The sequence below is a fragment of the Elephas maximus genome, chromosome 14 (assembly GCF_024166365.1).
Source record: "Elephas maximus indicus isolate mEleMax1 chromosome 14, mEleMax1 primary haplotype, whole genome shotgun sequence".
In the NCBI taxonomy this organism is placed as follows: domain Eukaryota; kingdom Metazoa; phylum Chordata; class Mammalia; order Proboscidea; family Elephantidae; genus Elephas; species Elephas maximus.
In genome coordinates, this window is record NC_064832.1 from 92,102,838 (window position 1) to 92,247,016 (window position 144,179).

The 144,179-nt window shown below is 41.7% G+C and overlaps 1 protein-coding gene across 1 annotated transcript; it reads left to right on the plus strand.

Moving 5' to 3' along the window:
- Positions 1-13,921: 13,921 nt before the first annotated feature.
- Positions 13,922-54,408, plus strand: RAP2A (RAP2A, member of RAS oncogene family). The gene is made up of 2 exons (XM_049853093.1): positions 13,922-14,258; positions 50,513-54,408. Exons 1-2 carry the CDS (start codon positions 13,945-13,947, stop codon positions 50,748-50,750), a joined length of 552 nt encoding a protein of 183 aa, XP_049709050.1. The 5' UTR covers positions 13,922-13,944; the 3' UTR covers positions 50,751-54,408.
- Positions 54,409-144,179: the final 89,771 nt, after the last annotated feature.

Sequence of the window (144,179 nt, forward strand, 5' to 3'; positions counted from 1 at the left end):
AATATGCTATTGATTGGTCTCTTTTCTCATTTATTTTACTTGGATTTCTTTCTCTTGAGCACCATAATCATAACCTTAAAAAATCGTAACCTTAAAAAAAAAAACCATAAATTATCCATTTTAGCTCCTTGTCAGTATGTAATGCAGAACTGACTTACTCAATTTCAGTCTTGGAGCTGATTTTTGTTCACGTAATCTAATTATGTCAACAGACTAATATTTCTTAGATAATTTACATATATTGCAGAATCTTTTCATTGGAAACAACATTAGTTTGCATGAGAAAAAGCCAAAATAGTCATTAAAAAACAAAACAAAAAAACCTTAATGAATACTAGAGACCAGTCCCCAACAGAATGTATCCAAGGCAGCATGAATTATAGAATAGGTTAACTTTGTATGACTACCCAGTAGGGCTAAGGGGGGAAAAAAAAAGGGCTTAGTATCTCTGAAATGTCTCCCACAACTTCTTTTATTCAAACGTAGGCTGCAATCAATTTCATCATCAATGCACCACACAGAGGTAGCACTTTGACTAAATAAACAAGATGTATCTTTCTCAACTACTGGAGCTATTTGATGTAGTTAATCATTCATTCAGTAGCTCATATTTTTGGAGGCTGCGTGAGAAGCATTAATTAGGCTAAAAATAAAAGGCCATATATTGTTCTATAAATGCAAGAAATTGAATTTTGAGAAGATCTACCCTGGAGAGTAGGAAGAATCAACTTTCCTTGACAAAGGAACGGCATGGCTGCTGTGAGGAACAACCGGATGGGCCTACCACCATGGCGTCTACGGCATGGCTGCTGTGAGGAACAACCGAATGGGCCCACCACCATGACGTCTACGGCATGGCTGCTGTGAGGAACAACCGGATGGGCCCACCACCATGACGTCTACGGCATGGCTGCTGTGAGGAACAACCGGATGGGCCCACCACCATGGCGTCTACGGCATGGCTGCTGTGAGGAACAACCGGATGGGCCCACCACCATGACGTCTACGGCATGGCTGCTGTGAGGAACAACCGGATGGGCCCACCACCATGGCGTCTCCCCCACGTGCCTCCAAACCACTGTTGAATGCAATAGCTGAGAGAAATTGAGGGGATGAGACGATGGATGAAGCTCCAACGTTTGGAAAATTCTTGTAATCTCTTGGAATTGAGAGTACTTGTTATAGACTGAATTATATCCCCCAAAACATGTGTGAGGTTATAATACCATTTGGGAATGGGTTGTCTTTGTTATGTTAAAGAGGCAGGACTAGTGTAGGGTGTATTTTGAGTCAGTATCTTTTGAGATATGAAAGATATTAGACAAGAGAGCAGAAACAAAGATGGGGGAGGAGAAATACCAAGCCACGTGAAGATTGCCCAGGAGCAGAAGCTAAGAACAGACAAGGATCTTGCTCTGGAGCCGACAAAAAATAAAACCTTCCCCGAGAGCTGGCACCCTGAATTTGGACTTCTAGCCTCCTAAACTGTGAGAAAATAAATTTCGGTTAAAGTCACCCATTTGTGTTATTTCTGTTATAGCAGCACTGGATAACTAAGACAGCATTTGAATAGAGCTGAAGAATCTAGTAATTGTGAAGGCTGATATTGTCCATGTTATACTACATGAAGAGTTTAACTTTATCATTGAAAGCCAGTGTATGACACAAAATACAATGGAATCATGTGACCAGCTCATGCTCATTGTGGGCTCGCACGCATGCCCTGATTTAAATTATGTTCTTCTGCTTTATTTTCCTTATTTTCTTTTCCTGCCAGGCAAGCACAGTTGAATACCCAAAAGTTGATAGAATTATGGCACAGTTCAACTTTACAGACTATTCTATCTCCCACTTGCCTTTCAACTAGTGGGGGAGGGAGATGCTTTTAAATCAAAAGAATAAAACTCTAAATGTTGAATTGCAAGTGATAGTCAGTGGCTTTCTCAAATCCTTCTGGCACTCCCCAAGTCTAAGCCCATAGATTGCCCACCTACCTTGTCTACTTCAGACCTAGTCTTTTTGAGCTGAAAGCCTCTTCCTGTATAAAGCCATCTTAGAGGACATTTATATCTCCTTGTTCTTGATTTGGAAGCCCTGGTGGCGTAGTGGTTAAGAGCTACGGCTGCTAACCAAAAGGATGGCAGTTCAAATCTACGAGGCACTCCTTGGAAACCCTATGGGGCAGTTCTACTCTGTCCTATAAGGTCACTATGAGTCAGAATCGACTCAGGGACAATGGGTTTTCTTTGGCTGGTCCTTGATTTTGAGAAAATCCCCCATTTTTTCCCCATGTTTTCATCTTCTCTGCATATTATGAACAGGATTTTTAGAAGTAAAGTCACAGTCCATCCAATCATTCGTTTATTTCCAAACATTTTGAATTCCCGCAATGTTTTAGGCTACGTGCTGAACAAAGTTCTGTTCTGTCGTCTGTGGAAAATACCGTTAAGACACAAGTCGGCTCAGCGTCGCACTGGGAGGTCACAAAAAGTCAGTCGTAAATTCTATCTCTAGCACCCACATTTATATGCACTGAGTAATCCTTGACAAAAGGATATTTCCCCAACTGCGTAGAAAGAAGATGGTAACCCCCAGCAAGAAGCTAGCAGTTGCCTTTACTTTAAAGGAAATTTTTTTTTTTTTTTTTTTTTGGAAAATTATGTTCTAACTCCAAGTCATGAGGTTAACCACAGAAGACTGGCAAGAATTGTGGAACCTGCAACCTCAACATAAACCAGGAAAAAAAAAAAGGTGCTAGAGGATAGATTACATGCAGAAATACCTCCCCCCCAAAATCCTGTACCCACACTTTTGTAAGCCACTTTCTCTAAGCCAAACCTGATCTTTAACACTGCAGTTGGTTCACGCATGTATGTAATGAGGAAGAAGTCACCTTTTTAGTGCTAGCACAGTGCCTTGCACAAATAAGGTGGTCTAGAAATACGCCTTGAATACTAATCATCTTAGTTTCTTAGTGCTGCTGTAACAGAAATACCATACAGGAGTGGCTTTAACAAACAGAAATTTATTTTCTTACAGTTCAGAAGACTAAACTTGTTGCCCTCGAGTCAATTCTGACTCATAGTAACCCACAGAACAGAGTACAACTGCCCTGTAGGGTTTCCAAGCAGCGCCTGGTAGATTCAAACTGCCGATCTTTAGGTTAGCAGTAGCTGGAAGTCAGAACTGAGGACACCACCTCTGTGTCCGTTGAGCGGGGGGGGGGGGGGGGGGGGACGGAGTCCTTGTCTCAGCTTCTGTAGCTTTCTCCTAGGCATTCTTTAGAGATCTCCACGGGGTATCTATCCGCTGTTTGTCCTTGTTTGTTTCTGAGTCTAATCTGCTCTTTGTCGATCGCCAAAGTGATTGGCTTAAGACACACTCTAGACTGGTATGGCCTCATTAACATTACAAAGAAAACCCTATTTCGTTTTTAATTTACGTACATTTATCTAGGAAACTCTGGTTGCATAGTGGTTAAGTGCTACAGCTGCTAACCAAAAGGTCAGCAGTTTGAATCTACCAGGCACTCCTTGGAAACCCTATGGGGCAGTTCTACCCTGTCCTGTAGGGTCACTAGGAGTTGGAATTGACTCGACAGCAAGGAGTACATCTATCTAGAGTTTTGTATATGGTTTAAGGTAGGAATTCAATTTCATTTTTCCCCATCATCATTTTTTCCAGCTCCATTTACTGATCAGCCCCATTTTCCCCACTGATATGATTCCTCTACAAAATACTGAAGTTGTGTACATACAGGGGCTTGTAACATCTCAGTAGGTATCTCTAAAAAATAAGAACTCTTCTTTAAAACCACTATCACAATGCCATTAATGTCTAAAATCATTAACTATATGTCATGAAATATCCAGTCAATGTCCAATTGTCTGGTAATATTTTTTTACAGTTTATTTGAATCAGGTTTCAAATAGGCTCATATACTACAATTGATTGATAAGCTTCTTAAGTCTCTTTAATCTGTAGTTTCCGTCCCCATCTCTTTTTCGTTTCTTTATAACTTTTTATTGAAGAAATCAGATCTTCTACCCAATAGGCTTTGTGTGGAAAGATTTTGAACCACTGCTTAAATTCTTTTAATAGTTACATAGGACATCGTCAAGGTTTTTATTTTTTCTTTAGCCAGCTTGCAAGTTATATTTTTCAGAAATTTGTCCATATTGTCTAAGTTTTCAAAATTTTTGGCATAGTTATTGATGGTATTATTTTATTATCTTTTTCATTTTTAATTTCCTAGAGCTACAATCCTCTTTTCCCCACAATATTGGATCTTTGTTCTTCTCAAATATTATCGTCAATGGTTTGTCATTTTAAAAGGGACCAGTTTGGGACTTAGTTTTTTATCTTTCATTAATTTCCTCTCTTATTTTTGTATGTCTTCCCTTCTACCTCCCTTAGGTTATTTTCTAATTTCTAAAGAAGTGCATTTAACTAATTAATTTTGAATCTTCTTTTCCAGTATAAGCATTAAAACTATAAATTTCTCTCAAACAACCACTTTGCTGTGTCTCATGGGCTTTGCCATGTAGTAACTTTACTGTCATTTAGTTTCAGCTATTTGTAAATTTCTTCTTTTAACCCCTGAGTTATTTAGCATTATGAGTTCTTAATTTCCAAATATGTGGGTTCTTCCTTTATCTTTTTGTTTTTTTTTTAATTCTAATGTAATTATGAACTTAAGGTATGGATGATACCTATTCTTTGAGATGTTCTGAAATTTTCTTTTTGACTACTATGGTACGGTTAGAAACCCTGGTGGTGTAGTGGTTAAGTGCTACAGCCGCTAACCAAAAAGTCAGCAGTTCGAATCCACCAGGTGCTCCTTGGAAACACTATGGGACAGTTCTACTCTGTCCTATAGGTCGCTATGAGTCGGAATTGACTTGAAGGCAACGGGTTTATGGTATGTGATCAATTTTTTCTAAGGTCCCATGTGTGCTGGGGAAAATATTTATGCTCTGATAATTGGTTGCAGAATTCTATATATGCCCATTAGTTCAATATCATTAACTGGCTATTCAAATCTTCAATATCTTGTAGTTTTATCTGCTTGACTTATCAATGATTGGGAGATGAACATGCACTATGAGGGTGGATTTATCTATTTTTCTTTATAGTTCTATCAATTTTTGCTTCATATATTTTGAAGATATTTTATTAGTGCGCATGTATTTTAAAAGTCCTTGGTGTATTGAATCTATACCATTGTATAGTAATCTTTTCCATCTTTAAGAATAGTTTTGACTTAAAATGAATTTAATCTGACATTAATATCACTATATCTGCTTCCCTTTGGTTAATATTTGCCTTACTGGCCTTCTAAGATTCTTTTTCATTTCAATCTTTATACACCCTTACCCTTTAGGGGCATCCGTTGTAAACTGCATATACCTGGATTTTTTGTTTTACCTGGTAAGTTTATTCTTTTATAATTATTGATACATTAGGACCTACTTTGACCATTTTAATCTTTTTCAGTACTTTTAAGTTCTAATCTTTTTAGTATTTTTAAAAATACTTTTCTTTTTGTGGCTATATATATGCACATATGTATATGTGTGTATAATGTACAAGTATTCAAATACATACTCGTAGGCAGTCTCACCTTTAATAAAATAAGAACACCTTTCACACATCCTCAAGCCTCTTGATGTACCCTGGCCATGCTGATATTACCTAGGCTTTTATATTCTCTGTTTCTTTGGTCTTAGACATTTTTAAAGACAATAATTTTACTGAAATATTCTACCACCTTTGCTTCATACATCTCATGCAACATCACCTTAACTTTTCCTGCTTTTTAAGTATTTGTCTAAAGGAAACCCTGGTGGCACAGTGTTTAAGAGATTGGCTGCTAACCAAAAGGTCAGCAGTTTGAATCCACCTGCCACTCCTTGGAAACCCTGTGGAACAGCTCTGTTCTGTGCTATAGGGTCACTATGAGTTGGAATCTACTCAAGGGCAACGGGTTTGGTTTTTGGTATTCATCCAACACTGTTTTCCATGTGAGTCTCTGTGTGGCAACATTTCTGAGGGTTCTACACCTGAGCATATTTGTATCTTATCCTCAGTTTGGCTGAATATAAAACTTTAGCTTCTAGGATCTTTTCCTTCAATAGTTTGAAAATCTTACACTATTGTCTTCTTACTTCTGGTACCGGTCCTGGTATTGCAAAATCTGACGTTAATCTAATGTTAGCCTTTCATCTGTAATCTTTAGCATTTTCTCTTTGCCTTTGATGTTCTAAATTTCACTATAATCTGTCTAGGTGTGAGTTTTCCATTTCAATCTACTTTAATACCCCATGAGCTCTTCAATCTGATTTTTCTTTAAACTTATGCATTCATTTACCCATTCATTTATGGGAAATTTAAGACTATTATTTCTCCAAAATGTCACCCACTCCATTTTTCCTTCTCTTTCCCTTTTGGGGACTCCTGGTTTGTGCTCAACTACTAAGTAGAAAGTTGGTGGTTTGAACCCACCCAGCAGCTCCATGGAAGAAAGGTTTGGTGATCTGCTTCCACAAAGATTACAACCGAAAAAACACCCTATGGAGCTCAGTTCTACTCTGTAACATGTGGGGTCTCCATGAGTTGAAATCAACCCAATGGCAATGGGTTTTTATTATATGTATGCTAACACTTCTATTTTCCGTATCTCTCGGCTTTTATATTTTTCAATGTCTTTGAATTTTTTCTTTCTTCTGGAAGATGACCTCAATCTAGTCTTTCCAATCACTCGTGTGTTCCTTCACTGTGTTTCTTACGTTGTTTTATCCTATCTCAACATACAAAAAAAAAAAAAAATCCTCACGACTGGACCAATGAGCAACAGCATGATAAATGGAGAAAAGATTGAAGTTGTCAAGGGTTTCATTTTACTTGGATCCACAATCAACAGCCATGGAAGCAGCAGTCAAGAAACCAAAAGACGCACTGTATTGAGTAAATCTGCTGCAAACGACTTCTTTAAAGTGTTGAAGGGCAAAGATGTCACCCTGAAGACTAAGGTGCGCCTGACCTAAGCCATGGTATTTTCAATTGCTTTGAGGTTTCTATTTTCTCATTTCCCCCATAGCTCCCCCTAGAATGCTATTGCTATAGGGAATTAAACAGTCAAGGGTTTCTGTGTTTTCCTTATTTTACTATTTTGTTCCTGCTTTCTTCCTTTGTTTTTTGTATTCCTTACATCTAGAGTGTTCCCCTTTGCCCCCTCTTACCTATCTTTTTGGCCGCTTCCTTCAAAATCTGGCTCTGTAGTAATTTCCTGCAGACAGCTTTCCCCGACTGACCCCACTCCAGCTTACTCTCTTTTTCTCTGGGCCTCTGGGAATTCCTGTCTAAACTATACATATTATCATGTACTTGGAAAAATATTTTGCTTTGTAATTTTATTCAGTTAGTTACGTATTTATGCATTTTGTAATATTTTACCTACATTATTTACATATTTATATTTCTGTTCATACCCTTCTAGTCCCTGATTTTTCCTTTTTACCAGCATTTATTACAGCCGCTACTGCATATAGAAACGTGTAATTAGTTGTTTAATGTCTGTCTCTTTTGGCTCATTGCTCATCACTGTATCCTCAGAGCCTATAATAATGTATGCAGTAAGTGCTCATTAAATATTATAATATCTTTGAAACACCATTCAGGATATAAGGAGAATGAAAGTGCTCGCAAATGCTTGCTGATTTTTTCTAAACACCCTTTTGTTTCAAACCCCCTCTTGCTTTTTGTAACAGAATGTGTTTGATTGCAAGATACAGAAAACCTAACACGGGCTTAAATCAAAAGACGTTTGCTGTTTACTTAGTTGAGGGAGCCCTGGTGGTGCAGTGGCTAAATGCTCGGCTGCTAACCTGCTATCGGAAGGGTCAGTGGTTGGAACCCACAAGCCACTCCGTGGGAGAAAGACGTGTAGCAGTCTGCTTCCATAAAGATTTACAGCCTTGGAAACTATGGGGCATTTCTACCCTGTCCTATAGGGTCACTGTCATAGATTGAATTATATCCCCCCAAAAATATGTTTACCAATTTGGCTGAGCCATGGTTCCTGGTATTGTGTAATTTTCCTACTTGTTATAAATCCTGCCTCTATGATGTTAATGGAATCGACTCGATGGCACTGAGTATGATGTTAATGAGGGAGGATGGATGGCAGTTGTGTTAGTGAGGCGGGACTCAATCTGCGAGACTGGATTGTGTCTTCAGGCAATCTCTTGAGATATAAAAGAGAGAAGCCAGCAGAGAAACACCGGGACCTCTTACCACCAAGAAAGCAGTCCCCAGAGCAGAGTGCGTCCTTTGGACCTGGGGTCCCTGCGCTAAGAAGCTCCTAGTCTGGAGGAAGATTGATGAGAAAGCAGACAGAGAGAGAAAATCTGAATTTGGACTTGTAGCCTACTTTACTGTGAGAAAATAAACTTCTCTTTGTTACAGGCATCCATTTGTGCTATTTCTGTTATAGCAGCACTAGATGCCTGAGACAGTCACTATGAGTGGAATTGACCTGGCAGAAATTGGTTTGTTTGTTTGTTTGTTTGTTCGTTTTGGTCAAGTCCAAAGGTGGTGGTTCCCCGCATTGGTTTGACATCTCAGCTGTCATCAAGGACCTACCTAAGTTCTTCTCATTCTTCTCCTTAGCTGTCTGAAGCTGGTTGGCCTTCAACCTCAGCCATAATGTGTCACAGCTCAAAGATGGTGGCCACATTCTGATATTTGAATGTGCAAAGAAGAAAGCAAGGGGAGTAATGACAAAAAAGGCGGACTATTTCCTCAATCATGTCAAAACCTCAGAAATCACCCCAGCTCCAGCAGTCTTCTTCACATTCCAACGTGTGCAGTGAAGAATTAGCCTTACTCAAGAAAGATCCTGCCTTTGCCCTAGCCCCCTGCTAGCCCCCTGGAATGGCATGCCTTATATGAGTGTCTTTGCTTTCCTGACTGCTCTGGTCACCAGAGAGTCTAACAATGTAATTTATGGTGGGGAATTTGGGCCACATGTATTGGTTCTGGCTCCTGAAGGCTGGAGATGAAAGGTCAGCAACACCAAACTCTGGACACTAAAGCCTCTGAGCTTTCCTGGCTGGCAGTACTTGATACGTATTGTCACACATGAACAGCAGGAAAACAACGCTGTTTTGGCTCCACAGGAAGAAAACAATAGAAACTCGGTGTTTGGTGCATTTCCTGGACTTGGCCCTATGCACTTCTTTCTTGGCTGATTTAAATCTGTATCCTTTGCCTGAAATAAACTGTAACCATGACTATAACAGCTTTCCATGAGTTCTGTGAGTCCTTCCAGTGAATTTTCAAAACTGAGGGTGGTTTGGGGGATCCCTTGAATTGCAATTAGTGTCAGAAGTGAAGGTGGTCTGGTATGGACTATCCCCCCCAACTTCTGCAGTGGGCAAAGGACCACACAGTGGCAAGAGCTGAGTCATGTGCCTCCTTCTGGGCTAAGTGTGTTCAGAGAGGAAAGGACTGACATTAATGACAAATCCTGACTCATCCCGAGGAAAAAGAAAGAGCAAGCATTCAGGAGGCAAGCGGCATTGTGGCCACACTTGTGCTATATTGAATGATCCACACTAAAACTCTCATTTTCTCAAATCCCCCAAGTTAAGACTTTTCAGTCTTTTTCTCCCTATGTTTTAATCCTTAAGCCTTTCCTCTCAGAAATTTTTTCTTCTTAAAATGGACTTTTCAAAGAGACATTTACTTCCCAACCCACAGGCTTCTTTCACTGACTTGTTTACATACTCAATCTCTGCACTGTGATTCTTTATCTTTTCAAAAGCATTGGAACGTACCAAATTTCTGAAGAGGAACAGGTTTATTTTGACCTTTCCTTCCCACTTTTTAACCTATTTCTATTTCTCAAAGAACAAGACAATGTCTTCTGCTCTCCTTCTAATTCCCAGCAGGGTGCCACAGGTGCTAATGTACGCGGTTTGTCCCTGCCTTTTATGGTTAATCGGAGATGAGCTTTAACAGGAATCAACAGGAACCAGGGTTTTACAGCCAAGATCAACGGTCATATTACACATGGCCTGTGCTAACTTGTTTATATTAAAGTCTCTGCATATTTGCTTCTTGCTGATGTCAGGAAGTCCCACAACACAGTGTATCCCCACTTCATTACACCTTTCCAACGTCTTTCACTGGAAGAAAGGAGCTGGGTTTCCATGGTAACGCATGGATGGCACTTGAGGGTATTTGGGCATAGGTATGACAACTCTCAGAAACCCTGGCGGCCTAGTGGTTAAGTGCTAGGGCTGCTAACCAAGAATTTGGCAGTTCAAATCCTCCTTGGAAACCCTATGGGGCAGTTTTGCTCTGTTCTGTAACACTGTGAGTCGGCATCGACTCCACAGCAGTGGGTTTTGGTTTAAGACAACTCTCAGATTCAGTGGAGAGAAGAGAGACCAAGTCTCCCCCCACCCCCCCCCCCAGAAATTCACTTCAGAAACTAAAGGGACCCAGCAGGTCAGCATGCAGTGTTAACACAGATTTATAACTCTAAACGAAAATTCAATTTTGTTTTATCTCAATTTTATTTTGCCTTTCTCACAAAGAAATGGGGGCAGAAGCTTTGATTTCTAAAGTTTCTCAGAACAGAGAGATGATGCTGGCATAGGAATGCACATGATGAAGGGACCAGGAGACAGACAGCCGTTACCCACACAAATCTTCAAAATTCTCTGTATGTCCCGACATGTTTCCTTACGGCTGCTAGTCCTTCAGCCAGGATTGCACATAGAGCCACCAATCAGGTAAGTACCAGGATCCAAGCCAGAACAGATAAGAAAGCATGTGCCTGCCTGTCACATTTCCTTTGCCTCCTAGTGGTTAAAAAGTTACTTCATGCCACTTGAGAATGCAAACTGAGGCCTGTCCATATCAGAACTATAAACAAACTGCAGTTACTCCAAGGGCTGCAGTCTCTACACTTCTGCTTATCAGAAGGTCAGCACCGGTGAAAGGTCAGAGGAATAGCCTGAGACATGCCAAACACCTCTCCTGCTCCATTATGCGAAGCAGACTGACTAAGGAGCCCACTTCCTATATTTGTTACAACTTCTGTTTGATGCACTCTAATCCAGAGCCTCCTAATTGTCTGGGAACCCAAGCTAAGGAGAACAATTGCTTAAGGTTACATACTGGGCCCACAATCCCAACACTAATTTCTCAAAAAAGAAAAGTCACTGGGCCTTTTTTATTCCTCGCAAAAGGAACAGATTTTCAACTCCACTGCGACATAAGGCACTGCACGGGCTGTAATGATCTACACAAAGACAGAACTTTGAAGCTCCTTGGCTCTCCTTAGCCTCCACCAAGCCCAGGAAGTTATTATCACCAAGTTAGACAATTCAGACCTTAAAAGACAGTCGGTCTTTCCTTAGAAAAGAAGTGTAGCTGTTACCGACTGAGCTCATGTACCTACAAATAAGAATACTAGTTTCACACAAAATACCAGACTTCTGAAATGCCAGGTGAACAGTGCATTTACCTACAACATCCTCCTGAAATGTCTCTGCCAAAGTGCTCAGATATGAAGCATTCAACTGAGCTCTCTCAATTTTAATTCCTATTTCACATTACTACCTTCGGTTGAGATATCAGATCCTCTTCTGTCTCTTTTAAATTATTCCTCTTAGTTCTTTTGCAATTTGCCTTCATACACTGCTGAACCTACTGACTCAGATATAACACTCATATTTCGATGATAATCAAGAAATAATGACTGAGGCATATTTTACTACACACTTTTAATTCTGACAGGACACTTCCTTGTCTTAAACAAAAACTTAGGGTGGTGTGTGTGTGCATATACATATTGTATATATATATCTTATATATATAGCGAGATAACGCGAATATGAATCATCCACTCTAATTTAGTGGAGTGATAAGGCATTAGGACACTGTCGAATCTGGGTATAAAAGTAATGGTGGAGAGGCACGCCAGAATCAAACGTTATGACTATAAAAAAAGGATTTATTATTCCCAAGAGATGTGAGAGAGTAATGGATGAGAGTAGACTACTTTTAGAAGGACTTAGTTTATGGGTGGTAAACCCAACAACGAGTTATTACAAAAATAATCCAGGGATGTCTGGGGCTGTGGGTGCAGAAGGGTACCTAAGCTGTAATGCTCGAAACATAACCTAAGTTTTAAAACAGGAAAACACACACACACACCCTATGCCTTAGGAGGCACCCAGAGAGGACCAACATAACTGCTGCACGATGCCTCCTCAAGAACAGGAAAATTTCTGTTTTCGCGATTCAGCCCACCTTCACCCCAATCCCTCAACACCATTTCCACGCCCATCACTGAAGGAGAACGCCACAGAGACTCAATTCATCACCCTCCTCTGCAACAACCCTCGTTGCTTTGCCAGAGGAAGCCACAGCGACCAAGCCCTCAATCACTGACGCCCTCCCCAGCCACACCAGCCCTGAGTCCCGTCTCCATACAACCCGGCCTTTGTAGCAAGACAATCGAAAGTTGTGGTTGGCTCAACCTAAGCCTGCGTCATTCACCAGCTCGCCTACGATTGGTTGGCAGAGAGTACGCAGGCGCAAACGCCCCGCCTGGAGAGGCATACGGAAATGGATGGCTGAGCCTGCAACTAGACTTCTTCCCTATTGGCTGAAGCAAGGGTGTCACGTGGCATTAGGCGGCTCCCTATTGGCCCTGAGTGATACCACGAGGTATAGAGACGTGTTGTGGTTGGCTGGAATGAATCCAAGCTTCCTACTCAATGCTCCAGCCGGCTGTTGCTGAGGCATCCCTGGTGTTCTTGGCGGCCTCGCAGGGCTCCGCGCTCCGGGTTTTTCCTGCGCCCGCAGCTGACAGGGCGTGGGAAGAGCTCGCCTTCAGTCCCGCTCAGTGGGAGGCGGGGCTAGAGGGGAGGTGGATGGGATCCACGTCGACGTCGCTAGGCGTGAACCCTGCCTCGGCGGTGTGTGTGGCCGCTGCTGAGCAGCTCCTCCGGCCGTGGGTGCTTGTCACCTGTCCGTCATTGCTCTGCCGCTGGGAACAAAGCTGCTTTTCCTTACGTTTATGCAACCTCGGGCAGAAGGCCGGAGGTGTTCTCCTCACCTTACACAGAGCTTCATCCCCACAGCGAAGCCCTGAGAAATACTGACAGACTGGGCGGTGTCAGGCAGAGCCCCTGCCCACGTCTTCCCTGCTTTGCTTGCATTAGGTTGGCCTGGCCCCGCTAGCGTCCGTGTCCGCCAAGACCCGAGACTCCGGCAGGCGAACTGGGCATGCTCAGTACACAGGCCCCAGGGCGCGGTGGGCTGTGCGGGTGGGGTGGTGGTGAGTGGCCGCGGGGCTTGTTTATTTAAGCGCGGGCCGAAGCTTCGGCGCTGCGCAGAGCCTCCGGGGAGCGCGCGCGGCTGGTCGCCTAGACGACGAGGGCCGGGGCGGGGCCGCGAGGCCGCGAGGCCCCGCCCCGGCCGCCGAGCCCCGCCCCCGGCCGCGCCGCGGCTCGGGCTCGGGCTCGGGCTCGGGCTCGGGCTCGGGCGCGCGCTCCAGCGCCGAGGGGAGCGGCGGCGGCGGCGGCGGCGGGCGAGGAGCTGGGCGTGGAGGCGCGAGGGGCGGGGCGGCCAGGCGGGCGGGCGGGCGGCACTGCGGGCCCGCGGCTCGGGCGGCTCCGGCGGCTGCGCTCCCTGCGCTCCCTGCTCGCCCTCAGTGCGCCCGGCTCGGCCCATGCCCAGGGCCGCCGCTCCCTCCGCCGCCGCCGCCGCCGCCGCCGCCCGGGGGGCCGCCGCGGCCGTGCGGGTGGGGCGGCCGCGGGAGGCGGCGGGGCCGGCAGCCGGGGCAGGGTCCGGGGGCGCAGCGCGGCGGGCGTAGTCTATGTCGCGGGCGGCGGGGGCGGCGGCGGCGGCGGCGGAGGGACGATGCGCGAGTACAAAGTGGTGGTGCTGGGCTCGGGCGGCGTGGGCAAGTCCGCCCTGACCGTGCAGTTCGTCACCGGCACCTTCATCGAGAAGTACGACCCCACCATCGAGGACTTCTACCGCAAGGAGATCGAGGTGGACTCGTCGCCGTCGGTGCTGGAGATCCTGGACACGGCGGGCACCGAGCAGTTCGCCTCCATGCGGGACCTGTACATCAAGAACGGCCAGGGCTTCATCCTGGTCTACAGCCTGGTCAACCAGCAGAGCTTCCAGGACATCAAGCCCATGCGGGACCAGATCATCCGCGTGAAGCGGTGAGAGGCGCGGGCGCGGGGGCGCGGGCGGGCGGGCGGGCGGGCCGGCGGGGGCAGCCCCTTCCGGAGGGGCCCCGGGGGGCGGCCCGAGCCGGGCTTCAGGGCGGGACTGGGCGCGGCTGTCCCGGGGCCGCAGCCCCGGCGCGGGTCCGCCTTAGGGGCCGCTGGCCGGGGAGACGGCCCGCGCGCTCCTGCTGGTTCTGCAGCCCTCCCCACCCTCGTCGTCGTCATTTTCCGTCTCCAATTTGACCGCTTTGTTTCACAACTAATATCTGGCACCCCGTTAACCCACAGCACAGCTCTTTGTCTCTTGGCTCGTCTTAGGAGCGCTTGTACAGAACCCTAAAGGAAACAAAGTTTAAAACTTGCAGGGGATTAAAGGGGTGGGCAGGTTTATGTCGGGAAGAGGATAGTGGAAGTCTAGGCAAGACATTTTCAGATTGAACCGCCCCCGCCCCCTCCCCCCGAAAAGCTACCTTTGCAATATTGATGGCAAAAATTGCTCACACATGGACTGCGAAGATACCACATCAAGAGCAAAGAGACCTTTATCATCCCAGAAAAGATTTAATGGTGCAAATGCGTCTTACAGAAATCAGCTCTCTGATTTAGTGCGAAACTTTGAAGCCAGATTGTTATTTGAAGACAGCAGCTCAGTGGGGTTGCAGGAGTGTTAGCTTATAGGTGCACAGATAAGCCTTTTATTCATTAAAAGAAGCGTGGCTTAACTCTGGACGGAAATGCTTTTTTCTTCCATTTGGTTTTGTTTCCATCTAACCATCCCCCCCCCCCAAAAAAAGACGGAAGAGTCTTCAGATGTGTAAGTCGGGTATTAGCTGATAAAGTTACTACAAACGAGCTCTTTGCCGATATAAACTCTGTTCTAAAAAGTTATGGCTGGTAGCTTAAAGGACATGATGTCTGTTTTCTATTAAAGTTGACTGAGTATATTTTTCCCTATGATTTTGAGCGTTTGGCGTGTTAGTGTCCTGGTTCAGAGTTTCAGCAAGTTTCCCTAATTACTGTTGAATTACACATGTTTGTCTGGTTCTTACTGTGAGAGTCTCTGCAGATAACCTTATTGATGTAGTCTCATTTTCTTTTTCCTACCCCATTCCACCTGTAGCCATACATTTGAAGACAGACATTGAAAGATAGGTGCGAGTTTACCACAAGCACAATCACACCAGAAGGCAGCTTGAGTCTGCTGATCTTGAAAAAGCAAGGACCAAGCGCGGTGTACTCAGGGCATGCTCAAGAACTCTGTCAGCAGTGGGTTTTTAACGCAGTGTAGGAGCTTCAAGGGGAGGCCCTCTCCCCACCACCCTCCTTAACCAGATGACTGTGCACTTCAATAGCTAAGTGAAAGTTTTGTGTTATCCCTTCAGTTAAATTTCAAACTAGAATAAAGTCAATATTTTTATGGCCTTTGTTGCTGAGATCTGTGAGTCTGATAGCCTTTTATTTCTCCAGTCTCAGTATCTTCAAGTTGTTTATGGTTAACAGATGGGCAGTTTTGGTGTTGATAATGTATATGACATTGAAGGAACTACACCATTCAAAGGGAGCCCTGGTGGCATAGTGGTTAAGAGCTCAGCTGCTAACCTATAAAGGTAGGCAGTTTGAATCCACCAGCTCCTCCTTGGAAATCCTGTGGGGCAGTTCTTTTCTATATGTAGGATGACTGTGAGTGGAAATCGACTCGACAGCAGTGGGTACCATTCAGGGGACTCAAATGCTTAATTATACTTCACCACCCCACCCCCAACACCACGCAATTAAAATGAAAAAAATCTACGAGCAGAGCAGTCTAACACGTTGCCACATCTCAGCGTTTGACCAAACACATAAAATAATAATCTAAGTAAGTGCCCCAGCTGTCCCACCTTTCATGTCTTAACATGTCCATATAAAGGTGCATGCATACGTTATAAAGCCACATACCCAGAGCAAACCTCTTGGCCCGAGCCTAGGGGGCAAAATATGGTAGACAAGATATCATCGGATAGTATAATTTCTTATTTAGTGCTGATTATTTTTCTCAGTATGTAATGTTTTAGTCTAAAATTGGTGTCCTGGGACAACTTCTTGCACTGTGGCCCGTTGCGGGGGGAGGGTAAGGATAAATTTGACTTGCCTGCATGTCGCTGTACTCACTAGGTTCCCTTCTTGGTGTAAAAAGACCAGTGAGCAGCTAAAGTGGAGTTCATCCACTCTTCACTGGAATTCTACCATTTTCCCCATGAAGAACCACTGAGACTTTTATGTTCACATCATGTTTTTTTATACCCCTCCCTAACCTCATCATCTGGTTTCCCAGACCTTACCAAAAAAACCTTTGCAGTCAAGTCCATTCCGACTCTTAGCGACCCTGTAGATCAGAGTAGAACTGCCCCACAGGGTTCCAAGGAGCGGCTGGTGGAGTTGAACTGCCGACCTTTTGGTTAGCAGCCATAGCTCTTAATTACTGCACCTCCAAGGCTCCCCTGGCTTCCCAGCATATAGCATATTATACAAAAATTAAATTGAAAGAGAGAAAGGACTTGTGTCTGTTATCTATCTACAATACATAAAGCATATATTATACTGGAACAGGCGTTCACTGTGTTGGTTCTTCACCCCTCCTCCCACTTAAAGAGGATGAAACATGGTTTTCAAATAAGTGAATTTTCTACTCTTTGGGGAATAGATTTTTTAATTAACCAGTTACTGAACAAAATATTCAATAATTCTTCTCTCTCATCTGCCCGTTCTGTGCCAACTTGCTGTTTTATGTATTATGTATAGCAGTCAGTGGGGATATTCGATATCACCATAATGGCAGATGACCTAACTGAAGAGGAAAGAGACTTAATACCTTACCCAAGACCAGTCAGTGCTGGAGAGGAGATTTAAACCGAAGTCTGTGTGAATCCATGTACTCTCCTCTTTTCTTCTGTATCAGGCAGCCTTTCAGCTTCACCTTTATTGGCAAATTCAGTATCTAATTTTTGGTCTAGGGTAGTGTCATTCAGGAGAATGTAATACAAGCCACAAATGTAATTTAAAATTTTCTAGTAGCTGGTTTTTAAAAAAGTAAAATGTGAAATTAATGTTAATAATGTATTTTATTTAACCCACTATATCGAAAATATTCATGATAAATGGAGAAAAGAGGTTTTCAAGGATTTCATTTTACTTGGATCCACAATCAATGCCCATGGAAGCAGCAGTCAAGAAATCAAAGGACACGTTGCATTGGGCAAATCTGCTGCAAAAGACCTCTTTAATAAAGTGTTAAAAAGCAGAGATGTTACTTTGAGGACTAAGGTGTGCCTGACTCACGCTATGGAATTTTCAGTGGTCTCATACACATGCAAAAGCTGGACGATGAATAAGGAAGACCGAAGAAGAATTGACACCTTTGAATTATGGTGTCGGCAGGGAATACTGAATATACCACGGACTGCCAGAAGAACGAACAAATCTGTCTTGGAAGAAGTACAACCAGGATGCTCCTTTTAGAAGCGAAGATGGCGAGACTTTATCTTACATACTTTTGACATGTTCTCAGGAGGAACCAGTCCCTGGAGAAGGACATCATGCTTGGTAAAGTAGAGGGTCAGTGAAAAAGAGGAAGACCCTCAACCAGGTGGATTGACACAGTGGCTGGAACAATGGGCTCAAACATAGCAAGGATTGTAAGGATGGTGTAGGACCGGGCTGTGTTTCATTCTGTTGTATATAGGGTCACTGTGAGTCGGAACCAACTCTATGGCACTTAACAACTACATCCAAAATATTGTCACTTCAACATGGGATCAATATTAAAAATTATTAACGAGCTATATTCCTTTCTTTTTTTCGTAGTAAGTTTTTGAAATCCAGTATGTTTTCTACATTTATGGAACATTCAAGTTTAGCCTAGCCACATTTCAAGAGCTTAGTAGCCACATGTGGCCAGAGGCTACCATATTGGACAGTGCAGGTCTAAGGTGTATGTATTTTGGAGAAGTGCTTGCTTCTCTAAGCACCGGTCTCCTTTACTGTGAAATAGAGAATAACATGTGCCCCTCAGAATTTCTGTTAGGATTAAATGAAATGATGTATTTAGGGCACCCAGCCCAGTACCCGATGCAGAGAAATGGCTTGAAAAGTTCTAGCTGTCGCTTTTACTTTTACATTTTCTCTGTCAGTCTGAAAAGAATCGTTAATGGAAAGAGCCTTACCTCACAAAGTAACAAATATATACATAACACATGGCATGGTTCTGCATACTGTTATAGTTTCATGGTAAATTTCCTACACAAATACCATATCTACCTTGTTGCTTTTCTAACTGTTCTGTCTGCATCAGTTTTCGTTTGAAAGTCTACTCATATTTAAACTAAAATTTTTTTCCAAAAGTAGAATGCCTATAACTCTTTTTAATACCATACCCACTGCCCTTGAGTTAATTCCCACTCATAGCCACCCCATAGGGTTTTCGAGGCTGTAAATCTGCAGAAGCAGACTGCCACATCTTCATTCCATGGAGATGCCGGTGGTTTCAAACCCCCAACCTTTCCGTTAGGAGTTGAACACCTTAACCACTGTGCCACCGAGACTCCTTCTTTATATCCTACATCTGAAAAATATAAGTATGTAAGAAAACGGTAGGTATGGGCAGATGGAGAGAGAGACAAGATGGAAAAGTCAAAATAGAAGCAAAGGAGGCCCTAGGGTGGATTCATTCATCCTTCTTTGGGAGTTTAGGTTGTAAAGACAGGAACTAAGAGGAAAGTTGGATAAAATAAGTTACCCTTGAAAATTCTTTCAATCAATTATGGTGTATGTGGTTTTAGGAAACCTTGGTGGTGTAGTGGTTGAGTGCTACAGCTGCTAACGAAGAGGTCAGCAGTTCGAATCCTCCAGGCGCTCCTTGGAAACTCTGTGGTGCAGTGGTCGCTATGAGTTGGAATTGACTTGACAGCAGTGGGTTTGGTTTTTGGGTTTATGTGGTTTTATGTAAACAAATTTCTTGGAAATACATACAGATGTATGATACATGCATTAGAGTGTGCTGTATGTCATTTCCTAGATCACATGTAGAAATTACATTAATAAGCGTATTGCTACCAGAAAACTTTAGCAAATACAAATATCCCAACTTTGTTGCTTCTCCTCTTGACTGCACCATCTAGAGACATTTTAGCAGTTTCCCACCCTCTTCTTCCATATGTATCTACTAATTAATTACCTCACTTTTTGTAAAGGATGGCTAGAAAGTCAACGTCACCGCTTGCCTGGTGGTCTGAATATTTCTCACTCAGTGGTTAGTCATGTAATCTTTCAAATTATGGGCGGTTTCTTGCCAGAGGATTTATCAGTAGCCAGGGACAGCTGATGTCTTTTATATGTGTGCTGTGGAATAACTCATGGCTATTTAAATTACTTTTACTTCTCTCTTTTAAAGGGTAAGTATTGCTATAATATGACTCCTCTGAGTATAGATTTTATTGATATAATTGTCAACGGATCTAACAAAACAAAACACCTGGATGTATAGATCACAGGCTGGGATGCCAAAAAGTAAACAGAAGTTTCCCTTGAAGGAAAAAACTGGGGGCAATGAAAAGGGACTCATGGCTGTGAGGCGCTGTAGCTTGGAGACCCAGTTTTGGACTATAAGTTTGGAGGTACCAAACTGGGGAAGGAGGTGTTCGTGGAGGAAAGAATGCTAGCGGAGCTCTGGAAGCTTCATTTACTTGGGACCAAAAAAAAAAAAATTGATGTATTTCCCTTGGTTTGGGCTCTACAGCACCCATCTGTCTTGGGTCAAAGACCTATGTGGGGCAATTAGCAATTTACCTCTGTTTTAAAGCAGAGCTTATGGTTACTCCATGTGAGGGGCAAAAGCACACACAAGCAGTTGGATCACTTGAGAACGATCACTTAAGTGGTACAGAAATAATAATAATAATAAAATCAACCACTCTTTTCCCATTCTCTTTCCCAAATCTTAAAATGTCCCATATATGTACATAATTGAAACCAAAGCTTCCTAGCTTGGTATTCAGCTTGTAAGGAGCCCTGATGGCACAGTGGTTAAGCGCTCAGCCGCTAACCAGCAGGTTGACAGTTGGAACTGACCATCTGCTCCATGCAAGAAAGATATGGTAGTCTGCTTCCGTAAAGATTTATAGCCTCAGGAACCCTATGGGGCAGTTCTACTCCTGTCATATAGGATCGCTGTGAGTCAGAATTGACTTGATGGCAGTGGGACTTTTGTCATGTAGCTTGTATTATGTTTTATTCTTTTGTCTTACTCCTTTGTTTTTAAATGCTCCTTGTGGCCCACTAAATTGATCTCATGACAGATCTTTTGAAAACTGCTATCCTAGAACATCTTACTCGAAGAAAAATGCATGGAATTATCTTTTTAATATTTTGAAACAACTTTTATCTTCTGTCTCCTGCTTTTCCAGTTTCTACCACTGCTGTGTAAGATTATTACAGTGAAATACTTCCCACCGTGAGTCAGTAAATGCTATACGTCTACTACAAAGAAGGATGATGATGTTGGGTCTTGGCAGAGTTCTGTCATGTGATCTCCAGCGTCATTTCTGTCACCAAGGCCATATTTTCCAACTGCTAATCCTTCTTTGTTTCCTACTTTTGCATTTCAGTCACCGGTAATTATGGTTGCATCTTGATTGCATGTTTGATCAATTTCAGACTGCAGAAGTTGGTAAAAATCTTCAGTTTCTTCATCTTTGGCCTTAGTGGTTGGTGCGTAAATTTGAATAATAGTCTCATTAACTGATCTTCCTTGTAAGCTATCAATGACAGCGTTGTACTTCAGGATAGACCTTGAAATGTTCTTTTTGACAGTGGACGTAATACCATTCCTCTTCACTTCGTCATTCCCAACGTGGTAGACCATATGATTGTCTGACTCAGTAGGACCAATACCAGTCCATTTCAGCTCACCAGTGCCTAGGATATTGATCTTTATGTGTTCTATTTCATTCTCGATGACTTCTGATAATTCTTGATTCACTTTGTGCATTCCACACTAATTGCTAATGGATGCTTACAGCTGTTTTTTCTCATTTTATGGTGTACCACATCAGCACATGAAGGTCCTGAAAGTTTTACTCCATCTACATCATTAAGGTCCACGCTACTTTGAGGAGGCAGCTCTTCCCCAGTTGTATTTTGAGTGTCTCCAACCTTAGGGGATCATCTTCCCCCACTATATCAGACAGCGTTCTGCTGCTGTCCATAAGGTTTTCACTGGCCAGCCTTTTTCGGAAGTAGATCGTCAAGTCCTTCTACCTAGTCTGTCTTAGTCTGGAAGCTCTACTGAAACTGTCCGCTATTGGTGACCCTGGTGGTATTTGAAATACTGGTGGCGTAGCTTCCAGCATCACAGCAACACTCAAGCCACCACAGTAAGACAAACTGTCAGGTAAGTGATGGACAAAGAAAGATAGCATTTAGTTACTGAACAAAAAGATACATAAAGTCTATCTTTTGAGGAACCATTTATTATTTGTTGTGAATAGTAAAAATGTAAAGGCATGTTTCTCATGTAATTTTATTTCTTCTAATAAAGCAGGGTATCTCCTGCCTTGTGAAAACTTAGAACCCGGGCTTCGATCTGGCTCATTCTGGTTTGCACCCCTGCTGAGAATTTACATCTCTAACAGGTTCCTAGGTGATGCTGATGCTGCTGGTTGGGGACCAGTTCTGAGAACCTCTAGTAGACAGAGGTTCTGAAAACTTACTAGACGTGAGAATCACCCGCAGGTTCTGATTCAGAGTACCTGGGGCGGAAACACAAATTCTCAGCAGGGCTTAGAACCGAAACAAACGGGTTTGACGCCCTGCTTAGAAGAGAGAAGTGGGGGTAGTAGTACTCACACTAGAATGCATGATTGCAGGGTTTATTCACTATTACCACAGGTTCCTGTACGGATTTGAGAGACGAATCTTTAAAAGAGATTTGCTACATCTGTCCGGACTGCATTGATTTAATTCTCTCCTGAGACAGTAAAATAGGTGAAGATGACCGTAATTATAACCCAAAACCAAAAAACCCGTTGCCGTTGAGTCAGTTCTGACTAACAGGGACCCTATAGGACAGAGTAGAACTGCCCCATAGAGTTTCCAAGGAGCAGATGGCGGATTATGAACTGCCGACCTTTTGGTGAGCACCCAAGCTCCACCAGGGTTTCGACCATAATTATGGATATCTTAAAATCACTCAGTAGAGTTATTCAGGATTAACATTGCAAACTTAAAACGTTTAGGAGTGTCACTTCTCATGCTTTCCTGGGAGGATCCATTTAAAAATTAGTAATTCAAATGTGTAAATTATACATTAAATGAATAACTCAGTACATACTAGTGTTTTCTTGGTCTCTAGCTCTCTGTAAAAGAAATCTTAGCATGAGTTTCTCCATTTTTTGATGTGGAGTTTTTTTCTAAATTCTGAATACACCTAGAGATGATTTAAAGTATACAAGGGGATGCGCGTAGGTTATATGCAAATATTACGCCATTTTATATAAGGGACTGGAGCGTCTGTGCCTTTTGGTATCTGCAGGGGGTCTTGGAACTAACGCCCTGGATACTGAGGGACGATGATACATATAATTTAAATATTAAAAAAAAAAAACACTTTAAGAAGTCAGGCACATAATGAGCATTTGTTGAATAACGTTTTTCTTAAGTTGATAACCATACACCTTTTTATGAATACTAAAAACCATTCAAAGGTAAACTAGTCATTGTGGCTAGCTATAATAAGTGTTGGCAAAGCTTTTTAATAAGTCAGTTCTGGAAAAAGTTTTATCTGTCTTTTTATAAAAGTCTTATCATTTGTCAACATCAAATAATGTGGTTTGAGCCACCTCATTTGCATAACATTGCCCTGGGTGTTATGCAGAATAAGTACAAGATACTATCTTTGTTCTTCTGGTATGCTAAAATGTACTATAAATGAATATATATTTAACAGACTGAATTAATTACACACCTTTACATTCACATACATTTTTTAAATGATTTTTATTGTGCTTTAAGTGAAAGTTTACGAAATCAAGTCAGTCTCTCACACAAAAACCCATATATACCTTGCTACACACTCCCAGTTACTCTCCCCCTAATGAGACAGCCTGCTCTCTCTCTCCAGTCTCTCTTTTCGTGTCCATTTCGCCAGCTTCTAACCCCCTCCACCCTCTCATCTCTCCTCCAGGCAGGAGATGCCAACATAGTCTCAAGTGTCCACCTGATCCAAGAGGCTCACTCCTCACCAGCATTCCTCTCCAGCCCATTGTCCACTCCAATCCATGTCTGAAGAGTTGGCTTTGGGAATGGTTCCTGTCCTGGGCCAACAGAAGGTCTGGGGGCCATGACCACTGGGGTCCTTCTAGTCTCAGTCAGTCCGTTAAGTCTGGTCTTATGAGAATTTGGCGTCTGCATCCCACTGCTCTTCTGCTCCCTCAGGGTCATATACGTTTTTAAAATAATTTGATCTGTAAGTTTCAGAAATGTTTTCCACCAAAAACATTGCTTTTACTAGACCACCTTTTCCAAGGAACTTCTAATGAATTCTGACTCATTATAGAAGGCCAGAAATTTGTCAATAAGACTGATGAAAACATTTATATATTTATTTTGGTGTATTTAGTGCATTTTGATCCTTCCTGAAAATAATCTTATTTGCTGTTTGTACTTGGTTTGAGGAAAAGTTACTACTTTATAAAGCATTAGAAAAGTGAACTGGCTTATGGTATGCTGAGGGAAAACAGAATTGGTTAGCTAGTGCCCAAGGAAGATAGTGGAGGACTAGCTAAAAATAAAAGCTTGCGATCAGGGATAGTCTAATGTAGATTAAGAAATGAAGAATAAATTTTATTTTGCCATACATATATATATATATATATGTAATTACATTTAACAAAACTAAAATATCCAGTTGTAATATATAGGCACTCCTCTCTTATTGACGTCATCAGATTCCAAAGACCAGGTTGTTAGGTGAAAATCGGCATCATGCGAAAATGGAGGATGACGATAGCAGATTACCAAATGGAAGATGACTACATCATTATATAACTGCCAACCCACTGAGAATCATGGCCCAGCCAAGTTGACACAAACATCACAGCCAGCATCACTCACACCTTGCACCTCAGCATTTGTATGTGCTAATGTGCAAAATAGCCAGATGGTAGATTTTTTACTCACCATAAAGGCAAAATGTAGGATAAAGGTGTAGTTGGTAAGTGAGGAGTAGGTATATATAAAACTGTACTATCCAGAATTTGATTGTCCCCTCCTTTCAGTGTCCCACGTGAACTCAGACTATTTTCTTTTTCTGCTTTGTGAACCAACACTCCACACAAATTTTGGTCATTGACAGTGTTAGTATAATGAAGAACTGTATGCCCATCTTTAAGGGAAGTAGTTACGTGTATACATATGTATATATGTGTATGTATGTGTGTGTGTATATATATGGAACTCTGGTAGCACAGTGGTTAAGAGCTCAGCTCCTAAACGAAAGGTCGGTAGTTCAAATCCACCAGCTATTCCTTAGAAACCGTATGGGACAGCTCTACTGTGTCCTGTAGGGTCGCTATAAGTGGGAATCAACTTGATGGTAATAGATTTGATTTTTTTATATACACATATGTACTTAACATAAATACAAGCTAACTGGAAAGTAAGGCTTTTTTTGAAGAGCAGGAGGTGAGAAAAGAATTTCTCAACGGTTAATCCAGTTTATGCATGATACTGCCGACACAGAAAACTTCTTCCGGTGATCTGGCATCAGGAGCAGTAATGTTTGCGTAAACCCTGTCTCTGTTCTTGCTCTCAAATGCTGTCAGCCCATTTTGGAGTGCTGTTACCTTTGCCGAGGAAGGATGTAAATTGAACTTTCATCTCAGTACAGGTAGTTGCTGCCTGGGGTGCTGGGCCGGAAGATCCCTCCTGCTGAGAGTGGGCGCAACAGGAAGAACATTGGTTCACTGACAGCATTTACCCTGAGAGGGACAGACAGGTGCTGTGTTTTTACCATCCCTGCTAACTGAGCCCTGTTGGAGCCGTGGTTAGAGCTCAGCTGCTAACCAAAAGGTCGGCAGTTCAAATCCACTGGCCACTCCCTGGAAACCTTGTCCTGTAGGGTCAACTGTGAATAGAAATTGCCTTGATAATACTAACAAATCAGTACGTTAATGATGGTAGGGCGGTGTCAGAGTTACATACATTTTAAAAGGCTACTCTTTTTTTTTTGTTTTATCGTATGGTTTAAGTGAAAGTTTAAAAATCAAGCCAGTCTCTCATACAAAAACTTAAACACACCTTGCCATGTACCCCTAGGTGCTCTCCCCTAATGAGACAGCACACTCCTCCTCTCCACCCTGTATTCCCGGTGTCCATTCAGCCAGCTCCTGTCCCCGTCTGCCTTCTCATCTCGCCTCCAGACAGGAGCTGCCCACATAGTCTTGTTCGTCTGCTTGAGCCAAGAAGCTCACTCTTCAAAGGCTACTGTTGATGACAGAATGTGTTTATTCCTAAAGCCACCCTAAGCATCATCTCTTCTGGTTTGTTGAGAGAAATACTTCTCCTTTTATGGAGGCAGGGACTCTGGGGGAAAGAGGTTTATTTCATTGCTCCTATCAGCATATCCAACTAAAATAATTAGTCCTGAAGTTTTTTTTGTAGGTAAATGCTGATTGTCTTCTAACAATTACCTAAATATTTTCCTTCTTTGAATAAGTACCACTATTTTTGTTGATACCCTTTTCTCCAAAGGTGGTAGTATATCTATTTCAGACAGTTAAAGTTTCTGTCTTTTGTTCCGGCATATTTATTCGTAATGCCCCTTTTCTATCTTGAATGGCTCAGAGGTTAAGAGCTTGGCCACTAACCAAAAGGTCAGCACTTTGAATCCACCAGGTGCCCCTTGGAAACCCTCTGTGGAAGTTCTACTCTGTCCTAGGGTCGCTAGGAGTCAGAATCGACTCAACAGTAACGGGTTTGGTTCCATCTTGAAGGTGTCTCAGTTTACAAATTATTTGATCATTCTAGACTCCTATCTCAGATTTCCTGTTTTTAGAATCACGACAATTTGGATCCCGCTTTTTATGCTTTTGTGACAGCTAGTCTCTACAGTCTCTTTCTTGGACTTGACCAGCACCCTCTTGTTCTACATCTGTTAATTCGAGAAAACAGACTCTTCTCAAATGGGCATTTTGTGCATTTAGCAGTGAGTACTTCACAGGATGACCTCTTTCTTAGTGAGTGTGCTGGACTAAAGATGGCGGCGGATCCCTTGACACTGCCTATTGAGGGGCAGCGTCTGCTTCCCCTCCCTTGAGTCTGGGCTGGCCTGTAACAGCTTCGACCAACAGAGTACAGTAGAAGTGACTCTGTGCCAGTTCTTTGATCCTAGCCGTTGGCATACCACCACCATGTAAAAGCAGTGTTTTAAGATGAGTATTGTGCAAGTGGCTTATGGGATAAAATGGCGATGTGAGGGATTGGAAGTGGGACCAGTTAGGAGACTGCTGCAGTAGCTTGGGTATGCGTTATTTTGGAAAGTAAGGGGTTTTTGTAGTGGGAATGAAAACGTAGGGACAGATTTTCTCACATCGGATAATTCTAGCTCTACTCATCCCCTGTAATCACCACTATACTAGACCTGTTGTTAGAGCTTCTCACCCCATGCCTAATAACTGGTAGAGACTATGGGAGGCTTTTTACCTACCACCCACTCTCCCTTGCCCCCACAGTGATTTCTTCTGTCTGTTTTGGACTTCTTTCACGTCAGCATTAGCTTGATCCCTGTCAGACTATCTGTTCTTCAGCACTCTGCATTGGCTGCTGTTGGATGTCAAAATCTCAGTCATTAATGATTAACTTCCAGCTCCTTCCTTCATTATGTACATGTTTTATTTTACCTTTTCCATCTGTCACCTGTTACTTCTAGTTCAAATGAAAAGATCTTTTTAGTAGCCAGCACCAATCAATCTTAGGGCAGGTGAACCCACCAGTTATAACACATTGCATGTAATCTATGTGTTCCTCTTCTGAATTTATTGCTGGAGAGAAGAATACTAACACTGTTGGTCTGATAATCTGGAAGCTATATTACAGAGATTAAAAAAAAAAAAATTTTTGTTTGGTGCTATTTGCATCTGTATGTTATCAAGAGGGACCAAACCCTTGGATAAGATAAAGTAGAGGGTCAGAAGAAAAGAGGAAGACCCTCAATTGGATGGATCGACACAGTGGTTGCAACATACGGCTCAAACATAACCTGCTATTTTGGGGATGGCACAGGTCTGGGCAGCATTTCTTTCTGTTTTACATGGGATCGCTGTGAGTTGGAACCAACTCAACAGCACATAACGACAACATTCGCATTTAGTGAGTTGGAAATGAGAAATAGTTTATCCCAGGATAAATACTCTCCTGTTCATAATTTAAAAGTTCCTAAAAATTACAGCTCTTACAGCTCTGAAACACCTTAGAATCGTCTCTGTTTAGTGATAGCGTTGAAAAATAGTTGTGGTTGAGCTTTGTTAACGTTGTACCTGGTACATATGACTTCTTCGTTCATAAAGATTTTTACCAAAGATTCCGAAATGAAGGGATGCTGAGACAATATATCTTGTAGTTTAATCCAGGTACAAATTTAGATAATTCAAATAATTTGCATATTCCGAGCCACTGGCTATATTTAGCCTTTGCAAGTACAATAATTGGACCTGTTTTTTAATGTGTAGATATCACATTTCTATGCTTACAAAGATAAAATGAATGTTCTGCATCTGAACACCTTTGTATCTTTGATAGAGGAAGGCAGTGTGTTCTTCATGTATGTGCACAAGCTTGAATCTCTCTTGCCTTTTCAATTATATAAGAACCATGCTTTGTTGACAGACTTTAAAATGATATATTTTTTATTTGGTGACTAAATGTATATGAAAACCCATATTGAAATATAGCTACACATTAAAGTATCAAAAACATGAAAAAATGCTTTCCTCTACTTATTTTGAATATTGTGCTTTACATATATTAAAGAATCAACTGGTTTGTTTAGATAATTTTTGCGTTTTGTCTCTAAATGACAAGGCTTTAGGCTTCTGTGAGCACTTACAAATAACACATTGCTGGAATGAATAATCCCATGAAAAGCTACATTAAGTGTAGTCATCTTTATAGATACCTAAAGTACTGAGTCATCTTGTTGTGCTTGGTATGGGTTGTGGTGAGAGGGATGCCAGTTATGGGTCTCAAAGTCACGTTGTTGTTGTTAGGTGCCGTTGAGTTGGTTCCAACTCATAGGAATGCTATGCAAAACGGAACAAAACACTACCAGATCCTGTCATCCTCGCAGTCGTTGCTATGTTTGAGCCCATAGCTGCAGCCACTGTGTCAGTCCATCTTGTTGAAGGTCTTCCTCTTTTTCACTGACCCTCTACTTTGCAAAGCATGAAGTCCTTCTCCAGGGACTGGTCCCTCCTGATAACATGTCCAAAGTACTCAGATGAAGTCTCAGTATCCTAGCTTCTAAGGAGCATTCTGGCTGTACTTGCTGCAAGACAGATTTGTTTGTTCTTCTGGAACTCCATGGCATGTTCAGTATTATTAACCAGCATCATAATTCAAAGGCATCAGTTCTTTGGTTTTCTTATTTATTGTCCCGCTTTCACACGCATATGAGACGATTGAAAATACCATGGCTTTTTCAGGCCCACTGTAGTCCCCGAAGTGACATCTTTGCTTTTTAATACTTTAAAGAGGTCTTTTGCTGCAGATTGGCCCACTCTAATATGTCTTTTGAGTTCTTGATTGCTGCTTCCATGGATGTTGATTGTAGATCCAAGTAAAATGAAACCCTTGACAACATCAGTATTTTCTCCATTTGCCATGATGTTACCTATTGGTCCAGTTGTGAGGATTTTTGTTTTCTTTATGTTGAGGTGCAATCCATACTGAAGGCTGTGGTCTTTGATCTTCATCAGTAAGTGCTTCGAGTCCTCTTCACTTCAGCAAGCAAGTTTGTGCTGTCTGCATAACAGGTTGTGAATGAGCCTTCCTCCAGTCCTGATGCCCCATTCTTCATAAAGTTGAGTTTCTTGAATTATTTGCTCAGGGTATAGATAGAATAAGTATGGTAAAAGAATACAACCCTGATGCACACCTTTCCTAATTTAAACCATGCAATATCCCCTTGTTGTGTTGGAACAACTGCTTCTTGATCCATGTACAGGTTCCATATGAGCAATATTAAGTGTTCTGGAATTGCCGTTCTTCACAGTGTTAGCCATAATTTGTTACGATTCACACAGTCAAATGCCTTTGCATAGTCGATAAAACACAGGTAAACATCTTCTGGAATTCTCTGCTTTCCGCCTGGATCCATCTAACATCAGCAGTGATGTCCCTCATTCCATTTCCTCTTTTGAATCCAGTTTGAACTTCTGGGAGTTCCCTGTCGATACGCTGCTGCCACTGCTTTGGAATTATCTTCAGAATAATTTTACTTGTGCATGATATTAATGATATTGGTTGATAATTTCTGCATTCTGTTGAATCACCTTTCTTTGAAATGGGCATCAAAATGGATCTCTTCCAGTCGGTTGGCCAGGTAGTTCTCTTCCAAATTTCTTAGCATAGATAAGTGAATGCTACTAGCATTGCATCCATTTTTTTTTTTAATAATTTCTTTTGAGCTTTAAGTGAACGTTTACAAATCAGTCTGTCACGTATAAGCTTATATACACCTTACTCCTCACTCCCACTTACTCTCCCCCTAATGAGTCAGCCCTTCCAGTCTCTCCTTTCGTGACATTTTTGCCAGTTTCCAACCCTCTCTACCCTCGCATCCCCCCTCAAGACAGGAGATGCCAACACAGTCTCAAGTGTCCACCTGATACAAGTAGCTCACTCTTCATCAGCATCTCTCTCCAACCCATTGTCCAGTCCCTTCTATGTCTGATGAGTTGTCTTCCGGAATGGTTCCTGTCCTGGGCCAACAGAAGGTTTGGGGACCATGACCGCTGGGATTCCTCTAGTCTCAGTCAGACCATTAAGTCTGGTCTTTTCATGAGAATTTGGGGTCTGCATCCCACTGATCTCCTGCTCCCTCAGGGGTTCTGTGTTGTGTTCCCTGTCAGGGCAGTCATCGGTTGTGGCCGGGCACCATCTAGTTCTTCTGGTCTCAGGATGATGTAGGTCTCTGATTCCTGTGGCCCTTTCTGTCTCTTGGGCTCATAGTTATTGTGTGAACTTGGTGTTCTTCATTCTCCTTTGATCCAGGTGGGTTGAGACCAATTGTGCATCCATTTTTTGAAACATCTCTACTGGTAAAAAAAAGGTGGGTTGAGACCAATTGTGCATCCATTTTTTGAAACATCTCTACTGGTAGTCTGTTAATTTCAGGAGACTTGTTTTTCACCAGTACCTTCAGTGCAGCTTGGAGTTCTTCCTTCAGTACCATCAGTTCTTGATCATATGCTACCTCCTGAAGTGGTTGAACATTGAACAGTTCTTAGTACAGTGATTTTGTGTATTCCTTTCATCTTTTGATGCTCCTGCGTCATTCAATATTTTGTCCATAGAATATTTCAGTAAAAGCAAGACTCAAACTCAAAACCAAACTCACTGCCGTCGAGTCGATTCCGACTCATAGCGACCCTATAGGACAGAGTAGAGCTGCCCGATGGAGTTTCCAAGGAGCGCCTGGTGGATTCGAACTGCCGACCTCTTGAAACTAGGCTTGAATATTTTCTTCACATGCTGAGCATGTTCTTCCCTTTTGTTTTTTTAACTCCAGCGTTTGCACATATTATTATGATACTTTGTCTTCTCGAGCTGCCCTTTGAAATTTTCTGTTCAGCTCTTTGACTTCATCATTTCTTCTATTTGCTTTAGCTACTCTCGGTTCAAGAGCAGGTTTCGGAGTCTCTTTTGGCATCCCTTTTGGTCTCTTCTTTGAGTCAGAATCGATGCCATGGCAATGGGTTTTTCTTTCCTGTGTCTTTAGTAACCTTTTGCTTTCTTCACATATGATGTTCCTGATATCATCCTATAACCCATCTGGTCTTAGGTCGTTAGCGTTGAGTGCATCAAACCTTAGATGGTCTCTTAAATCAAGTGAGATATACTCAGAGTTGGACTTTGGCTCTCCTGGACTTGTCTTAATTTTCTTCAGCTTCAACTTGGGCTTGCATATGAGTGGTTGATGTTCTGTTCCTCACTTGGCCCCTGGCCTTGTTCTGATTGATGATATTGAACTTCTCCATTGTCTCTTTCCACAAATGTAGTCGACTTAAAACCAAAACCAAAGCAAACCCGTTGCCATAGAGTTGATTCTGACTCATATCAACCCCATGGGACAGAGTAGAACTGCCCCATAGGTTTTGCAAGGAGCATCTGGTGAATTCAAACTGCCGACCTTTTGGTTAGCATCTGAGCTCTTAACCACTGTGCAACCAGGGCTACCTAGGCAATTTGATTCCTGTGTATTTCATCTGGCGAGGTCTACGTGTATGGTCATCGTTTATGTTGTTGAAAAAAGTTGTTTGCAATGAAGAAGTTGATCTGGCAAAATTCTGTCATGCGATCTCCAGCATCATGTCTATCACCAAGGACATATTTTCCAACTACTGATCCTTCTTTGTTTCCAGCTTTCACATTCCAATTACCAGTAATTATGAATGCGTCTTGATTACATGTTAGGTCAATCTGAGACTGCGGAAATTGGTAGTAATCTTCAATTTCTTCATCTTTGGCCTTAGCAGTTGGTGCATAAATTTGAATAATAGTCACATTAACTGGTCTTCCTTTTAGGCGTATGGGTATTTTGCTATCGCTGACAGTATTAGATCTTGAAATGTTCTTTTTGACAATGAATACAGTGTTGTTGCTCTTCAATATGTCATTCCTGGCAGAGCAGACCATGTGATTTTTCCAATTGAAGATGCCCAGTATCAGTCCATTTCAGCTAACTCCTAGGATATGTATCTTCAGTGTTCCATTTTATTTTTGACAACTTCCAATTTTCCAAGATTCATGCTTCGTACATTCCACATTCTGATTATTAATGAATATCTGCGGCTGTTTCTTCTCATTTTTAGGCACAGTCATAGTGAAGAAAATTTCATATTTATTTCCAGTAGCATGTACTTTACTGTTAGTATTCTTGTACTTTCAATTTTTAGCCAGTAGTCCATTTTGGATATAAATTAAACAACATAGGTCTGGAATAGGAATCCGAAGCTGAATAGTAGTGTTCAAGTGTATAATAAATGGATCGACTTAATCGTATTCACAGTTAAACACAATAATCGACATACGGACACACTCAGTTTGTTTCGTAGGTTGTTTTACTGTTCCTTTCCCTGTACGGTTGTTATGAGTCAGAATCAACTCGACAGCACACAACAACAACATTCCTATTTTAATGAGAAAATAAGTTACATAATTATCTTACTGATTTTTTTTCTTTCAACTAATTTTTTATGGAGGTATAACTTTCATGTAATAAAGTGCACAAATATTAAGTATACAGCTGGATGCATACACTCATGTAACCAAATCCCAGGTGAAGATGGATACAAGACAGTTCAAATAACACAGCAAGCACCATTCTCAGAGATCACCATAGATTAGTGTTGCTTGTTATTGAACTTCTGGCCTTTATCAATCAACAGCCTCCTTGAGAGATATATCCATGTTGTATGTGGTTGTCATGGTATGCCATCGAGTCAATCCCAACTCACAGCAACCCTATTAGGACAGAATAGTACTACCCCTTCGGGTTTCCTAAGCTGTAATATTTACAAGAGAAGGTCACCAAGTGGTTGGTGGCTTCTAACCTGTGACTTTCAGTTGACGGCTGAGCACTTAACCAGTGCACCATCAGGGCTCCTTGTTAGGTGTAGCAGTAGTAATTCTTTTTCAGTGATGTGCGGTATTTCCCTTGTGTGAATATACCACGATTTCATTATCTATTCAACTGCTTAATGGCATTGAATAGTTTCTAGTGTGGGGCTCCATTCATTCTAGTACCTATCCTTTGGCAAATATATATACACTTTTCTCTTGGTGCACACCTAGAGGTAGGGTTACTAGGTCCTAAATTATGCGTATTCAGTGTTAGTAGACACTGCCAAATGGTTTTCTAGACTAGTTATATCAGTTTACACTCCCACCAGCCGGAGTTTAAGTTGCCGCACATTCCGACCAACACATAGTATTGTCAGTCTTTCTAATTTTAGCTATTTTGATAGGATTCTAGTGATAGTGCATTGTGATTTTAATTTTTCTTTTCATGATGTGTAATGATGTTGAGCAGTCTTGGTGACGCAGTGGTTAAGAGCTCGACGGCTAAGCAAAAGGTCGGCAGTTAGAATCCATGAGCTTTCCTTGGAAATCCTATGGGGCAGTTCTCCTCTGTCCTAGAGGTTGCTATGAGTTGGAATTGAGTTAATGACAATGGTTTTCTTTTTTTTTAATGGCTAATGATATTGAACATATTTTCATGTGACCTTTAGTGAATGTCTGTTTATGTCTTTTGTCCATTTTCTATTTGGATTGTTTGTTTGCTTTTACTGATTAATTTTGTGAGTTCTTATAGATACTAGATACTTGGCCTTTGTTGGATATGTAGTTTGCAGATATTTTCTACCAGTCTGTAGCTTCTGTTTTCATCCTTTTAACAGGATCTTTCACAGAGCAAAAGTTTTAAATTTTGATGAAATCTTTCATCAGCATTTTCTTTTATGAATCATCCTTTTGGTGTCAAGTCTAAGAACTCTGCCTGACCCTAGATTCAGAAAGTTTTCTCTGGAAGTGTTAGAGTTTTGCAAAACATTTAAGTCCATGATCCATTTTGAGTTAATTTTTACATAAGGCATGAAGTTAGGTCAAGGTTTGCTTCTTTTGCCTATGAATGTTGTCATAGTCAGGATTCTCTAGAGAAACAGGACCTGTGAAGTATATATATAGAGAGAGAGAGAGAGAAGTTGATTCAGGGGATTGACCTACATGGTTGTGGGAGCTGGCAAGTCCAAAACCAGTAGGTCAGGCAGCAGGTTGGAGACTTCTGCAGGCCTTTGTCCCAAGATCCGTAGGTCAGACGACAACAGAAAGAGTCCAGAGTGGAGAGAGAGCAAGCTCTGCCAATATATTTATTTATAGTCTGGAGGCAAACCACACCTTAAGGAATTCCCCTTTCAACTGATTGATTATATTATATTACATTGCCTTATGAAAAGTGATTAAATTGCATTGCATTAGATTACATGATGGAACAGCAGCTAGCCTACTGTTTGGACAAACCACTGGGAAGCGCAGCCTAGCCAAGTTGACACTTAAAATTAACCATCTCAGATGTCCGGTTGCTCCAGCTTTTGTTAAAAAGGCTGTTCTTCTTCCATTGAATTACTTTTTTACCTTTGTCGATGATCAGTTGTACATACTTGCACGGGTTTATTTCTGGGTTTCCTATTCTGTTTCAGTGAACTATGTTTATCCCTCAGCCAACACCACAGTCTTGCTGTAGCTATATAGTAAGTCTTGAAATTAGTAGACATATTTCCCCCTACTTTATTCATCTTTTTAAAAATTACCTTTCAATGTAAATTTTAGAAAAATCTTGTCTGTATCTACAAAAAAATCTTCCTAGGATTTTGATAGGAATTGTCTTAAACCTGTATGTCAGTTTGGGGAGAATTGACATCTTTACTATGCTGAGTCTTCCAGTTCATGAACATGATGTGTCTCCTCATTTATTTAGATTTTCTCTGATTTCTTTCATTAGAATTTTGCTCTTTTCGGTCAGCATACAAGTCCTGTCCATGCTTTTTTTGGACTTACGCCTAAGTATTTCTCTTTTTTTTTTGAGCAGTTGTAAATGGTATAAAACCAAAAACCAAACCTACTGCCATTGAGTCGATTCTGACTCATAGCAACCACTATAGGACAGAATAGAACTGCCCCATAGGGTTTCCAAGGAGCGTCTGGTGAATTCAAACTGCCGACCTTTTGGTTAGCAGCCATAGCTCTTAACCGTTACACCACCATGGTTTCCGTAAATGGTGTAGTGTTTTTAATTTCACTGTTCGTGTGTTCGTTGTTAATATATGGAAATACAATTGACTTTTGTATGTTTATCCTGTATCTTGTTACCTTGCTGAACTCCGTAATTAGCTCAAGGAGGGCTTTTGGTTTGTTTGGTTTGGGAGGTTCCTTGGAATTTTCTAAGTAAACAATCATGTCATCTGTAAATAGAGACAGTTTTATTTCTTTCTGATCTGTGTGCTTTATATTTCCTTTTCTTGCCTTATTGAACTGGCTAGAACTCCCAGTACTAGGTTGAACAAGACTGATGACAGCAGACATCCTTGCCTTGTTTCTGATCTTGGGGGGGAAGTAATTCACTCTTTCCCCAGTAAGTATGACATCAGCTATAGGGTTTTGTAGATATTCTTTATCAAGTTGCAGAAGTTTCCCTCTGTTCCTATTTTTCTGAGAGTTTTTATCATGAATGAGTGTTGAGTTTTGTCAAATGCTTTTTCTGATTGATATGATCATGAAACTTTACTTTTTTAGCTTATTAATATGGTTACATTGTTTGATTTTCAAACATTGAACCAGCCTTGCGTCCGTGGAATAAATCCTACTTAGTCATGGTGTGTAATATCTTTTCTGTATTGCTGAATACTATTTGCTATTGCTAAAATTTTATTAAGGATTTTTGCATCTGTAGTCATGAGAGAGACTCATTTGTAGTTTTTTTTTTTTTTTTTGTGTGCTGTCACTGTCTAGTTTTGGTATCAGGTAATACTGTCTTTATAAAATGAACTGGGAAGTGTTCCATCCTTTTCTAGTTTCTAGAAGAGAATGTGCAAAATTGGTGTTAATTCTTTAAATGTCTGACAGAACTTTCCAGTGAAACAATCTGGGCCCGGAGATTTATTTGGGCCCGGAGATTTATTTGGGGGATTTTTTTTCTAATTACAACTTCAAATATATAATTAGTAGTTACAGGGCTATTCAAATAATTTATTTCGTATTGGATGAGTTATGATAGTTTGTACTTTTGGAGGAATGGGGTGAGGTACCTTCCATTGCCTTAGGAATAATTGGGCAGTGTTTATTTTTTTCTAGAACCAAGCCAGGGCAATAATAGCTTTTAACCTACCCTTACCTCCCCTGAAACACCAATATTTTCTAAATTTTGTTTTTTAAATTGGAACTCTTAGCCTGAAAAGAACATAATACTGAAAAAACCGTATGGATAAATATAATACCATAGTTACTTTCTCTTTCTTAGGAGGGGCTAACAAGAAGAGGGGGAGAGTGTTAGTGATTTTTATTTTTATTTACCAGTAAATATTTGAGGTTGCTTGTTGATTGGTGTGATGTTTCTTTGAGACTTTTAAAGACATGATGAAAGTAATTGTTCTGAAAGATCTAAAAAAAATTTACAGTATTGAATAATTATTCACAAACCCCTAGAAATAAACAAAATGTCCAACTATTTTTGAAAAATTTGAAGGCTAAAATCCATTCTTCTTCTATTAGGAGAAATTTGAGAAAACGTGGAAAGACCTTCCACAAGTAAAAATCTGAGTGGCAAATGATTTTTATCTTACACAGTAAAAGAAAAGTTGTGTCTGCAAACAGTGTACATTTTTAAAAGGCTCCCATGTAATCAGTAAGGGGTACGTGAAGATCTAGAATGATGTTAAGGTAAACGTGAAGTGAATTAACCTGGTTAGGATATTGGAAAAATTAAATTTTTATAGATCATTCACCTGATAAGCCTAATAAGGAAAAGGAAGTAGCAACTACTACAGGAAAATAATTATTTTATAAATTTAAGAGGAGATTGTTTTTATTGTCTGTTAATAACTCCATGGTTTACTAAAAGTTTCTTTGTAAGTAGTAGTATTTTAGGTAACAAAATAATTTTTAAAACATGATCATGGCGCAAAAAATAGAAATTGAAGAAAACCAGTGATGATAAATACTTTGTCTTTGATTTTGTGTTAGAAACAGATGGTAATAAAAGTTACATGGTGGTTCCCCTTGGGGTGTTACACTTAGTCAAGAGTTAAAACTAGTAAGTATACTTCTACAATGAATAGTCCCAGAACCCAGTGCCGTCGAGTCGATTCCGAATAGTACACCTATGAATTATTTCTTTTATCAAAACCCCTGCTTAATGTGTCTCCTTCAGTCAGTCCATTATCATGTCTTTGTTGGTACTGCCTCCAGAATGTATCTTAAATCCTCTTTCTTTCCACTGTCTGTGCTGACACCCCAGTTTAAGTCACCATTGTCACAGTTGAGTCTTGTCTGGAACACTGCAGTCATCTCCTGTCTTCCTGCTGCTGCTGTTGTGTCCCTAAAGTCCATTTTCTGTATACTAGCCGCGCTAATGTCTTAATACATACGCTGTGTAATTTCCCTACATAAAGACCTTCAGTGGCTTTCTCCTGCTCTCACTTAAGCCAGTGAGGCCATTTATCATCTAGGTATCCAGGTCCTTCTTCAGTTTGCTCTCATGCTGCACACCCTCTTGCCCTTCAGGCTCTAGCCTTGCTGCCCTCTTTTGTTCCCACTACCTGTCTTTTGGAAACCCTGCTGGCACAGTGGTTAAGAGCTATAGCTGCTAACCAGAAGGTCAGCAGTTTGAATCCACCAGGCGCTCCTTGGAAACCCTGTTTCGCAGTTCTACTCTGTCCTATAGGTTTGCTATTAGTCGGAATCGACTCGACAGCAATGGGTTTGGTATTTTTTGTTTGTTCACATTTGCTGTTTTTTTTCTGTTGGAAATGTTCCCTCCTTAGTTTTTCCCATGGCAGACTCAACTCTAAACCTTTGAGCCTCTGCTCAGATCTCATCTTGAAGAGGCCTTTAATCACCTCATCCAAAATTGGCCTACCCAAGTTACTGTGTACTGGTCAATGTTTATTTTCTTTGTAGGAACTATCACAGTTTGTAATTATCTTTTTGTTTATTGTTTCCTCTACTTGAATATAAGCTCTAAGAGCTTTGTTCGTCTTGTATCCCCAGTCCCTAGCACAACGCCTAGTAGATACTCAAGAAATAAATGAAGGAGCACCCAGAAACCAGTGGCTCCATTTATGGCCTGTACAGGGTGACACCATCAGAGGGTCTGACACCAAAATGACTGCCTATAAAAATATCCCTGTAGTAGTTATAACAACAAGAACATTTTTTGTAAACACAGTTTATATGTATCAATGTATCTGTAAGGTTAAAACTCTATGCTGATTTACTTTTTGAACCTTCTACTGCTGTCTGGTCAGAGCTGTCATTACCCAACTACCGTGACGTTTCAAATTACGTGGTTTCACCTGTACACACCACAAGCAGGTGCTGTTAGTGTTTTTATAGCCGCTAATTTTGTCAAATTTTCTGGGGTTTTAGCCACAACAAGTGATGATTAGTATTTGTAAGCCTATATCAATAACTATTTGAGAATGAAGTAGTAATTAAAGGAAACAAAGAAGCGAGATATGGGAATTAGTACAAAAAACATGACTAAGGATTCTGTATGGTCTTGTTTGGGAGGAGGTCCATGGGGGAGGAGGGTAGCACCATGAGTTACCACACTGGGTGACACCAACCCTAGTGACGCCGCTGCTAGGAACACCAGATTCTTAGTAACGTAAAATGTACATGTGAGTTCAGACAGACAAACAATCTGCTAGATGAAGGGAAATTTTTAAAGAGTTGTAATTTGATCTAATTTTGAATAGTAGTTAGAATCTGATTGGCGGGGACCACTGTACCGCTAAGAAGAATAACCTGAACATGAAAACAGGATTTGAAACAGAAGGTTTTCTCTGTAAAGGTGTAGGAGGTAAGGTTGGATTAGATACGAGGGGCAAGAGTTTGCCCAGCTGAAGAAGCTAATTTTTTCAGCCTGAAGAACTGTCTTCAGCATTTTGTTGTAGAGCATATGGGCTGATAGCAAGGTATCCTGGTTTTTCTTCATCTGAGAACGCTGTTGTTGCACCTTCAGTTTTGCAGGACGTTTTTGTTGGTGTTATATTCTGGGTTGACTGTTCTGTTCTGCTTTGGTGTTTTTGAAGATCCCGATCCACTGTCTTTGGGCATCCATAGTTTCTGATGAGACATCTCCAGTAATTTAGTTTGTTCCCCTTCGTGCAATGGGTTTGTTTTCTCTGGCTGCTTTAGAGATTTCATCTGTATCTTTGGCTTGATGATTACATGTTTTGACATGATTTTCTTGGAGTTCATCCTGTTTGGGACATACTGAACTTCAACAATTTGTAGATTTATTTATTTATTACCAGGTTTGGGAAGTTTTCAGCCATTACTTCTTTGAGTATATTTTCTGTACCAGCCCTTTCCTCCTCTTGACTCCAGTGAGTGTTAGGCGTTCCCATATTGTCCTGCAGATCCTCGAGACTCTGCTCATTTTCTTTTTCAACCTTTTTTCTCCCTGTTCTTCAGATTGGATCATTTCTATTGATCTGCTTTTAAGTTTACTGACTCTTTCCTCTGTCATCCCCATTCTGTCCATTTAATAAATATTTTATTTCATATATTCTTGTTTTCGGTTCTGAAATTTTCATTTGACTCTCTTTTATACTTCTCTCTCCTGAAAACATCTGCCTTTCCATTCATCTCAGGAGTATTTGCTTTCATCCCGTGGAGCGTGGCTACAACAGCTTCTTTAAAGGGTTTGGTAATTTCAGCGTCTTGGTCACGTTGTTAGCAACTTTCAGTCTTTTCCCATGACAATTGTTCACAGTCACATTTTCCTAGTTCTTTTATGACTAGTAATTTTAGATGATATTGGACATCTTGGATATTACATCACTTAGACCCTGTGACCTACTAAAGCCCTCTGGAGAATGTTGACGTTTTTCTTTTAGCAGGTAACAGTTCTGTCTGGTCTTCTTTGGGTGGTGGTTCCAGTGACCATTTAGTTTTCTGACATCACAGCTTTCCAAACCGCTGCTGCGCTCACTCCCCATGCCCCACTCAGGGCTTAGCCTGGAACGTGAGTGGTAGTTTAAATTGTAGTTCACTTCTCAAAACCTTCACTCTACTGCTTTGGGTCTTTCCCACCCGTATACAGCTAATGGGTGAACTGTTCTGATTCATATACAGAATGAGGGAGTCCTCTTCCCTCGCTTTCTCCTTTCCAGGGTTCCCCTCACATTCTTCAGACCACAGGAGTCCCTTTTCCCAGCCCTCTGTCCAGAAATAGGGTGTTTCTCTCCAAGTTTTAGCTTTTTACACTGCTACGCAGTTCTCTCAATTCCATCTTCATGGTATAGTGGACAGAGAAACAGAAGAAAAAAAATGTGATTCCCACTCCCCCCTCCTTGGACCTCAGTGCGCCTTTTACCCAAGTTCTCTAGCCAGAGAGAGATTTCTAATGAAGTTTTAGCTATAGGCATTGCCCACCACCCCATCTCTACCAGGGACCCATTCTAGGTAAGCCGTGAGAGAAAAAAAGGAAAAAAAAATTTTTTTCTACCCACACGTACTCTGCAGCTCACAGGGGCCCTTTACCTTGATCTTCTGGATAGAAAAATAGGATTTCTCCCAGACTTTTAGCTGAGTGCCCTCACTCAGCTCAGGGCCACAAGAGACAATAGTGAAACACCAGGCAGCTCTCCCCTCATGCGTCTCTTCTCCAGGTTTTGATCCTACTCCCCAGTCTGCCTGCTGCTCTTTACCTTGCAGAGTATTCAGATAATTGCTTTTGTATTTTGTCCTTAGTTTTTATTTGTAATCAGCAGGAGATGAAAGCTTCAGTGGGTTTACTCCATCTTGGCTACACTCGAAATCCTCAAGTGGCTTTTTAATACAGCATTTAAAATGCCTTGGGGTGCGTTCCCACGGTCTGTTGGTATGTCAGTCTGTCACAAGCAAACCATTAGGAGTATGTTTTTCTCATACAGTGTCGTTCTTAATTTATATGAAAAAAAGGTTTTTCTTCATATTTCTGTGACTGTTTCTGTGGGGTGTCTGTGATAGCTTTGAGCACCTTTTTGGCATCGCTTACTCTCCTTACTTAACTTTTACTGAGCCTAGTCAGATTGTTCTCTGTTCTTCCTCAGTATACATTCTGAAACCAAGAGAAAGTCAGAGAAAAGGTTTGTGGTTTCCTTTCATTACTCAAGCTGAACTACGAGAAATGCCCTTTTAAGATGAACTGTTTAGTCACTTCAGAACAAGTCAGTTTAGCCCCTGCTTTACATCCTTACAAGATACTTCATGCTAGCAAGCTGTGGTGGGAGCCTTCAAGCCCTAGCCGAAAACAACCCTTCCCTCCTCAGAACTCCCCTAATACTTTTTGGAAGATTGAAAATACCCATCTAGAGGGTAAGGAGACAGGCACTCTCAACATGAGCACTGTTGGTTGTCGTGTAAATTTCTGGATGTCAGTTTGAAACGATTTACGTGTGTGTGTGTGTGTGTGTGTGTGTGTGTGTGAAGACCAATCTGATGAACTACACCAGAAGTGTGATTTCTGGGCTCAAAGAATAGAAACTTTAATGCATACCCTTTGGACCAGAAATCACACTTCTAGGTATAGTCATTAGATTGCTGTTTCTGTTAGCCAAAAATGGAGTGGGGGGTGGTCCTTCATGTCGGTTAATGAGGAAGGAGTGGGTAAATTATAGATGATAGAACATTTATAGTTTAGATTCTATAAAATGGAATACTACTTAGCCACTAAGATAATACGTATCATTTATTGAAATGAAAAGACCCATAATATTAAGTGAAAAAGAGGCTACTCGATATGGTATTCTCATTTCTATAAGGATGTGTTTCTGTTTATATAGGTACGTGTAAGAAAAGTCAGGAAGTATATATACCAAAATACTTCTCAAGGAGGTGACAGTAAGAATGTTTTTTGTTTTCCTCTTTACCCTTAAGTGTTGCCGGGAATTTTTTTCAATGATAATGTATTACTTATTTAATTGGAGCAGGGGGAGAGCAAAGACTGCTGACTTTCATTTAGGGGAAAAAAAAAAATGTCTTTGGTCTAAAGGGTGAAAGAACAAGCATGCATGAGAAAAGGGAGGCAGGTGTTACAGATCACGGCTCATTGTATATAGGTAAACTTTTCATATCTCAGAACTGACAAAAAGTACAAGGTGAGTTGCTTTGAGATACGAGTTCTCCATCACTAGAGGAGTTTAAACATAGACTGCATAACCATTTGGTAAGGTTGTCATGGAAATGATTGAAGAAGTAGGTGTTTTGACATTTTGCTTGAGATTCTTGGTAAATGTGATTTTTGACATCAGGTAGAAAATTGAGCAGGGGGACTTAAAAGTCTTTCAGATTCTAAATCTGAAATCAAAGAGGATTATATTTCAATTTGCTTGTGAAGAAGTGACTAAGCAGATAATAGCATGATAAAAGTTCCCATGAAGTGTGACGTTCTTCCAATACACTACAGTACTAAAAACAGTACTAGCACCTTCAAAACCAAAAAACCCATTGGCATCGAGTCGATTCCAACTCAAACTGCCCCATAGGGTTTCCAAAGAGCACCTGGGAGATTCAAACTGCTGACCTTTTGGTTAGCAGCCATAGCTCTTAACCACTACGCCACCAGGATGTCCAGCACCTTCAAAAGGAAAATTAAAAGGTACAATGGTGGTATCTGTCTATAGCTTATCATTGGTGAATCAGTGAAGGAAAGAAGGAATTGATTCTGGACTTGCCACAATATAAAACCATGAAATACACACTTAACCAAAGTTGTTCTACTGAACATCAGAATTAGAGCTTTAAAAAAATTGTGTGTGTTTGTGTGTACATATACACCATGTACATATGTGTATATAAATATATACATACGTACACTGAGTAAGGTCTGGGAATCATTATATGCATTTTTTTAAATTCTCAAGTTGTTCTGAGAATGAGCCACGTTTAGACACCACCAGAATAAAATACACATACACGTACCTACACGTACACACCTATCAGGGCAAGTATCAGAAAAGGAGAAGGCAACGTGAAGTCCGTTCATGAACACATCAAATGCTTTTGAGCTATTGACACAGAACTGCCTTCTGAGAACCCATCAACATTCTACAGCTGAGTGATGCTAAAGCCACTGTTTTTGAAGCTTTGTTCAGTGCATTAAGCAGAGCTGCTTAAAAGGATGTTTTGTTTATACATTACGTAATCAAGCTCACAAATACAATAAACAATTTGAAAATTCATGTTAAAACACATAGGTTTATTCACAGACTATAAAAATAAGCACCTTTAAAATTGAGTTACATAAGCCACTATCTGACCCTGGTCATGCTCCTAAATGAAGTGTGGAGGAAGATGGGCCAAATTTACAGTAAACCTGTTGATCCTTAAGATGTAGGCAAGCTGGTATCCTACTCGTGATCAGGTTCACAATAATATATAAATTGAAGTATTTTTGGAATTTTGGATTTTCAACCACATCTCCAAATGATGTGTTTAGAAAAAGGGGGAAAATGAAGACAACTCACAAAACTACGCATGAAAATAGAATGTTGATTTTTGGTGTGAATATGAAAGTCACTGCCATCACCTGTTAACTAAGTACCTAAACCAACAAACCAGTTGCCGTGAGTCGACCCCAACTCATAGCAACCCTATAGTACAGAGTGAAATGGTCCCGCTATGTCTCCGAGGCTGTAAATTTTTATGGAAGCTGACTGCCGCATCTCTCCTATGGGGTGGCTGGTGAGGCTACACCGCTGACCTTCTGGCTAACAGCCAACCCAGCACCTTAACCACTGTGCCACCAGGGCTCCTCCGCATTTATGCATATAAAAAAACCCATCGCCAGTCAAGTCGATTCCAACTCATAGCAACCCTGTAGGACAGAGCAGAACTGCCCCATAGGGCTTCCACGGAGTGGAACTGCCGACCTTTCGATTAGCAGCCACAGCTCTTAACCACTTCACCACCAAGGCTCCTATGTACATACACGCGTGTGTATACACCTATATGTGTATATAGATATATTTACATAATCCAAATGTTATATGCAGTTGGATTCTTAGAAGAAACTTCCAGTTTTTATAAAGAATCTAGGATGAACCCTTAGCCAGTGTGTTTTAGGGAAAGACGGTTACTCTGGTACATCTAGGATGCTTTTTCTGTTGCATTGTTCAAGTTCTACTAGTTCTCGTCCATGTGTCCCATGGTGTCTTATGTCATTGTTAAATCATCCCTAGATGATCTTCTGTCATAATCTGTGTACAACACCGTTTGGTTAGCAGCTGAGCACTTTAACCACTGTGCCACCAGGGCTCCTAATTAAGTGCGTAGCCTTCCTAAATAATTTATCTGGTCCCGATATGAGTCACGTTTGTCACATTTGGCATCCTTGGGCTACTTCGGCTGTACAGGATCGTAAGTTCTGTGTAGCCTCAAATGAACAGGTTTTCTCCAGTGCAGGGTCTAGGTTGCTGGAGTTGCAGGCGGTTATACAGATTGACTCCACAGGCCCATCTGCGATTCCTGGAACCACCAGGTCTGCTCCCGCGAGCTTTTGCCCTGTCTAGTCATATTCTGGCTGGAATCCTCTTCCCCAAGATAACCTGGATACCCTTACTTCCTTCAGGTCTTTGCTCAACCATCATCTTCCCAATAAGATCAGCTGTCATAGTTTCCTAGTGCTGCTGTCACAGAGATACCATAGTGGCTAGGAGGCTAGAGGTCCGAATTCAGGGGGCTCTAGGGGAAGGCCCTTGTCTCAGCTCTGGAGCCCAGGCATGCCCCGGTTCCTTGGTGGTCTTCACTTGGCATCTTCCTCCCATTCATGCTTGGTTGTCTCTGTCACTGCTCTGTGTAACTCAGAAGTGACTAGGTTTAGGACATTATTTTTTTTTATTGGGGCCAAGATTCCAGCACATATTTTGGGGGGACGTAATTCAATCCATAACACTTACCTGATCATCTTATTTAAAATTAAGCCTATGCCCCACTCTCTGGTACGCATTGTCCTGTTCCGTATTAAGCTTATTATTTACTTATACTTATTCCCTAAAAGCGTATTATTTGCTTATTTACTGATGTTTGTTGCCGTTTATTGTTGATGCCTGTCTTTTACACTAGAATGGAATCATTGTGAGGTTAGAGACTTTTGCTTATTTTGTTCACTGATTTACCCTAAGTGCCTAGAACGTTATCTAGCATGTGATAGATTCTTAATAAATATTTGTTGTTGTTAGGCGTGCTGTTGTTGGCTCTGACTCACAGCTACCCTGTGTACAGCGGAAGGAAACACTGCCGGGTCCTGCACCATCCTCATGATCGTTGTTATGCTTCAGCCCATTGTTGCGGCGGCTGTGTCAATCCATCTTGTTGAGGGTCTTCCTCTTTTTCACTGACCCTTTACTTGACCAAGCATGATGCTCTTCTTCAGGGACTGGTCTCGCGTGGTAACGTGTCCAAAGTACATGAGATGAAGTCCTGCTAACCTTGCTTAAATATATGAGTCATTGATTGTTGATTACTAGTTATTTAAAGCATCAGGCCGTTTTCAGTGTAGCCTTCAGTATTCACGTAGTTAAAACCATCCCAGACATTTGCATTGGAGCAATACCATCAATGAATGGAACCGCCTGGTTCTTGAGTGTGTCTTTGACTTCAGCTTGGTGAATGAGAACAAGCTGGGAGTAGCTCCTCCACCTGGAGAGCTGGGTATCTCTGGTGCTCAGTGTGCTCGTCCCAGGAGACCTGATGACGATTTTCCCTGTGTTGGCATTACTCCTGATGTGAACTTTCACATCTCTTATAAAAATCATCCCGTTGGGTATTGTTCTTAGAACAGTGCTGAACAGCAATTACCCAGCAGATGATACTCCATGATTGTGGTAGGGGCAGGACCCACAATGTCTGCTCAAGTTTTTAGCTTCAGAGCTAAAGAGCACCTTTGAAATTATCCAGCCCAGCTCATTTTACAATTGAAGAAACTGAGGAACCAAAAGATTGAGTTAATTTTCTAAATTCACAGAGCTATCTAGAGGCAGTCAGGGACTAGAATCCTGGTCTGGATTTTTTCTTTAACACACCATATTGCTTCAGCAGATAGGGAGCCCAATTTTCCTGCACCCACTTTGTTCTTTCAGCACAAGGCTTGCTTACTCCCCTTTTCCTTTTAACTCGTCTTCCTTAACGAGTATCCTGGTTTCTCCACAGCTTACTTCCACATATAGGACTCTCTGTCTCTGTTATCCCAACCCAAACCTTCTGAGAATTCCCTTTCCCACAGGTATCAGTTTTCTCTTGCACCCCCAGCATTTTGAGAATGTGCTGCTGTGAGCTACGACCTATGCTGCTAACCAAAATGTCGGCAGTTTGAATCCCTGGAAACCCTATGGGGCAGCTCTTACTGTCCTGTAGGGTCCCTATGAGTCAGAATCGACTCCATGGCAACAGAATTTTTTTTTTTTTGGTGTTGGTTTTTGCTCTTTTTCCTCATTACCATCAGGCTCTGTAGCGGGGACTAAGAAGAAATAGACTCATGTCAGGTGGCTGCTTTATTTTCTCTCTCTCTGACACACACACACATACACACACAACGCACACAGCACACACACCTTTCCCCACCCTGATTGGATTTTGCCCTTCCCCCAAGAGTTCCTTTACCTCCCAGGCCCGGTTTCTTCTGCTGCTTAACACCTCATGGTGTCTCCATAGGCCCTCTCACGTCAGTGGACTTGGGAGGGGGAAGGAAACTCCACCCTGCAGTTATCTACTCCTTGATTTTTTTCATTGTGGTTTTTTTTTTTTCCCGTTATCTCATTGTACTTTTACAGCAAACCTGTGTGTTAAATGGGTTTTGACTGACAAGGAAATTACGGACAGATATGTAGAGTAAGTGGTTTGAAGCCTCTCTGTGGGAAGACTGGGAGCCAGGCCTCCACATACTAGTGGAGAATCTCTTCTGCTTACACTTTTAATGCCAGCAGAGAGACAGCGTGGACCACCTTCTGGCATTCTGAAATGCACATACTATGTATTTTTGCCGAAGATTTTATTCAGTCTTTTAAACCCTTCTGAGGATATTTACCTGAATTTCTGTAGCATCTGTAAGCATCGTTATTTCATGAAAGACCACTGGACGTTCCAAGTCAGTGGTGCAGTGAACAGGCCCTCTGACACCGACGTGGAGCGGTGATCGGATGCGGCTGCTGTGGTTCTGTGCTCCCCGTGGTCTGTTGCCCTTTTGAACCAGACTCTTGGTAAGATTTACTCAGGTTTTTCATTCAAGCAGAGATTGTACGATTTGATTTTTGCAATGATTTTTGCAAACTCATATATCACGATAGAGCCTGTGGTTTTTAACTTTAAAATTATAAGAAATGTTTATTCTGTAGGTATAAAATACAATATAATGCTACATTTACACTCAAGAACATTCCTTAAAATATTTGTCTTAATAATAGAAAATGACGTCATACCCTTTTCCTTGTTGTGATTAAATATTGTAATTAGAGATTGAAATTAGTTTTTAACTTAAATTCAACCAGTCAGTTGCACTTAACGTTTGTAAGGCACCTCATTGCCAGACAGAGCATTCTAAAGCACACGTGGTGTCTGTACTCTTATAAGAAACATGAAATGCTACTACATTTCTCAAGTAAGACAAAATAAAAACTGTTGTCATGACTTCTGTGTGAAGTAGCTGATATGTGGTGTTTTGTACTGCAGCCTCATTCGTGCTGCCGTTTGCCCTCTCCAAGGCCAAGCGGCAGACGGGATTGTTTGTATGTAAGAGTCCTGTTAGGTGCCGTCCAGTTGATTTCCAACTCATAGTGACCCCACGTGACAGTAGAACTGCCCCACAGGGTTTCCTAGGTTGTAATCTTTATGGGAGCAATTCACTAGGTCTCTCTCCCACGGAGCCGCTGGTAGGTTTGAAGCTTCTGCTGAGACTCCCCTCTCCCTACCCCCGCAGCCCGCCAAGGCTTCTAACTGCAGTTTGGCCCGACCACACTGTGGCCCTAACCACAGTTTGAATTTGGTGCCAGGATCCCACGCATGCGCGAACCAGGATTTTGAAGCATACCCGGGACCTGAAAAGCTGAGTCATCAACCTGTCCTTGGACCTGAACTTCACCGACATGATTCAACATCTGGACCTCCACATGTGGACATGGGAGGGCTAAGGGCAGAGAGTTCTGGGCACCAAATGGAACCCCCAGATGCCATTGGAAATAAAAAGCTCCCCAACCCCCTCAGACAGCGAGAATGTGGCCTTTCAGCTGCTAAGCCCCATGTTGCCCTTTGTTTGCACAAACAATAAATTCCCACTTTGTTTCCCTTGCAACGGGTGGTGTGGTGTCCGTCTTACTTCCATCGGCTAGTAAGACAGGACAAGAACCCTCGTTCGGTTACAGGTTCAATCCACCAACCTTTTGATTAACAGCGGAATATTTAACCTTTGTGCCACCAGGACTCCTTGTAAGAGTCTTACAAGATGTGAAAAAAAACCTGGTGTGATAGGTCCAGAGCTGTCGGTGTGATCTGAGGCCAGAAAGTATAAGGTGTAGTTGATACACAGCAAATTCATACCAAGTCCTTTTGATGCAAATTGGAGTCATCCAAGTCCGGTTCCTGCAAAATGATAATATTCACATACTCGATTTCCCCCTTGATGTTACATTCCCTATGCATTTTTCAGTGGTTTTAATGTTTCAAGTTACTGAATGGCACACTGCCTGAAGCATGTACCGTCTTAAGACCATTCGCTGCCTGATCCAGTGCCAGAGAAAGAAGTGAGAATCTGTGGGGAATACAGTTTGCTTTGCAAGTTAGGGTGAGTGGAGAGAACCATCTGGATCAGGATGATGAAACTATGCAAGTATTGTAGGAAACATTACCCTGATTATTACTCAGTTTCTTGAGTGATAAAAAAATCCTGCCTCAATTAAGCCTTGACTACTTGGCCCTCTCTTCTAACAGATGAGCTGTGTCCAGTCATGTATGTAATCGCTTGGATATAATTTTCCTATTTTCTTTGTAGATGAGAGATGCATTTTGCCAGGAGGGGGATATAAGAGGATGTATTTATACACAAAGCACAAAAGCTTTTAAAATAATTGAAAATAAAAATCACAGCTTTCAAATATATTAGTAGTATTTCTTAGAACATAAGCAAGAATATTAAATAAACATGCGAAACCATACCATGCATTTTCACCCCCGTGATCGTCTGCTATACCATGTGCCACGTGGAGTAACCATTATAGGGAGAATCATCTCTAGAGACAAAATAATTCAGGACCTTTTTTCTTTGTTCTTTTGTTATCATTTACTAGCTTTATTAGTTAAGCTTTTGCCAAACGTGTTTACTCATAGACATCTCTTATAGCTAGGAAGAAAAGAAGAGATGGTAGCAAATAAAGCTAGTGATGGAAATGCTTAACTCTTATCGGGCTGAAAAGAACGGTGATTGTTTGTCTCTCCACTGGCTGTGAGAGCTTTATAAAGGAATAGGGTGTAGCTGTACTGACGGTTGCCCATCCTAATGGCTTCTAGTAGCTTTTTCCTTATTCAGGAACTCTGAGAACATGACCAACTTTCCATACTTAGCACAGGGAAGTTAAAAGTTGCTTCTTAACTCATAGACGTATTACATGATCAACTGTTAACATTTTGAGTTGTGTCTCTTAGAATAAAAAAAAGGTTGAAATTAATTAATAGGATTTATGCCGAGATTCCAAGAATAATTTTCCAGGTATATATCTAGGAAGGTAAATTGACTTTAAAAAATGTATGATTTAATTAATTAAACATATTTAGAAAAACCCATAAAGTGCCCACTAAGAAGCGGAGTTCCTGGGTGGTACAAACAGTGTGCTAGGCTGCAATTCGAGTCCACCCAGAGGTGCCTCGGAAGAAAGGCCTGGAGATCTGCTCCCTCCAAAAACTCAGACATTGAAAGCCCTATGGGGTACATTTCTAATCTGATATACATGGGATCACCATGAATTGGAGAATTGGAGTAGACTGAACAGCGACTGTTGCGGGTTTTTTTTTTTTTTTTTAATAAAAGCAGCTTCTAAATGTCTTTAGGTAGATAGCAAGAGAGTGGAGCAATACTTTTTCATGCCACTAAAGGATATTTACTGTGGGATGTAATATAAAAACGGAACATTTTACCATTTCAGCTGTGTACTGACTTCTGCAGTCTGTGTGTTTTGTTTAATCCCCCCTAGGTATGAGAAAGTGCCGGTCATCTTGGTGGGAAACAAAGTGGACCTGGAAAGTGAGAGAGAGGTATCATCCAATGAAGGCAGAGCCCTTGCTGAGGAGTGGGGCTGCCCCTTCATGGAGACGTCAGCGAAGAGTAAAACGATGGTGGACGAACTGTTCGCAGAAATTGTTCGGCAGATGAACTACGCTGCGCAGCCCGACAAGGATGACCCATGCTGTTCTGCATGTAACATACAATAGCATTCGAATATGGCTGTCCTGGACAGGATCGGCCGCTACCCGAGGCGAGACACACCTCGGCTCCCTCCCTGCGGAGTCGGCAGGGTGTGTGGTGGGAGTCTGCAGTGAAGTGCCACCCTTTATTCAGAACTGAGCAGGGATGGTTAATTGATATCTCTGAGTAACATTTGGGTTCAGTCAGCACAGTTGTCGCCAGTGTCCTCAGCCTCCTTCCTGCACCTGTAGCTTTGAGGCATAGCCAGGTGACCTGCAGGGTGATCTCATTGGAAAAGCTATGATGGCATTGCCACTGAGCTGACAGGAGCAACTATTGCATAAATTAAAAATAACCTTGAGGGAGAAACCAGAAGAATTCCAAGGCCCTTGGCAATTAAAATATTTTGTCTTCTTAAAAAAAAAAAAAAAATAGTAAAGGAGAAATATTTTCCTACGTGAGTACTGAATTCCAGGAATTGGGAGTCTTCTAACCCATGTATTCCATCAAGTGAAGTACGACAGCTGACCTGCCCACAGCGTTACAGGGAGAGACTCTGCTCAGCTGACACATTTTTGTTTTTCAAAAGTGATGCTGAATTGTAGATGTTACCCTCATTTGCGATATCGGACTAACTCCTGCACCGATCCTTGATAGAGAAAAAAAATCAGAACGGGTCGTGTGAACATACAGCCAGGCTTTTGAATGTTAGGTCATCTGTATTACCACAGGAGAGGGAGGCTCTCAAAGGGTTTGGTCAGAATTAAAACCCCCACCAACCCTCTGCTGAGCAAGCAGGGAAGGGAAGGTCTGTGACATTGCTGAACACGAAGGAAGCAACTGTGATGCCAAGAAATTGCCTAGCCTTACTCAGAAGCAGCATCCTGGTAGGTAAACCAGCACCGTCATGTAAGGAAAGTGAAGCCATGCTGCGTCCGCACGTTCCCGTTCGCAGACACGTCACAGGACAGTGCAGATAGCTTGCATTTTTATGTTTGTTAAAGCAGCAAATTTCTTCTCGCCTTTAAGGGCTATGGTTGTGGTATGATCCTTGGCTAACCTGCTATCAAAATCAAGTTTTCTATAGCAGAGCTTTAATGCTAGCATTTTGAAAGTCGAATAACCATGTGAAATAATTTGGATTTAAAAGCAGAACATAAATTACAGAGTAGAAGGTAAGGGACAAAAGGCCCTTTTATCTTTAATTTTCCTGGACGATTCATAAAGGTTTTCTTCCGACTATTTTCCCCTGATTACTGAAGTGGCAAATAAAGGTAGCGTGAATATTGTTTTGAAAAGGTGCTCCAGCTCTGACGTTTTTGATTTTCATAGCCCTGACGTATCTACCATTTGCATGACTGATGGCACAGTAAATACCTATTCATAAGTTTTACAATCAAGTGTAGAAGGGTTTTCTACTAATTTCAGAGTTAAAAATGCTGAAGAGATTACCTTGAGCTGGACCTCTGGAGTTAAATTTGGCTTTCAGAACTGCGACCTCACTAATCCTGTGATCTCCAGACCGCCCCACATTTTATTGGTTTCACAGTCTCGTGCAAGTAACCTCTGGTCTCTGCGTGTACCTGGGAGAAGAGTGCGTGTTTGTGCGTGCATGTGTGTGTATTGTTCTAAGGATTTGGCACAAGTCAGAGAGAATGGCTTCCACTGCAGAATGTAGTGCATCAAAACCTTTTTTTTTTTTTCCTTTTAATTTATTTAAGTATTTTTCATACATTATTGCAGTCATTTGTAGCCACCTGTTTAGTAGCTGGCATCAAACTTAGAGAATAGAAAAAAGTTTGATAGCTTATACTTCTCAAGGGTGCGTGAACTGAAGAGATAAGTAGGTAAAACCAGGCTGTGGTGGTCACAAGTCTTCGAATTGTGAGTATTTACATTCTTCAATATAGCTTTGTAATTCTAATTGGGAAACACCTCATGTGTAGATCAAAATGTTTATTCAGTTTTATTGAAACAAATTAAAACACTATGTAAAAGTTGATTTGACTCAAACGTAGAAAAATCAAAGATTCAAGAAGTATGATTTAGCTACTGAAGAAGAAATATTTGTTAGTGAATTGGTTGAGTTTTGAAGTCTCTAACTTTTCTGAGTAATTCTGATTTTTAGAATTCCATACTTAATAGCAATTTATGACAACTAAGATTACACATAAGAATCATCTATAAAGATTCTACAGCTTCATGTTTTGGGTTGCTATTAAAAAAAAACACTAAACCAGTTGCCATCGAGTCCGTTCCAACTCACAGCAACCCTGTAGGACAGAGTAGAGCTATTCCGTAGGGCTTCCATGGAGTGGCCGGTGGATTCGAACTGCTTACCTTTTGGTCAACAGCCGAGCTCTTAGCCACTACACCACCAGGGCTCCTGGGTTACTATATGGACATTAAAATGAGTTCAACAATAGAAAAATATGGCAAAATGTAAGGTAGAAAAGATTATCTAAAATTTTAGTTTTTAGTTAAAAATGTAAGGTGGACTTTTACTGCAGAAGTGTTCATAAGAACTGATTTGGCTACCTGAGCAGCGTCCACACAGCCCTGCATGTTTAGTGACAGCATCACAGAGCATTCAAGAAGGGCCAGTCCTCTTGTGTTTTACAGCTCAGCTTGGATGAATGAGTTGTGTTTGTCAAGATGTTAATAAAAAGCTTAAGAACAGGAAAATTAAATTTGTTGGCACATGAAATACTAATAGTGGCTACAGAAGAAAGTCAGTGACCTTGGGTCACTATTTATTTTATGCCCTGATCAGACTAGCAACTATATAAGTGAAAGTTTTTCTAACATGCCTTAAAAATATTATGGTTTGATCCAAAGACCCGCTTTTTCTTCAGCTGTCGTAATAAGGTTCCGTTTTGTTCTTGTTTTCATTTTACTTTTATGCAGAGGCAGCATTTTTTTTTTTTTTTAAGTTTTCTCCTTTTAATGTTGCAACTCTTTAGTTCTTTTAAGCTGTGATAGTGATGGTAACTGATGCTTTTCCGTTCTGTTCAACTTAGTAAAACAAGCCAGCATCTGATCAAAAGTATTACGTAAAATATTTCTTAAACTATTGAAAGGTGCTTTGATGACTTCCTCCTTTCGTGTGTAGAATTAGAAATGAACTTTTGACCCCATTGGCTACAGTTGCCATCACTTTTCTGTGGTAAAACTACTGATATTTGGTTTCCTACATAAAGAAATGTTGCCTAAGGATGTCTGTCTGTTTTCAAGGGTTTTTTCTAGTGTGAATGTCGCCTGTGTATGTGTAAATACAGAAGTGTTTTGTTTGTTGTTGTCTTTTCATTTCCTCTTGAGTTTTTTGTTATCAGTAGTTCTGTGTTAGCAGTGGGTAAGCTTTAATTGTCCGTCTCCTTAGCCAATCAAATGTTAAACACTATGGGGGTCTTATTTTTGTTTTTAAGTGTCATCGTGCATCTGTTAAATCTTGATCAGGGTTTCAAGAATGACTGCAGTGGGTTTTGGAAACAGACTTATCATTATTGATTTGGGGTTTCCCAGAGATGAATATAGTTCACAGTTAATTGTTGAGCTCTAATACAACTGACCATTTAAAATTAAACAACAGTTTATTGTTTTGTAACAATGTCAGTTGTTAAACCTTGACATGTCAGTTAAAACATGAATTGTAGTTAGAACTCGATGCAAATTCAACAGTTGTATTTGGAGTTAAATTATTTTAACAAATAAATTTATTTAATGAAACTTCCTCTGGATTTTTTCTTTGTACACGTTTGTGAGTGAAATGTTTTTATTAATATATACAAAAAGAGCCAAAAATTGCCATAGGACGAATTTAGTATTTCTCATATAGAAATCTGTAAGCTGAATTAAGTTGAGAATTCACCATATAAAAAGGGAGGTTAGAGGATCATTTTTATATCTTTTAAAAATAAAAAAAAAAACGTGAGAAAGGCTTTGAAGTCATTATAAATATAAACATATCTCTGTAAATGATATTTCATTTGATGATGGCTAGCCGATTTGAAGTCCTCATGCTAACGTTTACAGAGTTGTTCTAGGTAATTAACATTAATTAGCATTTTCTTCGGGGTTCTGCCAGTATCACTAAATGTATCATTGTCCCTCTAGTGATGGCTTGGGGCTGCCTTTTTGTTTTAGGTCATGTGGATCTTAAGGCCCCAGAAGCTGGAGGTTGCTGCTCTGTGGGGCTGTAGGCACTGCTTGCTCTAGATGGGGCCCAGTGAATGTTGACAAATGCTGTTAATTGTACACAGCCTTCAGCTGCTCTGATAACTGAGCCCATTCATCCTCTAAACCAATTTAAACTGTGCCTTTTGGTTATGTTGCCTGCAAATGCTGTTGAATTTCTCTGGCAACATTCCACCAGTTTAGAAGCTTCATTGTTTTAGAATATAAGAATAATTTGAATGACTATAACAGAAGCACTGTAGACAGAATCTCAAATATTTAAAGGAAAACGTGCCTGTATTTTAGTACAATAAATAAATATCTGCTGGTTAGCTTCGTGCCCTCATTTGAAGTGCTGTAAAGTATTTAAACGTGTAAAATTCTAATTTCAGTTGGGAGAATGTCTCTGACTTAAAAAAAAATAGTAGTTTGAAATTCTCTCAAGTTATACAATTCATTAGAGGTCTGTGAATGAGAATAAAGATAGCCAAAGTAATAAGGTGCCAGTCCGGAAGCAATTGAGTGGCCACTGGGACCTGTGAAGCAGAGAAAATTGTCACAAGCTCCCTAAAAAGGCTGCTAACCTCTTACTTGTTCCTTAACATTAAATGCCTAGATTGCCAGGTAAATACTTAAAAAAAATCTAGTGGCACCTCATTTGTTAAATAACTTAATTTAAAATTTTTCAGTATTAACTAAATGTTTTTTTTTTTTTTTTAATTGAGGTATTGAGAAATGTGCTGCTCTTCTCTGTATAAAAACCAAAAACCAAACCTGTTGCTGTCAAGTCAATTCCGACTCATAGCCACCCTACAGGACAGAGTACAACTGCCCCATAGAGTTTCCAAGGAGTGCCTGGTGGATTTGCACTGCTGACCTTTTGGTTAGCAGCTGTACTTTTTAACCACTACACCACCAGGGTTTCCCTTCTCTCTATGGTGACATTTATTTTTATATTAGAACACTGGCCTGTATGTTATCTTCTGAGGATTCCTACAGCCCTCCCAGACTTACTTCCTGGAGGACAGGCAGAGGACTGCTTGCTTGAGAGATTAAAAACAAAGACCTATCCAGTGTGCACGGATTAGGAAAAAAGAAACGGAAGTAATGATACTTGTTTTGGCTTATGGGAATTTTTTCTTCCTGTTTCAGAGACTCAGAAGTATCACAGATTTCATTATCATTCAGTTACAATTTTACACTGACGATATTTTGGGTATAATTTATTTTTGTACCTTAAAATCAGATACTCGTAAAAATACAAAGAAGAAAGTCAAAAATCACCCCAATTTCCATGTCCCCAAAAAACGGTGACAAGATTTGATGTAAACCTTTTCAAATGTCTTCCAGTGCATATTTACATCTGCAGATACATACACTGTCTTAGGCTGGGTTCTCTAGAAAGGAAAACCAGTGAAGTGTATGTATGTATATAGAGAGAGAGATTTACGTCTAGGAAATGGCTCACTCGGTTGTAGAGGCTGGCAAGTCTCAGGTCCACGGGTCAGGCATCAGGCTGGAGGCTTCTCCTGTCTCATAGCTGCAGGGGCTGACAAACCCAAGAATGGCAGGTCAGAGGCTGATGAGTCCAAGATCAGCAGGCCATACAGCAGGTCGCTGCCCCAAGTCCCAAGAACCTGTAGTCACATGATGACAAGCCAGATGCAGGATCCAGGGCGAGCAAAAGCTATCGAGCTTTGCGAAAACGTCCGTGTATATTAGATGCAGGCCACAACCCTGAGGAAACTCCCGTTACAACTGATTGGCTGATCACATTAGATCACAACTTGGAGGATGTCTGCGTCATTACGTAACTGCCAAACCACCAAACTGCCAATCGTGGCCCAGGCAAGTTGACATACAACCCTAACCATGACACACACATAAGTAGAAGGAAAAATAACTCAGTTTTACTTATGAGAAACTATGGCTGTGAATACTAAAAATGACTCAGGCAAGACCACACACCTATTAAAGTGTCAGAGTTGAGGTGCAGACCCAAGCTGCTAACTCTAGATCACTTTTTACCCATTTCTAGTTTTTTCACTTAAATGATAGCCACTAATTCAAGGTTCCTTCACCAATTGTTTACTGAGGGTTTCTCCTGTACCTGGCGCTGTGCGGAAATACAGAGGTGACTGCACACAGTCAGTCCCTGATCGCAAGGACTTTCTCAGCTTGTCTCCTTGCTTTTCCTTTTTCTCTCAAGGCAGATAAAAACTAACCTCCTAAGGCCAAACCCACCACCACCGAGTCGATTCCGACTTATGGCGACCCTACAGGACAGAGAACTGTCCCATAGAGTTTCCAAGGAGCGCCGACACTTAAAAACTGCCAACCTCTTGGGTAGCAGCCATAGCATTTAACCACTACGCCACCAGCGTTTCCACTAACCTACTGGCAAGGAATAATTCATTTTGTACCTTTCCTATTTTTATATGTCTGTATAGGGTCGCCAGAAACTCTGCTGACATAGTGGTTAAGATTTCGGCTGCTAACCAAAAGGTTGGCAGTTCAAATCCACCAGGCGCTCCTTGGAAACCCTATGAAGCAGTTCTACTGTGTCCTGTAGGGTTGCTGTGAGTTGGAATTGACTCAGTGGCAATGGGTTTGGTTTATGGTATAGCAGTAAGAGCCCTGGTGGCACAGTGGCAAAAATTCTCAGTTGCTAACTAAAAGATCAGTGGTTCGAACCCACCAGCAGGAGAAAGAGGTAGCAATTTGCTCTTGTAAAGATTTACAGCCTCCAAACCCTATGGGGTGGTTCTACTCTGTCCTATAGGGTCTCTATGAGTCAGACGCGACAGTGGCAGGTTTGATTTGGGGTTTTTTTTGTATACCGGTATCCCTGCCTGAGCCAAAGTGCTCAGCACAACCCACAGAGGCTGCTGCTGGCTCCATTCTGGCCAGTTCAGCCAGCCTGAGTTACTCCATCCCGGGAACTTGAGTTGTCTGTGTGACGAGAGGGGCCATATGGTACTACAGCAGGACTCCCGGGGCTCTGGTCTTACAGGATGCTCTACTTCTTAAGGAAGCATTCAGGCTGACAGTAGGGTCTGTGAGGGCCAACTCCTGGAAGGCAGTTAAGTGGGGCCACTCAGCTGCTTTAGGGATCGTAGCAAAGCTGAGGGAGGCATGGGGGGGAATCTATATATCAGATACTACACCAAAGAATAAATGTTCGGTCCACACCTACAGTTAAATATTCACTGATTTGCAGATTTTTGTGAGATTTTTAGTTAGAAACATCAGGGGTGAGGAACAGGCGAGTGATTCACATATTAACCCCAGCTGATGTTGAGTTGACTTCAACTCAGAGTGACCCTACGTATGTCAGAGTAGAACTGTGCTTATTAGGGTTCTCGATGACTGATATTTTTCAGAAGTATATCACCAAGCCTTTCCTCCGAGGCACCTCCAATTGACTCATCTGCAAACTTTGGTTTAGCAACCGAAAGCATCGACTGTTTGTATCACCCAGGGACACCGATTCATGTATACTTAGAGCAATTTAAATAAATCATTGTTTAATGGGGAGCTACTCATTTCAAAAATATTTATACTATTAGTGGAAGGAAAATAGAATTGTGAAAAGATTCACAGACTCTGAAAGACAAGATATTAAAAAGTGTGACCAGAGGGCCAAGGGCTTAATCAGACATTTGCAAGTCATGTCCACTTGGTGAGAAAGTGAGCTAGCGTGACCTAGAATGTGCGAATCCAGGCCCCAGAGGGAGATCAGCCAACAGGATGTTCCAGTATTTGTATGTTGTTTATTTCTTTGGTTGAGTGTTACCCCAAATTGTTCTGAAGAGGTCTTACACCCAAAGATGTTTTGCAGAAAATGATTCAATTAAGTTGGAGAAAACCCTGCATAATACATCTCTCCTCTTGAAATTCACAATATACATTAGCCTTGAAAGTCTCAGAGAAATTCTGCTGATATTTCCAGAACTAAACCTGACCCCGGACACTTGATATCATACTTAGTATTTGGGAAATGCTGATATTAGGTATGTGGGCTCCAAACCCTGCTGTGGAACCTGTCCAGGTGAGGGGGCCACGATCAGCCTTGAGCCTGAGAGCTCCTCTTGCTTCTCTAGAAGGTAGAGACAGACAGGAGGGAAAGCATGAGAAAGAGGAGCAGTGTGGTCTCCTTGTCCATTTCCCACCACCCCTCCATACTTAACCTTGGCCTTGAAAGCCTACCTTTTTGAGAAAGATAAGGGGAAAAAGGAAAGATAAAACCAAGAAAAAACTCAAGGTTATAAAAAGACATTTTTTATGGTTCCTATGCCTGCTTCTTGTCCCTGTCACAACAGGGGGATCTTTTCTTAGCAGACAGCAGGCTGGGCCTTACTCTCCACACCGTAGTACCCACCCCACTGCAGACTGACTCACCAGTGGCCCTGGCCTTAGCCCATATAGAGAAACAAAGGATTGAGGTATAATTAGGAAAACATCTGGCCAGAAAATCCAGGAGTCCTTGAATCCTATCCTCAACCCTCCCCATGACATCCCTGAGGGAGGAATAAGTTTATGTACACAAAGATACACATGCACATGTACTCTGAAGTTCAGGGTAGGGAAAAGGTTATGACTTAATGGAGCTTTTGTTCTAAATAAAACAGTTTCCCGAATATCCACATGCCATACTAGTCCAATATTCAGAGGACAGTCATTGGACCTCAGTAAATGATAACCTAGCATTTCCACAAGGTGGTCTTCCATTGATGAATCCTGGGGTTCATCTGCTTTTTGTTGGAGTTGGGGAGTTCTGAGCTTTAACTTGTTACCTCTTTAACTTCCTACTCAGTGTTATCCGCACTCCAAACATTCAGGGCACATTCTCCAAGACTGCTCTCACGACACCACCTGCAAGTTCAGGGGGTTCCCAAAACCACCCTCAGATTCATAATTTGCTGTAAGGATTCACTCATGGTGACCCCATGTGTGCAGAATAGAACTGCGTCATAGGGTTTTGAAGGCTGTGACCTTTTGGACGCAGATCACCAGACTTATCTTCTGAAATGCCCTCTGGGTGGGTTCAAACCATTAATGTTTTGTCTAGTAGTAAAGTGCTTAACTGTGTCACTTAGGGACTGCACTGGATAGCAACTAAGAGCAACATAAGGATTCACAGAACTCACTGAAAGCTATTATAGTCACAGTTGACTACAGGGAAAGGATATAGGTTAAAATTAGTCCAAGGAAGATCCATAGGGCAAAGCCTGGGAGCGTTCCAAACATGAAGCTTCCCTGTCCTCGGAATATATTACCTTCCCAGCATCAACATGTGGCAGTGCACGTGGAGTATTGCCAACCAAGGAAGCTCACTCGAGCTTTGGTCTCCAGTTCTTATTGGGGCTTCATGACATAGGCCTGCTTGATTGATTGCCCACAGTTGACCTCAGCCTCCAGATGACTAATACATGTGACCCAAAGCCCTCTTGTCCAATCACATGATTGATCTTTCTGACTTAGCCATCCCTGAGGAAAGTATAAATTCATGTACACAAAGACACAAGCACACATATATAATCACCCTAAAAACCTGGGGCAAGAAAATTGTGGGGAGCCCTGGTAGTGGAGTGTTTAAGCACTCAGCCGCTAACCAAAAGACTGGCAGTTCAAACCCACCAGCTGTTTCACGCAAGAAAGACATGGCAGTCTGCTCCCATAAATACCACAGCCTTCGAAACCCTATGGGGCAGTTCTGCTCTGTGCCATAGGGTCACTATAAGTCAGGATCGACTCGACAGCAACAGGTTTGTTCTTTAAGGAAATGGTTATTACTTCATGGAGCTTTTGTTCTAAAGCTCCTATGTAAAACTCTAGCTCTATCTTGGGTACACCAGGATGCAGATTAACTGGTTTGGTTGAGGATTATCCTTAACAGGCCCATGACGAGACATTATTTTCCTTCCCAAAGCTTTAATACCCCAGAAGCCTTAGTAATTACAAAGCAGCTGATCACATCCGATAGCAGAGATCAGATTGGGAGGAGTTGTTTTGGTTGAATTAAGAGCATGAAACCCGTAGTGTTTCTCTTCTCCTCTACCAGTCCACAAAACCCCAAAGCTCACCCTCTCTGACACAGAGGAGCTAATTAGTGCACTAAGCCATACTTGTTGCCATCAACTCATTTCCAACTCATAGCCACCCTATAGGACAGAGTAGAACTGCCTCATAGGATTTGCTAGGAGCAGCTGGTGGATTCAAACTACTGATCTTTTGGTAGCAGCGAACCCTTAACCACTGCACCAACACACATATAGTAAAGTGTCCAAAGCTTAAGTGTATACCTCAGTGGAATTTTACATACGTAACCTGCAGCTCCATCAAGGCGTAGGTGTACATCCCCCCAGAGGGCTCCTTCATCTCCTCGCAGGCAACACTCATACCCCAGAGGTGACTGCTCTCCTGACCTCTACCACCATAGGCTGGTTTTGCCAATTCTTGAATTTCATATAAATAGAATTATACAGTATGCACTCTTTTTTTGGCTTAGATTCTTTTGCTTAGCATTATGTCCATGAGATTCATCCATACAGCCACGTATACTAATAGCTCGTTCTTTTTTATTGCTGTATTAATATTACTATGTATAAATATATTCCATCAATTCCTGGAGCCTTGTTTTTTGCCAGTGCCTCCAGAGCAGCTTGGACTTCTTCCTTCAGTACCATCAGTTCCTGATCATATGCCACCTCTTGAAATGGTTGAACGTCAACTAATTCTTTTTGGTATAATGACTCTGTGTATTCCTTCCATCTTCTTTTGATGCTTTCTGCATCGTTTAATATTTTCCCCATAGAATCCTTCACTATTGCAACTCAAGGCTTGAATTTTACTTCAGTTCTTTCAGCTTGAGAAACACCGAGCATGTTCTTCCCTTTTGGTTTTCCATTTCCGGCTCTTTCCACATGTCATTATAATACTTTCCTTTATCTTCTCGAGCCACCCTTTGAAACCTGTTCAGTTCTTTTACTTCATCATTTCTTCCTTTTGTTTTAGCTGCTCAGTGTTTGAGAGCAAGTTTCAGAGTCTTCTCTGACATCCGACTTGGTCTTTTCTTTCTTTCTTGTCTTTTCAATGACCTCTTGCTTTCTTCATGTATGATGTCCTTGATGTCGTTCTACAACTCATCTGGTCTTTGGTCATTAGTGTTCAACACATCAAATCTATTCTTGAAATGGTCTCTAAATTCAGGTGGGATATACTCAAGGTTGTACTTTGGCTCTCATGGACTTGCTCTGATTTTCTTCAGTTTTGGCTTGAACTTATATATGAGCAGTTGATAGTCTGTTCCACAGTCGTCCCCTGGCCTTATTCTGACTGATGATATTGAGCTTTTCCATCATGTCTTTCCACAGATGTAGTCGATTTGATTCCTGTGTAGTCCATCTGGCAAGGCCCATGTGTATAGTCACTGTTTATGTTGGTGAAAAAAGGTATTTGCAATGAAGAAGTCATTGGTCTTGCAAAATTCTGTCATACTATCTCTGGCATTGTTTCTATCACCAAGGCCATATTTTCTGACTACCGATTCTTCTTCTTTGTTTCCAACTTTCGAATTCCAATCACCAGTAGTTATCAATGCATCCTGATTGCATGTTCAATCAATTTCAGACTGCAGGAGTTGGTAAAAATCTTCAATTTCTTCATCTTTGGCCTTAGTGCTTGTTACATAAATTTGAATAATGGTCCTATTAACTGGTCTTCCTTGTAGGCGTATGGATATTATTCTATTACTAACAGCGTTGTACTTCAGGATAGATCTTGAAATGTTCTTTTTGATAATAAATGCAACACCATTCCTCTTCAAGCTGTCATTCCTGGCATAGTAGACCATATGATTTTCCTATTCAAAATGGCCAGTACCAGTCCCTTTCAGCTCACTAAAGCCTAGGATTTCCATGTTTTTTGTCCCATTTCATTTTTGACAATTTTGAATTTTCCTAGATTCATACTTCGTACATTTCAGGTTCTGATTATTAATGAATGTTTGCAGCTGTTTCTACTCATTTTGAGTCGTACCATATCAGCAAATGAAGGTCTTGAAAGCTTGACTCTGTCCATGGCATTAAGATTGACTCTACTTTGATGAGGCAGCTCTTCCCTAGTCATCTTTTGTGTGCCTTCTAACCTGAGAGACTCATCTTCTGGCACTATATCAGACTATGTTCTGCCGCTATTCATATGGTTTTCACTGGCTAGTTTTTTTTTTAGAAGTAAACTGCCATGTCCTTCTTCCTAGCTTATCTTAGTCTTAGAAGCTCAGTTGAAACCTATCTGAAACGCTCTGCTGGTATTTGAATACTGGAGGTATAGCTTCCAGCATCCCAGCAACACACAAGCCCCCACAGTACAAGAAACTAACAAATGGGTGGGGTGAACATACACAACACTTATTTCTCATAGAAAAATATCTAGGAGTGGGATTGCTGAGTCATAAGATATCTTTTTGCTTTGGTGACACTGAATCCTAACTTTTTACCTCTTTAACCTCTTCTTACCCAAAGAACACAAAACAACTAATTATCTGTGAAAAAATTGATAAATTGAAGTCATTAAAATTAAGGATTTCTTTTTATCAAAAGACATCAATGAGAATGTAAGAAACAAACTTCAGTCTGGGATAATATATTCACAAACATGTCCAGAAAATATAAAGAACTTCTAAAAACAGTTTTCTAAAGCGATTGTTTCAATTCACACACCAACGAGCAATGAATAAGAACTCCAGTTACACCATGTCACAGAATGGGTTCCTCAGGAAGCAAGTTTTGAGACAGAGCTTAGTGTACAAGGTATCTCTTACAGAATGTCCTTGGGGTTCCTCCTGTGGAAGGGAGCAGTAGGAAGTAAGATTGGATAGAAGGAGAAGCTGAGCTGCAATGAAGGGCCATGAGCAGCCTGAGGGTGGGGGTGGGGTAGGGGCATTAGCATTAGAATGACCCTTCAGAATTGTCCTAAATTGGTCAGAGATGGCCAGGCCTTTGTACCCTCCATCCCTCAGTCACTGAATGTTGGCCACCTGAGGTAAGGGTGTGGCCTTGGACAAGATGGGTCATGGCAGTTTAGGTGATGCCCAAAGAATTGGAGCAAAGGCCATCTGCACTCCCAGTGGCTGGAGAAACAATCGCTTCGTTGAAACAACATCCAAGCGTGCTCCTCCACCCAGAGCCATTAGTCTTTTTAATTTTAGTGATTCTGGTGATGTGTATAGCGGTATGTCATTGTGAGTTTCCTTTGCATTTCTCTTAAGACCACTAATATTAATCTGCTTTCTGGCCATTGGCCATCCTCTTTTGTGAAGTATCTGTTCAAATTTTTTCCTTATTATTGACTTGGATTGGTTGCTTATATCATATATAATTGTACGTTGTCTTTATGTGATCTGGATACATGTTTGTAAATACATTATCCCAGCCTGAGGCTTGCTTTTCACACTCTTGTTGGTGTCTTTTCATAAACAGAATCCTTACTTTTAATTATGTCAATTTATCAGTCTTTTCACCTATGATTAGTGGTTTTGTGTTCTTTTTAAGAGGCCTTTGCCTATTTTAGGTTATTCTGTATCTCCACTCACTCAGTGGAATGTTGAGTTGACCATATGAGTAGGATAATTGTAGAATAAGTACTTTAATCAGATAGAGTTTGTTGAACAAATAGAGATACACCTACTGGCATGGATTGAGTTGTGTTTGAAAAAAAGTGTCAACTTGCTTAGGTCATGATTCCCAGTATTGTGTGGTTATCCTCCATTTTGTGATTGTAATTTTATGTTAAGAGGATTAGGGTGAAATTGTAACACCCTTTCTAAGGTTACATCCCGGATCCAGTGTAAAGGGACTTTCCCTGGAGTGTGGCCTGCACCACCTTTTATTTTCTAAGAGATAAAAGGAAATGGAAGCAAGGAGAGAGAGGAGACATCAAACCACCAAGAAAGAAACACCCAGAGCAGAGTGCGTCATTTGGACCTGCAGTTCCTGTGCTGAGATGTTCCCAGAACAAGGGAAGACTGATGCATCACAAGGACCTTCCTCTAGAGCCAACAGAGAGAGAAAGCCTTCCCCTGGAGCCGGGACCCTGAATTCAAATGCCTAGCCTACTGCACTATGAGAGAATAAACTTTTCTTTGTTAAAGCAATCCACTTGTGGTATTTCTGTTAGAGATGACTAAGACACCTACCAACATTAGTCTTTGTTTCATATTGTTGATGACATATTGAAACATTTAATTGACAAGGCTGCCTATTGGCCAGTGTTCCCACAAATTTATTTCACCAAATACTAAGTCCGTACGGAACAGGAAAAAGAATCTCATGATCAAGTAAGTTTAAGAACATCCGATTCAACAAAGTTAAGCAGGTTCTTTACTATAGGACTCCTTGGAGTCTTGAATATCCTAATGTGTATTAGATAATGTCAAGAGGGAGATAGTAGGTACATTATTTTCACAACTTGACCATAGAATACTTTTTTCACCGGAGCATTTTACAGGACTATTTTTCATAGGCCAACCATTTTGTAAGTATATCTCTGGACAAAGGATAAGATGTCCAACAAAAAAGAGATTAAAAAAAAAAAGAATTCGAGGGTCCATAAAACCCACTGCCGTTGAGTCAATTCCGACTCATAGTGACCCTATAGGACAGAGTAGAACTGCTCCATAGCGTTTTCAAGGCTGTGATCTTTACAGAAGCAGACTACCATATCTTTCTTCCACAAAGCAACTCTTGGGTTTGGAATGCTGATCTTTTGGTTAGCAGGCAAGCACTTGACCCATGGGCTACCAGGGTTTCTCAAAGAGTCTGCAGCAAATAGTTTGTGGGGAAAGGTGCTGTTCTAGATTTAAGGAGATATTTTTTAAAAAGAAGAAAACAATGGAATCAGTGCCTCTCAACATATTTTCCTGCCTTCTTGATGTGCAACGCAGTTCCAGCAGCAAACTTTAATTGCATATAAAAAAAAAAAGTTACCGTTGAGTCAGTTCCAACTCGTGCCAACCCTATATGTCTCAGAGTAGAACTGTGCTGTATAGGGTTTTCAATGGCTGATTTTCAGAAGTAGATGGCCAGGCCTTACTTCCAAAGTTCTTCTGGGTGGACTTGAACCTCCAGGCTTCCGGTCAGCAGCCAAGCATGTTAACCATTTTCACCACCCAGGGACTTCTTTTTTTTTTTTTTAATACATATACAAAAAAAACTGTTGCTGTGATAGGACAAAGTAGAATTGCCCCAAAGAGTGGCCAGCAGATTCGAACTGCCGACCTTTTGGTTAGCAGCTGTAGCGCTTAACCACTGTGCCAGAGAGCTTCAAAAAAAAGGAAAAAGAAAATACTAAAAGAGTGCATCAGAATCTAGGTATGGTTCTCTATAAAAAAAGCCACTCTTTCCCTTAACTTGGAAATTCTGATAACCTCCTTACTCCATTTTTCCCATTGAAAATCACTGAATTAAGTCAGGGCTTTCTTTCCCTTTAACATATGCTAAATGCATCTGCCTCCCTTCTGATTTTTTGTTTTGCTGCCTGTATGGCCAAAAATAAGAATAAAAAAACCAAACTCGTTGCCCTTGAGTTGCATCCAACTCACAGTGACCTTCTAAGACAGAGTAGCTGAAGGGCTGCCAGATTCGAACTACCGACATTTTGGTTAATAGCCGAGCTCTTAACCACTGTGCCACCGGGGCTCCACCTGTATGGCCAACCAATACAAACCCAAGAAAGCCCGCGGTACTGCTACCCTGTGGCAAAAGCAAATACTTAATTGTGGAGCTTACCTAGAGAAATCTGAATGGAAGATTTAGGACAGACAGCAATTACCACCTTAAAGCAATTCCAAGTTTTATTACGCTCATCCTCACTGCCTCTGCCTTTAGTTCCTTCCTTGGAGCCCTGCTGGTGCAGCGGTTAAGAGTTCAGGCTGCTATCCAAAAGGTTGGCAATTTGATCCACCAGGCGCTCCTTGGAAACCCTATGGGGCAGCTCTACGCTGTCTTATAGGGTCACTATGAGTTGGAATCAAGTTCGCAGCAATGGGCTTGTTTTGTTTCATCTCATTTGCCACCAAAACCTTCCACAGCTCCATGGCCCTGGATTTTCTCCACACCCTAAACACAGACATCACTGTATAAGTCGCTAACATAATTTCCTTTTGAGAATGACTTTGGTTTGGTGGTTGCTCTCGCTGTTTTTCTAGCAAGGAAGCTCTTCCTGTTAAAATTAGCTCACTTCAGCAACTCCCTGCATTTTTATTCACCACCGCCCTGGTGGCCCAACGGTTAAGCGTTCAGCTGCTAATGGAAAGGTTGGCAGTTCGAACCCACCCAGTGGTTCTGAGGGAGAAAAGACCTGCCCCCATAAAGACTAAAAAAAAAAAGACTACAGCCTAGAAAACCCTGTGGGACAGCTCTGCTCAGTCGCGTAAGGTCGCTATGAGTTGAAAGTTGAGTCCACAGCACCCACCGACATCAGGGACATGATCGTGACTGTAACTAAAACAAAAATCCTAAACACTCTTCTCATTTACTCCTATCAGCTGTGTTCATTATATAATTAAAAAGTCACAAACGTTTTTACAAATATTGTACACAACCACACTGACTTCTCGGCCGTTATTGTTTGTAAGTCACAGTGTCTGTGAGGACTCCAGGCAGGAAGGGCAGAGCAGTGGGGCCCACAGGCAGGACTGGCTGAGAGACAGAAACCCACAGGCGAATGCTGTCTAGGGAGGGACAGAAGACAGGGAAGTCCTTCAAGCATCTGGTCTTGGTGGGAAAATACAATTCTAAGCAATAATTCATAAAACAATGACTGGTCTTCACGTCACTATTCTAAGGGATTGTAAATAGTATTAAAAGAACACGTCTTTTCGTCTCATTTTATTTTTTCTGCAGAGTTCCTAATATGCCTTCAAGATACTGTTTCCTCTTTTCTTTCTTCTTACAGTGACTTGTCAGCTTGAGTCCTGAACAAATATGGCCCGACGTATTAGTACATCATTGGCTTAGGGAAATAGAATTAAAGGTAAAAGGTACTAGAACTGCACAATATGGATATCCTAATCACTCTCTTTTAATTACATTTGGATGGAGTCTCTGTTGCCATGGAAACTCTCTCCTTAGCAAACTTTAGAGGCAGGGATCTCCTCCAAGTTTCACAGCTCTGTATCTCAAAGAAATTTCTTGTTCTATTTTAGAGTGTAAAAGCTAAGCTGTAACTTTTCATTGGGATAACATGTGAATTTAGCTGTTGTCAGTTGCTCAAAACAATGAATACAAAAGGCATTGTGTGCTTTTAATTCTTGTAAGCTCTTTCTAGATGGGACTGTTTTCTTTATTATGGATAGTCTGATTCATTAAATTGCTCTGTCCCGCATGGTGGCTGCTACCCACAGCCATCTGTGGCTATTTAAACTTATATTTATTAAATGTAAAATATAGTCTTTAGTAGCCATATTTCAAGTTGCCATAGCCACATTTTAAGTGCTCAATAGTCAAAGGTAGGTAGTTGATAGGTAATCCAGTATGATCTCATCTTGGTTTTTAACCTGAGTTATATCTGCAAAGACTCTCATTGCAAACAATGTCACATTCTGGGTGGACATGAGTTTTGGGGGGACACTATTCAACCTCTTACACACCTATTCGATTTTCTTTATTCAGAAAGAACGAGACTAAAAACACACATGCAGGGCTGGCCTTATGAGTGTGCAACCTGTGCAGTTGTAAGGGGCTGGAGCCCCACAAGTCCTGTTCTTGACTTAATGCTGTGTTGCCACCATGTTGAAATTCCTAATGATTTCTGAACAAGTCCTGCATTTTCATTTTGTACTGGATCCCTCAAATTATGTCACCAGTTCTGCACACATGAGTTAGAATATGGCTGTTGAACTCTTTCTTTTCCTTCTGTCTTAGGCTGCATTCTCTAGAGAAGCAAAACCGGTGCAGTATATAAATATATAGAGAGATTTATATAAAGGAAATGGCTCATGTGGTTGTAAAGGCTGAAAGTCCCAAGTCCATGAGTCAGGCTGGAGGCTTTTCCTGACTCACATAAAATATAGCCACAGATGCTGGTGAATCCAAGATCAGAAGGTCAGACAGCGGGCCTCTGGATCACAGGCTGAGGAGGCTCATGAATCTTGAGATCAGCAGTAAGATGTCAGGAGGCTGCTAGCTCCAGTCCCAAGAGCCAGAGGTCAGATGAACCAGAACAAGCTGCGGGGTTCAGAGCAAGCAAAAGCCAGTGCGCCTTGCCGGAAAGTCCACCTATATTGGATGCAGGCCACACCCCCAAGGAAATGCCCTTTCAACTGATTGGCTACTCCCAGCAGATCCCATCATGTAGGTAATGACATTATATAAGATCTCCTTATGGAGGTGATTACATCATTAAAAAGCCAAACTACATCTTAACTGCCAACCCGCTGAGGATCATGGCCCAGGCAAGTTGACACACAACCTTAACCATCACACTTTCTCTTTCTTATAATTGGATTGTTTTTCAACCTTCTTTCCTATGATATTTAGAGAGTAAGGAAGAACGGTTGGCACATGGGATAAAATTCAGGTAGGCATCTGAAATCGTCTAGGCCATCTCAGCAGAGAACCTTCTCAGGGGTTGAATTTGAAGCAACGTCTATTGCCAGAAATGATAAAAGTGAAAAGCTGTGTCAGGCAATTCCAATATTATGGGAAAGTTTGCATTCTCTTATTATTAACACATGTTTTCTTACATGGATTCTGAGTTGCCCACAATGCCATTCCTTTCCCTTAAACGGCCTTGCAGAACTTTTATGCTTTAGCCCAATTTGTTTTATTCTTCATCCATTTGTCCTTTTATTCTCGCAATAATTCATTCCACAAATATGAAGCATTTATAATGTATGAGACACTGTTACATGTCTGAGTAAAAAATTATATGACACACACCTACTATTGCCATCTGGTTAATTATCTGCTGCGATTAACCCAACACTAAGAGCAGATACGGGGGACAGTGAAATCAAATGCAGCCTGAGTATCATCAAGGGTTTATTAGCTCTTTTCCCTGTTTCCATGGTCACATTAAACCAAAAACAGGATGAATGTACCAACAAGCCTGACTGAATCATATACTATGTTATGAAGGAGAAAGTTTCCTTCCAAACCAAATTTTGGTTAGATTTCTTCTTCTTTTTCTTTACTTTTTTCAAAAATACATACCTAACGGAATGAGAAAATATAGCACAGATATATAATAAAAACCAAACCCAGTGCCGTCGAGTCGATCCCGACTCATAGCAACCTTAGAGGACAGAGTAGAACTGCCCCATAGAGTTTCCAAGGAGCGCCTGGCAGATTCGAACTGCCGACCCTTTGGTTAGCAGCTGTAGCACTTAACCACTATGCCACCAGGGTTTCCAGATATATAATAGCACAGGTAATAATAGTCCTAGTAACAATAATAATACAATTAATACCAAAGTCATTTCTTTTTGCTTTGGGAATTCATTGCATGCTGTGCTTTTCTGGAAATTTTGATCCCTAATTATATTTGAGTTAAATTAGCTTTGCTTTTGTACTCTCTATGGTCATATGGGAGCTCATTTGTGGTGCGGTGGTTAAGAGCTCAGCTGCTAACCAAAAGGTCAGCAGTTCAAATCCACGAACCGCTCCTTGGAAACCCTATGGGGCAGTTCTACTCTGTCCTATGGGGTCGCTATGTGTTTGGACCAAATTGATGGCAGTGGGTTTGGGTTTTTCGGTTTTCGAGCTCATGCGATCTAGGTGTGCACCAAATGCAGAGAGAGTCTGTGAGTAAACCAGCCAACCAGAACTTGCAAAGCCAGAAACACTCATGTCGAGAATTGAAACGTCATTCAAGAAAGTATACTTCCCTCACTTCCGTATCTTACGGGGGCATTCAGAAATGCAGACCACATGAATTCATTGGGAAATAAGAGCAAAGGAAATACAAAATAGAAAAAAAAAAAAAAAACCAGCCCAGGGGTAATGCATGCCAAGTGGTCACATGTATTTGAACACTTGTTGTTGTGTGTCGGGAGTTGATTCTGACACATAGCAGCCCTACAGGACAGGGTTGAACTGCTACAAATGGTTTCCAAGGCTGTCATCTTTAAGGGAGTAGCTTACCAGGTCTTCTCTCCCATGGAGCTGGTGGAGTCGAATCCTTAACCACTGCACCACCAGGGCTCCTATTTGAAAGCTGAATTCTTCATATTTGATTCTGAATTCCCGGGCAGCCAAAGTCAAGAGGAAAATAAAATTACAAGATTAAAAATGCCCTTGAGATAAAAATCACCAGGACTGGGAATCTGTACAAGATATTCCTATGGATCCTCATAAGGGGTACTTACCGTATGATGCAGCAGGTGACAGGTGACACCACCAACTACGTATGGGTGGGGACTGTTTTGTGATCCCTGTCACTTGTTTATTCTTTAACCTTTGTTCTCTTCAATGTTTTATGTTTATGGACTAGATTTTTTAAGTTTTCTGCAAATGAGTGGGTTTTGAAAAGATTCTTTTTAGAGAATTAAAAGCAGGTGAGGGTTTTCGTTTGTTTCAGATTTCAGGGACAGCAATATAGCTCACTGATTGGGAAATAAACTTATAAAAGTGTGGTGAATGAGGAAAGGACTTGGTGAAGGTGGTTCAGAGTTTCAGAGCCTCCTTCAGAGTTCTCATTGTAGGGAAAATGGTCGGGGTATTTTAAAAAAGCATGAGAATGAAAGAAGAAAGAAAAAGAAGAGGCGCAGAGAGCAGCAGTCCTGAGAAATTAGTCCTGCTGGATTTAGAGTCATCAATGACCACACGATGGGTATTCTGTGGGAAGGTGTTAGACTCCAACAGAGGCAGGTATGGCGTCCACGGACTCTGTGGACTTGACTTTGGGGTATGTCTTCGTTTACTTCTGCGGCTGAATCAGAAATACCACAAGTGGACAGAACAGAGATTTATTTTCTCACAGTTCAGGAGGCTAGGAGTCCGAATTCAGTGTGTGGCTCTAGGGAGGCCCGTCCTTGTTTATTTAAGATTCTGCTGTCCTTGTTTTTGGGTGCATCAAGTCGATTACGAATAATAATGACCTCATTTGAGATTCTAGTAGCCTGCAACCCTTGGAGTTCCTGGGCTTGTATGTTTACTGGCCCCCATTGTCATCAGAGTCTGTCTCTCCCCACTTGTCTGTCTGTGCTGCTGCTTATAACTCAGAAGTGGTTAGGGTTAGGACATACCCTACACTGATATGGCCTCATTAATATGACAAAGAAAACCCTATTCCCAAATGGGACTACATCCACAGGTATAGGGTTTAGGATTCTAACACTTTTCTTTCTTTTTTTTTTTTTTTTTTTGGAGGGCAGGGGAATACAATTCAATCCATAATAAGGTAATATTTAAAAACCTGACCCATTGCCATCGAGTTGATTTCTACTCATAGCTGCCTTATAGGACACAGTAGAACTGCCCCATGGGGTTTCCAAGGCTGTAATCTTTACGGAAGCAGATTGTCACATCTTTCTCCCATGGAGTAGCTGGTAGGTTCAAACCACCAACCTTTCAGTTAGCGGCCAATTGATTAATCACTGCACCATCAGGGCTCCTTAGGTAGTATTTATAAGGTCCCTATGAGTTGAAATCGACTCAGTGGCAACAGGTTTGGTTTTGGGTTTAAGTCCATGCATTTTTATCCTCAAGAAATCCCAGTTCCTGGCAGTCCTGTGGCTAGAGTTGACCTTGGGGTTATCTAAGGCCAGGGAGCAAGACCTTAGGAGCAAGTCCTCAGGAGCAAGTCCTCCAGTTCCACAGTAGAAATCCATGGGTTCTGGGACAATGGAGGGAGGGGAGATGGGAGAACTTACAGCTCAAGAACTTTCTCTTTATTAAATCCAAGTCTGACACTTTCTCTACTGTTGGTGTGGAAAACTATGAATTCTAGTGGGAGGTGGAAATAGCATGTATAATGGGAAATAATGGAGTATGGGCTAAACCTAATTAGGAAAAGCCAATTATAATCTTACCTCAGAAGACTAAAACGCTTAGGGAAATGGACTGAATTTTAAAGTTAATTAGCAATAATATATAGCACCATTTGTTGAAAATCATTCTAAAATTTATGTGTTTGATTTCAGAGTTACAATGGCAGCAAGTTATTGGGTCCATTTACTGTTTTAAATTTCCCATTTAATTGCTCAATACCAAAACACTAAAAACTCATAATCCTGCCAAAGCTACCGACTGCATTATCCGTGAGGGTGGGGTGAGGCACATCCCTCAAATCCTTGAAGGGGGAAAGCAGGCAGGCCCAAATGAGGTAGAACAAGACCCACACTTTCCCTCAATGTCTGTACCTACTCAAGAATGCAGGTTGTTGTTGTCAGGTGCCATCCAGTCAGCTCCGACTCATCGTGATCCTATTTACAGCAGAACCAAGCACTGCCCGATCCTCCCCCACCCTCACAATCATTGCTGTGTTTGAGCCCATTGTTGCAGCCACTGTGTCAATCCATCTTACTGAGGGTCTTCCATTTTTTGCTGGCCCTCTATTTTCTCAACCATGGGACTTCTCCAGGGCCTGGTCCCTCCTGATAACATCTCCAAAGTAAGCAAGAGGAAGTCTTGTCATCTTCACTTCTAGGGAGAACTGTGGCTGTACATCCTCCAAGACAGATTTGTTTGTTCTTCTGGCAGTCCACGGTATATTCAATATTCCATGCCAGCATGCACCACAATTCAAGTGCATCAATTCTTCTTCGGTCTTCCTTTTTCACTGTCCAGCTTTCACATGCATATGAGGTGATCGAAGACACCATGGCTTGGGTCAGGTGCACCTTAGTCCTCAAAGTGACATCTTTGCTTTTTAACACTTTAAAGAGCTCTTTTGCAGCAGATTTTCCCAGCATAATATGTCATTTAATTTCTTGACTACTTTTTCCATGGGCATTGACTGTGGCTCTAAGGAGAATGAAATCCTTGACACCTTCAACTTCCTTGCTGAATGCAGAAACGGGCCTTTAATAAAAGATTCCATGTCTCCCTTGCAGGCAAGATCTTTTTAGTTTTAGCCAATGACAAACCCTTTTAATTTTCCTCCTTCACAGTTCCCAGAAAGATCACAGTCATCAAAAATAACAAATTGAGTCTATAAATATCAGTTTAATTGTTGTTGTGTGCCATCAAGTCAATTCCAACTTACAGCGACCCTCTAGGACAGAGTAGAACTGCCCCACGGGGTTTCCTAGGCTGTCACCTTTACAGAAGCAGACGGGGTTACATCTGTCTATGTTTCTGTTAGCAGCCAAGTGTTTCAATATTGCGTCACCAGGGCCCCTTAGCAATTGAATTAGAAATGATCAAAATTTTTAAAAAGTGAAATAATAATCTCTACCAAAAATGCAAAAGACCTCTTTAAAGTGTTAAAAATTAAAGATGTCACCTTGAGGGCTAAGATGCACCTGCCTCAAGCCATGGTGTTTTCAATCGTCTCGTATGCATGCGAAAGCTAAACGATGAACAAGGAAAATGGAAGAAGAGTTGACGCCTTTGAATTGAGGTGCTAGCGAACATTATTGATTATACCATGGACTGCCAAAAGAACAAACAAATCCGTTTTGGAAGAAGTACAACCAGAATGCTCCTTAGAGGCAAGAATGGAGAGACTATGTCTCACATACTTTGGACATGTTATCAGGAAGGATCAGTCCCTGGAGAAGGGCATCAAGCTTGGTAAAGTAGAGTGTCAGCGAAAAAGAGGAAGACCCTCAATGAGATGGATTGACACAGTGGCTGCAACAATGGGCTCAAGCATCACAACGACTGTGAGATGGCGCAGGATGCGGCCGTGTTTCATTCTGTTGTGCATGGGGTCGCAAAGAGTTGGAACTGACTTGACAGCACCAAACAACAACAGCCAAAAATGAGCCAAGGACCTATCAAAATTTGTAAGATCTTCCATAGGCTTATTCAGAGGTAGATTCCTATCTTTATACTGTTATATTATTGAAGAAGAAACTGAAATGTTAATAAACCACACTTTAATAAGTTGAAAGAAAATAAAACTATTCCCAAGTTAATCAAGAGAAATTGTAAATATTAACCAATTAGAAAACAGAAACATTTTAAAAAGCCATATGAAGTAGACGATGGACGAAAATATGGAAAAAATGTAAATGTAAAATTGAGGAAGGGAATCTGAAGCAGACGCGGAGTATAAACAATTCTAAAGGAGGCTTCCAGGAAAAATAATTATTTAATCCCCGAGCCCAAACCAAAAATAATGAAAATAAAAAAGTAGTAATAACAGCATATCTCTGAGAACATATAAACCAAAACCAAAACCGAACCCAGTGCCGTCGAGTCAAATCCAACTCAGAGAGAACATATAAAAAATTATATATAAGCCGCTGTAAACCAAGAAATTATAGTATAAGATCTAAATGTTCTTTAAATAAAGTATGTAAGTCTAATTCCCTGTCTTTAAAAAAAAAAACCTGTTTGCTATTAAGTCAATTCCAACTCATAGTGACCCTACAGAACAGAGTAGAACTGCCCCATAGGGTTTCCAAGACTGTAAATCTTCAGGGAAGCAGACTGCCGCATCTTTCTCCCGAGGTTCGGCTGGTCAGTTTGAACGGGTTGGAACCCTGGCTGAGAACACATTTTAATAGGATCCCCAGGTGAGTCTCATGTGTAATAAATTTTGATAACCACTGCTCTACTAGGGGTTCTCAGAATGGGTCCCTAACCGGCAGCATTAGCACCCCCTGAGAACTTGTTAGAAATGCAAATTCTCAGCAGGGATTTGAACCCGAACAAACCAGTTTAAAGGCCTGGTTCAAACCTACCTTTTGGTTAACCACTGTGCCACCAGGGCTCCTTACTTTCCTGTCTTAAAAAATAAAATAAAAACCATTGCCATTGAGTGGATTCCAACTCATAGTGACCCTATAGTAGGATTTAATTAGTTTTGGCATTGATTTGGGTTATTAAAAGCTTTGGGGTTGTCTCTGGAAATATTATTCATTCTACCCTGGTAGCCCAATGGTTAAGTGCTTGGCTGCTAACTGAAATATCAATGGTTCAAATCCTCCCAAGTGGCTTCATAGGATAAAGACCTGGCCATCTGTTCCTGTAAAGATTACAGCCTAGGAAACAGTACGGGGCAGTTCTACTGTCATAAAGGGTCACTATGAGTGGGAATCGACTCGAGAGCCTAACAACCACAGCATGTTTCGCTTAGCCTACCTGATTTCCTTTGGGCCATGGGCCAGTGTTCCCTTGAGCATCAAGTCTAATCTTCTAGCGTGTTCTCCGATACCTGATTCATGTCACATGGGGTCATGATGGATCGAAATAGAAGCCGCCACACCCAATGACAACAGTATTGACAATATTCAAGAGTAGATTAGACATAACATGTCATTAGGAAGATGGCAGGATGTTCCCTAGAATTATATAACTGCACGCTTATGTTTTAATTGCTGTTAATTCTGTTACCAATCTTGTAATAATTCCTTCTCCTAAAAAAGAAATTTAATTAAAAAAATAAGCTATCTGCTGGCCACAATTATTTGGATTTTGTTAATAGAGATTCTTCTATTTCATGAAAATACAGAGTACCTATACATATTGAATTTCTGTACTCTTGGGGAAGCAAACATGACCCACCAAGATTTGACGTATCTTGGTGAAAATACCAATTTACACACTTCTTATTTGTATGGTTCTGCCCAAATTATTTTACTGCCACCAACTTTAGTTTTTGCAACTAAAAAAAAATTGCAGTCTGAAGAGTTGCTTTGATTTAATTTCTGATATGTAAGAGTGTGACTGATTGGAAAATCTGGGCTTTGCCCCAGAGAACTAAGTTTAGGAAACGAAATCATAAGTAAAACGTACAAAACTGTTTTAAAATGTTTTGTATTTAGAAGACACGAGCACATTAACATTCTCTCCTAGCAGCACAGAGAAAACGAGTTTCGGACACAGTTAGCAAAAAGAAGTGGTTAAAATTGGATGGTTAACAGTCACTAGTGAGCCGCACCGTGAATTACGGTGCTGTTCAGAGGGCATGAAGGGAGCTAGGCTTGCAAGTCTGGTCTCTGGAGGCTCAGGGTACAGATGCTCAATAGATTCCCCTACCCCTTTCCTCCTATGGATTCAGGAGGGATAGAAGTTGAGTGTTTTTGTAAATTGAATATTCTGATTAACCAATATTACCACAGATGCTAAAGGCAGTTTAAAACTAGTTGTAGTGGAGTCGACCCCAGCTCCCGGCAAGCCCCTGTGTGTCAGAGTAGACCTGTGCTCCATAAGCTTTTCAATGGCGGATTTTTTAGAAGTAGATCACCAAGCCTTTCTTCCAAGGTGCCTCTGAGTGGACTAGAACCGCCAAGCTTTCAGTTAGCAGCTGAGCGCATTAACTGTTCGCACCACCCAGGGACTCCCCAAAGGCAGCTTACACATCCCAAATAACTAAAGCCTAACACACTCGATCTGAAACTGCTCCAAACAGAATCCTATCTCTGGAGAGTCAGACCTTAGCTCAAGATCTTAAAATGCTTCTGGTCAATTTAAGTATCGTTTGTGTAGGGCGGTAAGTAAAAGCCTGGTTATTTTAACTTTATGGCTTTCTGTGAACTTTATGAATGGGAGTTTGTAATAACAAATGTTATAACTTTGCCTATTGAAAAAACAACAACAACACAAATTACAGTACATTAGGAATCTCCTGCATTGGGTCAGAAACAAATCGGGTCAGGTTTGCTAAGCCCAGTGATTGTGTGGACATACATTGTGGACTTGATACTTAAAACTAAGGTCTTTACTAAGAAAGTGAATAAAGTTCAAGTACTATGGCATTTCTATTCGTGGGAATTTCTAATCTTGTTTGAGTTTCCCTGTGTTGTAAATGTACGGATCAATCTTTTGAAAATCTCCAGGGCCTGGGCAAATAAATAGAATATAGCAGAACATGTTTTATAGCCACATCCATTGTCCTGAAAGTATTTGAAAAGATAAAAGGCAGCTCGAGTGAGGACTCAGGAGGAAAAAAAAAAAAGGAGATACTTAATACAAATAAAATATTCAGAAGTCAGTGAAGAGATTAATTTTAAGAAGGAGAATCAATATGAAAAGCACGCTGCAGTTTGGCACTGAACTTTGCAATTCTCTAGCCCTGGGCAGAGGGACTATCTTGATAGAAGAGGAGCTAAAATATTGACTGCTGGCACATGGAGGTATATTTTGGTCCAAGGTAGTTCAAGTTAATTGTCTAGGGGGAAAATGGAGATGGTATTTGGTTTGGGCAGGAAGAATTGCTGGGACAGAGTAGAACTGCCCCATAGGGTTTCCAAGGCTGTAAATCTTTACAGAATCAGACTGCCGAATCTTTCTCCTATGGCGGGTTTGATCTGCTGACCTCTCAGTTAGCAGCTGAATGCCCTAACCCCAACACCGCCAGGGCTCCTTGGAAGAGTTGTAGAGTGTGCAAAATAGCAGGTCTGGAAAATGAGAACGTTGGTTCAATGGTGGAAGGTAGAGGCTAAGACCAAAGAATTAAAGAGTTGAAAGAGATTTGAGAGACCTCATTTATCTGTGCTTGCAGGTGATTCTTGTTCATTGAGGCTGAGTCTCTCTTGACTCGTGGTGGCACCATGTGTGCAGAGCAGAACTGCTCCATAGGGTTTTCAAGGCTGTGACCTTTCTGAAGCAGAGCACCAGGCCTGTCTTCTGAGGCACTTATGAGTGGTTTTGAACTGTCAACCTCTCGGCTAGTAGTTGAGCACTTAACCATTTTTGCCACCCAGGAGCTTCATGATAAGTACCATAAATGGTTATTTTAACTTTATGACTTTCCATAAATGGTACTTATTTACTTACTTTAATGTTAAAGTGAACTCAAATTAATTTATCACTGGCCAATAGTTCTTGAGATGCTTGATCAGCATGTTGCAAAATGCTGACTGAAGTTATTCTTTTAGACCTTATAGCTAGATTCTAAGAGAGGCTGGAGAATGGCTTCTGAGAAGCCTTTGACTAGGACAGGCCTCAAAGACAGGCTGATTAATCAGCATCTATCTGTAAACAAGTCCCACAGATGGGATCACCGTGAGCTGGAATTGCCTTGACAGCAACTAACAATGATACTTATCACTTTGAAGGTATCAGAAAACCAAACATTTAAAAAACTAAATAGACCATTGCCTCCTTGCTGATAACAGAATATTCCCACATTTAAAGGCATGGTTAAACCTCAGTAAATTTTATTCTTCTTCATCTTTAAGCATTATACATAATATTATAAAACTTGAAGGTAACCCAGAGATCACCTTGTTCAAACGATCAATTTCATACATGATGATAACAAAGCCCAAACGTTCACCAAAAAAGCCATTGCTTTGAGTGGATTCCAACATATAGTGACTCTACAGGACAAAGCAGAACTGCCCCAGAGGGTTTCCGTGGCTGTCATCTTTACTGAAGTAGATTGCTATGTCTTTCTCTTGCAGAACAGCTGGTGGGTTCGAACCACCAACAGAGACAATATGGAATGGTGGGCACTGTGACAAAATTGGAAACACACTCCATCTAGAATCACCCGCTCCTACTCAGCTCCAGTCACCATACAGAAAGACATGCCTGGCAAAGCCAGTTTTCTCATTTGGTTTTAAAGGGCACCCTGGGAATATAGATATTTATGCAAAAATCCTCTAATTTTAAAATCTTACCTACTAATTTTTTAGAATGTTAAAACACTGTACAGGTCAAATGAAACATATTTATGGCTAGGTCAAGTCCATAGTTTGGGACTTTTGACTTACATGTTACTGCTCATGTCTCTCATCTCTCCGCCCATGTCCCAACACTCCCAACCACCTACCCACTTTGTGCCAAATTTCTCCTAGTTTCTTGAATAGCCTACTTTTGGGGGGGCTGCCAGACTTCTGAGAATGCTATTCTATTTGACCCAAACCTTTTGTCCTCCCATCTATCTTTTGGTCTCCACTTAATTGTCACTTCTACCAGGAAACCTTCCCTGACATCACAAGTCTGAATTATATGTGACTTCTCTGTGTATTCTTGACAAAAGGAAAAAAAAAGTACACACACACACATATAAAAAAAAAAATATACACATATATACACAAACATACATATATACATATACACACACACATATATATGTATATGTATATACATATATATACACATATACACACACACACACATATATGTGTATACATGACAAGCAAGTTCAAAAAGAACTTTATGTCCCTGGGTGGTGCAAATGGACTATGCTCAGCTGATAATCAAAATGTTGGCGGTTTGAACCCACCTAGTGGCACCGCCAAAGAAACAGGCCTGGCGATCTTCTTCTGTAAAGATTATAGTCAAGAAAACCCTATGGAGCAGTTCTACTTTGTAACACCTGGAGTCTCCCAAGCCACAAATCAACAAAATCAACAACAAAAACAAAATCAATGACAAAAAGGACTTTGTATACCATGATAAAAGCTTTGAAATTATTTCCTCCCCAGCAGTTCTCAACCAGAAGGACAAAGTTAAGTTACTGTGGACGTTAAGTAAAATATGGATATCTGGCTCCCACCCAAGACCATGGCTTGGACTAGGGCGAGCCAAGCGAGGCCTTTATCTTGGTACAAAATTTAAGAAGTTTCCAAAAGATTTAATAATGAAGACAAATAATATTTTCATGCAATCTTTGAAAACATCAGATTAATAATATAAGAGCTTGAAAAAAAGCGCATTTCCACTCTCCCGTCTCTGCCTCTGCTGTTACTGTCGTTCATTTCATTTACGTTTGTTATAAGCCCTGCACGGCATTGTTTTTCGCTCTGCTTCAGCTGTCAGTCACCCTAAAGAGATGTGTGTATTTCCCCACCCAGTCACCATCTGGTATTCCTCAGTCCTTTAGGGAGGGCCATATTTTCCTCTAGTTTCATTTTTCTTCTCTCCGAAGAACGTTTTTTGCAGTGCGGATCTCAGCTAGTAATGAATTATTTCATTTGTGTGTGTTAGAAAATCTTATTTCACTTTAGTTTTTGAAAGACATTTTTCACTGGTACAGAATTTCACATTGATTTTTCCCCCCTTTCAGTACTTTAAAGATGTGACAGCATCTCCCCACTTGCTGAATTTCTAGGGAGAAATCTGCTGTCATTCTTATCTTTGTTCCTCGGTACACCTGTGTCTTTTTTCTGTGGCTGCTATTAAGATTTTCTCTTGATCACTGGTTTTGAATAATTTGGTTATCATGTACCTTAGTGTAGTTGTCTTCATGTTCTTGTGCTTGGGGTTAGTTGAACATCTTTCATATATAGATTTGTAGTTTATACCAAATCTGGAATTTTTTATGCCATTGTTTTGTCAAATCTTTTTCTGTCTTCTCCCTCTCTTTTCTCCTTTGGGGACTCTGATTATATGTGTATCAGGTCCTTTGAACGTGTCCCACAGTTCACTGATGCTCTGTTCATATGTTTGTTTTATTCTCTTTTCTGAGTTTCATCATATTTTGGCCATGTCTTCAAATCCACTAATTGTTTCTTCTGTAATGCCTAATCTGTCATTAATCCCTTCTCATGCAGTTTTTCATCTCACAGATTGTAGTTTTCACCTCTAGAAGCTGAATTTGGACATTTTTATATCTTTACTGTCTTTATTTTACTTTTTGAACATATGGAATACAGTTACAATAATGCTCTTAATGTCCTTTTCTGCTAATTCTATCATCTATGCCAACTCTACAGGTGGCAAATTTTCAGTTTTTATTTGCGTAATTTTTTTCTCTTCATTCTGTGTATTTTCACTGGGTATAGAATTCCAGAATAGCTTTATTTTTTTTTCAGCACACCGAAGACACAATTTTACATCTTCTAGCTTCCATTATCATTTTGAGAAGTCAGCTGAAGTCTAGCTATTGCTTCTTTGAAATAAATTTCTTTTATTTTTTTCTGGCAGATTTCAAATTTTTCTCTTTGTCCTTGATTTTCTGCAATTTCACTGTATTTGGGTTGTGTGTTTCTTTTTATTTATCCTGCTGAAACCTGTTCAGATTTTTTGATTTGTAGATTTCTGTCTTTCATCTATTTCAGCAAATTTCAGCCATTATCTATTCAAATATTGTTTTTGTCACATTCTCTTGTCTCTCTTCTTTTGGGATTTCTTATGGATTGAATTGTGTCCCCCCAAAAATATGTGTCACCTTGGCTAGTCCATGATTCCCAGTATTGTGTAACTCTCCACCATTTTGTCATCTGATCTGATTTTCCTATGTGTTGTAAATCCTACCTCTATAATGTTAATGAGGCAGGACTCAATTTACAAGATTAGGTTTTGTCTTAACCAATCTCTTTTGAGATATAAAAGAGAGAAGTGAGCAGAGAGACAGCAGGACCTCACATCACCAAGAAAGAAGAACCAGGAGAATAGCATGTCCTTTGGACCTAGGGTTCTGGCCCTGAGAAGCTCCTCAACCAGGGCAAGATTGATAACAAGGACCTTCCTCCAGAGCCGGCAGAGAAAGTCTTCCCCTGTAGCTGACGCCCTGACTTCGGACTTCTAGCCTACTAGACTGTGAGAAAATAAATTTCTTTTAGTTAAAGCCATCCACTCATTGTATTTCTGTTGTAGTAGCACTAGCTAAGGCAGGATTACAAAAATATGTTTGGAAATTCTCACTGTAACCACTATTTCTTGTAATATCTCTTTTGCATTTTTCTAATCTTTTGTGTCTCCTTCAAGTTTTTTTTTTTTCTCTCTTCCAGTTCACAGATTCCCTTTTCAGATTGCCAGGTCTTTCTTCCATGGTGCTGCTAGGTGAATTCAAACTGCCGAGTTTTAGATTAGTAGTCAGGTGCGAACCATTTGCATCAGATGTGTCTAATCTTTTATTAGGCTTGCGTATTGAGTTATTAATTTTGGTTATTGTATTTTTCAATTATAAACCTCTGTTTTTTTCTAATCTGCTATATAATTATTTTATGGTTTTCAGTTGTCTGCCAACATTTCTTATCTTGTCTTTAATATCCTTGAACATAGATAGTAAGCATAGTTATTTTAACATCTGCAGCTCATAATTCCAACATCAGAAGCTCTCATTGGCCTGTTTCTGTTGCTTTTTTCTTTTTGTGCCTATTCAGGTTTTCTCGGCTCCGTATGTGCTTAGGTATTTTTGATCATGTGCTAAACAATGCTTTGGAAAAATTATCTGTACGAATGATTTTATGATGCTACCTTTCTCCAGGTAAGATTTTTATTTTCTTCTGCCAGGCAATTGATATATAAGCAATCCAGGATCCCATTATCCAGTTTCAGGTACTGAACTTTTATGGATCACCAGATGACACCACACTGAACTCCAATCCTTATGGGGATTGATTTTCTTCTGGTTTGTCCTTCAACCCAAAGTGAAGGGTTTATTAGGACCTCTACTCTTGCCAGCCTCTGAACTGCTGCTTTTATCTCCCAAGAGGTCAAGTCTGCTTAAAGCTCCAATCAGCCCCTCAGAAGTCTCACTAACGTCAGCAAACACACCCAGGGCAAAAGGGATCCCTGATGCCATTTTCCCTCTCTGACCTTCTATCTTTCCCTAAACTATAGCCAGTAAATCTGCCCTACTGTGTAAGTCCACTAATGCCTTCAAACAAGATTTCCCTGCCCCAGGTTTTCTAAGTGTCCTCAGCAGGTGGGTTGGTCTGAATTTAGGTAATTTAAATCTATTTGTGATTCCCATTTTTTATGGACGAGGTTGATCATATTATATTCATTTGCTTAAAAACATTTGCATTTCCTTTTGTTTTATAAGAACATTATCAACATTTCAAATTCCCAGGGTGCCACCCAACATCATCTGGCTTGAAAATTGCCAGACAAGTAATTGGAAACAAAACTACAAAAAAAAAAAAAAAAAGCAATATTTTGACAAGGCATAAAAATGGTTTCACGCAAATGGCAAAGATAAAAACAATTTTTATTAACTGAAAATTGTTGTTGTTGTGATTACGTGCCATCAAGTTGGTTCCAACTTGTAGGAACCCCGTGTTCAACAAAACGAAACGCTGCCCTGTTCTGTGCCATCTCCACAATCACTGCTGCATTTCAGCCCATAGTTGCAGCCACGGTGTCAATCTGTCTTGTTGAGGGTCTTCCTCTTTTTCACTGATCCCCTACTCTGCAAGCATGACGTCCTTCTCCAGAGACTGTACCCTCCTGACAACATGTCCAAAGTACGTGAGACGAAGTCTCGCCATACTTACTCCTAAGGAGCACTCTGGCTGTACTTCTTCCGAGTAGATTTGTTCTTTCTTCTGGGAGTCCATGGTATGTTCAATATTTTTTGTCACCACCGTAATTCAAAGGCATCACTTCTTCTTCACTCTTCCTTATTTATTTTCCAGCTTTCGTATGCATATAAGGTGATTGAAAATACCATGGCTTGGGTCAGGTGCACCTTAGCCCACAAAGTGACATCTTTGCTTTTTAACACTTGAAAAGGTCTTTTGCAGCGAATGTGCCCAATGCAATACATTGTTTGAGTTCTTGATTTCTGCTTCCATGGGCATTGATTGTGGATCCAAGTAAAAATGAAATCTTTGACTTCAATCTTTTCTTAGCTTATTATGATGTTGTTTATTGGTCCAGTTGTGAGGATTTTTGTTTTCTTTATATTGAAGTGTAATCCATACTGAAGGCTGTAGTCGTGGTCTTCATCAGTAAGCGTTTCAGGTCGTCTTCACTTTCAGCAAGCAAGGTTGTCTTATCTACATGATAACACATGTTAATGAGTCTCCCTCCAATCCTGATGTCTGGCCCTTTATATTGTCCGGCTTTCCTGATTATTTGCTCAGCATGCAGATTGAATAAGTATGGTGAAAGGATACAAGCCTTTCCTAATTTTAAAACATGCAGTATCCCGTGTTCTGTTCAAACAACTGCCTCTTGGTGTATGTATAAGTTCCTCATGAGCACAATTAAATGTTCTGGAATTCTCATTCTTTGCAATGTTATCCATAATTTGTTATGATCTACACAGTCAAATGCCTTTGTATAGTCAATAAAACACAGGTCAACATCTTTCTTATATTCTAGCCTTCAGACAAGATCCATCAGCTTTCAGACGAGATCCATCTGGCATCAGCAATGATATCCATTATTCCACACCCTCTTTTGAATCCAGTTTGAATTTCTGACAGTTCCCTGTTAATGAACTACAGCAACCATTTTTTAATTATCTTCAGCAAAATTTTACTAGCATATGATATTAATGATATTGTTTGATAATTTTCCACATTCTGTTGGATCACCTTCCTTTGAAATGGACACAAATTTGGATCTCTTCCAGTTGGTTGGACTGGTAGCTGCCTTCCAAATTTCTTGGCATAGATGAGTGAGTGCTCCCACTTATCTTCATTTCTGTGCTAAATGAACATTTTAAAATATTAGTTTGAAAGATGGCCAAACTCTCAGTCTCTGGGGTGATCTGTTCTTGACCTCAGGACGAGGCTTATGCATATGTAGTTTTAAAAAACTCTACCTAAAAAAAAAAAAACCTAGTGCCATCGTAAGTGAATTCTTGGTGAATATACTGAGACAGATATCGCTGAATGGCTCAGGCAGCTACATTCCAACCTCCTTCTGGTCTGACTCACTGAATTGAAGAAGATGGAATGCTAAAGGTTAAATTTTACCATCTTTCCTTATAGCTAGGGATCAGTACCTGACCCTGTAAACACACCCACACATTCTTTGGAAGAGGAAATGGGGCGGAATCTACTGCTATTTCTTTTGAAGACCTCTGTTTCCTCTAGTAGCACTATCCAAACCAAACCGGTTGCCATCAAGTCGATTCCAACTCATGGTGACCCCATGTGTTACAGGGTAGAACTGTGCTCCATAGGGCTTTCTAGGCTGTAATCTTTCAATGGGAGCAGATTGCCAGGCCTTTCTTCCATGACACTGCTGGGTGGGTTTGAACCACCACCCTTTAGGGTAGTCAAGAGCAAACTGTTTGTGCTACCCAGGGACCTGAATAGCAGTATCAGAGGTCATACTGTCTAATCCTCAGTTTTGTAGATACTAAAATATAATGTGTGGGGTGTCCCTTTTGTTGGCATTACATGTGTGTCTCAAAGTCCCAGTGGTGGTGGAAGCTTCTTGATCTTCAGTTCATGGCAGATGGGCTTATAATTTCCTGATTCTCCAGTCTCTTAAGTATAGCAGTGGTTAAGCACTAGGCTGCTAACCAAAAGGTCAGCAGTTCTAATCCACCACCTGCTCCTTGGAAATTCTATTGGGCAGTTCTACCCTGTCCTATAGGGTCAATTTGAGTCAGAATTGGCTCAATGATAAAGGGTTTGGTTTTTTTGTGTTTGACTATAGCAAAAACAATAGCACCTTGGGTAAGCCAGTTTTTCTCTGTTGTTCTGAGTATCATTCCTGGAAGTTCAGCCTCAAGCGTGCTCTCTCCAACCCTCCAATGATTTTGTATTTAGTGATTCTGTATCCTTTCTCCATACCTATTCAATCTCTATGCTGAACAAATAATCCAGGAAGCTGGACTATATGAAGAAGAACAGGGCATCAGGACTGGAGGAAGACTCGTTAACAACCTGCGTTATGCAGATGACACAACCTTGCTTGCTGAAAGTGAAGAGGACTTGAAGCACTTACTGATGAAGATCAAAGACCACAGCCTTCGGTATGGATTGCACCTCAACATAAAGAAAACAAAAATCCTCACAACTGGACCAATAAGCAACACCATGATAAACGGAGAAAAGATTGAAATTGTCAAGGATTTCATTTTACTTGGATCCACAATCAACACCCACGGAAGCAGCAGTCAAGCAATCAAAAGACACATTGCATTGGGCAAATCTGCTGCAAAGGACCTCTTTAAAGTGTTGAAAAGCAAAGATGTCACCTTGAAGACTAAGGTGTGCCTGACCCAAGACATGATGAAGTTGGATGATGAATAAGGAAGACCAAAGACGGACTGACACTTTCGAATTGTGGTGTCGGCAAAGAATATTGAATATACCACGGACTGTCAAAAGAATGAACAAATCTGTGTGGGAATAAGTACAACCAGAATGCTCCTTAGAAGCAAAGATGGTGAGACTACATCTCACATACTTTGGACATGTTATCCGGTGGAACCAGTCCTTGGAGGACATCATGCTTGGTAGAGTAGAGGGTCAGTGAAAAAGAGGAAGACCCTAAACAAGATGAATTCACATAGTGGCTGCAACAATGGGCTCAAGCATTGTCTCATAGGAAGATAATTCTGGCTTTGAAGAGGGTCACTGTAGATGCAGTGAGATCAGCGAGAAACGCTCAAACCTAATCGATTCTTAGTTACTTATGTTTCAATCTGTGTGCTCCTTCATGCTCCCCTGTGTTGTCAGTGACTGAGACCACATCGTGTCAATCTGAGACGGCTGCATAGCTCATTTAATAGTCTTCTTCCTCCTTACTCCATTCCTTGCTCCAGTCCACCCGTCACACTGTTGCCAGAGGAGCTTCCTAAAATTCAAAGAAGATGGCGCTGCGTCACTGCTCAGAAGTCTTCAGTGCTGCTGTCACCAAGTATCCTAGCACTGGAAAGAAATTTCTTTTCATTTTGAGCCTTTCCTTCATTTCTAGTCTTATTTCCTACCAGTTTCTCTGTGTACTCTACATTCCAGCCATACCCAGCTGCACGGTTTCAGGAGACACGGGATATTCTTTTATATTTTTCTCATCCATCTCCCTGGAATCCAATTCAAGTCCTTCCCCTCTCTTGTTTCTCCTGTAGCTTTTTTCCTACATCTTTCAAGAATCACCTCAAAGATTCATGCTTCTGTGAAGACCTCCCAGAGAGAGGGACTCACCCCTTCCTCTGAATTCTCACAGCCCCTTCATAGGCTCCATCTTTCTGTCATATGCATCTTTTCCACCAGCAAGCCTCTTAAAGGCAGGAAAGAAGTCTTGTTAAATTTTGCATTGCCAGCATAAAGCACAGTTACTGGCAATTAATGAGTGAAAACATTGTTTATTGAATGAGTAAATAAAATGTTAGCCAAATCTTGATTCAAGACCCAATTCTGGAGCTCAAAAAAAAAATTTTTTTTTTTTTCCTACCACACCATATTATTTGTCTCTTTTTTTTGCCTCAGAAATATCTCCATTCTGGAACCCTTTATTTTTTTTGTAATATCTATAACTTCCTAGATTGTCTATTTGCCATTAAAAAAGAGAGGCCCCTTTCTAATTGCCAAGAACCTCATTTATCCTGCATGCATTAAACATACATTCACACACACACACACACACACACACACACACACACACACACCACAGCTAATGGCACTGAAGTAGCTACAACCAACTCAGATATTTTAGGAGGAGAAAGCGTAGATTATAATATAGGTATTTATGCTTATTGTTTAATCTCTGTTCGAGTTTGAATATCCTTTAATTCTGTCAATATTTTTGAATTCTGATGCGAATCATACTGTCCTCAGATCTGGGGTTTCAGTCATGAGCCAATCAGACAAAAGCCTCAACCTCAGGTCTTTTAGCACAGAGAGGAGGCTGTCTTGAACTAAGACGGTCACACAATGACACACCTAAAACCTGTTAGAACTGCAGTGGAGGATAAGCACAGGATGCTACGAAATCATCTGCTGTTAGGATGTATGTAGTTACACTCAGCCTCCCCTGCAGCTCTGGATGACCATGTTAGAGACCTAGGGCCAATCAGATGTTGGTTAGAGTCATGTGGGTAAGGATTATGCTTTCCTCATAAAAAGAGGAAGGCTTGGATGAAGTCCTCATCTCCTCCATCTTTTTTTACCTGGAATACAGACGTGAGTCCTGGAGCTACAACAGCCATTTTGCAACCATGAGACAATAAGCATGACAATGAAAGGCATTACCCTTAGGAAAAGAAAATAAAGAAGACACAAAAAGACAGGAAGAACCTGTGTACCCTAGGATATTATTGAGCAGCTGTACCAGCCTTGGACTGAATTTTTCTGAGTTTCTTTGAAAAAATTAAGCACCTAATTATTTAAGCAACTTCAAAATTTTCTTACTTTTGTTTTTGCAACAAGACATATTCCTAGTAGATGCAGGGTCTTTAGGAACTTTGGGCAAGAGAGAAAAGGGTGTCCAGGAGACCCGGGTAGATCAAGCACGACCTGCCATCCGTCCCCCCTTTTCCACTAGAATACAAGGTTGAAAGAGAACAGATCAATGTTAGATTACAAGTGTTTGACTTCAACTCTCTACAAGGTGGTCCCAAACCAAGCAAGTGAAAAGAAATGCTGTTATGCTATTTTAACAGCATTTTCTGCAGGTCTTGCTGTTTATGTACAAAAATATTTTTTGCTGGCACCTTTGATGTTCTTGGAGACATTCATACTCACTCTGTGTTGCTTCAAGTGCATTTTCCTATTTGGCCTTCAACTATCCATCCCTTCATCCGGGGGCCCCCAATTCTCAACTTCAAGTTGAAAAAGAACGTGAACACTTAAGAATCTTCCCACTTGTTTTCAGCCACATTGTTTGAAGGTGATTAATGGTAACTGTGGTGTCTCCTTCAGGATGTGCTTGACGAGACTTTAATAGAGATGCTCTCTACTGCAGCAGTTAAGGTTACTTTTTTTTTTTAATTAAAGGTATTTATTTCTCACTACAAAAACTACGCATGTTCTTTGTAGAAAAAGCAGTCAGGGCTTTTCTCTGATTGTTTCAAGCACTTTAAATGGAAAATCCATTCTTGCTGCCAGAAGCCTCTTCCAGAGCAGAGGTGCTAAGAACCTGCGATATTCTGTTTACGCTCATGTCGAGGGAATCTACAGAAAGAACAGAAGGTCTTGATGGGAAAAGTCTTAGTGAGTCACAGCTCCATTGCAGCTAGCTGCCCAGTACTCAGGGAGGTAGATGAGTGAGGGCCAATCTTACAGCTGCGTTGTCTAAGCGGCTTGATTTTAAATTAAATGTAGCTGTGAAGACATTGACTCCCAGTCTGGACTGTATCTTTCTGTAGCACTTTCACGAAGGTGAGGACTGGGGTTCTCTTGTTTACGGCTGCATCCTCTGGCACCTAGCCTGGTGCAAAATACGCGGCGACGATGGCTGCATTCTGCACTTGCTGATGGAGAGTTGAATTAAACTAGGAAATTATGGCCTGAGATGAAAATGTTTGAGGAGCATACCAGCTCATTGTGCCTTTTAAAGTATCCTTTTCCAAAAAAAAAAAAAAAAAGAAAAGAGAGCGTACATTGCAGAGGGGTTGGAGGGGTGTCATCCAAACATAACCAAGCAAATTCCAGCACAATTCTGACTCATTGTGTCCCTACAGGACAGAGTAGAACTGCCTCATAGGGTTTCCAAGGAGTGTTTGGTGAATTTCAATCGCTGACCTTTTTGATTAGCAGCCAAGCTCTTAACCACTATGCCACCAGGTCTCCACATGGCTGGTGCATACGGTACTTACCATGTACTCAGAAGGAGCCCTGGTGGCACCAGTGGTTAAGAGGTCAGCCGCTAACCAAAAGGTTGTTGGTTTGAACCCATCTGTCACATCTCTGGAGAAAGATGTGGCAGCCTGCTTCCATAAAGATTACAGCCTTGGAAACCCTATGGGGGCCGTTCTACTCAGTCCTATAGGGTTGCTATGAGTCAGAATTGACTCGATGGCAATGAGTTTGGTTTGGTTGGTATGTACTCAGCTTTGTTCTAAATATATTTTACAAATATTAACTAATTTAATTCTCTCAGCAGCCCCTATTACCATCCCTATTTTAGAGATGAGGAAACTGAGAGCCACGTGGTTAAGCCACCTTCCTCCAGGTCACACATAGGCAAGTGTAGAGCTGGGATGGCACACAGCTGGCTCCAGAATCTCTCCTTAACCAAACACGAAGCCACCTCTTTAAAGGGGACTTTGAGGAGCCCTGGTGGCACAGTGGTTAAGTGCTCCGCTGGTAACCAAAAGGTTGGCTGTTGGAACCCACCAGTCGTTCTACAGAAGAAAGATGTAGAAGGCTGCTTCCATGAAGATTACAGCCTTGGAAGCCCTACAGGGGCAATTCTACCTTGTCCTAGGAGGTCATTGTGAGTCGGAATCTACTGGATGGCAACAGGTTTGGTTTTTGATTAAAGAGTGCTTCATGCTGAAATCTTCCACCAAAACTAAATTCTGCTAGTGTCTTTCCCAGACACAGTTCTGGGTCTACCTTCTCCTCTGCTAGCGTCTTTCCCAGACACAGTTCTGGGTCTACCTTCTCCTCTGCTGGCGTCTTTCCCAGACACAGTTCTGGGTCTACCTTCTCCTCTGCTGGCGTCTTTCCCAGACACAGTTCTGGGTCTACCTTCTCCTCTGCTGGCGTCTTTCCCAGACACAGTTCTAGGTCTACCTTCTCTGCTGGCGTCTTTCCCAGACACAGTTCTGGGTCTACCTTCTCCTCTGCTGGCGTCTTTCCCAGACACAGTTCTGGGTCTACCTTCTCCTCTGCTGGCGTCTTTCCCAGACACAGTTCTGGGTCTACCTTCTCCTCTGCTGGCGTCTTTCCCAGACACAGTTCTGGGTCTACCTTCTCCTCTGCTGGCGTCTTTCCCAGACACAGTTCTGGGTCTACCTTCTCCTCTGCTGGCGTCTTTCCCAGACACAGTTCTAGGTCTACCTTCTCTGCTGGCGTCTTTCCCAGACACAGTTCTGGGTCTACCTTCTCCTCTGCTGGCGTCTTTCCCAGACACAGTTCTGGGTCCACCTTCTCCTCTGCTGGCGTCTTTCCCAGACACAGTTCTGGGTCCACCTTCTCCTCTGCTGGCGTCTTTCCCAGACACAGTTCTGGGTCTACCTTCTCCTCTGCTGGCGTTTTTCCCAGACACAGTTCTGGGTCTACCTTCTCCTCTGCTGGCGTCTTTCCCAGACACAGTTCTGGGTCTACCTTCTCCTCTGCTGGCGTCTTTCCCAGACACAGTTCTAGGTCTACCTTCTCTGCTGGCGTCTTTCCCAGACACAGTTCTGGGTCTACCTTCTCCTCTGCTGGCGTCTTTCCCAGACACAGTTCTAGGTCTACCTTCTCCTCTGACTGGGGCCTACAGTGCTGCTTGAGAATCGTGCTTGGCTTGGCTGCTAACCAAAGTGTCAGCAGTTTGAATCTACCAGCCGCTCCTTGGAAACCCTAGGGGCCAGTTCTACTCTGTCCTATAGGATCACTATGAGCTGAAATTGACTTGATGGCAATGGGTTTGGTATGATTTTTGGTAGGAGTCAGTGGCATTGAGTTGCTAAACCTTGTAAATTGTGCCTCCTGTGTAGGAGATCCTGGCACTGAGACAGTCGTGTCCCCAGCCTGTGGTCTAGCTACCGTGAGTCAGAGCCTACAGGTGTGCATGACGACTCATTCTGAGGCTTATGCTTGACTTCTCTCGCCAAGAGAATGCTGAATTTGGAGGGATCCAACATTTGGACAGCTTAGCAGTCAGAGACGCTGTGTTGGAGGGAACGTTTGTAGAAAGCTTCTTACAGTCTCTACAGCCTTTCTTCCCTCTGCCAGAGGGCATCGTAATGGTGCAGCCAAGGGCCCTAAGCTGTTGCACTAATCAGGGTCCCCACAGGGACAGATGGCACAATCAAATCTTAGTTGTTGCTGTTAGGTAGCTTCGAGCTACGTACAACAGAAGGAAACACTGCCTGGTCCTACACCATCCTCACAATCATTGTTTTGCTTTGAGCCCATTGTTGCAGCCAGTGTGTCAATCCATCTTGTCGAGGGTCTTCTTCTTTTTGCTGACCCTCTACCAAGTATGATGTCTAAAAAGACAATCAAATTAGGACCATCCAAGAAGGGTATGGAGCCCTCATGACAAAGTGGTTAAGAGCTACAGCTGCTAACCAAAAGATCGGCAGTTTGAATCTACCAGCTGCTTCTTGGAAACCCTATAGGGCAGTTCTACTCTGCCTTTTAGGGTCACTATGAGTTGGAATCAACTTTATGGCAAAATGTTTGTTTTTTTTGTTTTGAGTATACAGGTAGACCCCTCATATGATGTATTCACATTTCACGAACCACAGTTATGACCTTCTTTTTGTTGTTGTTACACCTTATCATTAGCAATATGTACTACACAGTGTTACAGCAAGAAATTTGCTGATGTGATCATTCTCAGATGTTCACTGGCAGATGTTCAAAGGCAAATAAAGATCAGATATATAAAGATACTGATAATAAAAGGCAATAATAATGAAAAAAAAAAAAAGAGGTGTTCGGCTTACATCAGAGCCGACTTATGACAGAGTGGTCAGAAGAGAACGCCATCATAACTCGGGACTGGCTGTATTTACAAGGAGACTGAAGTACAAAGATGTGGGTGGAGCGTTGGGGAAGTTCAAGTGTTACCGTAGCAGCAGAGTTGTTTCCACCCCTAGGCCTGGGGGAGCACGGGAGGGAGTGGCTGTCAGCACCTCCAAGACTGTATTGGGATGCAGGCAGCCCAAGCTGACCTTAAGCCATTTGCCTTGACTCATGGTGACCCCATGTGTGTCAGAGTAGAACTGTATCCCACAGGGTATTCAATGGCTGATTTTTTTTGGAAGTAGATTGCCAGGCCTTTCTTCTGAGAAGCCTATGGGTGGACTTGAACCTCCAACCTTTCATTTAGCAGCTAAGCCTGTTAAGCATTTGCCCCACCCAGGGAGAAATTGGAGAGAAAAAAGGCGTAACAGGCACCAAGCAAATTAGCAGAACACATTACATTAGCTCTCAAAGCTTGGAAAATAATCCTATATTCTCTGAGACAAGTTACGCAATAACCCTGCCCTGCAGACTCTAGGTATTGGCTATACTCTCTGGATTCTGAGTGGAGGACCCTAAGCCCTGGGCTTCAGCTCTGCCTTCCAGTGCCCACTGGGACAACAACTCTGCTCCCTTGGCTTTAGGCACACCACTCTCTTAGTCCGTCTGAGCGGCAACTCCACCCTTAGAAACACCAGAGGCCATGGCTTCACCCTTTGAAACCCCTGAAGTCTTGGCCATACCTTTTGAGACTGAGGCAGCTTGGCTTCTTGTGTTGTCTCTTCAGCTTCTGTTTCCTGGTTTCTTGGCCTCTTGGCTGTTTGGACCTCATGCCCACATCTGCCCTGCTGTGGCAAGTGTTCTAAAGCTCAGTAGCTCCACTGATAAGTGCCCAGAGGACCCCAGTCCACCAGGAAGCCTCCTGCACACAGGCACTCAGCTCTCTGGCTCTGTGGGTCAGCAAGCCTAGCTCCACCGTTAAGTGCCCAGAGCCACCCCACTCTACCAGGAAGCCTTCTGCACACAGGCACTCAGCTCTCTGGCTCTGTGGGTCAGCTCCCGTGCCACCTTGTGCTGGTCTCCTGGTTCTGCTGCTGCTGCTGGTTTTCTGCTGTTACCACTTCTCTGCTACTGCAGGTTCTCTGCTGCTGTGGTCCTCTGCTGCTGTCGCAACTCTATCCATTCACAGTTTCAAAACCACTTCCACATTTTGCGTATCTGTTAGAGCAGCAACCCGCTCTTGGTACCAATTGTCTTAGGCTGGGTTCTCTGAGAAGCAAAGCCAGTAATGCACATAAATATAGAGAGAGAGATTTATATTAAGGAAACAGCTCATGTGATTGCAGGGGTTGGAAAGTCCCAAGTCCTTGTATCAGGATAGAGTCCTTTCCCAATTCATGGAGCCACAGAAGCTGGGGAACCCAAGATGAGAAGGTTGGAGAGCAGGGATTCCACTCACAGGTTGCAATGGTCAAGGAATCCCCAAGGTTGGCAGGCAAGACCACAAGGTTTCTCCTGAGTCAGCTGCAGTGGCTGGCGAACCCAAGATAGGCAGGTCAGGGAGCAGAACTCTTGCTCACAGGCCGTGAAGATTGGCTAATCCCAAGAGGGACAGGTAAGCTGCTAGCTCAAGTCCCAAGAACCAGAGGTCAGACAAGACGGAGCTGCTGGATCCAGAACAAGCCAACAACCTTTGCAAGGTGAGCAGGAAAAGGAAGTAGACAGCAGAAGGTGGAGAGATGGAGGCTGAGGGGGCGGAGAGCCACCACAGGCCCCAACCCCACCGGTACCACTCGCGGATTCCATCATGGGGGTGATCACATATCAAATTTCTACAGGTAAGTGATCACAACATTATACAACTGCCAAAACACTGAGAATCATGGCCCAGCCAAGTTGACATACAATCTTAACCATCACAGAGCCTTTTGGTTAGTAGCCAATCACATCTCTAGAATCTGAATACAACACAGCGAAACAATTAGAGCAGGGGTGGACAAACAACAGCCTGAGGGCCACATTTGGCTTGCACCTATTTTTTAAATAAAGCTTTATTGGGACACAGCCACGGTCATTCCTCGACATATTGTCTATGGCTGCTTTTGCCCTACAACAGTGGAGTTGAATAAAGCTGTTGCTGTCGAGTCAGTTCCAACTCATAGTGACCCTATAGGACAGAGTAGAACTGCCCCATAGGGTTTCCAAAGGATGGCTGGTGGATTCAAACTGCTGACCTTTGGTTATCAGCTAAGCTCTTAACCACTGCACCACCATGGCTCCGGAGTTGAAGAGTTATGACTGATACTATGTGGTCTGCAAAGCCTAAACAATTACTGTCTGGCTCCTTACAGAAAAAGTTTGCTGACCCTGAATTAGAGTCAATTTTTACAGTGAAACATGATACCCGGCAATATCACAGATGGGTTTAGGGTGACTGGGTTTGAGTTACTTTCCACTACTAGACTCAGACTTGGCTGTCTTGTTCTGGCTGTATCCCTGGTGCCTAGCCCAGGACTTCACACAAAATGGGTGCCCAATAAATGTTTGTTGAATACATGAATGAACCTCCCTGTGTGCAGATCATACAGGCATTCAGCAAAAGTTGATTTGGCACTATCACTATCCATAATGGAACTTCCCTTTACAGAGACACGAGACATCTACTTGCCATAGATCTTCCCAGCACTTTTCCATAACGGGCTTTGTTTGGCATTTCAATTTGTATCTTTTTCCTTTGCTTCATTTAAAAGTTCTGATATGAACTGTTTGCAGAAGAGAAGGAAAGGCAATCGGCTATTGTGCACGGAGTGAGTGGAGTTTTTCCTCAGGTCTGTGTTCTCTGCTTATGTCTCCTGGATTGTGTAATGGATTGAATTGTGTCCCGCAAAATATGTGTTGTAAATCCTAGCCCCTGCACCTGTGGTGGGAAACTCTGGTGGCATAGTGGTTAACAGCTACGGCTGTTAATCAAAAGGTCAGCAGTTTGAATCTACCAGGCACTCCTTGGAAACTCTATGGGGCAGTTCTACTCCATCCTAGAGGGTCACTATGAGTCGGAATTGACTCAACAGCAACAGGTTTTGGTTTTTGACACCTGTGGCTATAATCCCATTGGGGAATGGGTTTTCTCTGTTACATTTTATTAACAAGACAGTATTAGCGGAGGGAGTGTCTTGAGTCAATCTCTTTTGAGGTATAAAAGAGCAGATTCAGCAAGGAATCCAGGAAGCGGAGATGAGGGAAGAGAGATGCTAAGCCACGTGAAGATCGCCCAGGAGCAGGAGCTCGAGGGAGACAAGTGCTTTCCCCCAGAGCCAACAGAGAGAGAGAGAGAGTCTTCCCCTAGAGCCAGCACCCTGAATTCGGACTTCTAGCCTTCTATTGGGAGCAAATAAATTTCTGTAAGAGTCACCCATCTGTGGCATTTCTGCTATAGCGGTACTAGATGACTTAGACAGAACGTGTCTGGACTTTTGACTTGGTGTACGAAGACTGAACCCAGAGTTGCCCGTAAGGTTTCTCAGTGGTTCTTATGCGCCCCCACCCGCCACCCCCAGCTTGACTGTGGCTCTTAGCTATTTACCAGGTGATTCTTCCAGGTGGGTGGGTTGGGAAAAAAGGTCAAATATTTACTTCTGAGAAAATGTTATCTTCTGGGAGCATTCATCAATTCATTCAATCATTCTTTCAACCGGTGTGTATTAAGTGTCCACTCTGCCAAGCATTCTCCTAGCAGCAGAAGATAAAGCAGAGAAAAAAGCAGACGAAAATGAAATTCTCGCCTCCATGAAATTTATACCCTGGAGTGCGTGTGTGTGTGTGAGAGAGAGAGAGAGGTTTTTTGGTTTTTTTTGTTTTAAATAAGTAAAACATGAAGCATATCAGATGGCAATAAGTTCTCTAGAGAAAAGTAGGAGGGCGTAAATAAGGTCTTCTCCTACCCTGCCGTCTGATGTTATGAAGAGCACCACTGAGCTCTAAATGTAGCTGGCTATTTGACCAGGAAGAAAAGTGAAAAAAAAAAAAAAAGTCATTTATTGAAAACTCATCTTTGCTGGAATTTGGAGTTGTTAGCAAGGTGATAGTGGCAATTCATCCCCCTCCCTTGAGATTCCAGCATGCACCTTTGACGTAACACATTTGCCCAAGTGGAGGGAATGCCTTAGGTCCGCACAGAAAACAAGGACAATACAGAAGTGAGCTGATGGTGGCCCTTTGGGAAAGGTTGGCCAAACTCATGTAGGTACACTCTCCTGTGGCCAGAATCCTCTGTGAGCCAGGCAACTGGCCTTCATGCTCCCTTCACTCCAAACAAGAGGAAAGATCCAATGCTTCAGAAATTACCCCTGGGCTCACACATGAAAACACAGCTTCCTACTCGCCAGGGCCCACCCAACAGTGCTGGGTAAGCTGTGCAACAAAGCAAGGGGCTGGGGAGAGGGTTTGAGTTTCACACATACTCTGAACACACTGAAAACCATGAAAAACAATCTTCTCCAAGACTGGATTGGCTTGGCCAATTACATCGAATCTTTCACAAAACGCACTTCCAGGAGGCACTGTACAGACACAGCAGACACAGCTTAAGACCGCAACGTCGCCTTTCTGCTCCCCAACCCGAGGACCCCAGGCGGTGGTGCTGAATGGAAATGGAGGTGAGACCCAGGAAGGGCTACAGAGACCTTCGTGTGTGCTCCTGGAGGTGCTTTTCAGCAGGGTTGAGGATAACCGGCTCCCACAGCCCCGTAGGGGGCTGGGAGAAGATTTTATTCCTACAGTCCCTTCCCCAGAAATGAATTGGCCTCTTCTCCATCTCCTCCAACAAGTCTCCATAGTGTGGGGATGGGAGCTAGGGTTTGCCAGGCCCAGGACACAGTCCAGAAGTCAGCCAGAATAAGGGCAGTTGGGGTTCCTCCAGCTGAGACATGGGTCCCACAGAGCTGCCTTCGGAGCCATCCAAATGTCAGTCGTGGCCACTGCAGCTTTTCTGTGAACTTGTTGCCCTTTCCCACACTGCAGGCAGAAAAACAAAAACTTTTTTATCCCTAGCTTTGCTCCATCTTCATTTCTTTCATCCTCCCTCCAAATTTGAACAGAAAAGCCAAAAAAAAAAAAAAACCATACCCATTGCCATCAAGTTGATTCCAACTCATAGCAACCCTATAGGACAGAGTAGAACTGCCCCATTGAGTTTCCGAGGAGCGCCTGGTGGATTCGAACTGCCGACCTTTTGTTTAGCAGCTGTAGCTCTTAACCACTGCACCATCAGGGTTAACCTAAAATTGTTCTTAAGGTTTAAAAAGACACACACACACATATATGTATGTATATATACTCACACACAAAATCACCCCTTCAGCCCCCCAATTAAACACTTCGGATGTGACCCCTGCCTAAGCTGATCGCTGCGGCTAAATTTGCCCTGTTCTGGGACAGTAATATCTCCAACCCTCTTCTTGTACTTATGCCAAGACATACTGTATTTAAGAAGGGTTGAAATTCCCCATGGCATTTTCTTTAAATATTTGTTTATTTTTCCCACAGGAAACTTTACAGTGAAGTATACATTTCTGAATTGATCCCTTTTTCCCAGTGTTTCCCTCTTTAGCAAATCCTTGGGTAGCTCACAGTGGACGGCCTTCCTAGTTTGCCGCCTTACAGCCGTGCGAGACATTTTCGTCTGCACCGCATGGCTTGACCAATGGCAGCCAGTTTGTCATTTGCTCAGTAAATTGTAGTTACTGCCTTGTTCAGGACTCCTCTTCACACGGAAGAAACATCCCCCAAAGCCAATCAGACCCCATTATTTTTTTATCTCTTCTAGGATCACAGCCATCATTTCCTCTTGTTGACAACTCTGAGGGCTCCCTGTAGGGCTGACTGTACAAACCAAGTCTTACCGAACTTTCAAAGCCAGTAATAGTTTGCCAGACTTTGTTTTCCAGTTATAGGAACAGAACAAACAAACTGCAACAAAGGGAAATGAGGAATCAATAAAGATAAGCTAGAGTAAGTGGCTGATGCATACAGAAAAAGTTTCCAAGTGAGGCACTCTAGGGGGTCATTTTACAGCAATTGTTTATTTGCAGGAATGGGAGGACCAGTCAGAAAATATAACCAACTAATCTGTATCTGCCCTGCCAGCCATCAGAATAAGCCAGCACAAAACACCTCGTCATCGACGTTCTTGGGTTCACATTCTCATCGTAGGCAGTCTTGTGAGTCAGGGTATCTAAAGAGCAGAGCATAGCAGCAGGGAAGCCCTTCGCCATGAGGAATCCAAGGCTGGGTGGCGTTCTCAAGCCTTGGAAGGACTGTCTGCAGCCTTTGCTGTGAACTTGGGAGCTTGCTGAAATAGGTGGAGATACTGTCATCAGCATCTGTTTCCCGTGACTGGCTGTGTTTCTGTTGCAGGTCAGCGTGGAACTCCAGGGTTAGAAGGCGGGGAGATTCAAGTGCTTCAGAAGTACATTTCATGCTGGATCTAAATTGAGAAGTAATTGATTCCCGTGAGCTCTTATGGAGAATCCACTAGGCTTTTGTCCCTGTGCTTAATGTGGCCACCTCATTGTCTAACCCCAGGGGAGCCATTCCCATCCTAGTCCCTAAGAATGGCCACCCCAGCACTGTGCAATCCAAAGCTCGATCAGCCACGTCTGGTGACCACCAAAGCTAGGCGTCACGGGAATTCTGAAGTCTGAAGAAGGCTCCCTCTGCTCTCAAAGAGCTTATAGTCTGATAGGGAGGAAAAGATTGCTGTAGAAACAGCTATAATACTGGGCAGGGCAAGTTCAGTAGCAGAATGGAAGTAAGTAACCCAAAATGAACTCAGAGCTAACCTGCAATGTAAACAGCAGGCAAAGGAAGAGAAACGGAGGGAGAGGCGAAGGCTGGGGTTGGCTTATGGAAGCCTTAAATGCCTGGCCTGAAAGTGGTAGACCATCAAGAGTTGTGCTTTAGTAAGATAAAACTGAAAACAAGAAAAATTGGCAAATGGCGACACCGGAGCCAGGGAGCCAGGTAGAAAGACACTTGAAATAGGCTAGGTAAAAGATAAGGTGCTGAAGTAGAAAGATCACAGCGAAAACAGAAGAAAGGTGATGGGCTTAGGAGATGTTTTGAAGTTTATAAAAATTCATTTTAACTAACCATAAGGTGACAAGTGAGGAAATTAGTAAGAAAAAAAGTCCTGATTAATCCCAACTTTAACCCCATGTGTGTCAGAGTAGGACGTACTCCACAGGGTTTTCGGCGGCTGGTTTTTCAGAAGTAGATGGCTAGGACTTTCTTCCGGGGACTCTCTGGGTGGACTCAAGCCTCCCTTTTGGTTACCAGCCCAGCTTGTTAACCATTTGCAATACCCAGGAACTTCCACTTTACAATAAACCCAAAATCCAAACCTGTTGTCTTTGAGTTAATTCTAACTCATGGCAACCCCGCGTGTTACAGAGGAGAACTGCTCCATAGGGCTTTCTTGGCTGTAATCTTTGCAGAAGAAGATCACCAGGCCCTTCTTTCATGGTGCTGCTGGGTGTGGGAACTGCCAAACTTTAGGTCAGCAGTCAAGCATGAGTGGTGTGTGCCAACAAGGCCTCCTAATTTATAATAGGTGCCTAGGGCTCTTTTTTTTTTTTTTAGGGCTCTAGGGAAGGCGCTCTCTGCCGCTCTGCGGGGAGATCTTTGTCTCTTTTCAGCATCTCTAGGCCCAGCATTCTTTGCTTCCGTGGGACTCTTTATGGGGCGTGCCATCTGTCTTCCTCCAACTCTGCTTCTTCGCTTCCTTGCTTAATTTGCTCCTCTTATAGCGGCTAAGGGAAACCCTGGTGGCATAGTGGTTAAGTGCTACGGCTGCTAACCAAAAGGTTGGCAGTTCGAATCCACCAGGCACTCCTTGGAATTTCTATGGGGAAGTTCTACTCTGTCCTATAGGGTTGCTATAAGTCGGAATCGACTCAACAGCAATGTTTTTTTTTTTTAATTTCAATTAAGAGCTACAGCTGCTAAACAAAAGGTCAGCAGTTCGAAGCCACCAGCTGCTCCTTGGAAATCCTATGGGGCAGTTCTACCTTGTCTTATAGGCTCTCTATGAGTCAGGATCGACTCTATGGCAATGGGTTTTTTTACAACACATGTTTTGGGGGACATGATTCAATCTATAACAGTGACTTTAAATACCCCATTGTAGAAGAAGTACAGCCCCAAACTAAAACCATTAAAAGAAAAATTAACCATGAAGACAAGAGAGTAGGAAGTCACTTATTTAGCCACGGTGGGACAGCTGAGGGCATGTTTTAGACAACAGTTACAGTTCTTAAAAGAGATTGCTGCCTAGACAACCTTCTGTGGCTTTCAGCCTCAGGCAAAATTCCAGAGGAGAGCCATTAGGTCAGTTTAAAGCCCAAGACTGTTTTGGATTTAAAGACCATTGTCACTTACTTCAATTTACAGCCTCTAATACACCTCCCCTTGGGGATTTTCCTAACAGAAGACTTGTCACAGAGTCATTAGCAAAGATTAAAAACACTTCCAATGAAATTTTCCAAGTCCGTTCCTCCCACACTCCCTTAACCATGACACATGTTGTTGTTAACTGCCATGGAGTCAGCCCCTAACGCATGGCGATTCCGCGAACAACAGACCATTGTGAACCCTAGGGTTTTCAGTGACTGATTTCCAGAAATTGAGCACCAGGCCTTTCTTCCTAGTCTGTCTTAATCTGGAAGCTCTGCCGAAACCTGTCCAGCATCCTATCATCACGCGAGCTCTCACTGATGAACAGGACAGGTGGTGGCTGTGTGTGAGGTGCATTGGCTGGGAATCAAACCTGGGTCTCCCACATGCAAGGCTAGAATTCTACCACTGAACCACCACTGTCCCACCATAACACAAGCTGAAGACAAATTTTAGGAACAAATAGAGAAAACTTAACTGTGACAGAAGAAAACCTCCCTTTATATGAGGCTGCTGTTAAGTCTTGCAGTAAACAGTAAAACTTAGCAAAGGGCAAACATTGTGACCCCATTCAGTATTGCAGGAGAGCTCCAAAACTGAGGCACTTGGCTGGTATCAGAATGACTGGTCTAGGCCTGAACCCCAACTCCATCTTGGCTTTTGGTTATTTCCCCTGCAATCCTAACCTTTAGACAGTCTCAGGTACATAACAAAGGAAACGTTTTTCTCTGTAGTTAAACTTAAGATATGGAAAGAATGCTCCTAAAGGAGGGTCTTTACACAAGACCAAGGTGGATTAACCAGTAAGCAAGGTACACACAGCCTTGTTGTGTTTACCTACAAATCTGTGGTGAACAATTTCACGAGGGTTTCAAAGATGTGGTGAAAAACAGGTCAAATTGTGCACTAGAGATTAGTAAGTAAGCACGAGTAAGCCCATGCTTATGTTGCTTATTGGGTAATCTGTCCTTGTATGAGACCCTTTTCAGAAATCCCCTCAGCAGCCCTCAGGAAATGTTTTACCTCAAACAAATGAACAGCCCTCAGGAAATGTTGTACTCAAAACAAGCTATTTTTAACAGAATGTTCTCAGAAAGAATGTTGTGTAATTATCTTGTGACCACCCTGTAAACCCCACCCCCCTTGCTGTTGTTGTTGTTAGGTGCCTGGGAGTCAGTTCCAACTATAAGCGATCCTACGCACAACAGAACAGAACGACTGCCAGGTCCTGCACTGTCCTCACAATCATTGCTATGCTTGAGCCCAGTGTTGCAGCCACCGTGTCAATCCATCTCGTTGAAGATCTTCCTCTTTTCCCCTGACCCTCTATTCTACCAAGCATGATGTCCTTCTCCAGGGACTGATTTCTCCTGATAACATGTCCAAAGTACGTGAGACATAATCTCGCCATCCTTGCTTCTAAAGAGCATCCTGGTTGTACTTTTTCCAAGACAGATTTGTTCGTTCTTTTGGCAGTCCATGGTATATTCAATATTCTTCGCCAATACCACAGTTCAAAGGTGTCAATTCTTTGGTCTTCCTTATTCATTAGCCAGCTTTCACATGCATATGAGAGGATTGAAGACACCATGGCTTGGTTCAGGCACACCTTAGTGCTCAAGGTGACATCTTTGCTCTTCAACACTTTAAAGAGGTCCTTTGCAGCAGATTTGCCCAATGCAATGCGTCTTTTGATTTCTTGACTGCTGCTTCCAATGCTGTTGATTGTGGATCCAAGGAAAATGAAATCCTTGACAACTTCAATCTTTTCTCCATTTATCACAATATTGCTTATTAGTCCAGTTGTGAGGATTTTTGTTTTATTTCCTTTGCGGTGTAATCCATACTGAAGGCGGTGGTCTTTGATCTTCATCAGCGTTTCAAGTCCTCTTCACTTTCAGCAAGCAAGGTTTTGTCATTTGCACATCACAGGTTGTTAATGAGTCTTCCTCCAATCCTGATGCCCCATTCTTCTTCATATAGTCCAGCTTCTCAGATTATTTGCTCAGCATACAGATTGAATAAGTATAGAGAAAGGATACAACCCTGACGCACACCTTTCCTGATTTTAAACCATGCAGTATCCCCTTGTTCTGTTCGAACGACTGCCTCTTGGTCTACGAACAGATTCGTCATGAGCACAATCAAGCGTTCCGGACTTACCATTCTTTGCAATGTTATTCATAATTTGTTATGATCCACAAAGCCTTAGCGTAGTCAATAAAACACAGGCAAACATCGTTCTGGTATTCTCTGCTTTCAGCCAGAATCCATCTGACATCGTCTTCCAAATCTGGCCTGAATTTCTGACAGTTCCCTGTCGATATACTGCTGCAGCCGCTTTTGAATGATTTTCAGCAAAAGTTTGCTTGTATGTGATATTAGTGATATTGTTCAGTAATTTACACATTTGGTTGGATCACCTTTCTTGGGAATAGGCAGAAATACGGATCTCTTCCAGGTACATATCTTCCAAATATCTTCACATAGAGGAGTGAGCACTTTCAGCGCCGCATCTGTTTGTTGAAACATCTCACCTGGTATCCCGTCAACTCCTGGAGCCTTGTTTTTCACCGATGCCTTCAGTGCAGCTTGGACTTCTTCCTTCAGTACCTTTGGTTCACGATCATATGTTACCTCCCCATGCTTTTTAGTACAGTGACTGTGTATTCCTTCAATCTTTTGATTCTTCCTGCATCGTTTGATATTTTCCCCATAGAATCCTTCACTTTTGCAACTTGAGGCTTTAATTTTTTTCTTCAGTTCTTTGAGAAATGCTGAGCGTGCTCTTTCCTTTTGGTTTTCTATCTCCAGGTCTTTGCACATGTCATCATCAGAACTTTGTGTTCTCCAGCTGCCCTTTGAAATCTTCTGTTCAGCTCTTTTATTTCATCATTTTTTCCTTTTGCTTTAGCTGCTCACCGTTCAACGGCAAGTTTCAGAATCTCTTCTGACATCCATTTTGGTCTTTTCTTTCTCTCATGTCTTTTTAATGACCTCTTGCTTTCTTCATGTATGATGTCCTTCCACAACTGGTCTGGTCTTCAGTCATTAGTGCTCAATTCGTAGAATCTGTTCTTGAGATGGTCTCTAAATTCAGGTGGGATATACTCAAGGTCGTACTCTGGCTCTTACTGACTTTTTCTAATTTTCTTCAGTTTTGACTTGAACTCGCATATGAGTAATTGATGGTCTGATCTGCATTCGGCCCCCAGCCTTGTTCCGACTGATGATATTGAGCTTTTCCATTGTCTCTTTCCACAGATGTAGTTGATTTGATTCCTGTATATTCCATCCTGGCAAGGTCCATGTGTATAGTCGCCACTTATGTTAGTGAAAAAAGGTTTTGCAACGAAGAAGTCATTGGTCTTGCAAAACTCAATCATGTGATCTTTGGCATCTATTTACCAAGGCCATATTTTCCAACTACGGATCCTTCTTGTTTCCAACTTTCACATTCCAATCACCAGTAATTACCAATGCATCCTGATTGCATGTTCAATCAATTTCAGACTGCAGAAGTTGATAAAAATCTTCAATTTCTTCATCTTTGGCCTTAGCGGTTGGTGCGTAAATTTGAGTAATAGTTGTATTAACTGATCTTCCTTGTAGGCATATCTATATTATCCATCCTATCAGTGACAGTGTTGTACTTCAGGATAGATCTTGAAATGTTGTTTTTGACGACGAACACAAGGCCATTCCTCTTCAAGTTGTCGTTCTTGCTATAGTAGACCATATTATTGTCTGATTCAAAATGACCAGTTCAAGTCCATTTCAGCTCACTAATGTGTAGGATAAATGTGTTTCATTTAATTTTTGACGATTTCCAATTTTCCTAGATTCATACTTCATACATTCTACCCCCCTTAGTAACGTATTTCAATAATTTAGGAAACTAGCCAATCCAAAAAGCGCACATATGTGTTTCCAACCAATCGTTGTACAGCCCATGCTTCAAGTTGTCCTGCCTCCTGATTTCACCTCATAAATATGCCTCCGTAACTCCACCGTTTTGGAGCATCTGGTTTCACTTTGTGAGATTAGACATGCCCCCAGTTTGAACTGTTTTAGACCTTCAATAAAACTCTTATACTAACAGCATGCGCATTCCTACCCTTAGTCAGAATGATGTAGGCTGTAGAAGTTCCGTAACTTTCTGCTCCAATTCTGAGCCACATCATGTGTGCTATTGAGTTTTCAAGAGTTTGTTCTCACCTGCTCCTCTTCCTAGAAAGCTCTCTCACCTTCTTGGTCTCCGACCAACATTCCTCTTATGAGCCCGTACCCCTTAGTTCATGCTTTTATTTCCACTGTATTGAGTTTAGCTGTTTACATCTTTGTTTTTACTTTTAGATTCGATCAAAAAAGGTAAGTACAAAATTATATGCTCTTATTCTGACCAACAAAACAAAGGAAAATAAATTTCAAGGTCATATGCTGATAATATGCTGCATTTGTGTCAATAAAATAACACTAAGAAACACATTGCAAAAGAATATGTAAATATTCACTCCAAGGTATAGACCTAGAGGAATTGAAAACAGGTACTCAAACAATACACTTATACCCATGTTCATAGCAGCACTATTCACAATAGCCAAAAGGTAGAAAGAGACCAAATGTCCCATCAATGGAAAAGAGGATAAACAAATTGCGGTATATCCATACAGTGGGATATTGTTGTTAGTTGCCATCTGGTCAACTCATGGTGACTCCATGTACCATAGAATGAAACATTACCCAGTCCTGCTCCATCTTCTAATCATTGCTGTACTTGGGTCTACTGTTGTAACCACTGTGTATTTTGTGTGCCTTCCAACCGAGGAGGCTCATCTTCCTGCACTAGATTAGACAATATTCTTTCTGATCCATAGAATTTTCATTGACTACTTTTTACATGTAGATTGCCAGGCCTTTCCTTCTAGTCTGTTTTAGTCTGAAAACTGTCCACCATAGGAGACCCTGCTGGTATTTGAAATACCAGTGGCGTAGCTTCCAGCATCATTAAAAAAAAAAAAAAATATGTTGCTGTCGAGTAGATTCTGATGCAGTGACCCTATAGGACAGAGTAGAACTGTCCCATAGGATCTCCCAGGAGCAGCTGGTAGACTCGAACTGCTGACCTTGTGGTTAGCAGCTGTAGCTCTTAACCACTGCACCACCAGGGCTCCATAGCAACACGCAAACTACCACAGTGCGGCAAGCTGACAGAAGGGTAGTGAACAATAGAATATTGTTCGACCAGAAAAAGGAATAAAGTACTAATACATGCTACAACATGAGTAGACCTCCAAAAACATTATGCGACATGAAAGAAGCCAGTTACAAAAAGACCACCTACTACATAATTTTATATATGTGAAATAGCCAGCATTCTAAGCCCATAGAGAAGAGCCCAGACTGGTGGTTGCCAAGGCTGGGTCACGGGAAAATAGGGAGTTAAGTGCTTAACGGGTGCAAAGTTTCCTCTGGGGGTGATGAGGATGTTTGGGGGCTAAGTAGATGTGGCGGTTACACACACTGCGAATGTACTGAACATCATTGAATTCTTCACTTTAAAATGGCTAATTTTACGTTATATGAATTTCATCTCAATTTTTTAAAAAGTGTTAGCAAAAACAAGAGTATCTAAATAATTTCATTCATATACTCTCGTGCCCTCTGTGGATTATGCTTCACCTGGAGACTCTCCTTCACCTCCAAAACTGTCCCCGCCACCACTACACAGGCCTCAGGACTGCCTCTCCCCCGTTAGTGCCCTGGTCTCACAGTTGGTTAAGGGTCTTGTGCCCTTATGGAGATGAGTACCACCCTGGATGTTTAAACTAGACTTTACTAAAGGCTTAGGGAGAAGCAAGGGGAACACACAGAGAGAACACACAGGCGGTAATGTGTTGGGTAAATTACAGAGGTCACAGTTTAGAGTCCTCTATAAGTGACTCTACAGATTAGGGTCTTCACAGAGCCACTGACAGAAGTCATCTTAACCTGTCATCCATGAGGGTCTAGCCTCTTTACATTACGGACGCTAGAGAGTGAGGCTGCAAGGCCTCGCCTGCCTAGAAACTGCCTTCTGAGTTCCACTTTCTGTCTAACCTGTATTAGGCAGCAATAGCCAATCCCCACCCATAGGAACACCTCAAGTTATACTCTAGAGAAATGCCAGAAGATGTCCTAAAACGTGTTTCTTCCCTGCTCAAAAACACCTGATTGTTGCCTATTCATTCACTGATTCATTCATTCCCCAAACCCACCATCCATGCTCGCTCTCCCTCTGGCTTTGACCCTACTAGCCTTCTTTCTGAAATCATCGCCATATGCTCCACTTTATCTGGATGACCCCTCTTCATCCTTCCGGTCTCTGCTTAAATGCTCCTTCCTTCAGGAAGCCTTCCCAGATACTCCATTACACCTTTCACTTTTCCTGCTGTTGCTCTTCTTTCTCTTTATTTTAGTGATCTATTTGTTCCTGCCTGTCTCCAGACTCATGTAGAAGCTCCACGAGGTGAAGAATAAGTGCTACCTTGTACATCATTGGATCTCCAGTTCCTGACCCACAATAAGGTGCTAGATAAATATTTGTTGAATAAACGAATTGTGTAGTATAGTGCATTGCACATGGAGAGGAGCTATTGATAAATGTTTTTTAATTAAACAAAGTGCTCAGACTGGGTTGTTGTCCATTTTAATACGCCAACATCTTCAGGTAGAGTAAGCTTCGGTTACTCCATTATTGTCAGTCTAATCTAGCTCTTCTGCCCTGAAAGGAAGGAGTCTGGAATATACCGGTCTATTTCCCTACCCTGACTCTGTGCCATGTCTACATGAGAGGATTTAACTATCTTAAATCAAAGGCCTGACTATGTGCCATGTTTATATGAGATAATTTTGCTATCTTAAGCCAAGGGCGCTATTTGGTGAATAGAAATCCCTGGGTGGTGTAAACTGTTAATGCTAATGCCCTCAGCTGCTAACAGAAACGTCAGAGGTTCAAGTCCACCCACCGGTGCCTCGAAGAAAGTCCCGGTGACCTACTTCTGAGAAAACCCCATAGAGCACAGTTCTACTCTGACACACATGGGGCCACCATGAGTCGGAGTCAGCTTGGCGGCAGCTTGGTTATTTCGTGAACGGCACCAGGTGTAAAACCCGAGACTATTTATGAATCTACCCAATACCCTGGGCAACCCACACAGCTGTCTTCCAGGTCTGTCCAGGAATTAGGATATTAGACGGTCAGCAATGCTTACAAATTCTTACCTGTAACAGCAGTTCTAAACTACTGTAATATTTCAGCCATTATTGCTATTCACAGTGAGAGAGACCCAACCTTATTAAAGTGCCTTTTTGAGAAGTGTTGACTGTAAGCTTAACAACAGATCATCTGCGTTCGTGTGGCTCTTCAGTAGAAAGTGCTCCCGTCAAGCCAGATTTCTACTCAAAGCAAACCTTATCAATGGGAAATGTTGACATAACCCCTTCTGCAGGTGAGTCAAGCTCTGCTCAGCTCACCTTTGGAGGCTGCTGTGACTTCCGCTAAATAACTGCTTCCAGCACTTCCTTTTCATGCAGGGAGAAGTCAGACCAGGCTGGTTATCGCCTTCTACCGAACGCTATTAACCCGGAGTGGAAGGTGGGAGGAACTACAGACAACCTATTGTAAACAAGTCTACTCTGGTCTACCAGCAACAGCTCCCTTTAGAGAAAACAAGCCCAACAGTCAAGAACATCTTTTTTTGTTTTATTTTTTAGGAATAGCGGGAACGATTACACTTTGCATTGAAAAAGAAGTACACATGAGTGACCTCTTTTTCTCTTTACATTTGCTCCTTAAAATATATCTCTTGCCCATTGTTGTTCAGTCCATTCTGACTCACAGTGACCCTCTAGGACAGGGTAGAACTACCCCATGGCGTTTCCAAGGTTGTTTCTAATCTTTATGGAAGAAAACTGTCACATCTTTCTCCTGCAGAGTGTCTGGTGGGTTCAAACTGCCAACCTTTTAGTTAGCAACCCAGAGCACTTAACCACTATACTACCAGAGCTACTTTAAAATATATCTCTATATTCCACTGGTCTCACCTCCGTGGGAGCAAGTGAGAATGAAGAAAATTAAAGATACAAGGGAAAGATTAGTCCAAAGGACTAACAGACCACAACAACCACAGCCTCCACCGGACTGAGTCTAGTACAACTAGCTGGTGCCCAGCTACCACCACTAACTGCTCTGACAGGGATCACAATAGAGGGTCCCGGACAGAGCTGGAGAAAAATGTAGAACAAAATTCTAACTCACAAAAAAAGACCGGACTTACTGGCCTGACAGAAACTGGAGAAACTCGGAGAGTATGGCCCTCAGGCAATCTTTTAGCTCAGTAATGAAGTCACTCTTGAGGTTCACCCATCATTCAAAGGTTAGAGAGGCCCATAAAACAAAATGAGACTAAAGGGGCACATCAGTCCAAGGGCAAGGACTAGAAGGCAGGAGGGGACAGGAAATCTGGTAATGGGGAACCCAAGGTCAAGAGGGGAGAGTGTTGACATGTTGTGGGGTTGTTAACCAATGTCATAAAATAATATGTGTACTAACTGTTTAATGAGAAGCTGGCTTGTTCAGTAAACCTTCATCTAAAGTACTATATATATATATATATGTATATATTTTATCACCAATATTAAAGGGAAACCCTGGTGACTTATTAAAAAAAAAAAAGGCTGCCATCGAGTCATTTCCAACTCATGGAGCCCCAGTGTATGTCAGAGTAGAACTGTGCTTCATAGAGTTTTCAGTGGCTGGTTTTTCTGAAGTAGATCTCTAGGCCTTTCTTCTGAAGAGCCTCTGGGTGGACTCAAACCTCCAACCTTTCGGCTAGCAGCTGAGCATGTCAACTGCTTTTACCACCCAGGGACTCCAAATGGCTTAGTGAATACTGTTTTAACCAACTTATAGATTCTTTATATATAGGAGCACAATTCCAATGGGTTTCTCTTACCAGAAAGTAAAACTATAATCTTTGTATGGAGGGACTTAAGAATGATGGATCTGATGATACACCTGTTTTATAGACAAACCCCTCTGCAGAACTTACCATACACCAGGCAACCTCTGTGACGGAAGACAATCACTCTTTGTACTGTTCAACATCATGCTTGTAGCCATAATAACATTAAGCATGAGCTGACCAGAGTGAGTTATACATATGTTTTAGCCTAGATTCTAAGCAGGAAGTGACTCTTGTCACCAAAGGAAATTTAACCTGCCCCTCTCATGAACTCAGCAGGATGCTGACCCCAGAGATAGTGCAGCTGGCAAAGAGAAGACAGGCAGGTCTAGTGCTCATGGGAAAGAGAAGCCTGCAGGGCCAAGGAAAGAGTCAAATATTATCCCCTGACCAACAAGTAAGGAAGCATGAGCACTCAGCACAGTGTGTAGGAGGGAGGAATCACTCCCCGATGACTGCTGAATGTGGCTTGTGCTTCTCATAGACTATGACAGAAGATCACTAGGGATGGCAACAATGGTTTCAAAGTCCCATCCTAGTGTAGAGTGGCATCAGACAAGACATCATGGGGCACACGGAAGAGAACGTGTAAAACTTGAACAATGCAAGAGAGAAAGTTCTCTAGGCTGTACCAGAATCGAGGTCTTTCCCCAAAACACACTGGATTAGGGTTCACCCTAGATTCTTTATAAAAACTGAAAGTTTTTATAAGAACCCAACCGTATATAACATTTGGGTTATATAAATATATATGTATATATACTTATACATACATACTTTTTTTTTATATATATGTGTGTATAGATACATATATAAGGAGTCCTGGTGGTACAGTGGTTAAAGCAATCGACTGCTAATAGGTCAGTGGTTTGAAACCACCAGCGGCTCCACAGGAGAAAACGTGGCAGGCTGCTTCTGCAGAGATTTACAGCCTTGGAAACCCTGTGAGGTCATTATGAGTTGGAATCAACTCAACGACAGTGGGTTGTGTATAGATACACATATTTAAAAGCACACCTAATTAAATATAAATAAGTATTTAATTGTTGATATTCTCATTCCAACTATTCTCCAAAAAGTTCTTTTATATTTTTAGGAAGTACTGAGTTGAAAACATTCCTCTAAGTGTTGGGTGTCTACATACTGAGCCAGATGACTCCTGCCTGGTATTACAGTCAGGATTTAGTACCCACAGTGGATTAAATACCTAAGCAGCCTACCTTACAGAGTCCTGTATTAATATGCTGGGAGCCCTGTGGTGCAGTGGTTAAGCACTCAGCTGCTAACAAAAAGTTCAGCAGTTCGAACCCACCAGCTGCTCCATGGGAGAAAGAGGTGGCAGTCTGCTTCTGTAAAGATTTACAGCCTTGAAAACCCTATGGGGCAGTTCTGCTCTGTCCAGTAGGGTGGCTGTGAGTCAGAATCAGCTTGATGGCATTGGGTTATATTGATATACAGTTGATCCTCATTATTTTCAAATTCCATATTTGCAAATTAACCTACTTATTGAAAATCATTACTCTGGGCCCTTTTGCAGTCATTCATGTGCGCAGAGAGGTGAAAACTCTGTTGCGAGAGGCACAGGTTTTCAGCTGAGGTCAAACGTTACACTCTGCCTTCTTCTTTTTGCTCTCGTACAATAAACAAGTTTTCTTTCACGGTCTATTTAGTGCCATGTTTTTCATATGTTGTGCTTTGCATAGGTAATTTCACTGTTTAAAATGGCCCCCAAGTGTAGTGTTAAAGTGCTGCCTAGTGCTCCTAAATGCTAGAAGGCTGTGGTGTGCCTTATGGAGAAAATCTGTGTGTCAGGTAACTCATTCAGGCATGAGTTATAGTGCCGTAGGCCAAGAATTCAAAGTTAATGAGACAACAATATGGTATATCCAAAAGCAAACAACCAAAAAAAGAAGATAAAATTCACTTGTCTGTCTATGAGGCCTCTTTGGAATGTGTAATATAACATCTACCATGTGTGATAAAGCTATGAAAGGAAAGAAAAGATGACAGAGGAGAAATGGCTAAATTCATGATGATTGGTTAAAAAAAAAAAAAGTGTAGTAGATAACACTATTGTGAGGCTGAAAGCCAAAGAAATTTATGCATACAGTAACTCAGGGTAAGGAAAGTGTTAAACCGTTCTTGGGCAGTGTTTTATCAAAAATAAATATTGCATATAATTGTTTATAAGAAATATATATTACATAAGGTGTCTTAAACAAAAGCATATAAAACAAAGTTATATATTAATCAGTTGTCAAAAATATTGTGACCAGGGGCTCACAGGAAATGAATCCTATATCTCCCCTGTAGCAATGGTTCAAACCAAAACCAAACTGGTTGCCTTTGAATCGATTCCAACTCATAGCAACCCTGTAGGACAGAGTAGAACTGCCCCATAGGGTGTCCAGGGAGTGGCTGGTGGAGTCGAACTGCCAATCTTTTGGTTAGCAGCTGAGTTCTTAATCACTGCAACGCCAGTGCTCCATGAGCCATGCTTCCGTATTCAGTACTTCAGTGTTCACCATGACTTTGTGCAATATAACTACCATAAATAACAAGAGATGACTGTGGTTTTATTTTGTTTGGGTTGGTCGTGGTTTTCATGTACAGTAGGCACCTGGTTATATATTTTTTACTTTAAATCTATGGCAATTAAGATTCAGGAGCTATTTGCCCTCCTTTTAAAAACACACACTTCTGAAGCCCTTAATATTCCCCTACACACACTTAAATTTGAGGTTCCACCAAGATCTGTGAGATGAGAATGCAAATCACATAGAAAGAAGCTAAACAACAACTCCTAGGCAGCAAAGAATGGTCCTTATGGTAAAGGGTTAGGATTGTGAATATTTAATAGTTCCTCTGATCTTTCAACAGTGATGTGATTTAGAAGTGGAAGTTCTTCTTTAGAACTTATGCATCAAATTCTGACTCCTTGTTTTGTTAAAGAGAGTGAAATATAGAGTGTATAGAATAAGGTCTGTCTTATGCCTTGTCTCAAGCTGGGTTCTTGAGAGAAGCAAAACCAGTGCAGTGTATAAATATATATATATATATTTTTTTTTATTTTATATATATATAAAGAGAGAGATTTATATCAAGGAAATAGCTCATGTGGTTGTAGAGGCTGGAAATTTCAAAGTCCATAGTCAGGCTGCAGGCTTCTCCTGACTCAAGTAGCCGCAGGAATTGATGAACCCAAGATTGGCAGATCAGACAGCAGGCCTCTGGCTCACAGGCTGTGGAGACCAATGAATCGGCAGGTAACACAGCAGGTAATCTGTTAGCTCCAGTCCCAAGAACTGGAGGTCAGATGAACAGTAACCAGCTCCAGGATCCAGAGCACACAAGAGCCAGTGAGCCTTGCCAGGAAGTCCACTATGTTGGATGCAGGCCACACCTTCAAGGAAACTCCCTTCCAGTGACTGGCTGCTCACAACAAATCTCATGGAGATGGATACATTATATCAGATCTCATTATGGATGTGATTACATCATTACATCCGTACATAGCTGCCAAACTACATCATAACTGCAAAACCACTGAGGACTATGGCCCAGCCAAGTTAACACACAACCTTAACCATCACATACCTTCAAGGGTTTCTCATGGAACCATCCTGGACAAAGACTGAAACAGAACAGAACCTATGTCTTGTATCTGAGAAGAAAATATTGGTACATGGGAAAGGCTTAGTCCCAATGGCACTAAAACTTCCCTTCTGTGGTACAAGGAAGAACTGGGAGAAGTAGGTATGGAGCTGCACTGTCCGAGAGAATTTTCTGCATTGAAAGAAACGTATAATCTACACCATCCAGTATGGGAGCCACGAACCACATGTCGCTATCGAGCACTTGAAATACAGCTAATCTGGCACACAAACAGAATTTTAAGTTTAATTAATTTAAATTTAAATAGCCACATGTGGCCATTGGCTGCCGTATTAGGCAACACAGGTCTAGAGTCTAAACAACATGGTAAGGAGAGACCAGAAGAGGGGAAAGCGAAATAAGGTAGAGGACTCAAAATGAAACGAAACACAAAAACCTATTCAAACATAGTCCAGTAACAATTAACAGGAAACAATTGTCCCGACAGACAATAAAGTTATTCAGAAAGTTCTCTCTCTACCCTTTCTATGATCATATTTACTCAGTGTAAAGCAATCGACCAGTTGAACAAAAAGGGTAATAGTAATAATATAATAATAATAATAGAAACTTTCCATAATCATTTATTAAACCTATGATAACAGTTGATCTTATGAACTCAGTAGTCACAGTCCAATTAGATTAAAAAAAAGAACTTTAGATAGAAATAAGTTTGTAATGAGGTGGGCTATAAGATTAAAAATCAGGTATAAGAAGATGTGAAGATGAAAAGTTCCCTGAATGAGCAAAAGATGAATAATTAACTTCTATCTAACACCAACAGAAAAAAAGTGGGGGGCGGGGGTGGGCAGAAAAGAAGGGAGAGAGAGAAAGGAAGAAACAGTGCTAGAAAGGAGAGGAGGAAAAAAAGAGTGAGTAAGAAAAGCAAAATAAATAAGTAAACCCTTATCCACAAATTCAAAAGCATTTGGCATTTGGAGGAAGCAGCCGGGAGGGAATTCAAAGCTGAGGCACTGTTATTAGTTTTGAAAAGACCCGCCCCCTGTCCCTCCAGACAGATGGCATGAGGAAATGTCATGTGTGGAAACAACCCAACAGGAAGGTGATAATTCCCACAGGCCAGCTAGAACCTGGACATCACCAGCCTCCGATACTGTAGAACTGGCCTGGGGATGCAAGAAGCTCACAGCAGTGTACAATCAACATGGGATGTTACCTGAGCTCACCATCAAAATCAGGATTTCCCACTTCTAAGATAACTTGGAAACAACAACATGTTGAATCCAGCCAAATATATTCTATTAACATTACTGAAAAAAAATACGTTGCTGTCGTCAGTTGTCGTCGAGTTGGCTCCGACTCATGGTGACCCCATGTACAACAGAACGAAACTTTGCCCAGTCTTGCACCATCTTCCTAATTGTTAGAATGCTCGAATCCACTGTTGTGGCTGCGGTGTATTCTGAGTTCCCTCCGCCCTGTGGGGCTCATCTTCCTGCACTATATCAGACAAAGGTCTGTAGTAAGCCACAGGGTTTTCACTGACAATTTTCAGAAGGAGATCACCACACCTTTCTTCCTAGTCTATCTTAGCCTGGACACTTCATTGAAACTTGTCCACCGTGGGTGCCCCTGCTGGTATTTGAAATACTGGTGGCATAGCTTCCAGCATTATAGCAACAGGCAAGCTACCACAGTATGACAAACTGACAGATGGGTAGTGGAAAAACAATATGGTAACATGGATTTTGTGGAGGGTAAGTTTTTAATATTGCTTGTGTTTAAAGCAGTGAGGAAATGAGTGTGACCCTTCAAATATGGGCGTGGTGAAAATCTCCCGTATTGTGAAAAGTAAAAATCAAAGGATGGGATGAAGGTTTGTAAAAAATTTAGTCCCTCTTGAAGGCTGTGAAATGATGGGAAATGCTGTCAACATTTTACTACATTTTTTAAAACTTGGAATCTGAGACATGGGTGACCCAGCTGGCACGCTTGGCTGTCTTTCCCACAGCTCTGCCTCCTTGCTGCTCACAGCATTTACTCAGAGTTACTTACTGCATGTCCAGAGTGGTGTAGGCACTCTGATGGCTGAATAAAATAACAAACTACATTTATTTAGAGGCAGGACTTGCAGTTCTTACGTAGACAGACACTTGTCAATCATAAAACAAGGTACTTTTTCTTTTTTCTAACATGTTGACTAATTAACCAGCGTTCTTCCCAGGGCTTTCCGAGAGGAGGCAGACTTTGCATTGCCAAAGGGCTGGAATTACTCTTCCTTCCTTCCCTCTGGTAGCATCTTTGGGCTTCAGAACAAACCACTGCACCTCTCCCTCTGAAGCCTAATGCTTTGTCTAAATAAGCAGCAGAGCTAAAGAGAAACAATTCCAGGCTAACAATTCCAGGCTGGTGCCTCCACGTCTGACTAGCCCTCTCTTTGGCTGAGCAGGTGGGAGAGCTAGCATCGTACTCTGCACTGAAATACACAACCCTTGGAATATAAAACCAGGTGGGGGATGATCCTCGAGATCCTTCATTCACGGCGGAAAAGAGAAGGGGATCCCATGGAAGTTTCCCATCCGGCCGGATAGCGTTTGAGTCAGGGAGGACCACATGTGATGGAACTTTTCCTATTACACACTATCTTTTGCCTGTGATTAATTAAAATGTTTTTCACTATTGCCCAAGCCACCTATGACTCTTGTGTGTGCATCTTGATCAGGAAAAATGGACATAACATCCATGGAATTCTCATCTCAGTTCGCTGGCGGCTACTTGGGATCTAGAGACAGCCTTCAAGGTGACATACTTTCCTTTGATAACGGCCATGTATTCAGCTGGCTTCCCTAGCAACAGTGGCATCTGAGAGAGGTGGACATGGCTCAGCACTGGCCCACCCATTGCCTACTCTGAATTTTCTAGAATTTGCCATAGCAGAAGCACCCATGTCCAGATTGCATTTTCTTCTTATTGTTCCTGTGAATTAAACAAAATAAAGACAGATTATCTATCCAGTTTTACTAATTTCCATTTAAAACAACTAAAATTTACAGATAAAATATAAAAACAATTATCTTAAATACATCCACAAGCTGGCAAGAAAGTAAGGAATCCTTAGACTGAAAACAAAGTGAGGACAGAAAGCAGAAAGCCAGCTTTTGCCTTAAGGACATTTGCTGTAAACTTGAGCCTTGTTGTCCAAGGTCTTATAAGCAGAGGCCTAATGGGGGGGGGGAGGGGGCACCGGAGCTCTGGTGGCAAAAGGTTAAGAACTGTGGTTGCTAACAAAAGGTCAGTAGTTCAAATCCACCAGCCGCTCCTCAGAAACCCTATGTGGAAGTTCTACTCTGTCCTATAGGGTTGTTATGAGTCAGAATCAACTTGACCATAAAGGGTTTGGAACAGGGGTGGGCAGGAAGGCAGAAGGGGGTTGGGCAAATAGGGCACTGTGCCCTGGGTGCAGCTTAAGACGGCCCCAGTTAGCAGTTTCTATTGTCCATCACCGCTTCCATCTCCAGCTGTGAGACACCATCAGCGATTTAACCCTGATGGCTCTAGGCACTATTTTCTGTAGGTAGGCCCCTGCTTGTGAGGGTTAGAAAAGAGGAGAAAGGTCCAGGGCCCACCTGAAGTGTGATTTAATAGAAAACCCCTTCCTAAACCCTTTTAAACCCTGGATCCCAAAGGTTATACTAAGAAGACAGCCTAGAAACAAGTCTGTCTCTCTGCCCTTCTCCCCAGGGAACAGTGAGGAAAAGTACTGGCTGGAGCCATGTAACTGAGCAGAAGAGGGGAAACTCTCCCTGAGATTGTTTGAGGACAAGCCAGCTGTGTCACAAGGTTTGCAACCCAAATTCATACGGCACATTGGTTAAGAGCCGGTTGCTAACCAAAAGGTCAGCAGTTTGAATCCACCAGGCACTCCTTGGAAACCCTGTGGGGCAGTTCTGCTCTGTCCTATTGGGTCACCATGAGTCGGAATCCACTCGACGGCAACGGGTTTGGCTTTTGGTTTTTTGGTTAAAAAAATAAAAGCTTATAACAAAACATCGAATCAAAAATGTAGTTTAAAGTAATCCCAGGCTGGGAGTATGACCAGGTGCCCAGCAGAACCAAATATAGTTCTTTTCTGGAAGAACAACCTTCATCCCAGAAACCGAAGGTAAGACATGGCCTGGTATGGTGACTTAGAAGATAGAGCTGAATAAACTATGTAGAATTAAGCATAGAGAGGGAAAGAGAAGAAAATATCAAAGAGAGGTTAAGAATCACGGAAGACAGAATGAGAAGACTAATGCACTTCTAATGTGAATGCCAGAAGGAGAGAGAGAAAGCAGCAGGCAGAAACAATATTTGAAGAAAGTTTTGAGAACATCAGAATACCGATTCAAAAATAATAAATGAAATATATAAAGCAGGATATATATATATATATATATATATATGAATAACTATAAAGAGCTCCATTCCTAGACAGCAAAATAAAAACTGAAGAACCATGAGAAGATGTTAAAAGCCTCCACAGAGAGAAGGCACATTGCCTTCCACGGTGCGATGGTTAATTTGACAACTCAATTTCTAATGGCAGTAATGGAAGCCTGAAAACAATGAATATGTACAATGTACTGAAAGAAAATAAATGTCAAAGTAGATTTCTAAACCCGACAACAACATCTCTCAAGAATGAGGACAAAATAGATATTTTCAAGCAACTAAAAACAGAGAAAGTTTACAACATTTAGATACTCAAGGGAAATTCTAAAGGGTGTTTTTCAGGCAGAACAAAATGAACCCAGATGGAAAGTCTGAGGTAAAAGGAGGAATAAAGAACAAAGGATATGGAAATCAGCACTAATACTGACTGGCTAGAACATGATTAAAGTGTTTCGTAGAGTCAGAAAAACAACTAAAATGCAAGCAAAAGCAAATCAGTCGGAAACGGATAGTTAAAAGTATCCCGAGTTGCTGATGTTTTTTGAGAAAGAGGCTAAAAATGTTGATTTACTTTAAAATAAAAAACCAAAACCGTTGCCATCAAGTGGCTTCCGACTCATAGCGACTCTATAGGACAGAGTCGAACTGCCCCACAGAGTTTCCAAGGAGCACCTGGTGGATTCAAACTGCCGACCTTTTGGTTAGCAGCTGTAGCACTTAAACACTACGCCACCAGGGTTTAGTGTATGTAAATTTCAAAAACAGAAGAGGAATGAAATGGAATAAGAAAATATTAATCAGTTTCCAAAAGAAGACAAGGAAAGAAAGGAAGCATAGAATAGAGAGGACAAACAAAACAGAAAATAACCTAGTAAAAATAAATCCAATTTACAAGTCCTGTAAGGAGCCCTGGGGATGCAGTGGTTAAAGTGCTCAGCTCCAACTGAAAGGTTGCCAGTTCGAATCCACCAGCTGCTCTGTGGAAGAAAGACATAACAGTCAGCTTCCATAAAGATTACCAAAAAGCCTATTTGCCATTGAGCTGATGCAATTCTGACTCATATTGACCCCAGGGGACAAAGCAGAACTGCCACATAGGGTTTCCAAGGAGTGGCTGGTGGATTTGAACTGCCAACCTTTTGGTTAGCAGCCTGAGCTCTTAACCACTGCACCACCAGGCTTGCCTATAGAGATTATAGCCTCAAAACCCTATGGGGCAGTTCTACTCTGTCCTATGGGGTCTTTATGAGTCGGAACTGACTTGATGGCAATGAGTTTTTTGGGGTTACAGATCCAGTAATTATAACAAATGTAATGTGTTTAATTCCTTAGTCATAAGGCAAAAGATTATCAGGCAGAGTTCACAAAATGTAACTATGTGTTCTTTACAGAGACACTGGTAAAATACTGAAATCACTAAAGCTCAACATACCTAAAACCCAATGCCTTCGAGTCGATTTCAACTCTTAGGTTGAATATACACGGATGGAAAACTATATATGTCAGCTAAACGTAGACTGAAAGGATGCTAGTGTAACCACCTTAATGGCGGGCAAAACAGGCTGAATGTTTAAGCAATTAGCACGCAGAGACACTATGTGTGCTTCCCTTTCCTCACGGTGAAAAGTCACCACAGAGCTTCATGTCCAGGCTAATTGTCTTTTTCTTCCTTCTTTCACAACTTCAGGCAGCTCTTTTCCCTGCAAAAATGGTAACATTTTCTCTTTTTCTCTCAAAAACTAAATTCTTGTTTTTCTTTTTTTATAGCATTTTCACAGGAGAAAGTATCATGCTGAAAACCAGTTGTCCTTTCGTCAAGTATTGCTTAAACCTATAACCCCTTAGCCTCATAACTTCTCAGTTTCACTCCTTATTCCATGAAAACATGCCTGATCTGTTTCAGAGGGGGGGCATCCACACCTTCCTCTTAGTTTCTGCAACTTTTACTTCCGTTCCAGGGGCTTCTCCCTAAAACAAATCCCCGTGTTTGGATTCATGGCGCTCACTCACGGCCTGATGCTCCTATTGGTTGCAATGCACCTTCAGGTGAAAGCAATTAACTTTTGATAAGCTTCAAATGGTTTTATTGTATTTTAAGTAACAACCATGACTTCAATTAAGGCTTTAATTTTTTTTTTTTTTTTTGGTGCACTCCATATACCTAAAATCCCGGATCTTTTAAGCTTTATGAGCTTGACCTTGTGCTTCACATGAAGTCTCATTTTCCCGTTGCAGCTTACGCTAATCTATTTGAGCTTCCTACTTCATTTGTTTTGCTCGGATTCCTCAGAGGTCAAACATATTCAATCGTTTGATCAGATAACGGGTTTCCCCTGCGTAGATTTTTATATCCTATGTGTCATGAGGTTGGTGGCTCCATTCTAAGCTTTACCCAAATGTATCACGCACAGCCGATCACTTTGTTGCCTCTGTCATCATTACCAGCTCAGGCTTATGAAGTCCTCGGTGGCTATGTCAACAGGATGCTCATAAATCAGACAGGATCTTGGTTCTCAGTCACCATCAGTTGCCTGGCACTGATTCAGGAGACAGGAAATGACGGACTCACCCGTGGCGAACAGCTGTATCTATGAACAGGCCCATCTCCTCCTCGTGGTGCTCCCAAGCTCTATAGAAAGAGCATGATTTTAACATCAAAGGCTTTGGATTGATGTTTAGATTCTGTCATGAAAAACAAAAAACCATTGTCGGCGAGTCGATTCCGACTCACAGTGACCCTGTAGGACAGAGTAGAACCGCCCCACAGGGTTTCCAAGGAGCACTGGTGGATTCAGACTACGGATTTTTTGGTTGGCAGTCGTAGCTCTTAACCACTACACCACTAAAAAAAAAAAAAAAAAAAAGGGCTGCTAAAAAGCTTGGGAAAAGCATTTAACTTCCTTGAGTCTCAGTTTTCTCTTGTGTAATGGATGGACAGGTGGATGGATGGATGGACAGACGGACGGACGGACAGATGGATGGATACCTAGATGTCCCTGAGTGGCACAGATGGTTAAGTGCTCGACTATTAACTGAAAGGTTAGTGGTTCAAACCCAGAGGTGCCTCCGAAGTAAGGCCTGGTGACGCTGACTTTTTAGCACACGTGTAGAATGAGTGGGTCTGTGCCCGCCTCCTCCAGCACACGGTCAGCAATGTGAAGGCCAGGACCATGTGGTGGTCATGTGATCTGTGCCCGCCTTCTCCAGCACACAGTGAGCAATGTGAAGGCCAGGACCATGCGGTGGTCATGTGATCTGTGCCCGCCTCCTCCAGCACACGGTGAGCAGTCTGAAGGCCAGGACCATGTGGTGGTCATGTGATCTGTACCCGCCTCCTCCAGCACACAGTGAGCAATGTGAAGGCCAGGACCATGTGGTGGTCATGTGATCTGTGCCTGCCTCCTCCAGCACACGGTGAGCAGTCTGAAGGCCAGGACCATGTGGTGGTCATGTGATCTGTGCCCGCCTCCTCCAGCACACGGTGAGCAATGTGAAGGCCAGGACCATGTGGTGGTCATGTGATCTGTGCCCACCTCCTCCAGCACACGGTGAACAATCTGAAGGCCAGGACCATGTGGTGGTCATGTGATCTGTGCCCGCCTCCTCCAGCACACTGTCAGCAATGTGAAGGCCAGGACCATGTGGTGGTCATGTCTGCATCCCCAGTGCCTGTCATGGGGCCGGGATAAACCAATGAATGAATGTATGAAATGTGTACATGAAAAGAAAAAAAATCCTACGAAGCAATTCTGCTCTGCATACATGGGGTCACCATGAGTCAGAATCCACTCCATGGCAGCTAATGACAACATATATACATATATATACATAATACAGGACATATGTATCTCACTGGTTCTGTTTCTCTAGCCGACCCTGAGACACTCCTTAAAACTAAAACTTCCCTCAAGTTAAGACTTAACATATAGAAAATTTTTGAGAGACCAATCTTTCTGACTCTTTCAGTGAGATGATTTGTAACTACGTTTGGGCTCAGTGGCGTCACTGTGGTTGGTACAGCACAGAAACTCACGGTGTCACCCCTCGCAACCCGGCTTGGCAGGGGCCAGCTCTCCAACCACCCTGGTGGGTGCAGCCACCTGGCCCCTGCCCTGCCCCCACACAGGGCCGAGCGCTGTGTCCCGCACCCCTGCCCCTCCAAACCCTGCCTCGTGCTGCTCCCTGCAGCTCCTGCCCTCTGCCAGTGGCCAAGGCCGAGTGGTCACGAGTCACCACCCACCGGGAGATGGAGGACAACAACCCTAGTGAGGCCACTGCCTTGGCGGCCCCTCCCTTGGCGGCCCCAACCTGTCTGCCGCTGCTGCGACTGTCGCCACCACTAATGCAGACCCTGGGGTCATTTTGGCGTCACCCACTTCCACAGTCTCAGGGGGTGTGGTCAGCACTCCCTACTTCCGCCACTGTTGGGAATCCAGTGGGAAAATTGAGGCAAGCTATTCACTCTTTTGCCTCGTGGCTTGGGATATTTTAGTAGAAGCTATTAAATAAAAAATAAATATAACATTTCTTCACAAATTAAATAAACACGCCTACTCCTCATGCATCTACTATCTCATTAACCAACATTTCACATTAACAATGGCAAAAAATCTATTATCCCACCATTTTGTGCATTTACAATGCATGTCTGGCAGGAAGGAAAGCGGAGCTGCAAGGTAAGAGAACTGGCTGTGATGGTTAAAGTTATGGGTCAGCTTGTCTGGGCAGATTCTCAGTGGTTTGGCAGTTACCTAATGATGTAATTTGATAGTTATGTAATGAAGTAATCTGGCAGTTATGTAATGATGTAGTCGTTCTCTGTTTTGTGATCTGATGTGGTCATCCTCCATTTTTGCATAATGACAGTTTTCCCGTAATGACCTGGTCTTTGGAACCTAACCACATCAATAAGTGAGGAATGGGTGTAAATAATGTCCACTGTGAGAAACACCCTGGAAATAGAAGCATTTAGAATTCTAAGTTGCTTTTCCTTGGTGATTTTGGGGGAATGGTTTAACTTCTATGGCCCCCAGTAGTCATTGTTCTAATCTCCAGTTTCCTCACTCACTTACACAGATATTATGAGAGCCATGATAAGCCCACTACATACTGGACATTCACCCCTTATTACCATTATTGTCCTGCAGGGCTATAACCTCTGTTGTTACTGCCACACTTGTCACGTCATATGTATGTTCTCTCTTTGTCTGGGATTATTAGACTGAAGTCAACACCCGTGAAACCCATTGCCATCAAGTCAATTCCAACTCATAGCAACCCTATAGGACAAAGTAGAATTGCCTCATAGGGTTTCCAAGGCTGTAATCTTTATGGAAGCAGACTGCCACATCTTTCACCTGTGGAATGGCTGGTAGGTTTGAGTCACGGACCTTTTGGTTAGCATCTGAGCCCTTAACTGCTGTGCCACCAGAGCTCCTTGAGGTCAACACAGTTATGGTGAAAACCTTGCCCTTTCTATTGAGAAGGATCCACTTTTGGTATAAGAGCAAGTCTAGGAAATTTTGATAACATACACCGTAAAAGGAGCCCTGGTGGCTCAGTGGTTAAGAGCTCAGCTGCTAAACTAAAGGTCAGCAGTTCGAATCCACTAGCTGCTGTTTGGAAACTCTATGGGGCAGTTCCACTCTGTCCTGTAGGGTCACTATGAGTCAGAATTGACTCAATGACAACGGGTTTGGTTTGTTGTTGTTTGATACCCTAAGTAGAATCCAATTTTAGTACCTGAATACCTAGGAATATGAGCCTAATAGCTATGGCCAATCAACTGAGTCTAGGACCCTTTCAGGTCAACTTTGTGTCCTCAGAGCCTGAAAAAGACTTGGACAAGTTGCTTCTATGACTTCAGTCTGATAAACATTATGGGGGTGCCTGGCTTAACAGATATAATGACTGGGGAAAAGATGAGAAAAAGAAAACCAGTGTTCTGGGTCTATAAGAGAACCAAGGAGCGGGGGGTGGTGGTGAAGGAAGCAGTAGGTCAGAGGTGAGGATTTTGGTTCCTCCTTCCAAGTTGAAATCCCTGGAGGGGTAGGGGTAGAGATGTGATAAAATCGTAGATCTATGGAAGTACATACAGATCTACCCCATTAAAAAAAATAGCTGTTTACTATTTTATAGGGTAGTTATGCCATGTGTGTTACAAAGGTTGTTTCCTTTGTTGTTTTTTCTTACAATGATACACAAAATATTGTATGTAGATACTTCTCTCCTATTACAATTAATTCTATAGAAACAATTCCTAGCTGTGGATATATATGTACGTATGTGTATGCTTGATTACATACGTATGTATATTTCCATTTGATTACTTTTCATAAGGGCAGCAAGAATGCACCCTCTCATCAATAGTTACAGAAAACTTCTATTTTCCCACACCCTTGTCAGGCATGGATGTAACTGACCTTCTAATCTTTGCCAATCTCATGGGAAAAAAATGTTTTATTGCTCTTCATTTCATTTGAATTTTCTAGAGCTTCTATTTATATGTTTATAGCTATTCACACTTCGGCATTTATGAATTGTTCCTTCATGGTATTTGCTCATTTTTCTGTTGAATGCTGACTTTTCTTTTTTAAATTATTTTTAGTATATTTCTATATTTTCGCATGTGCTATCAATATCTTTCTGCAAGTCTATGGCTTGTCTTTTGACTTGTACATAGCATCCTTTCCCATACATATGTCTTAAATTTTTATGTACTCAAGCTGTCCATTTTTTCTCTGTGTAAATGCTTTTTCTACACGATCTATGCAAGGATGTATTAGTTTTCTATTGCTGCTATAAAAATTTACCACAAATTCAGCAGCTTTAAACAACACCCATTTATTAGCTCACGGTTCTGTAGGTCAGAAGTCCAGGTACAACTGGATCGTCCGTTGGCATCTGAGAACACCCAAATCAAGATGTAGGCGGGGCTGGTTCCTTTCTGGAGGGTCTGGGGATAAATTCACTTCCAAGCTCATTCAGGTTATTGGCTGAATTCAGTTTCTTGCAGCTGTTAAGACTGAGGTTCCCAGTTCCTTGCTGATTGTCAGCCAGGGCCCAGTCTTTGTTCCTAGAGGCCGCCCACATTTGTTCCCAATCCTTCTAAGTGGCCCTCCTCCAAAACAGCGGGTCAAGCTTCACTCATGCTTCAAATCTCTCCTACTTTCTTTTCTGCCACTCTGATTTCAGGCAGGGAAACTTCTCTGCTTTAAGGGGCTCATGTGATTAGATTGAATCCACTGGGATAACCCAACATAATCTTCCTATCTTAAGGTTCAGAGCCTTAATTACATCTGCAAAGTCCTTTTTGCCATGTAATGTAACACAGGTCCAGGAATTAGGGCATGAGCATCTTTGGGGGACCACTCCGCTTGCCAAAGATGAATTATATCAAAATTATTTTCTAACGATAAATCAACCTAGCATTTGTGGAGTAAACACAGTTTGGTCATGATGGTGTTGTAGATTTCCAGATTTTGTTCATCATACTATAATTTAATAACAATAACTAAAGCACTATTTTCTATGATCTTAGAGGACTCAAATTTGTTCTATTTGTTTATAAAATTTTTTTTAATTTCCATGTTAATGAGATTATTTTTGTTATCTTTTTTAGTCCTTATATTTAAATGAATTCCATTATGATCAAAGAACACACATGATAACAATTCTTTGATATTTCTGAGATGAACATTTTGGCCTAGAAAATGTGGTCAGTTTTTGAAAAGTTCTACATGCAAATGAATGTATATTTTATACCTCAATTTTTTTACTTTATAAACATAGATCTATTAGGTTAAACCTATTAAATGTGTTGTTCAAAAGGTCCTTAATCTTACTTATTTCTTTTATCTGCTTTTCTAGTAAGTACTTACAGGAGCCTGTTTAAAACAAAAAAAATTTTTTTACTATTATAGTGGAATTGCCAATTACACTTTAGAATTCTGTAAATTTTGCTTTGTATATTTGAGACTATATTATTAATTGAAATAAGTTTAAAATTGTTATATTTTCCTGAAAAAATGGAAATTTTTACTATTATTTATGAGGTTCTTTAACATACCTTGTTCCTTGAGGGCTATTATGTTTTGTATGATTATAAACACAACCACCATCTTTTGTATGTATTATCCTATTCCTTTTAATTTCAAGCTTTATTTGTTCTTACTTTCTAGCTTTGTTTTACAACGTTGCATATGTCAGTGGTTTGTTCATTGCTGTAATACCACAATCTAGTCATAATACCACAATCTATTCATTCTATTGTTTATAGACATTTGGGTTGATTTCAGTTTTGGTATACATACATACTATTTGTACGTACTTCTGGTGAATGGTACAACTACTTTGGAAACTTATTTGGCAGTTAAAAAAAAAATTTTTTTTTTTTACTAAAATTGAAAGTAGTTGTACCATTCACCAAAGATGTGTGAGTTAGTTCTAGTTGCTCAAAATCCTCACCGATACTTGGTTTTTGTTAGATCTTTTTAATTTTAGCCATTCTGGTGGGTAAGTATTGGTATCTCATTGTGATTTTTATTTGCTAATGAGAAGTGAAGTTTAGCATATTTTTTATATGCTTAAAGGCTATTCGGATACCTACTTTTATAAAATGAGAAGTTTCTTGCCCATTTTTCTAGTTCAGTAGATTGCTCTCAGAGACCTGAAACCAAAACCAAACTCATTGCCACTGAGTAAATTAGAACGCTATAGGACAGAATGGAACTGCTCCATAGGGTTTCCAGGGAGCAGCTGGTGGGTTTGAACTGCTGACCTTTTGTTAGCCATTGTTGGACATAGCTCTTAACCACTGTGCTACCAGGACCTCCTTCCCAGAGACAGTTTCTTTCAATTCACTTTGTTCCTTTGAAAGAGACACCTTTTCTATATTTTTGTATGCCTTGTGATTTTTTGTTGTTGTTCTTGAAAACTGGGTATTTGAATATAATAATTTGGTAAGTCTGGAAATCAGACTCTCTTTCTTCCCTAGGATTTGATTTTTTTTTTCTTTGATTGTTGAAAAGCTATGGTAGTCCATTTGTTTAGTGACATTTTCCAACTAGTTTTTGCAAAGACTGCATTCCTTGTTGTGTGTGGTCACTGAAATCTGTGTTCTTTAGCATTGTCCAGCCAGTGTTTTGACAGATTTCCTTGAATGCCAAGAGCAAAAGTCAAAAACAACAAACAAAATCCCACCTTTCTCCACTGTTTTGCAGATTGGCTCTTTGCTAGTGCCATCCTGTCAACACTTAGTAAAGCTTGCATTGAACCTAGGGATCTACCCAAGGTGAAAGTTTAGGGTTTTTTGGGTCTTTTCTGAGCATGTGTCTTGCTTGCACATGCACATTGCTTTCTAGACTCTTCTGTATACATTGGTGCTTTTGAATGCCCTAATTTCCCAAAGATACTCTCTCCCCAGCTCTCCTCTCAGACCTTAGGTGATCTATTGTATATCTCAACTGTATTATTTTACCCCAGGTATTTGTGGGGTTTTCACCTGTCTTACAATGTTTTTGAACAATGCCCCCTGTTTTTCCAGCCTAGATGAGTTCTAAGTTAGGCAAAACAAAGACAAGCACCTTGCATCAGCCCTTCAGGTAGCACCCAGACAGGTTAGAACAGACATTTACCGTAATTTCTAACAAAGTCTATTCTGCTTCTCCCAGAACCGGGGACCAAGTTCCACGCTGCGAACACAGGCTGCCATCTCCAAGATTGCTGCTGCTAAGCTGGGTAGGGGGTTCGAGCAAAGGCAAGTAAAAATGCCACAAAGGTTTCCTACCATTTTTTATTTGCTTTTTTTCTTGATTCAGCATTTGTTTGGTTGCTATAAATCTTCAACTGTTTTTTAGGGTTTGGACAAGTTGGTTCAGACAGTTTCTGCTTGTTTCTTGATGTTTCTGAGGAGGAATAGGAGCTTGGAGCTGCCTAATCTTCAGTTTGCTGATGTCATGCAGGGGCTTGTCTTTTAACAGCAGAAAGCACCCCTTCACTTTCATTTTGATACTTAACATGTTTTATTTTCCCATTTTACTTTTTGCTCATAATTCTGTTTTGTTGTTGTTGTTTCCTCCTGATACTCTTCCTTAATCTTGCTGTGTTGAAAACATTCTTTTTTTTTTTTTTTTAACTTCCACTTTAACTCTGGAAATTAATTTAAAAGTTTCTCTCTCTCTGTGTATGTCTCCGTGTGTGTGTGTGTGTGTGTGTCTTTCTCAGTTAGTGCTTAGCTTTCTGATTTTAAGTCACAAAGTCAAAGATAGATCGTGGCAAATTTAAGTAATATTAATGCTTCCACACCAATTTTTGTTAATCTTCTGTCCACATCATCAGCCTAACAAAGATAAGAGCTCTCCATTGCCTTCATACCAACTTTGCTAAGGCCCATTTAAAATTGAATTTCTAACCTAAGTATTCATTCAGTAAATAGTAGTAAGTGCTTGACGCTGTTATTTCATGCAGAAATACGCAGTTGGTCTCTTCTCCTTTGAGAATTGTTATATAACTCTCCTATTACAGCCCACAGGTATATTGACATCATCCTTTTAGATTTAATTGTACATTTTGCAAGAACATTGCTCACTGCTCTTTCTTGTACTCTTCTCCTATCCTCAGATCTAGGTTATTGTTAAGTTTTGTTTGGCTGGAATATGTCCTCAAGTAATATAAATAAGATTGTGTCCTCAAAAGTGGGGGTCCTAGTATGTTTGATAATGACTTTTGCCTTCATATTTAAATGACACGATGTCACCATTTCTCTCAAAATGTTGTAAATGATCTAATTTCTAACTTCCAGTGTTCTAAATAAGAAGTTAGATGCTAGTCTGATTCTCTTCTTTATGTAACACCATTTTCTTTCTTTGAGAAAGGTTATTAAACTTTCTTTTTGTTCTTGACTTTGGAAGATTCACTTTCATGAGTCTGATTTATATGTCATCATTAATATTTCATAATGTTAGCTGAATCATTTCATTCAGAAGAAGCAAAATTTTGTTTGGCACAGAGAAGTTTTATTCTATAAGCCAGCATTTATCTTCTAAATATTCTTTTTTTTTTTTTAATTCCTATTGCCTGTGTCTTCCATGCCTTTTGCATTTCCATTTGTGGTTTCCACTCTTTGTCTTTTTGTTCTGTGTTATGGGATACTTCCTTCACTTGATCCTTCAGGTAACCAATTTGATGTTCAACAGAAGCTGCTCCATTTTGTAGTTCATCTCTTAAATTTTTAATTTTTTTTTTTAATTTCCAGAAACCTCTTTATAGTCTCTGATTACATCTCCTTGAGACTTGTTACATTTTTATTAAATCTCTTATATGTTTTTCCATTAGCTCTGCCTCAAGAAGACCTATGTAATCTAGTTGTTCAAGCAATTATGTTCATTTAAGTGACTCATTCAGCACTGATGCAAATCAAACCACTGGGTGCCTTTGTGATGGAGAATTCAGGGGCAATGGAAGATGTGTCTGTTTATTTCTCCCTAAATGAATCAGTAGTAAGTAAGTTCATAAGCCAGTACTTTTGGGCTGAGATATGTGTATGAAAGCCCCCCTAGTCTCAGAATTCCTCAGGCAGACTTGCTGACCTGACAGAGACTGGAGAAACCCAGAGACTATGGCCTCAGACACCCTTTCAGCTCAGTAATGAGGTCACTGCTGAGGTTCACACTTTCAGCTAAAGATTGAACAGGCCTATGGAACAAAACAAGACTAAAGGGGCACACCAGCCCTAGGGCAGGGACTGGAAGGCAGGAGGGAACAGGAAAGCTGGTAATAGGGAACCCACGATTGAGAAGGGAGAGTGTTGACATGTTGTGGGGTTGTTAACCAATGTCATTCAACAATGAGTGTACTAACTGATGAGAAACTAGTTTGTTCTATAAATCTTCATCTAAAGTACAATAAAAAAAAGAATTCCTCAGGCAGAGAGGAAAAGAGCAGTCCTCAGTCCAACCCTCTACTTGTCAGAACTGATGGGAACTGTTAGATCAGCACCTAGGCAAACAGGTACAGTAATCCTTTGGAAGATGACCCTGATCAGACAACTGGTATAGCGTGATCCATGTGGCAAGTATATCCAAAAATAGGACTATGTTGTTGTTGTTGTTAGGTGCCATCGAGTCGATTCCGACTCATAGTGACCCCATGTACAACAGAACGGAACACTGCGCGGTCCTGAACCATCCTCACACTGTTATGCTTGCTTGAGCCCGTTGTTGCAGCCACTGTGTCAGCCCATCTGATCGACAGTCTTCCTCTTTTTCACTGACCCTCTACTTACCAAGCATGATGTCTTTCTCCAGAGACTGAAACCTCCTGATAACATGTCCAAGTATGTGAGACATAGTCTCACCATCCTTGCTTCTAAGGAGCATTCTGGCCGCACTTATTCCAAGACAGATTTGTTCGTTCTTTTGACAGTCCATGGTATATTCAGTATTCTTTGCCAACACCACAGTTCAAAGGCATCAATTCTTCTTCAGTCTTCCTTATTCATTGTCCAGCTTTCTCATGCACATGAGGCGATTGAAAACGCCAGAGCTTGGGTCAGGCACACCTTAGTCTTCAAAGTGACATCTTTGCTTTTTAACACGTTAGAGAGGTCTTTTGCTACAGATTTGCCCAATGCAAATGGGTGTTGATTGTGGATCCAAGTAAAATGAAACCCTTGATAACTTCAATCTTTTCTCTGTTTACCATGATGACAATGCACAACTTATATACTTTATAACCTTGTCAGGGCTTCCATAGGAGCCCTGGTGGCACAGGGTTAAGCGCTCAGCTGCTAACTGGGAGGTCGATAGTTCGAACCCACCAGCCACTCCGTGGGCGAAAGATGTGGCAGTTAGTTTCCATAAAGATTACAGCCTACAAAGCATTGTGGGGCAGTTCTGCTGTGTCCTGTAGGGTCACTATGAATCTGAATTGACTCAATGGCAATAGGTTTTTGGAGTTTCAGGACCTCCAGAGCCCGTAAATACATTTTATTTGTAAGGAGTTGAGAAAAAAAAAAAAGGTAGGTTAAATGGTATTCATTATCTTTCCCTCCTAAGTCCCTACAACAATGATAGGTGGGTGGGGGGCAGACCACATTACAAGTCACAACCAATAAAAACAAAGAATATGGCGGGTAATATAAGAGGATAAATTTTCTTTTCAATATATTTTTTAAAAAGTAGAAGGAACAAGCAACTTCCTTCACCCACAATGGGTGCAGCCTGGCACCCACTCCCCAGGCCGGAGACTGCTTGTGCTTGGCTCTCTCCTAAAGGCCAATCTAGAAAAAATAGTTTGAAAATGTAACGATTAAATCGAATTTAAAGAGGAGCCTCCTGGTGATTCAGGTAATTAACTACAGTACAGGCTTTTAGTGAATTCACAGGGCTGGAGTTAGAACCTTATTCTGTTGTTTTTTGTGGCATCCTATTTTAGAACAGATCATTGGACTAAGTTCATTTGTTCATTTATTTATTCATTCAGCAAATAACTATGGAAGGCACTAAATACTAGATCCACTTCATATCTGTTATACTTCTAGGATTATGTTATTCTGTGGGTAGTCTACAGTGAATATACCGTGGACTGCCAAAAGAACAAACAAATCTGTCTTGGAAGAAGTGTGGCCAAAATGCTCCTTAGAGGCAAGGATGGCGAGACTGCATCTTACATACTTTGGACATGTTGTCAGGAGGGATGAGTCCCTGGAGAAGGACATCATGCTTGGCAGAGTACAGTGTCAGCGGAAAAGAGGAAGACCCTCAACGAGGTGGATTGACACAGTGGCTGCAACAATGAGCTCAAGCATAACAATGAGTGTAAGGATGGCGCAGGACCGGGCAGTGTTTAGTTCTGTTGTGCATAGGGTCGCTATGAGTCAGAACGACTCGACGGTACCTAACAACAACAACAACTACAGTGACCTGTGATCTGATTATAAACCATTAAATACCAAGATCCATAAAAACCCCACAATATTTTATCATCACCTTTCTCTAATCCAGAATGAAGCAGGAAGACAGAGGAAAAAAAAAAAAAAAATCTGTTGCCGTTGAGTCGGTTCCAACTCATAGCGACCCTACTGGAAAGAGTAGAACTGCCCCATAGAGTTTCCAAGGAGCGGCTGGTGGACTTGAACTGCCGACCTTTTGGTTAATAGCTGAGCCCTTAACCACTGCGCCACCGGGGCTCCTGCCCTTAATTGAAGTAGAATCCCTGCAACCCGCTTCTCAGAGACAATGATGATAAGCCCAATACTCCATGCTTTATTCCATCATAGCGACTCTATAGGACAGAGTACAACTGGTCCACATAGAGTTTCTAAGGAGCCCTGAGGGACTCAAACTGCCGACCTTTTGGTTAGCAGCTGAACTCTTAAACTCTATGCCACTAGGGTTTCCTTGGTTCATCAGCAGTTTCTCATAAATGTCCACCATTACCTCGCTCCAGAGTCTGTATTCCATCCACCCCCACCAGATCACAGACTCTTCTGGCAAAAGCTGCCAAGCCATTATCCTCTGAATGGCTAGATACATGGGAATTCTTTCAGTCTCTTTCTCTCAAACTCCTTCTCTCTCAACCTCTTTCTCTGATTTGCAGGTAGAAAGAAAATTGAGGTGTGGGAATTGGTCTATCTATTCTCAGCCCTTAGCTCTCGTGAGTGTGGGGTCATGTTGACAACATGCTGCACCGCAAAATTCTCCCCTCAGTTAATTTCTTAGGGCTTCACTCTTTTTCTATTTCTCCTTTCTCACTTCTGCCTCTCTTATAGTTTCTTTTCCAATCTTGTTTTTGATTCCACTCCTTCTGTCTGCCCCTTAAATTCTGGTTGTTAGTTTCTTGGTCTTCTTATTCTGTACCTCTACCCATTCCCATGGTCTACCACAATCAATGAGCTGATGGTATATAAATATAGATATATACTAAGGCCACCATTTTCTGCTGCTCCCCAGGCTCGTATATCCAGTAGCTGGACATTTCCTGGAGCTCCCGCAGGAGGCAATATCATGTAGAGGTGAACAGCAGAGATTCCGGCCACAGAATGTTCAAAATGCCACACTGCCATTTCCCAGCTGTGCAGTAGTAGGCAAATTACTTAACCTCTCTGTGCTTCAGTTTCCTTCTCTGGGAAATGAGAATAATAATAATAATGCCCACTACATTTGGTTATTGCATATAATAAATGAGCTATTATATATGAAGCACTTAGACTAGCACCTGGCATATAATGAGGTCTATATAAAATGTTAGCTATTGTTACTGTTAGGATTACTTCAGACAAAGAATTGAAAATAGATTTATTTTATCTTCATTTGAATTACTTACCTTGATAACACTGTTGCTTCCTGATCTTCTAAACCAGAGATGTGAAAGTCATCTTCTATCCTTTTCTCTTTATATTTACTATGTATGGTTTTTTTTTTTTTTTTATGGTTGATTCTGCTTCTTATATATTTCTCATTTCAGCCTCCTACTGCCATTCCTATGCCTTTTGTTTAGGCTCTTATCATCTCTCATCTTGACTATTGCAATAGAGTTTTAATCTTTTTTTTTTCCCCCCTATTTGCCCTCACTGACTTTAAAACCCATCCTCTGAGCTGTAGCCACGGTGGCAGGAAAAAAATGATGTGGCGACATTAATGATGACGATGGTAACACTAACATTTACTGTGATTACTGTGAGTGAGCTAAGTACTTCAGGCATTATCTCACTTAATCTTAAAACAAAGTGAGGGAGCAGATACTGTTATTTATGATGTTGTTTCATAAAATTGAGAAAACTTAGGCTTTGAGAAGCTAAGGAGCTTCAGACAGGTGGGGACTGCCAATGACAGCCATCTGAGGCCCAAGGCTGCCCTTCTGACTCTGCTAACTGCTGGTCTGTGGCTTACCATCTTTCACTGCTTCCTGATCTCCTATGGGTTAACGTGTGCTTGGAGCCCTGGTGGCACAGTGGTTAAAAGTGCTCAGCTGCTAACTGAAAGACCAGTGATTCAAACCCATCAGCTACTTCGCAGAGAAAGATGTGGCAGTCTGCTTCCGTAAAGAGTTACAGCCTTGGAAGCCCTGTGGAGCAGTTCTACTCATGAGTAGAAACTGACTCGATAGGAGTGGGTTTAACGTGTGTTTTCATATGACCTACAAGGCCCTTCATGAGCATGTCCAGGGAAACCTCTGAAGCCTCGTGTCTTGATCATATCTTAACAGTCCCCACCTCCCAGTAGACCCTTCAGCTATGTCATGCGGTGTATGGCTCTGAAACGCTTCATGGTATTTTATACCTCCCTGCTCTGGTGACAGAGGGGTTAAGTGCTATAGCTGCTAACCAAAAGGTAGGTAGTTCTCCTTGGAAACCCTATAGGGCAGTTCTACTCTGTCCTGTAGGGTCACTATGAGTTGGAATTGACTCGACGACTAGGGGTTTACTTTTTGGTTGGCCTTTGCGAAAGCACTTCTCTCCTGTCACTCCATTTGTTGACCTAGAAAATAGCTACTTAAGAAAAAATCTAGCTTATGTCGCCTCCTTGGTCCTCTAAGACGGGTAAGTATTCCCACCTTTGGGATACCTCAGTGCCTGCTTCATTAACGTATTCTATTTGCATTGGCTGTGAGCTTTCTGAGGGACGCTGTATTCTCATTGCATTTCATCTCTGCATTCTTGGCACAGTTTTGACACTCAAAAATTGTTTATTGAATTGACTTAAAAATATATTTAGCCTGGTGTAGAAACAAAGCACCTTCAGGTGGTTCTTAGTCTTTCCCTCTCTAACCTTATTATCCTTGATGTTGCTCAGGTCCCTCTCGTCCTTCAAGGCCTGTGAGGCCAGGGCACCCAGGGCAAATGGCCAGCTGGAGGATCAATTGAAGCGTCGAACACAGGAGACATCCCAACTGAACCAGAAGGAGCAGCACATCAGTAGCCTCATGCCTGGGGGATCTGAATGCTTCTCTCCACATCAGCATCACACCTTCTGTCTCTCAACATTCTAACCTGATTGTGAGTGATAAGGGCTGTCATGGCTCATGACAAATGACCCAACAAAGACACATCGGCTTTTCACTATTGGTCCAAGAAACACTGCCATTCTAGTGACAATGAAATTAATCAAAAGAAGCCTTTTTGTTGTATCTATACATTGCATCACAACCTTTAACATCCATTATTGACAATCAATATTACATGTTGAGGTAACTGAGGAGGAAATGAATAAAGATTGAAAAAAAAAAAAAAACCTCAGGCCTTGTATTTGGACTTTTTAAACCATCTACCTGGTAGATTACACTATCTATATAGAGACTTTTAAATTTTCTTTTTCCTCGTTAAAGCCTGCAAGATTCCAGTTCTTCATGACCTCTGCAAGTCAAGCAATATTCTTAGTGAAGGTGAATGATAGGCTTAGGCAGCTATTTCAATGCTTCCAATGAGATGATTCTTTTAGATGTGAATTCACACTATATGAAAATTTAATATACAATTTGTAAAATGATCAAGGAAAATGGAATTTGAATTGTGCAATCATTTTGGAAAGCAATTTGACAGTGCTTGTCAAAGTCTTTAAAAGTATCATACCTTTTGCCTGAATAACTCTATGTTTAGAACTATGTTTAGAAATCATCCGAGACACCAGAAACAAAGTTTAGTCACAAGGATCTGAATCACAGCATTATGTATAATAATAAATAACAACAAAAATTCTAAATATCCAAAAACAGAAGAATGGCTAAGTAAATTACTGTGTATAATAGCCATGTAAATTATGGAAGACTATTGAACCATTAAGGAGCCTTTCTGGTGCAGTGGTTAAGTGCTTGGCTACTAACCAAAAGATTAGCAGTTTGAACCCACCAGCTGGTCCATGGGAGAAAGATGTGGCAGTCTGCCTCTGTAAAGATTACAGCTTTGGAAACCCTATGAGGTAGTTCCACTCTGTCTTATAGAGTCGTTATGAGTTGGAATTGACTCGACAACAGTTTTTTTTACAGAGACATTAAAAAATATGTTTCAGTTCAGCCCATTTCAACAGAAATTTATTGATTGCTTTAAATTTCTAGCATCATTCTAGAAGCTCATGGTCTAGTGGACAGACAAATAGAAATGGATATTTGAAATGGAATGTGGTGAGTACCATATGGAGGCATGGAGGAGGTCAAACTACCCCAGCAGGGAGGATGGGGAATGGGGAGGTAAGAGGAAATACCAGGGAACACTTGGTTTGTAACTGCTGATAGCACCCTAGTTGAGTTATTTAGTTTTATGGGGTAAGTATCATTTTAGGAGGGAGTTCAGTGTGCATAGGAGAATTTCTGGTGGGTGAAGTAGTGTTTAAGGTGAAACCTAAGGAATGAATGAATAGAAGTTGGCAACAGAGCAGGGGTGGGTCAGGGAAGAGTGTTCTTGTAGAAGGACTGGCCTGTGCAAAGGCATACAAGTCGAAAAGGGAATGAAGTATCTAAGGAGCCATAATCAGTCAACATGGCTGGTGCCTAGAGTGACAGGATCATGAGCCTGAAGGGGTCCACAGAACCTGAAAGTTCTTGGAAATTGTGTTTAGGGTAATGGGAAAGCCCTGGAAGGGTTTGTGCAGGAATTGGCCTGCTCAGGTTGTCACCGAGAATCCGGGAGGAGCAGAAGACAATGAGTGAGGTTTTAGACATGTTGAGTGGAGTCCACCAGGAGCTTAGATGCAGGGGCTATGTTCAGGAAAGAGAGCTGAGCTAGAAACAAGGCTTTGGGAATTACAAGCACTTAGATGATAACTGAGGCCAAGGGTATGGGTGAGATTGGGCGAGGGCACCCCTTCAGAGAGGGACAGGAGTCCTCAAAAGAGACTGAGATGTGGTGGCCAGACAATCAGAAGACAAATGAGAAGAGTGTTATGTCAGGAAATACAAGGGAAAAATATGTTTTAAGAAGTCGGTGGTTATGCACAAAGTTGCTGAGGATCAAGACCAGGACTTACAATATTGTGAGGAATTTAGCAGCAAGAGCATCAGTGCCCCAAGTGAAGCAGTTTTAGTGGGACATTGAAGACAGAAGCCAAAGAGCAGGGCCATGTGGGTGGTACAGAAGCAGAGACAAGGAAAGGATGCAAACCTCTGAAGGAGCTTGGCTGGAAGAAGAGGAGAGAGCTAAAAGGCAGAAGCTGCAAGGAATTGTGCTGGCAAAGGAATGTGTTTGCTTCTTATTCTTCAGTAGGATGGAGGATGCTAGTATCCAACGTCCAGATGCTGATGGGAATGCTCTACTGAGGAGAGTCGGGGGTTAACGATGCAGGTCACAGAAGGCAGAATTGATGGAATGAGGTATTTGGGGAGATAGGAAGGAGCAGGATCCAGAGCCTGAGGCTGGAGATGAGATATCCTTATATTGTATTTTTACTTCAAGAAGGCAAGAGAGGGATATAGGACAGTTTGTAGGTTTGGGATTTGGAAGGTGGGGGAGATTGTCTGATGGCTTCTATTTTCAGTGAGTGATAGGATGGGTAGGCACCTGTCAAGAGTGGTAAGAGCAGGTGGGGAAGGGGTTTGAGAAAAAGTTTTGTAGTAGCTGTTGTGGAAATTGGGAGGATTGGTTAGGGACAGAGAAGAAGGCAGGATAGCTTAAGAATGACACCAATCAACAAAATCGTGTGATTTTTTTTCTCCAGCAGAGTCAACAAACAACTCCCATTTTTTTATCTCCAGAAACATATGTCTTCAACTAACTTCATTCCAACTACTCAAATGCAACCCACACGGACTTACCATAGGGAGACCCAAGCCAGCCAGGAAACAATTCTCCATGCTTTCCTAGATGTCTGATGGCCGTAGAGTCAGCAGCATAGTAATGGGTCTGGGGGAAAAGAAGGCAATAACGGCGAGGAAAAGAAGTCAGTGAACGTGTACTATTACACATCGCAGCCTGTTCACAACATTACATCTTTGTAGTATTTTCTTTGTTCAGTTAAGAAGCCATTTTCAAATACATTAACTTGCCTCATCCTCCCAATAATTTACTCCAAGTCACAGGGCTGGAGGGTGTAGAGGCCAGGCTGGACCCTAGATTTTCTGAACTTACAGCTTTTCTCTTATCAGTACCCCATGAGCCTCCATCTGACCCCATCACAGTGGTGATGGAGTAGCCCCTGGGAGAAGGAGCTGTAGCGTTCACCCCAAGGATTACTCCACAGTGAGGGTCCAGGATCCTTTCTCACAGGTGCCCTCCAACCTGCCCTAAACACACACACAGACACACACTTACAGACACACAGGTCTTTACATTAAAAACAAAACAAAAACTAAAAAGAGGTGCTCTGCAACTCAGTGTCAAGAAGAGAAAAGAAATTGTTTCCTTCCTTCTCGGAGTAAGTGATATCACGACCTAGAAAATAATAGTGTATGCCCAAGTAGACAGCCTTCTCCAGCTAGTTATCCCCTGTGCGCTCGCTCTCTCTCTCTCTCGACCTTGGGCTATTTGATGAGGAAGAAGACAGAGGATCCCTTACTCCTAGATTGAGGACTATTTTCCTCCAGGTTTTCTCAGTTACGAGTATTACAAACTTTCCCACTCCCCTTATGAGTTGGTGACAACCTTAGTCATCATTGTCTCCTTTGAATTTCATCACCAGGTAATGACTTTTGTCCAGTAATTGAGAGGTCTTGTACTGACACGTGGGAATTGAGGCGTCTAAGCCAAGGTCGTTGTCTGATTGCTGTTGTCTGTGGTGTGAGGCATTACTGTCATCATCATCAAGCTCTTTCCCACAATTGCTACCGAATTTGGGACGGTGTTGAGGCAACATCTCTGTCTTACATGAGAAAAAAAAAAAAAGAGAGATGTTAGATATATCTGAACTTTAAAAGCATGTAATATCTGGTTCCTAACAACTACATGGAAGAAATTCAAATATAAACATTTTGTTCCCACTGAAAAAAACCAACAAACAAAAACCACCTTTGAAGCAGGCACAGGGATTTAGAGTCAGGCAGATTGACGGAGAGTCAAGTGTCAGTTCCCGAATTTACCAGTTGTACAAACTTGGTCAAATTATTTAATCTCTTTGAGCCTTAGTGTTCTCTTATAAAATAGGGGCATGCCTCATTCCTGGAGCTGCTGGGAGGATTAAAAGAGACATGAGATGGAAAACACGTGACAAACATTTGAATACTGGTTTCCTTTCCTTCTCTCTACCCACTCACCCACTGCCTGACATCCTAAGTCACACTCCACAAAATATTACTTAAAAAGTTAAAATATTTGATGAGAAAAATAACTTTGCCAATTCCGATGTTATTTTTATTTTGTTCTGTGAAGAGAGGACAGGACTGGACCATCTCCCCCCAAAGCCTAATTAGAGTTTTGCCATTACTGTATTTGTTTGTTTTTTGCTTCCTTTGTTCAAGACAGGTCTTCAGGCAACCAAAATGAAACGCTCACTCAACAGTCATCCTTTGTAGCGGGAATGACACAAATTACATTGTTCTCTAGGGTTTCAAATACCCAGCCATTAAATTTAACTATGTGAGCTTGGCAAATCTTTTCAAAAGCAAAGCAGCTGTTTCCCTTTTGCTCATTTTTTTAAGGCTTTGCTCCGCAGCTTAAAGATGTACACACTCCTATTGTAAAACCACAGAACTGCTGGGGAAAAGGCATGTATTTATTCAGTGTGAACGCTCGTTCTGATCAAAAGAAAATGAGGTGTTTAATTTTATTTTCAAGCAATACACAACTTTCTACTTGTTAATTATATAGTACTAATTATAGGGTCGCTATGAGTCAGAATCGACTGGATGGCACTGGTTTTGTTTTGTTTTTTAATGATGTGCCGGACACTATTCTAAGTACTTTATGAATATAAAGTTGTTTAATCGTCATCTTATAGATGGAAAGACTGTCGCATAGAGAACCAAATACAGGTACCTTCTGCTTTTTGAAAGTTCATTTTACGCCACTTCACTTTTATGAAAGCCCTACCTGAGTACCTGTTCTGGCTAACTGAAAGAAATCTGAAGAGGATTTTCACTTTTATGGAAGAAAAGCAGAAATAGAATTTGGCATTTGTTTTGCATCAGTTTAAAGAGGCAGTGTGCACCCCAGGCAGCGAGAGTGGCGTCACCAAGCTCCTTGCCCGGGAACTACACTTAGCATCTCAGCATCCAGCCACCACAGCTTTGAAGGTATCTGTGAGCACCTGTGCCTTATCTCGATTCATTTTGAGTATCCATTAGCAAAATGTGTCCTAAGGTGTTAGAAAAGCCTAAGAGAGCTTGTAAGGGTTTTATGTGTCATCTGGAATGATCTGATAAGTTATTTTTTGGGGTCTGGGAACACTGAAAAATTTTTCCCATATAAATTATCGGTAATTGCTTCTTTGTTGCACCATTTTGGCTCATGAAAGGTTTCTTAGGAACACCACTTTCAGATAGTGGGGGAAACCTGTAGCTTGCCCAAGAACACACAGGTCTAAAGGGCACAGCTAAGGCTTTGGACCCAGGTAGACTGGCTCCACAGTCCGTGTTCCTAACTACAAGGCTTTTCCACCTCTTGTTTATGTATTTATTCTTGTTGATTTTATTTATTTCTAATCTTCAGAAACATCCCTCCATTCTTCCTGCTCATCACAGGAAAGGCCCTGCTTTACTTACCCTCTGCAGCTACCTTCCTGCTCCAAAAAGATGGCACCCCTAAATGGGCCACACTGCTACAGCTGTCCACACAGGCAGGCCCCTCCGGGGCTCAGGAAGCCAGTAGGAAACTCAGCTCTGCTCAGTAATTCCTAGGATGGCACGCAGCTCAGATTGCCAGTGATGGAGTTGCAGCTGGGAGACGCTAGGCAAAGGGGACCCAGCCACCACGCCAGTTTGTACCACCTGCTGTGATCACCTCGTTAGGTTTCTGTGCAGAGACCTTCCCACCTGTGACACTCTTGGCTACAAAATATGTTCAACGTGTGTGTTTGGGATAATGTCACAACTGCCAGTAGTCAGATGTCCCAGGTTAAGCACTCAGCTACTAATCGAAAAGTTAGTGTTTCGAGTCAACCCAAAGTTGCCTCGAAAGAAAGGCCTGGAATTCTTCCAAAAAATTAGCCATTGAAACCCCTATGGACCACAGTTCTACTCTGACACCTTAAGTCGGTCACCTTGAGTCAGAATCAAGTCAACAGCAACAGGTAACTGGCCACCAGCCAGCACTGGGCCTTTGTGTGAATTATTAGGGACAGCAGGTGTGAGAGTGTGTGGGTGTAGTCTGTGTGGAAGAGGATGCTCACTTTGAGTCTTAAAAGACATCAGAGATCACCTCCTGTGTCCTGGCCCAGCCACTAGTTCCTCTGAGTACAACAGTTCAGTCCGGAAAGACACTGACTGAGCACCTACTGAGTACCAGCACCAGACCAGGTCCAGAGGAGACAGAGGGAGATATGGCAGACACTCTGCCCCACAGTCAGTGTTAACCACAAATATCAACATAGTGTAATAAATCCATGATAGGGTATGTCTGGCATATTGGAGAGCACACAGGAGGGCCATCCACCTCAGTGGGCTTTCTTAGAGAAGGTATCTGAGCACAGAGCTTGGCACACAGTGTTGTCGTTGTTGTTAGTTGCCATCCAGTTGGCTCAGATTCATGGTGACCTTCTGTATGACAGAATGTTACATTGCCTGGTTCTGCACCATCTTTATGACTGTTGGTATGTTTGGGTCCATTGTTGAGGCTATTGTGTAGTAGTGTCTTTCAACCTAGGGTGCTCCTCTTCCAGCACTATTCTTGTGATCTATAAGATTTCCATTAGGTAATTTTCAGAAGTAGATCATCAAGTCTTTCTTCCTAGTCTGTCTTAGTCTGGAAGCTCTACTGCAATCTGTCCACCATGAGTGACTCTACTTGTATTTGAAATACCAGTGGCATAGCTTCCAGCATCATAGCACCACAGAAGCCACCACAGTACAACAAACTGATAGATGGGTGGTGGTGGCATAGGTACTCAATAAATACATATAAACCCAAACCCAGTGCCGTCGAGTCGATTCTGACTCATAGCGACCCTATACAACAGAGTAGAACTGCCCCAAAGAGTTTGCAAGAAGCGCCTGGCGGATTCGAACTGCCGACCCTTTGGTTAGCAGTCATAGCACTAGAATGAGTAAATAAATGAATGCATGCATGTCTTAAACAAGGAGTGGGCATTAACAAACCAAAAGAGAGGAGAAAGAGATCCCAGGCAAAGAGAATAGCACAGGAGAAGCCCAGAGGCAGGAAACAGCTTTGTGTGTTTGGGGATTTCAGTTCTAATCCCACGGAAGAGAGGCAAGGTTGTCCCATGGAAGAGAGGCAAGGCTGAAGTACGAGTCAGGAGTGGGCCTAACTCCATGATAAGAACTCTACAGCTGATCGAGTAGCACAGTGCTTCTCAAACTTCAATTTGCATATAAATCACCGTGAGCCAAAAACCAGCCCCGTTGCTGTTGAGTCCATTCCGACTTATAGCAACCTTATAGGACAGAGTAGAACAGCTCCAAGGAGCGCCTGGAGGATTTGAATTGCCAACATTTAGGTTAGCAGCCGTAGCACTTAACCACTACGCCACCAGGGTTTCCAATCACCATGAGAACTTGTTAAAATCAAGATTGTGATTCAGTAGGTTGGGGCCTAGGCCTGAGATTCTGCATCTCCACGGAGCTCCCAGGTGAGGTCTACAGTTCTGGGCCGTGGACCACACTTTAAGTAGCAAGGCAGAGGTGATAGGGAACCCAAATGGATTTGAAGATGGGGAATGATGTATGTTTGGCCCCTGGTGGCACAAACGGTTAAGTGCCCAACTACTAGCTGAAAGGTTGGTGGTTTGAGCCCACCCAGGGGCTCCTCAGAAGACAGGCTTGCCGATCTGCTTCCAAGAATTCGCAGCTTTGAAAACCCTATAGTGCACTTCTACTCTGCACACATAGGGTCCCCATGTGTCAAAATCGACTCAACAGTAACTAACAACTACCAACAAAAAAAATAAATGTTGAATAAATGTTAGACGAATAAGAGTATTAAAGTATATGAACATATGAATAACGATTAATGAAAGTTCACTCCATTTCACCGAGGGAATGGAACAAACATTCACCAAGTATCTTCATGTACTAATCACTGCCTTAGGTGCCTGGTGAAAATTCTCCCGTTTAATAATAGAAATTAAAGCCTTTGTTGAAAGTGAACCTTACACAGATGCCTCTTTTGACTAAATGACCGGTATATTCAAATAACTATTTTTGAGCAATTTTTGAAGTAGAATTAACCATATTTAAATCAGCAATCGACCAGACATTTTAGCATTGTGTGAACTCTGTACACTCTGTTGTTTAATAACATAATGGCATTGTTCTTTTGAGCCAGGAGTCCTGCCACATCTTAAAAGTCAACTAAGCCATGACTCACATACCTGATGCTTGTTAGTGGATAAGAAATGGGCTTAAGTTGAGCCCTTGGT

Bases quoted from the DNA above. Each gene is read 5' to 3' on its own strand.
- RAP2A (XM_049853093.1), top strand. From the start codon at position 13,945: ATGCGCGAGTACAAAGTGGTGGTGCTGGGCTCGGGCGGCGTGGGCAAG. The intron at 14,259-50,512 runs GTGAGAGGCGCG...AATCCCCCCTAG, and splicing joins CAGATCATCCGCGTGAAGCG to GTATGAGAAAGTGCCGGTCA.